Raw genomic sequence first — 129,260 nt, forward strand, 5'->3', positions numbered from 1 at the left:
ACAAATGTATTATCACATTTACGTAAGTATTCAGACCTTTTGCTCAGTACTTTGTTGAAGCACCCTTGGCAGCGATTACAGCCTCGAGTCTTCTTGGGTTTGATGCTACAAGCTTGTCACACCTATGTATATTTGGGGAGTTTTTCCCCATTCTTCTCTGCAGATCCTCTCAAGCTCTGTCAGGTTGAATGGCGAGCGTCGCTGCGCAGCTATTTTCAGGTCTCTCCTGAGATGTTCAATCAGGTTTAAGTCTGGGCTCTAGCTGGGCCACTCGAGGACATTCAGAGACGTGTCCCAAAGCCACTTCTGCGTAGTCTTGGCTGTGTGTTTGTTGGAAGGTGAACCGTCGCCCCAGTCTGAGCTCCAGAGCGCTCTGGAGCAGGTTTTCATCAAGGATCTCCCTGTACTTTGGTCAGTTCATCTTTCCCTCGATCCTGACTAGTCTTCCAGTCTCTGAAGAACATCCCTACAGCATGATGCTGCCACAACTATGCTTCACCGCAGGGATGGTTCCAGGTTTCCTCAAGACGTGACGCTTGACATTCAGGCCAAATTGTTCAATCTGGAAACAATTGAACACTATGAAACATCTGGTAAATCAGGCCTGGTATTCATAGCTGACTTTGAAAAGGCATTTGATAAAGTACGACTGGAGTTTATACAGTTGAAGTCGGAAGTTTACATACACCTTAGCCAAATACATTTAAACTCAGTTTTTCACAATTCCTGACATCCTAGTAAAAAATCCTTGTCTTAGGTCAGTTAGGATCACCACTTTATTTTAATAATGTGAAATGTCAGAATAATAGTAGAGAGAATTATTTATTTCAGGTTCTATTCCTTTCATCACATTCCCAGTGGGTCAGAAGTCTACATACACTCAATTAGTATTTGGTAGCAGTGCCTTTAAATTGTTTAACTTGGGTCAAACGTTTTGGTTAGCCTTCTACAAGCTTCCCACAATAAGTTGGGTGAATTCTGGCCCATTCCTCCTGCCAGAGCTGGTGTAACTGAGTCAGGCTTGTAGGCCTCCTTGCTCGGACACACTTTTTCAGTTCTGCCCACACATTTTCTATAGGATTGAGGTCAGGGCTTTGTGATGGTCACTCCAACACCTTGACTTTGTTGTCCTTAAGCCATTTGCCACAACTTTGGAAGTATGCTTGGGGGCATTGTCCATTTGAAAAACCCATTTGCAACCAAGCTTTAACTTCCTGACTGATGTCTTGAGATGTTGCTTCAATATATCCACATAATTTTCCTCCCTCATGATGCCATCTATTTTGTGAAGTGCACCAGTCCCTCCAGCACAAAGCATCCCCACAACATGATGCTGCCACCCCGTGCTTCACGGTTGGGATGGTGTTCTTCGGCTTGCAAGCATCCCCCTTTTTCCTCCAAACATAACGATGGTCATTATGGCTAAACAGTTCTATTTTTGTTTCATCAGACCAGAGGACATTTCTCCCAAAAGTACGATCTTTGTTGCAAACTGTAGTCTGGCTTTTTTATGGCGGTTTTGGAGCATTGGCTTCCTCCTTGCTTAGCGACCTTTCAGGTTATGTTGATATAGGACTCGTTTTACTGTGGATATAGATACTTTGTACCTGTTTCCTCCAGCATCTTCACAAGGTCATTTACTGTTGTTCTGGGATTGATTTGCACTTTTCGCACCAAAGTACGTTCATCTCTAGGAGACAGAACATGTCTCCTTCCCGAGCGGTATGATGGCTGCGTGGTCCCATGGTGTTTATACTTGCGTACTATTGTTTGTACAGATGAACGTGGTACCTTCTGGCGTTTGGAAATCGCTCCCAAGGATGAACTAGACTTGTGGAGGTCTACAAAAAAATTTCTGAGGTCTTGGCTGATTTCTTTTGATTTTCCCATGATGTCTAGCAAAGAGGCACTGAGTTTGATGGTAGGCCTTGAAATACATCCACAGGTACACCTCCAATTGAGTCAAATGATGTCAATTAGCCTATCAGAAGCTTCTAAAGCCATGACATAATTTTCTGGAATTTTCCAAGCTGTTTAAAGGCACAGTCAACTTAGTGTATGTAAACTTCTGACCCATTGGAATTGTGATACAGTGAATTAAAAGTGAAATAATCTGTCTGTAACCAATTGTTGGAAAAATGACTTGTGTCATGCACAAAGTAGATGTCCTAACCGACTTGCCAAAACTATAGTTTGTTAACCTCTCTCGGGCATCCCACCCACGGGACACACGATTCAACAGCCAGTGAAAAATTAGAGCGCCAAATTCCAAACAACAAAATGTCATAATTCAAAGTTCTCAAACATACGACTATTTTACACCTTTTTAAAAGGTACATTTCTCCTTAATGCAACCACATTGTCCGATTTTAAAAAGGCTTTACGGCGAAAGCATAAAGTTAGATTATGTTAGGACAGGTACAACACAAGAAAAACCACACAACCATTTTCCAAGCAGGAGAGTGGTCACAAATACCAGAAATTCAGCTAAAATTAAGCACTAACCTTTGACGATCTTCATCAGATGACACTCCTAGGACTCAATGTTAGACAATACATGTATGTTTTGTTCGATAAAGTTCATATTTATATCCAAAAACAGCATTTTACATTGGCGCATGATCTTCAGAAAATATTTTGCCTCCAATACTGGCGGTGAATCAGCACAACAATTTACAAAAATACTCATCATAAACGTTGATAAAATATTAAACTGTTACTCAAAAATTTTTAGATAACCATCTCCTTTATGCAACCGCTGTGACAGATTTCAAAAAAGCTTCACGGGGAAAGCACACTTTGCAATGATCTGAGTACGGCGCTCAGAAACATACACTAGGCAATACAGATACCCGCCATTTTGGAGTCATCTAAAATCATAAATAGCATTATAAATATTCACTTACCTTTGATGATCTTCATCAGAAGGCACTTCCAGGTATCCCAGGTCCACAATAAATGTTGTTTTGTTCGATAAAGTCCATAATTTATGTCCAAATACCTCGTTGTTTGCGCGTTCAGTAAGCTACTCCAAATGTAGGAAGCGCGGCCAAAATTTCACGACGAAAAGTTTTTAAAAAGTTATATTTACGCTTGTTGAAACATGTCAAACGTTGTATAGCATCAATCTTTAGGGCCTTTTTAACAGAAAACGTCAATAATATTCCAACCGGATGATTCCAATGTCTTAAAAAACGTTTTGGAACACAGCTACCTCTCACGTAAACGCGTGCCAATGAACTCATGTCCTTTCCTGAGTCACCAACTTCCCGGCCTTCTTGTTCGCTCTCTGTTCACAGCAAAAGCCTGAAACTAGGTTCTAAAGACTGTTGACATCTAGTGGAAGCCTTAGGAAGTGCAAAATGAACCCTAAGTCACTGTGTGTTGGATTGGCAATGACTTGAAAAGACTACAAGCACCAGATTTCCCACTTCCTGGTTAGATTTTTCTCAGGTTTTTGCCTGCCATATGAGTTCTGTTATACTCACAGACATCATTCAAACAGTTTTAGAAACTTCAGAGTGTTTTCTATCCAAATCTACTACTAATATGCATATCCTACCTTCTGAGTCTGAGTAGGAGGCAGGTTAATTTGGGCACGTTTTTTTATCTGAACCTGAAAATACTGCCCCCTATCCCTAAGAGGTTTTAACTCTCTCTCCTCTCCCTCCAGATGAAATTCTGCATCTAGTGACTTCTGATTACCCAATAATCTGCCCACTCATCCCATCCCCTCCATCTCATTGCATCCTCTAAAGCTGCTATTATTGTCATGTTGTCATTATCTGCTAATAAAGTTTGCTAGCCGTATCATACTGGGCATATAATATGTGAGATACACAGATGAACTAAAAACACTAGCACTGCAAACACTCAGAACAAAGAAAGCAGCACTGCCTGGACTTCGCAGTCTCCCTCTTCAAGTCCCCCTTCCAAGACTGCCCGTTGAGAACAAGTGACAGGCAGAACCTCCCAATCACACAGCATCAACCTCTTTATTCCACATACCAGAATTAAGTTTTGCAGTCTGATTGCCATGTGAGTGCACAAAACATAATCTGTGAAAATAAATTAATACTCTACTCAGCAAACTGGATGCAGTCTATCACAGTGCCATCCGTTTTGTCACCAAAGCCCCATATACCATCGACCACTGCGACCTGTATGCTCTAGTCGGCTGGCCTTCGCTACATATTTGTCGCCAGACCCACTGGCTCCAGGTCATCTATAAGTCTATGCTAGGTAAAGCTCCGCCTTATCTCAGCTCACTGGTCACGATAACAACACCCACCCGCAGCATGCGCTCCAGCAGGTATATCTCACTGGTCATCCCCAAAGCCAACACCTCTTTGGCCGCCTTTCCTTCCAGTTCTCTGCTGCCAATGACTGGAATGATTTGCAAAAATCGCTGAAGCTGGAGACTTAACTAACTAACTTTAAACATCAGCTATCTGAGCAGCTAACTGATCACTGCAGCTGTACATAGCCCATCTGTAAATAGCCCACCCAATCTACCTACATTTACATTTAAGTCATTTAGCAGACGCTCTTATCCAGAGCGACTTACAAATTGGTGCATTCACCTTATGATATCCAGTGGAACAACCACTTTACAATAGTGCATCTAAATCTTTTAGGGGGGGGGGGTTAGAAGGATTACTTTATCCTATCCCAGGTATAAATTAAGTGGGGTGGGGTTTCAGGTGTCTCCGGAAGGTGGTGATTGACTCCGCTGTCCTGGCGTCGTGAGGGAGCTTGTTCCACCATTGGGGTGCCAGAGCAGCGAACAGTTTTGACTGGGCTGAGCGGGAACTGTGCTTCCTCAGAGGTAGGGAGGCGAGCAGGCCAGAGGTGGATGAACGCAGTGCCCTTGTTTGGGTGTAGGGCCTGATCAGAGCCTGAAGGTACGGAGGTGCCGTTCCCCTCACAGCTCCGTAGGCAAGCACCATGGACTTGTAGCGGATGCGAGCTTCAACTGGAGATGCGAGCTTCAACTGGAGCCAGTGGAGAGAGCGGAGGAGCGCGGTGACGTGAGAGAACTTTATTTACTTTCTGCTCTTTTGCACACCAGTATTTCTACTTGCACATCATCATCTGCTCCTCTATCACTCCAGTGTTCATTTGCTAAATTGTAATTACTCCGCTACTATGGCCTATTTATTGCCTTACCTCCTCACGCCATTTGCACACACTGTATATAGACTCTTTTTTTCTATTGTGTTATTAACTGTACGCTTGTTTTTTCCATGTGTAACTCTGTGTTGTTGTTTGTGTCGCACTGCTTTGCTTTATCTTGGCCAGGTCACAGTTGTAAATGAGAACTTGTTCTCAACTAGCCTAAATGGTTAAATAAAGGTGAGGGGAAAAAAATGTAAAAAAAAGACAACTGTACCAAAAAACGATCATTGTTTATGTATTAAAATCTTAAATATTGGCAGGGTGGTTTTCACAGCTGTTTCATAAGGTGTTCATTATTGTAAGTTGTAAGGTATCATTTGATGGTATTTATTCGTTCTACATTATTCATTGTTGTATCCTATGACCTACAATAGATACATATATATTCAACCACAAGGGTGTACTAATAGATAGAAAACAATGAATCATAATAGAGGACTACTGAAATTATATTATTTCAGTGTAGACAAGGGAAGGGCAGATTAAAATTAAAACATTATAGCCAGACAAGCCAGTGTATGAATCAAATGGATTTTTATATGAGTGGAGTGGAAATTAGCTGACTTAGTGATCTGTAAGGTAAGTAACTTTAATGTGTCAAGCAGATTACACGTTGTCTTTGCCATTTAGCAACATTTAGACATGGATTTCATGTTGTAATGTTAACAAGGTACCATGAAGTAGTTAGAATTTATGTTTTCATTTTATTAGCTAAACAAAACTTGTTGCATAGCGATGATGAAAAGAACGTCATTTAGGCTGTAATGATATCTACAATTCTAATCATTAGGTCATCACACTGCTGATAAAGCAACAGACGCTAATAGTTTATTGAATCCCATTGTGAAGTAGAGGGGGACACTATTTGGCATGACAGGCCCCCAAAAGGCTAGGGCTGGCACAGACTGCATGTGTGGGTATGTACAGTATTTGGGTATGCAAACCTGCGAGCCCCTCATGATGAGTTCAGATTTTTTGTGGCCCCCATCCTCGTCAAAATTGCCCATCCCTGGTATTCATAGTGTTTGCTGTAATCTACTGTCTGTAGCGAAGTACAGGCCCCTAGTGGATTGTAATGAAATACCGCCATCTGTTGACAAAGATAAGAAAACTCGTGCATAATACCACTCAATTTCTTTACATTAATTAATCTAGCTACAGTATATGACAACTATATCACAGATAGAACAATGAGCCAGATATTAAAAACGGATGTAATGTAGCATCTGGTTGGCGTTTCCACTAACTACCAAATATGGTGATGAGAGGAAGCCCAGTGGCTGGCAGTGTAAGAAGATGGAGTGAGATGGATTTTGGCTGACATTCTGCTAATTGTATCATCAATGAAACATTTGATCCCCATACAGTTTTCTGTTTCCAAAACTAGAATCTATAACAAACAGAGTGGACGGCGTTTTGTAGACTTACCCTTTGCCAAAGTCTCAAAGAATTACGTTGTTTAGAAAGAGTACACGAGAATGGAGTTATTGCACATGCGTACTTCACAGAGCAGGCGTTCCATAACGGAAATATGCAAGTAGATGTTAGAACGCGCCAATAGGATCTCACTAGTAGCTCCTGTTTGGCTTTACCTCCTTACTTGTTCTGCCCACAATGATTAATTTGATCACATTGGAAACGTCTATCATGGGTTAGTTATAAAACATATTTGACGATATCGTGTGCAATATAGAGATAGCCAGCTTGTAGTCCTAAAAAACGTAAATTATTTACCTCTGGTTCGTTCAGAAATTCTTATCGGCAAAATGAATGGGGAAAGAATAGGGGTTTGGAATAAACGCTGAACATAAGGTCTGAGGTTAACACAGGTTTATGAGATTTTATAGGATTTGTTCTATAAGACAATCAGCTAGTTAACATAACCATTGTAAATTATGAAGCCTTTAAGTATTGTGTTTTTTTCATAAATGCTTAAACATTTTAAAAGTTACGATCGGGGCGGCAGTTAGACTAGTGTTTAGAGCGTTGGGCCAGTAACCGAAAGGTTGTTAGAACGAATCCCCGAGCTGACATGCTAATAATCTGTCGTTCTGCCCCTAAACAAGACAGTTAACCCACTGTTCCCAGGTCGTCATTGTAAATAAGAATTTGTTCTTCACTGACTTGCCTAGTTAAATTAAGGTAAAAACATGTATTTATTTAAATCTCAGAACAGAAGCTGGATCACTTCTAGCCGTGACCGAGTTGGTGCCTACAAAAAGACGCCATTACTCTATTGTGTAAATATTTCAGTGAATTGCACTTCAGTTTCATGCAATTGTATATAGAATATCGAATGAAATCGAATATTATAGAATAACAATCCATTGTGACAGCACTGACACATTTAGTTAAAAAAATAAATGTTTTTACGTTAATGAGGGAAAGTGACTTCGGTGACCTCTGGTAAACGCACCCTTGTCACGACCCGGTACCGGGTGGGATGAAGTTAGGACCCAGCAGTTTGATGAACGATGGGAGGAGTCAACTATGGGATTTTCGAGTGGTACAGTCAGTGCATGAAAATGAGTTACTGAGCCAGCTATACATAATCTCACCATTTCATTTCCATCTAATATCACATAAATACAACTCCACGGCAGTGTACAGATGCGAACGGAGCGAGTATGTAATTCTCCGATTACGTTTGAATGAATTGATAATCGCTAACAAATCCTGTCAGAGTTGATCATGCTGAAAATTAAATTGCCCATGCGAACGGCGGAGGAAGAATACCATACCGTCGAAGACGAGCAGGAAAATACCGATTACAACAGTCTCACTATTGATTCGATTTCGTACCGTGGTGTGAGCCACCGGTTCAAGGATTCAACGAGGGAATCGTGTCGCCTGTCGCAAATTGACAAGGAGACGGTGTTTGAGTGGTTCGGCTTGCACCTCAACCCAGCAAAGCGGATAGAGTTTATGTACGGAATACTTCATATGTGTCAACCACTTGAGCTTCGCTTTTTCGGATCCTGCCTTGAGGACCTTGCACGGAAAGATTTCCACGTCTTCCGAGACTTTGAGATAAGGGCGAACAGTCAAACTGACTTGGGCCTCCTTATGGACGTTGCCGACCCTGTCGTGCGTTCCAAACTACTTGTCTGCCTGTCACTTTTGAGATCTGAAAACAGAGAATGCGCGGGCACACTTTATCGTGCTTTGAACCATATGGACCCAGCGCTGTACTTGAATACTTATCATGGCGTTCCAGTATCTCCACGTGGGAGCGCTCAGAATGTACCCGATCAACATTCCCCTCGCGATGGCGGAATGAAGTCCGGGAGATTGGAGCATCCCAGTGGGCCTCCACCGGAGGCAGAGTCGGGTTCCCTGGAGCACTTGGCGCTGCTTTTCACCATGGCCTCGCTGCACCCGGCGTTCTCTTTTCACCAGAGGGATACTGCCAGGCACCAGTTGGACAATGTGGAACGGGCCATAGAGGAGAGAAGGTATTGCCACAACCGCCCGAGCGTCCAGGTAAGCATCACATTGACAGCTTAAGTGCGTCTCAAGAGTGAATCCAAAGGGGCCTCCTCACCTTACCTCCTCTCCTTAGCTCAACTCATTACCTCACTTCTTATTGTCACTGAGCAGGTGAAAGGCTCCCATCGCATTTATTATCCTGTGCCATTAGATCAGTGCAGGTGAGGAAACGAGAAGAAAGCCAGCGAAGGCTTTGTTACTGTAGACTATTGAAATGCACCCACCCCCTTGGGGGGCCCTGGTACTTATGATGTTGACAAGTCCACAGGGGGCGTTCCCCAGTAAAACTTTCACCTGACTTTTACTTTGACAATAATTAATTAGGTAGGTAGTGCTTAAACAAGAATAACCCGTTTTTTACTGGCCACTTAGATCATAGGAATGAACAGATTACTTTTTTATACAAAATCTACATGTAATCAGATTTTAGTTCAGATTACGCATTGTAGCACTTTATTTCTGGTAAAGTGGGACCAAATAATTGCTGTGGGGATAGACCGTAGTAACCGTAGCATGTACTGATGTGAGTAGACTTGTGGAGTTAGCATAAAAAGAGAGGAGAGAGGTTCAACCCTTTCATACCAAGTATTGCTTAAAGCAGTTTCATTTCCAAGAACAGTCTTGAGTGCATGGCCATATGACTACAAGCCGAGTTCATTGTGCTGTCACAAAATGACAGACGCCATAGAATGAAGATCACTTTCTCAATCAGGAGAATAGAGAGAGACCGCTTATCTGGTTTCAGCAGACATGCTGGCCACGGCTACTGTGTCTTCTGTCATCTTCTCCACAGTAGCTAGCTATTATGAATGGGAACACCCAGCATTCTTGTGAATGGTTGCATTGTGATCTTACTTTGCATTGTGTTGGAGAAACCTTTTTCTCTCCCCCTCTTTCTCTCTCTTTCACTTTCTCTCTCCCCCTCTTTCTTTCTCTCTCTCTCCCCCTCTTTCTCTCTGGCATCCAATGAAAAAGCCAGGAGTTTGAATGAGACAAACACCCTCTCTCTCATCTGTCATTCCCTCTTGGCTGGCTCTCAGCATAATTATATGTTTCGTTAAGACAGTTAGTCTACACTTTCCTGCAGATAGGCGGTATTTCTAATAAAAACGGAGCTGACTTATGAATATAAATTCAACTGAAAAAGTTGAAAAAAATGTAGTTTTCAAAGCATGTGGAGAGGAGGAAATTAGTATTGGTTCCAGTTAAGTGTTGTAAGGGGGAAGTTGTTTAGTGGGACTATTATTGGGGGAGAACGCTTTTTTTTTTTTTTACAAAAGCACCAATCTCTTCACTTTCTTTGTTGCAGCAGAAGCAGCATACCCTGAGAAAGGAGGACCTCGGCCTCAGGAGCACTGACATGGGTCAGTCGGCCTGCTGTATTCCCAATCAGCTCCTGAACAGGACCTTATCTCAGAGAGAAGGTAGTCTCAATCCTGTTTGTTATTGCATCCTCTGAGGTCTCTCATTCACATGTTGAGAGGAGTGTTCAAGTAAGATGTATTTTAGCCTAGTGCGTTTGAGGTAAAACCAGGGACCCAAACAAATGGTCAGATATGGCTCAATAGACAGGATATATTACAGTGAGGGGAAAAAAGTATTTGATCCCCTGCTGATTTTGTACGTTTGCCCACTGACAAAGAAATGTCTTTAATTTTAATGGTAGGTTTATTTGAACAGTGAGAGACAGAATAACAACAAAAAAATCCAGAAAACCGCATTTAAAAAATGTTATAAATTGATTTGCATTTTAATGAGGGAAATAAGTATTTGACCCCCTCTCAATCAGAAAGATTTCTGGCTCCCAGGTGTCTTTTATACAGGTAACGAGCTGAGATTAGGAGCACACTCTTAAAGGGAGTGCTCCTAATCTCAGTTTGTTACCTGTATAAAAGACACCTGTCCACAGAAGCAATCAATCAATCAGATTCCAAACTCTCCACCATGGCCAAGACCAAAGAGCTCTCCAAGGATGTCAGGGACAAGATTGTAGACCTACACAAGGCTAGAATGGGCTACAAGACCATCGCCAAGCAGCTTGGTGAGAAGGTGACAACAGTTGGTGCGATTATTCACAAATGGAGCTCTTTGGCATCAACTCAACTCGCCGTGTTTGGAGGAGAAGGAATGCTGCCTATGACCCCAAGAACACCATCCCCACCGTCAAACATGGAGGTGGAAACATTATGCTTTGGGGGTGTTTTTCTGCTAAGGGGACAGGACAACTTCACCGCATCAAAGGGACGATGGACGGGGCCATGTACCGTCAAATCTTGGGTGAGAACCCCCTTCCCTCAGCCAGGGCATTGAAAATGTGTCGTGGATGGGTGTTCCAGCATGACAATGACCCAAAACACACGGCCAAGGCAACAAAGGAGTGGCTGAAGAAGAAGCACATTAAGGTCCTGGAGTGGCCTAGCCAGTCTCCAGACCTTAATCCCATGGAAAATCTGTGGAGGGAGCTGAAGGTTAGAGTTGCCAAACGTCAGCCTCGAAACCTTAGTGACTTGGAGAAGATCTGCAAAGAGGAGTGGGACAAAATCCCTCCTGAGATGTGTGCAAACCTGGTGGCCAACTACAAGAAATGTCTGACCTCTGTGATTGCCAACAAGGGGTTTTGCCACCAAGTACTAAGTTGTGTTTTGCAGAGGGGTCAAATACTTTTTTCCCTCATTAAAATGCAAATCAATTTATACAATTTTTGACAAGCGTTTTTCTGGATTTTTTGTTGTTGTTGTTATTCTTTCTCTCACTGTTCAAATAAACCTACCATTAAAATTATAGACTGATCATTTCTTTGTCAGTGGGCAAACGTACAAAATCAGCAGGGGATCAAATACTTTTTTCCCTCACTGTATGTGTAGTTTTAAACTGATACTGTGAGAGTCTTGCATTGATGCCCATGTTCTAATTACACAGGCAGATGAACTCGTGGATACCATTTTTATGTCTCTTCATGCAGTATGAAGAAGGTTTGCGGTAGTTTCCCAAGCCAATGCTAACTAGTGTTAGCGCAATGACTGGAAGTCTACAGGTACAGTAGCAATGCTTGTGAAACTACCGCTAACTTCCTTCATACTGCATGCAGAGACATTAAAATGGTGTCCCATGAGTTCTTCTGTCTCTGGGTAAGGAGAGCAATGCCATTCCTTTAACAGTGTTCAATGTATTCTGTGGTAATCAAAATTACATTTGGGTGAACAGCAATTAATTTCTCAAAAGAATAACCATGGTCTCCTTTCTTCCTGTAGCAGTTCACATTGACAAGATTGAGCTAAAGAAGATCTTTTGGAACCGAGGAAACAGGGAATACAGTATTGAGGTATGTTCATGTTTGGTCTCTAATTTTTCATGATTTTTGAAGCATACCCAGGTAGTATGTAGGAATACTTATTTTTTTAGGCCTATATATCGTTGGCCGCCAGATTGATTTGCGATTTCCTCACATTCAAATTATGTCACAAAAAAATATGTATTTTATCCTGAGCTTCAGATTGTCCATGCAATGTTTTTTTTTTTTCTGTAAATCATGCAATGTTCTCTTACAACATCTGGACAGGCAGAGATCTAAGACTTTGCCTGGCCCTGACTCAACAGTCCGTCCTCTATGGCCAGGCATCAGCCAGGCATTGTGACAAGCAGCACTGTGCTGAGCAGTTTGTGAGAGGGAGAAGGAGAGCAAGATGGAGAGAGCCAGGTTAAATAGGACAGCAGGAAGGATTGCTCCCTCCTATTCAAATGCTGTCCTCCTTTGCAAGAGAACACAATCTGGTGGAAATATGTCCTTGATCGTTCGCGACCCCATAACATCTGCCGTTACTGTTTTTACAAGCTTGCGGCATATCAGCCTGTAAAAACGGAAAGCCTTCCATTTAGACTAGAGGGTTGAAAGACTTGAGGGTAGCTCCAAGATTTCACAACACTGAGATCATGAGAGCATGTCCCCACCACAATGTTGTTGATGCTTTTGCTCAGATAGCTGGAGTAGTAATAGAATAGACGTATTCATGACTAATGCTGTCCTTATCTGTGATCTACTGAAATTGACCAAAACCATGAAGGCTACTTAGCTAAGTAACTAGAACATACTGCCAACACATGCTAACGATAATGAGTGTTGTGTTGGTCACTTAACAGTTAAAATCGGATCAGAGTTATATGGATAACAAGATGAGCTTCATTGAGGAGACTTCTGAAAGAGTTATAGCCTTACCTGTTTCTGCGTAGTCTGCTCTACAGAGACAGTGGTACTGACAGTGTGTGACTGCGTGGAGGTGTGTGTGACACTCATGAATGGAAGGAATGTCCGTCCTGGCCTTGACCCAATACCCATCCTCATCATCTGTGTGGCAGGGCAGAATGAAGTCTTCGGTTAGCCTAACAGGTTATACCTAGGCAGAGGCTCAGGGTTGCCTCTGGATTTTTAAGGGGATTTCCCTTCGCCTTGTGAAACCAGCCACGTATTAAGTATAATGAAACATGAGTGCAGCGGTCAGTTTGCTTGACCAGGCTAGAATTCCCTTGGTCTAAGGGAGATATCTCAGTGAGAGGATTGTGTTTGGTCCAACAGGTTTCTGAAAGCTGTTCTCTGGGTTTTTTTAGTGCTGGAGAAGGGTGTATCTGTAATTGAACCCTGCAGTCTTATAGCCTACTTGAAAAGGATGCACCAATGTAGCCTAAGTTAATAACCTCTTTGGGCTAGGGGGCAGTATTTTGACATCCGGATGAAAAGCGTGCCCAAAATAAACTGCCTGTTACTCAGGCCCAGAAGCTAGGATATGCATATAATTGGTAGAGTTGGATAGAAAACACTCTAAAGTTTCTAAAACTGTTAAAAGTATGTCTGTGAGTATAACAGAACTGATATGGCAGGCGAAACCCTGAGGACAAACCACCCCCCCAAAAGAAAATTCAGCCTACCACTGTTTTCAATGGCTGTCACTTTTATTATAAGGCAAAATCCTCCCAGATTGCAGTTCCTATGGCTTCCACTAGATGTCAACAGTCTTTAGAAAGAGTTTCATGCTGGGTTTCAAAAAATGAGCCAGAAATTGTAGTTTCTCTAGGTGGCTCCCATTTTGGCTGTAGTGTTTCCAAGGGCGTGGAAGAGAGCGCGTCCTTTGGTATTTTTCTCCGGTAAAGACAATAACGATTCTCCGTCTTAAATTTGATCGTTTATTTACGTGTTAGGGTACCTAAGGTTTGATTATAAACGTTGTTTGACTTTTTTGGAAAAGTTTATTAGTAACGTTTGGGATTCATTTTGTATGCATTTTGATGGAGGGAAACTGGGTGAATTATTGACTGAAGCGCGTCAGCTAAACTGAGTTTTTATGGATATGAAGAAGAACATTATCGAACAAAAGGACCATTTGTGATGTATCTGGGACCTTTTGGAGTGCCAACAGAAGAAGATCATCAAAGGTAAGGCATTTATTATATCGCTATTTCTGACTTTCGTGGCGCACCTGCCTGGTTGAAATGTTTTTCATGCTTTTGTATGTGGGGCGCTGCCCTCAGATAATCGCATGGTGTGCTTTCGCCGTAAAGCCTTTTTGAAATCTGACACAGCGGCTGGATTAACAAGAAGTTAAGCTTTATTTTAAAGTATTACACTTGCGATTTTATGAAAGTTAAATATTTATAATTCTGTAGTTTGAATTTTGCGCTCTGCAATTTCACCGGATGTTGTTGAGGTGTCCCGCTAGCGGCACGTCTAGCCATAACAGTTAAGAGGCACTGCACAGACTGTGTAAGGAATCAACTGGCAGTTGAAACCCTCTTGGCTGAAATGTGGAGGGGGACAGTGATAAAATGTTGCTGCTAGCCAGGGCTGGAAACTGACACACACACACACATTTTGTTCTTCTTTCCTCGTGGGGACCTAAACTTAATTCCATTAAAAATCCTATTTTCCCTAACCTTAACCCGTAACCCTAAACCTAACCACTAACCCCTTACCCTAGTTCTAACCTTAATTGTAACCCTAAACCTAACCCCTAAGCTTAAAATAGCCTTTGTCCGTATGGGGATGTGGAAAATGTTCCCATGAGGGAGAATTTATTGTTTTACTATCCTTGTGGGGACTTAGGGATTTTAGGTCCCCACAAGGATAGAAGAACCAACCCACACACACACACACACACACACACGAAAGAGAAAGTGGCTTGCTGGGCTGTGCCATCTGCTCCGCTGGGCATGGTGTATGAAAGAGGGTGTTAGTGAGTTAAATAGGGGAGAACATCCATCATCTTCAGCACAGGAGGAATTTCACTCTGTCTACTCTAGGCTATACACAACACAACTAAGAGTAGCCTGTAATACTAGGGTAGGCCTGTGCTGAGTTCAGTGTAAAACAATGCTTTGAGAAGTAGGCCTAGCATATTACTTGCATATTACAGAGCTGGGCCCTGGTCAAAAGTAGTGCACTACAAAGGGAATAGGGTGCCATTTGGGACTCATTGTCGTTCAGTAGGGGAGCACCAACTACCAGACTCCACAGGTTAACTTCTATGGGCTAGGTGGGACGCTAGCGTACACTATCAACCCGCGGTACACACTATCAACAGCCAGTGAAATAGCATGGCGTGAAATACAAAACAGCGAAAATTTCATTTTCTCAAACAATCAACTATTTTACACCATTTTAAAGATCAACTTCTCGTTAATCTAACCACATTGTCCGATTTCAAAAAGGCTTTACGGCGAAGCATAAAATTAGATTATGTTAGGGCATAAACTTCACAAGAAAAACCACACCGCCATTTTCCAAGCAAGGACATGCATCACAAAAAACAAAAATACAGCTAAAATATTCACTAACCTTTGATTTTCATCAGATGGCACTCATAGGACTTCATGTTACACAATACATGTATGTTTTACTCGATAAAGTTCATATTTATATCCAAAAACCCCATTTTACATTGGCACGTGATGTTCAGAAAATGTATTCCCACCAAAACTTTCAGTGAATGAGCACATCAATTTCCAAAAATACTCATCATAAATGTTGATAAAATTTACAACAGTTATTGAAAAAATTATAGATATACTTCTCCTTAATGCAACCGCTGTGTCAGATTTTAAAATGGCTTTACGGAGAAAGCACATTTTTCAATATTCTGAGTACATAGCTCAACCATCAAAGCAAGCTACACAGTTACCCGCCAAGTTTTGGGGTCAACTAAACTCAGAATTAGTATTATAAATATTCTCTTACCTTTGCTGATCTTCGTTAGAATGCACTCCCAGGACTCCTACTTCCACAAGAAATGTTATTTTTGTTCAAAATACTCTATATTTATGTCCAAATACCTCCGTTTTGTTTGTGCATTCAGATCACTATCCAAAGGCATAACGTGCGAGTGTAAATCCAGACACAAAAAGTCAAAATGTTCCATTACCGTTCGTAGAAACATGTCAAACGTTGTTTACAATCAATCCTTAGGGTCTTTTTAACATAAAACGTTGATAATATTCCAACCGGACAATAGCGTATTCATTACAGAGGAAAAAGAAGGAGCGGCACGCCAAACGTGCTTGCGCAGTAAACAACTCACTGGTCCCAGGCAGTCCACTCATTGACTGAGCTCCTATTTTCTGCCCAGTAACAGGAGAAGGATGAAACACGTTTCTAAAGGCTGTTGACAGCCAATGGAAGCTTTAGGAAGTTCAACGTGACCCCACAGACACAGTAGTTTCGATAGGGATTCAAAAGAAGAACTACAATTCTCAGATTTCCCACTTCCTGGTTGGATTTTTCTCAGGTTTTTGCCTGCCATATGAGTTCTGTTATACTCACAGACATCATTCAAACAGTTTTAGAAACTTCAGAGTGTTTTATATCCAAATCTACTAATAATATGCAAATATTTGACTCTGGGCCCGAGTATTAGGCAGTTTACTCTGGGCACGCTTTTCATCCGAAAATGAAAATACTGCCCCCTATACCTTAAAAAGTTAACTCTGTGATGGACAGAGTAGAGTAGACTGCCAGGCTGTGAAAGAGCTTGTTGTGTTCAGATCCCCCTGCGGAGCAGATTATTGGGCCCAGTGATGATGGAATGTCACATTCAAAAAATGTATTACTTACAGAGTAGAATATTTTCATATAGCCTTCCACACACGGTATAAGCCTCAGATAAAAAAAAATTTTTTATTATGTGCTTGTCTGTGTTTGAGCGCTATAGCCTTAAAGTCTCAGTCAACATTTGTTTCTGAAATGTTAGGCTACATACACATACAACTATCAGAGCAACCCAAAAAATGAAAAACAAATTGAGGCTAGTAACCTAACTGAAGCAGATCAGAGCCCAATAAAATTTTTCCTATTCTCTTGGCCTCCAAAGCATGAGAGAGCATCGGTTCACTCTAACCGTCTGAGTGAGGTGAGCGGCTGAGACTAAAACCTATTACTATTTAGTATGTTTTGAGAGGCAACAGAAAGCACCTCTTGGTATGTTTTTCTAAAGATTCAGATGATTTGTGAATATTTAGGGCCAGCGGGGTAATGTTTTGAAAGGACAGTATGGCAACACTCCAGTATGGGACCACTCCCTTCAGAGCAGGTCTAGATAAGTGTTGATGCTGTTGATACAAGATGGTTGAAATGTTTAACATCAGTTTTTTTTTCTTAGTACACTAACTCAATCTTAGTGTAAATTATCAAAGGCCCTCTATTGGTATGCAAACTTGTCAAGAGTAGTCCAGGGTGAGTTTTTGTTCTTCTTCCCAATGGGAAAACATCCTTTCAAGGCAATGCCTATCAGGGTGCGTAAGGGAGCTTGTTATGCTTTTCTGCTCAAAACATTTAAGGAGAAATTCCAACCTAGCTCTTTCTAAGATCATTATTTACTTCCATAACTAAGGTATGCAATGACCCGCTTTGGCTACAAAATCAAATACCTCAAACATTCTGAGCAGGATTTTAGAGTGGAGCTGACGTCACCTTGTCTGTGTGTGTTTAATTAAAACTGACTTATGAGGACACATCAGACGACCTAAATACTAAACTACATCACCAAATGGAATGTGGTGTCGTCCAGATTCCAGAATGTAGTTAAGTGGTTGACTGCCAAGTATCAAATAATACCATACTTTGTTTCATCTGCATATTAACGGGGAATTACATGCTGTCAAAAGCCGTGTATATGATGTGTGTTTGATAAAGCATACTGATGAATGATGTTGTCTTCCTCCCCTCTTCCAGGTCCAGTGGTCTGACTCAACGTGGAGCACAGTGACCAAGACTCACCATGAGCTGTACGACTTCCTGTCCAAGGTATGAGAGAAAAGCATATCCCCTTCGATAGATTATAGGCCTAGAAGATACTGGATTTAATGTCTGGTGAAATAAAGTCACACTATCTGCCGTCTGTATAAGAGGTCTGATGATATGTGGATGTTGTCTTACGGATAAATAGATGAGTCTGCGCACTTCGCACACAGTATATTGTTGCTCCACAGACCAGGAGGTATTTTGGATTCCTGTATAGATCTTGTCGTATGCCATCAGATCCTATTCATTTTAGTGCTGTTAGGGCTTCGATTTTTGGGGATAAACTTCTGTTTAATTAGCTAGCTCCACAGCCATTTGCCAACCCAGATGCAGTGTTTACTTTCCAAATGTATGCATGTGCTTTCTAGTCACTCAATGCTCTATGTCCATGCTAATACTAATATTGTGACATACAGTACCAGTCAAAAGTTTGGACACACCTACTAATTCCAGGGTTTTTCTTTATTTTTTTACTATTTTCTACATTGTAGAATAATAGTGAAGACATCAACACTATGAAATAACACATGGAATCATGTAGTAACCAAAAAAGTAAATATGTTTTACATTTGAGATTCTTCAAAGTAGCCACCCTTTTTTTTTCAACATCAACTGTTCAGTGGAGACTGCGTGAATCAAACCTTCATGGCCGAATCGCTGCAAAGAAACCAATACTAAAAGACCCCAATAAGATGAAGAGACTTGCTTGGGCCAAGAAACACGAGCAATGGACATTAGACTGGTGGAAATCTGTCCTTTGGTCTGATGAGTCCAAATTTGACATTTTTGGTTCCAACCACTGTATCTTTGTGAGTAGGTGAACGGATGATCTCCGCATGTGTGGTTCCCACCGTGAATTATGGAGTTGTGATGTTGTGGGGGTGCTTTGCTGGTGACACTTGTCAGTGATTTATTTAGAATTCAAGGCACACTTAACCAGCATGGCTACCACAGCATTCTGCAGCAATATGCCATGCCATCTGGTTTGCGAATAGTGGGACTATCATTTGTTTTTCAACAGGACAATAACTTCTATCAGCATGTTAAATGTGCAACCAGAGGGCAAAAAATGTGTACAAAGCTCTCCCTTGCCCTCCATTTGGCAAATCTGACCATAATTATATCCTCCTGATTCCTGCATACAAGCAAAAACTAAAGCAGGAAGCACCAGTGACTCGGTCAATAAAAGTGGTCAGATGAAGCAGATGCTAAGCTACAGGACTGTTTTGCTAGCACAGACTGGAATATGTGCCGGATTCTTCCGATGGCATTGAGTACACCACATCAGTTACTGGCTTCATCAATAAGTGCATTGATGACGTCATCCACAGAGTGACTGTACGTACATTCCCCAACCAGAAGCCATGGATTACAGGCAACATCCGCACTGAGCTAATTGGTAGAGCTGCTGGTAAAGCAGGTAAAGCATCAATACAGGACTAAGATCGAGTCGTACTACACCGGCTCCGACGCTCGTCGGATGTGGCAGGGCTTGCAAACTATTAGACTACAAAGGGAAGCACAGCCGCGAGCTGCCCAGTGACACGAGCCTACCAGATGAGCTAAAAAACTTTTTGCTCGCTTCGAAGCAAGTAACACTGAAACATGCATGAGAGAATCAGCTGTTCCGGATGACTGTGTCATCACGCTCTTCGTAGCCGACCTTTAACCTCTCTAGGACCGGCGGGACGAATTCGTCCCACCTACGTAACAGCCAGTTGAATCCTGTGGCGCAATTTTCAAATACCTTAGAAATGCTATTACTTCAATTTCTCAAACATATGACTATTTTACAGCTATTTAAAGACAAGACTCTCGTTAATCTAACCACACTGTCCGATTTCAAAAAGGCTTTACAACGAAAGCAAAACATTAGATTATGTCAGCAGAGTACCCAGCCAGAAATAATCAGACACCCATTTTTCAAGCTAGCATATAATGTCACAAAAACCCAGAAGACAGCTAAATGCAGCACTAACCTTTGATGATCTTCATCAGATGACACACCTAGGACATTATGTTATACAATACATGCATGTTTTGTTCAATCAAGTTCATATTTATATCAAAAACCAGCTTTTTACATTAGCATGTGACGTTCAGAACTAGCATACCCCCCGCAAACTTCCGGCGAATTTACTAAAAATTTACTAAATTACTCACGATAAACGTTCACAAAAAGCATAACAATTATTTTAAGAATTATAGATACATTACTCCTCTATGCACTCGATATGTCTGATTTTAAAATAGCTTTTCGGTGAAAGCACATTTTGCAATATTCTAAGTAGATAGCCCGGCATCACAGGGCTAGCTATTTAGACACCCACCAAGTTTAGCCTTCACCAAAATCAGATTTACTATTAGAAAAGTTTGATTACCTTTCCTGTTCTTCGTCAGAATGCACTCCCAGGACTTCTACTTCAATAACAAATGTAGGTTTGGTCCAAAATAATCCATAGTTATGTTCCAACAGCGACGTTTTGTTCGTGCGTTCTAGACACTATCCCAATGGTAAATAACGGTCATGCGCACGGCACATTTCGTGACAAAAGATTTCTAAATATTTCATTACCGTACTTCGAAGCATGTCAACCGCTGTTTAAAATCAATTTTTATGCCATTTTTCTCGTAAAAAAGCGATAATATTCCGACCGGGAATCTGCAATTAGGTAAACAGCCGAAAGAAAATACTTCACGGGGTCGAATCGGGCACGCGCCTAATTCCATTGTCCTCTGATAGACCACTTGGCAAAGGCGATTATGTGTTTCAGCCTGAGGCTGCCTCGTCATCGTTCAGATTTTTCCCGGGCTCTGAGAGCCTATTGGAGCCGTAGGAAGTGTCACTTTACAGCTAAGATCCTGACTCTTCAATAAACAGAAGCAAGAACAACAACACCTTGTCAGACAGGCCACTTCCTGCATGAAATCTTCTCAGGTTTTTGCCTGCCATAGGAGTTATGTTATACTCACAGACACCATTCAAACAGTTTTAGAAACTTTAGGGTGTTTTCTATCCAAAGCCAATAATTATATGCATATTCTAGTTACTGGGCAGGAGTAGTAACCAGATTAAATCGGGTACGTTTTTTATCCGGATGTGAAAATACTGCCCCCTATCCCAAAGAAGTTAAACAGGTCAACATTCACAAGGCCGCAAGGCCAGACGGATTACCAGGACGTGTACTCCTAGCATGTGCTGACCAACTGGCAAGTGTCTTCACTGACATTTTCAACCTCTCCCTGTCGGAGTCTGTAATACCAAGATGTTTCAAGCAGACCACCATAGTCCCTGTCCCCAAGAACACTAAGGTAACCTGCCTAAATGACTACCGACCCGTAGCACTCACGTCTGTAGCCATGAAGTGCTTTGAAAGGCTGGTCATGGCTCACAACAACATTATCCTAGATAACCTAGAGCCACTCCAATCTCCATTGCACTCCATCCTGCCTTTTCACACCTGGACAAAAGGAACACCTATGTGAGAATGCTATTCCTTGACTACATCTCTGCGTTCAACACTATAGTGCCCTCAAAGCTCATTACTAAGCTCAGGACCCTGGGACTAAACACTTCCCTCTGCAACTGGATCCTGGACTTCCTGACGGCCGCACACAGGTAGTAAGGGTAGGTAACAACACATCCACCACGCTGATCCTCAACACGGGGGGCCCTGAGGTGTGCGTGCTCAGTCCCCTCCTGTTCACTCATGACTGCATGGTCAGGCACGACTCCAACACCATCATTAAGTTTGCCGATGACACAACAGTGGTAGGCCTGATCAATGATGAGACAGCCTATCGGGTTGTGGTGCCAGGACAACAACCTCTCCCTCAACGTGATCAAGACCTAGGAGATGATTGAGGAGTATAGGAAAAGGACGACCGAGCACGCCCCCATTCTCATCGACGGGGCTCTAGTGGAGCAGGTTGAGAGTGTCAAGTTCCTTGGTGTCCACATCGCCAACAAACTAACATTGTCCAAGCACACCAAGACAGTCGTGAAGAGGGCACGGCAAAACCTTTTCCCCCTCAGGAGACTGAAAAGATTTGTCATGGGTCCTCAGATCCTCAAAAGGTTCGACAGCTGCATTATCGAGAGCATCCTGACTGGTTGCATCACTGCCTGGTATGGCAACTGCTCGTCCTCCGACCGCAAGGCACTACAGAGGGTAGTGCATACGGCCCAGTACATCACTTGGGCCAAGCTTCCTGCCATCCAGGACCTCTATACCAGGCGGTATCAGAGGGAGGCTGTAAAAATTGTCAAATACTCCAGCCACCCTAGTCATAGACTGTTCTCTCTGCTACGGCACGGCAAGTGGTACCGGAGTGCCAAGTATAGGTCCAAGAGGCTTCTAAACAGCTTCTACCCCCAAGCCATAAGACTCCTGAACATCTAATAAATGGCTACCCAGACTATTTGCACCCCCCCTCTTTTACACTACTGCTACTGTTTATTATCTATGCATAGTCACTTTAATTACTCTACCTAAACTCAGCAAAAAAAGAAACGTCCTCACTGTCAACTGCGTTTATTTTCAGCAAACTTAATGTGTAAATATTTGTATGAACATAAGATTCAACAACAGACATAAACTGAACAAGTTCCACAGACATGTGACAAACAGAAATGTTGTAATGTGTCCCTGAACAAAGGGAGAGGTCAAAATCAAAGGTAACAGTCAGTATCTGGTGTGGCCACCAGCTGCATTAAGTACTGCAGTGCAAGCTTAGTCCGATGATGCTATGACACAGCGCCTCAGACAATGACGGACCCTCCACCTCCAAATCGATCCCATTCCAGAGTACAGGCCTTGTTGTAACGCTCATTCCTTCGACGATAAACGTGAATCCAACCATCACTCCTGGTGAGTCAAAACTGCGACTCGTCAGTGAAGAGCACTTTTTGCCAGTCCTGTCTGGTCCAGCGACGGTGGATTTGTGTCCACAGGCGATGTTGTTGCTGGTGACGTCTGGTGAGGACCTGCCTTACAACAGGCCTTCAAGCCCTCAGTCCAGCCTCTCTCAGCCTATTGCGGACAGTCTGAGGACCGATGGAGGGATTGTGCCTTCCTGGTGTGACTCGGGCAGTTGTTGTTGCCATCCTGTACCTGTCCCGCAGGTGTGATGTTCGGATGTACCGATCCTGTGCAGGTGTTGTTACACGTGGTCTGCCACTGCGAGGACGATCAGCTGTCCGTCCTGTCTCCCTGTAGCACTGTCTTGGGCGTCTCCCAGTACAGACATTGCAATTTATTGCCCTGGCCACATCTGCAGTCCTCATGCCTCCTTACAGCATGCCTAAGGCACGTTCACGCAGATGAGCAGGGACCCTGGGCATCTTTCTTTTGGTGTTTTTCAGAGTCAGTAGAAAGGCCTCTTTTGTGTCCTAAGTTTCCATAACTGTGACCTTAATTGCCTACCGTCTGTAAGCTGTTAGTGTCTTAACGACCGTTCCACAGGTGCATGTTCATTAATTGTTTATGGTTCATTGAACAAGCATGGGAAACAGTGTTTAAACCCTTTTCAATGAAGATCTGTGAAGTTAATTCGTAAAAATCCAATTATCTTTGAGAGTGTCCTGTAAAAGGGACATTTCTTTTTTTTTAATCTTTTTTTTTTTTACATGTACATATTACCTCAATTACCTTCGACTAACCGGTGCCCCCGCACATTGACTCTGTACCGGTACCCCTTGTATATAGCCTCACTATTATTTTACTGCTGCTCTTTAATTATTTGTAACTTTTATTTCTTATTTAGGTATTTTCCTTAACTGCATTGTTGGTTAAGGGCTTGTAAGAATTTCACTGTAAGGTTGTATTCAGAATACAACATGTGCCGAATACCTGTTGTATTCGGCGCATGTGACAAATAACATTTGATTTGATTTGAACCGAAAGCACACCTCCAGGCTGTGTAAGGGATATTTGACCAAGAAGGAGAGTGATGGAGTGCTGCATCAGATGACCTGGCCTCCACAATCACCTGACCTCAACCCAATTGAGATGGTTTGGGATGAGTTGGACCGCAGAGTGAAGGAAAAGCAGCCAACAAGGGCTCAGCATATGTGGGAACTCCTTTAAGACTGTTGGGAAAGCATTCCAGCTGACTACCTCATGAAGATGGTTGAGAGAATGCCCAGAGTGTGCAAAGCTGTCATCAAGGGGTGGCTACTTTGAAGAATCTCAAATATAAAATATATAATGATTTAACATGTTTTTGGTTGCTACATTATTCCATGTGTGTTATTTCATATTTGTTATGTCTTCACTATTATTCTACAATGTAGAAAATAGTAAAAATAATGAAAAACCCTTGAATGAGTAGGTGTGTCCAAACTTACTAGTACTACTAGTACTGTATATTAGTAGTACTAGTACTTTATATTGAAATGCATTTCTACATCTTGCAAAAAAAATTATACCCCTAAATGTTATATATAAACTTTATGAATATACTGTACGTACATTGCCTTCGGAAAGTATTCAGACCCCTTGACTTTTTCAACATTTTGTTACGTTACAGCCTTATTCTAAAATTGATTAAATAAAAAAAATACTCCGCAATCTACACAGAATACTCCATAATGACAAAGCGAAAACAGGTTGTTAAACATTTTTTGCAAATGTATTAAAAATAAAAACTGCTTATTTACGTAAGTATTTAGACCCTTTGCTATGAGACTCGAAGTTGAGCTCCGGTGCATCCTGTTTCCATTGATCATCGTGATTGGAGACCACCTGTGGTAAATTCAATTGATTGGACATGATTTGGAAAGGCACACACCTGTCTATATAAGGTGCCACTGTTGACAGTGTATGTCAGAGCAAAAACCAAGAAATGAGGTCCAAGGAATTGTGAGTAGAGCTCCGAGACAGGATTGTGTCGAGGCACAGATCTGGGGAAGGGTACCATAACATTTCTGCAGTATTGAAGGTCCCCAAGAACACAGTGGCCTCCATCATTCTTAAATGGAAGAAGTTTGGAACCACCAAGACTCTTCCTAGAGCTGGCCGCCCGGCCAAACTGAGCAATTGGGTAAGAAGGGCTTTGGTCAGGGAGGTGACCAAGAATCCAGAAGGACAACCATCTCTGCAGCACTCCACCAATCAGGCCTTTATGGTAGAGTGGCCAGAACGAATCCACTCTTCAGTAAAAGGCACATGACAACCCGCTTTCAGTTTGCCAAAAGGCATCTAAAGACTCTCAGACCATGAGAAACAAGATTCTCTGGTCTGATGAAACCAAGATTGAACTCTTTGGCCTGAATGCCAAGTGTCACGTCTGGAGGAAACCTGGCACCATCCCTACGGTGAAGCATGGTGGTGACAGCATCATGCTGTGGGGATGTTTTTCAGCGGCAGGGACTACAGGATCGAGGGAAAGATGAACGGAGCAAAGTACAGAGATCCTTGATGAAAACCTGCTCCAGAGCGCTCAGGCCCTCAGACTGGGGTGCTTCAACAAAGTACTGAGTAAAGGGTCTGAATACTTATGTAAATGTAATATTTTCATTGTGTTTTATTTTTATAAATTTGGTAATGTTTTTTCTTTCATTGTGGGGTATTTTGTGTTGATTGATTAGGGGGGGAAATGAATCCATTTTAGAATAAGGCTGAGACGTAACAAGATGTGGAAAAAGTCAAGGGGTCTGAATACTTTCAGACGGCACTGTATGTCTATGATAACCCCTCATACGATTCCCTGCATTCCAGCTACCATGTGAGAGGTCTGCTGAGCCCTTTGAGAAGGGACTGGTGAGGTTACTGGCCCAGAGAGACCAGTATGAACCCAGGGACCTGGAGAGGACGCTACAGTGAGTCTCCCTCTTTTACTCCGTTTGTTGCAGCACACAGAATGATGCGACATCTCAAGGGTTTTCATATTGTCAGTCAAATAAATCGATTTCTTGAAGTTCACACTTTCTTGTTGTTATACACTCCAGCTGTTCTTTTTTCCCCTCGATATTCAAGATCTATTTATCTTCTATGACTTGCTTCTGTGGCATAAAATAACATTGCTGTATGAGATGGCTAAAACGGTCTACTAGTCCAAACCTCTACTTTAGCTGTGTTTTATTCACAAACCTCAACGTATCATATTGTGGAGAGTAGAGTAGACTACCCTCTAGTTACTGTCACCAACACTGCCATAAGCTCCAGTGTTGTCAGTTATGGTGAATAACCTCCAGGCTTTACATGTGTCAGAGCCCAGGCTTTGATATCTAGGTCAACTGTGATGTCATTACCATTACTAGCCATTCCTTAAGGCAGTGTTTCCCAACTCCAATTCCCCAGTACTCCCAACAGAACAAATGTTTGTTGTAGCCCGGGACAAACAGCTCATTCAACTCAATTAGGGCTTGATGATTAGTTGACAAGTTGAATCCGGTGTGCTTGCCCAGAGCTACAGTAAAAATGAGTACTGTTGGGGGTCTTGAGGACTGGAGTTGGGAAACACTGTCTGAAGGCATTGACACGCCCGAGAGTACTTATTAACACCTTTGAACAGAGTTCCGGACATAATTTGTAGAAACAGGCAAAAATGTCGTCAGTCAGACGCCCACCTGCGGGCGGGTGGTCAGTCCCTAAAACCATGAATGGCAGACCGTAACTCTGTGAGACGTGGTTTCTCCATTGCAGATATGGATGGGATCACTTTTTCCCTTCTCTTTTTCACTACCATCCAAGGTCACACCCTCACTTTGTGATCTCTTACAGAGTGCACCTACTGTATCTTGCTATTAGATATTCTAGTATAGAACAGGTGATGGAGGACACATTAAATTATAATTTCCAAGTCACTTTCTCTCTCCCTCTGTGTAATTTCTATCTTTAACTCCCTTTCTTCTCTCTCTCCACTGTGACAGGGACATGCTTCTGTCAGCCCCAGCAGCCTTCAGGCAGAGAGGAGAGGTCTGCAGGTTCCTTGTCCCCTGCCTCAGCCTCCAGGAAGGTGAGATATCACCCGCTCCGCTGACGTGTACAGGAATGCATGTCTCCACAAACCATCCACCTGATTGGTTAGGGATGCCTTGGAACACAGACCACAATTGCCCCTCTATCTTGTAGAATCATTTTGTATTTGGATTGATGTGGTCGGTCCATGTGACTAATCGTACCAATAAACAACTTCTCAGTCAACTTTAACTTTTTATTTTTTTTATTTTATGGCCTTTGAAAGTAACGCCCTGAACCCAGTTTCAATATTTCTCCCAGAGGACCGGTAAATCCTCCAGAAATAATACGCACACTGCTTGGTGGACCAGCTTAGAGAAATAAACCCAGCTTCACAGTGAACAGCTCTCAGCATAGCTGCAGGACCAGGAGGCTGTTTCACCACATTAAACCCTGAGCCATTATCAATTGACTAAATTAAATTATTATTTGGGAAAGTTTCCTCAAACCTCTGACCATTCAAGGGAATCCATTGCTCATTGGTTTCACACAGCTGCATTAAATTGACCACAGAAATTCATGAACCAAGAATGTATTTTTGATGTCTAGGCTGCAAATGTAAAGCGTTTAATATTAACACACTTCCGCTGCCTAAAGACCTGCAAAGCTGTAATGTTAGGTAGGCTGGAAGGATCTTGTCGGCCATAATATCTCACCATCTGGTCTCTCCTACCCAGATAATACAGGAACTCTGGGAAAGACCTGCAAGGCAGCCGAGCACTTTAAAGAAGACTGCACAGAGCCATCCAGTCAGGACGAAGGTGTGTGTGTGTGCGCTGTATGGTGTAGTTTCTATTATCGCTGTCTCATATAAACCATTTACTCTGCCTGTCTGTCATTCTTTGTGGGGTTGATCTGACAGTGTGTGGAAATGGCTATTTCATACAGACAGATATTGTTGCCTGTCACCCTATGTGATTTAAATCCAGTTGAATTTAATTGATCAATAGTTGATGTTCACTCGTACTTCTCTCTCTTTCTCGATCATCATTCTGCTCTCCCTCACCCAGACTTCGAGTCGCACCACCTTGGGCATCAGACGGAGTGCAGCAGGTTAGGCCAGAGGTAAGAGCTCTATCTGTTCAGTCCCAGACATGTGACCTTGTGGCTGATGGGTTGTACTAAGAGGATCCTTTCCTTCTCTTTACAGCATACTGATGACAAAGAGCAGCCGGAGTGAGAGCCAGAGGCCTGCTGTCCACTTAGAGCACAACGGAGTGGTGGAGGGGAGGAGAAAAGCAGATGTTATGTCCTGTTGTCCAGACCCACATCAGGTCAGTCACACATCTCTCCCTGACCTGGCCACTAGAGAAACTGGTAGAAACAGCAGGACTGTCAATATGCTGCTGTGTAACGCTGACTGGCATCTGTTCTAACAGTAAAAGCATGTCTCTTGTATTTTTGACTTTTTTGTTTGATTAGATCATGATAATTTACATCTGTTTAGCGTGTTAAATGTTCTGCTCTCTCTTCAGAAGGTAGATGAGAAATGGGCTTTCACTCCAGAACTAAAGAGTAGAAGAAGACCTGATGAAGTTAGGAGAAGTGAGGGGGCCAAAGCCTACATCCCCAACGGCATCATCAGACCGCTGTCAACAAACGTGACTAGACAGGGTGTCAGTGAGAGTAAGTAGCCATGTCTGGCAATAGCCTATCCCCACCCCCAATTCAACGGTTTACATTTTAACAACATGCATGTTTGTGATTGGTGGTTTTCTAAGTGCATTCCTCCACCCCTGTAGAGCCAGTCCAGGACAGGTATGGAGACACGTGGTCTGAGAGCTCCAGTAACCCCTCCAGCCCCCAGCATGAGGCCCGTGAGAGTCTGGAGAGTGAGGACCTTGAAGACTTGGAGGAAGAGAGAGGTGAGTGGCCCCTCTACCCCTGTGGGGCCAGATTAATCCTGGACTAAAGAGCACTTTCAGTGGAGAGTCTCCATTTAGTCCAGGACAAAGCTTTATTTGGGTCTGGAAACCGGCCCATGATGTCTCAGTCTTTAGCCTTAATGTGAAATAGTGCTGTTGAACCTCAAGATGTGTCTAATGATCGCTTCTCTCTCTCCCAGACACTACTGAGAGTTACTCGGATCACTCTGTCCAGCAGAAGAGGGCGAGTGGTCACAGCAGGGGGAAAATTGTGGCTACTGTACACCCTATGGTCCCTGTCCCCCACAAGGAAGAGCCATCCTACACTGACAGTACCCGAAGTGTACATCCTATACCACTGACGGTCCAGAATGGGCCCACCATGCCAGACGTTATGGTCTTTGTCACTTCACAGCCGGGGGACGTTTCACCAGAAGAGGGGGCACTGACTGGGACCACCCCCATGGTTCCTCAGGTGTCCATCCCAAGCCAAGCTCCCCTGGGAGACCCTGAGAGACAGAGGCATGTGTCTGTGTCTGCACCCCTGAACTCACAGCCAGCCACCCCAGGCTCCAGCAGTCACCCCATACTCCAGTGTTATAGAACCCCCACTAGCCCAGACAGTAGAAGCACTAACCCCCAGCACCAGCCCCCCATGGGTGCAATCAGTGTCATCCCCCCGACCTCCCACATGTCCCCCCTGCAGCAAACGTACATCACCACTGACTCAGCCTCCACTGCCACCCTACCCCGAGCAGCCTCTCTCCCTGACCCTAACACCAGGCCTCAAGCCCTGGCTGTACCCACCAGCTTACCCACTCCTAACTACGTGACACCCTCCTCAGGGGCATCTGTGACCCCAGCTGCCATCAGTCAGGTTCAGGCCACTCTGCTCCCAGCCGTCCCCACTCACACCCCCGGCCCCGTGTCCAGCCAAGCCCTGACCCTCACCCACAGCACGGCCCAGGGAGACGGCACCGCTTCTTGCAGCAGCTCGGGGGTGGCAGCAGGGCAGGCCCAGCAAAAGCTGCAACCCCAGCAGCAGGCCCAACCTCTCCAGCAACAGCAGATGAGCTGCAACACCTGCGGTTGCCGTGGCAGCTGTGGTAGTAGCCACTCCCCCAACCCCAACTTCTACTTCCCTCCCCAGCTGGGGCGCCAGGTCTTCAGCGCCGCCCACCTCCCTCTCTTCCACCTCCCGTCCATGTGCAGCGCTGGATACCCCAGCCACCGCAGTCAGGTCCAACACCAGAGCAACGGCACCACACAGCTACCCTTCTATCCCCCTCCTCCTCACACAGCCACGCCAACGCAATACGTCAGTGGACCCCTGCTCCACACCTCCCACTCAGACCACATGCTGGCCACCCAGGCTGGATACAACCTGCAGCAGATGGCAGCTGCTTCCTTCAACCCTTTCTACACACCCATGTTCTCCTCGGTGGGACTGGGCACGGGCATGAAGAAGAGCAGTGCCAACGTCTCCTGCTATAACTGTGGGCTCAGCGGGCACTATGCCCAGGACTGCAAGCAGCCCTCAATGGACGCCGGGCAGCAAGGTAATACTGGCCAGGCTAGTGGCAGAGAGAGGAGGTGAAGTCTCTCATAGTGATAGAGCAGAGAAAAGAAGGATTCCTCTTTTGTTTCAGCAAAATAAAATGTTGTATAGGAAGGCAGAGCTTTTTTTTGTAACTTTTTTTCCCACCGTGTTTTGCACTATCCACCATTTTTATGTCTGACGCTCTCTGTAGCAAATCCTGGATTGTCTGAACGCGCTAAAGAGCTCTATTAAACACCCAACCAAGTGTTAAATCATCTTTTGATGGGACACTGAATCTGGAAGGCTAGCATAGACTATGGACATCACATTTCTTTAGGTTACTTGTTGGCTAGTTTGGCACGCGACACTGACGCACTCCTGTGTGTGTGTGTGTGTGTGTGTGTGTGTGTGTGTTTCAGGTGGCTTTCGGCTGAAGTACGCAGCCCCCCACTCCTCTGAAGCAGACAAAACTGACTGACATGACAGAGAGAGGACCAAGAGAATGCTTTGTTTATCTCACTACAGTAAAGATTCCAGAAATCCAAAGGGTTGAGTTTTTCAACAATTTGTAATACCTTCCAAATGTCCTTTAGGGGTTTGAGAACCCGTGCAAATATCCTGACTAGTTTCTCAGTAAAGAATGGAATCCGATATAATTCTCAGACTTTTCAGAGGGTGGTATTTTGCACTGAAGACCGGCACGAGACAAGCTCACATTTACAGACTAGTCTCTTACTTTAAAGAAAGAAAACCACATATTTAAATGGTGTGGTGGTAACTTGCATTCGATAAGGATTGATAGATTTGGAGAGAAAAAAAATTACATTCTAATTTTAATGTAGGTCTTTTTAGAACATTTCAATTCTTCCAGAATCTGCCTTTGGTTCAAGTCGTTATATGTTAGGCTAAGTAGCCTATATCAACTAAAGCATGTCATGACTTCAAGTCTCTGTTCTCCCTGTCAGTTCTTTCATATGCTAGCACTTGTAATGGGAGGGAAGGTAGTGAGTAGGACAATGCCTTAGTGCCTCACAGAGAAAAGATGGAGAGGGTTATATTATCGCATAGGTGTTCAAAAAAAAATACAGTTAAAAAGCAGCTAGTAGTTTAACCTACCAGCTCATTAAATTTCTTTTTTATCTATTTGAAATAACAAAATATGTGATTTATAAAAATGGGTGGGGGGGTGAATATTCAAAAACTTCACATGCTCTTTTATTTTTTTGGATTGTCATAAAGTGGAGGAAAGATGTATGGTTTATGAGATAAAAATATTTATGTAATTTGTTTTTTGACAGAATATTCTGAATGTACCATAAATACCCTGTATTTCATTTGTTTTACATGCCAACGGTATTCCATTTAAGGAAAATCTTTGTGCGAAAAGGAATGTTTTATTGTCATTTGTTGCCACTTGATTTAATGTGAAGCATGTATTAAGTTAATCATGTCTGTCATTCATGATGTTAAAGGGATACTACAGGATTTTGGCAATCTACTTCCTCAGAGTCAGATTCATTTGTGGATACCATTTTTTATGTCTCTGCGTGCAGTTTGAAGGAAGCTGCTAACTAGCGCTAGTGCAATTGCTAACTAGCATTAGAGCAATGACTAGAAGTCTACGGTATCTGCTAGCATGCTAGACTTCCAATCATTGCGCTAATGCTAGTTAGCATTGGCTCATGAAACCACCTCTTAACATAACAGTGGTATCCAGGAGTTCATCTGACTGGGGAAGTAGATAAAGAGCCTCATTGCCAAAATCCTGAAGTAACGTTATAACCCTTTAATGCTGCTGTTTTGTTTGTAACTGTCTCCTGGGGGCAAAATTGCACTAATCCTTGCAGGTCTGTGCGTGTGTATATCTATGTTTGGTTCTTTGTGGGTCATGTCCCAAATGCTCTCAGGCAATGAGAGGACTCTTGTGGTTAATGTATCCCCTAAGCCTCTCCTCTAGGAGGTGGTTTTCTGAGACCCAAATCAACCCCCCCATCCCTACCCCCTAGGCACTTGGGTCGATCCAAAGTCAACCCCTAGTCACTTGAGTAGATCTGAAAGAATTGGATAGATGTAATCAATGGTAAAATCTTCACTTGAGCTTGCCTTCTGATAAGATTGCTGGAATTCTTGCCAAATTGCTTTCATCTATACAATCCTTTCTGATCTGCACAAGTGCAAAGGTTAGGGGCTAGTGGTCGATCTTTGGATTGGGCTACAGAATCACTGTCCCTTATCCTACCGCCATGCATGTACTGTACCTGTTGAAGATGTTGAACGTTTGGCTCCTGCCCGTTTGTGTAGGCTTGTGTCAAGCTCTTTGTTGCCAGAACTTTATGTGCCCTATTCCTCCTTTCTCATGCAGCAATGAGATTGTATTATGCATGTAGGTGTAAATTTGTGCACATCTGTAAGAGGCTAACTACACACACTTACTGTACTCAAATGAGAACTTCTGTATTAGAAAAAAGGTAAAACACTCACTGTTGTTAAAGACAATCGCCTGTTTGTGGGATTGAAACCCACCTTTCTCTTTCACTGTCTGCTGTTGAGGTGGATTGTTTAGTGTTTTCCAGCATACCAACACACAGGCACGCAATGTGTAAGCTATCTGAAATTGACACGCAGGTAAAGTGGAACGTTTTATAAAGTGGAACGTATCTGTAAGCAGCTTTTCAGAATCCGTTTTTTAAAGTTTTAAACGTTTTGTATTGGATTTAAGAGGCCTAGTTGACTTTATTTTGATTAATATCTTTATTTTGATGTTTCAAATTAAAATTGAAAGAGAAAAAAACATGAACTATCAAGCCTGTTTGATGTATTTGTTGAACTTTTATGAGTGCTGTAGGTTGAGGTTGTGTTACCTCTGGTGCAATTCATCTATGGATTAAATGTTAATGTAGCAACTGAAATGTGTAATTATACAATAGTTCTTCCTTCCTGTGCAAAATTAAGCAAACATACTCTTTTTTTCAGGGAAGTTGGTAGCAATCAATGAAAAAAAACAACCAACACAGGTTTATATTTTAATATGGAGATCCCCATGCTATATCAGAATGCGAACTGCATTCTAAATGGTTTATTCTTCCATAATTTAAAAAAATATAAAATAGACATTGAATATCTAAGGTCTTCTCCGTTATTTCCATTGAACAATGTTTTCACCATTATTAAAGTTGGAATACGTAGCAGGGAAACTGCCACGTCCGTTTGCGATATAATTACAACAACAACGTTTTTTCAAACAACGAACACAGTTTTTTCTCCCCCTCTGGCGTCATTGCCTGTGCGACAGAACAGCAGAGTATGTATTAGGAAAAACAATAACAAATGCACCTGGGGCGACGAGTGTCACTGTTTCACCTTTAAATGACTATTTACTATTGTACAATATTGTACTATTATTGTTTTTCACTGTTCAGGGTCAGATCAATTCCTAACTGTACATTCACCGGCCAGAAGGTGGCAGTGTATGTCAAGTGTAGTTCTCAATGTTGTACGTGAAAAAAACCTGTGGTTGAGAAGACTTTCATACAGGAAGTGTTTGGGGTATTGAGTCCAGGTTGAAAAAAGTAGAATACTACTGTTCTCTGTGGATGATCAGACAGAGTTGTCTTAGAATAAGTAAAAAAATATACTTTTACATTTTTTTTTTTTACAAAGGTTGACTGTATTTCAACACTGCATAGAATTACAGTATATAAAATAGTCAATGTCTAGAGGAAGAAATCTGGTTTAATCTCGGGAACACAGTCCGGTAACACTTTACTTCACACCCAGCGTCAACACATTATGACACATACATAACCATGTCATAACAGCTGACACAACTTGTCATAACACTGTCATGACTGATGTTTACACCTGTTGTGACATATTGCGTTATTTTATGGCTGGTTATGACACCATAGTTGTCAAAACTCACATTTATTTAAATGTGTTTTTTCCCTGCCAAGAAGTTTCCTTTCATTTTAAAGTTTGTTAAGTCCTATGTTGTTCTAATGAATTCTTTAGTCATGTTTTTTTTCTTCATATTTTAAATAACTTGCAGAAAGTACACTCTGACACTGTCATGAAGCATTATGACCATCCTGTACTACTTTACTTGGACTAAGAAAATGCACTTTGACACTCAAGAAGCATTATGACGTTCATAATAATATAAGCCAGATTAGCATTTCACGTACATGCCCTTATGTCAGACATCAGTCAAAAAGAGGGTGTCTTGTCCTGCTCCTTAAATCTGCTCCTGCATTCATCCCAGTCATCAGCAACAGAGCATTGGGGTAGCTGAATGTCTGATGTAAAAGTGGGTGCAATTACAATTATAATTTAATGAGCTATTTCAGAACATGTTATATAACATAGCCAACTTGTCAACAGTTTGTTTATGGTGTAATGGAATGTTTTGCCTTGTGTGGTAGGTTTTGTGGATTTTGACATTATTATGTAGGTGTCATAACAGCCATAAAATAGTGTAATATATGTTACGTCTAAATATACGTGTCCTTACAGTGTTATGACCATATTATGACAGGTTGTCAGCTGTTATGTGTCCATAATGTTATGACGCTGGGTGTCAAGTAAAGTGTTATCCACGATCTTATGTATTCTGTGCAGGTTTATGAAGCATAGTAAAATGTGTACTTCAGAGACCTCTAAATGTAGGCCTATTACCTCCTTCACTTCATTTGCAACAATAAGATATCAGAAAAGGGAATCAACCTGCCACCCATTGAAAATGTACATACCAAATGCATTGAGGATGCTTTATCTGGGATTTGAGTTAATCTACACTGAATAAAAATATAAACGCAACATTCAACATTTTTTTTTACTGAGTAAATTTTTTAAATTGACGTTGCGTTTACATTTTTATTCAGTGTAGATTAACTCAAGTCACAGAAGAAGCATGCTATAGCTTAAAAGAAAATCAGTCAATTGAAATGGGACTACTATTTGCCTCAAAGCTCGACACATGTCCTTCACATAGAGTTGATCAGGCTCTTCATTGTGGCCTGTGGAATGTTGTCCCACTCTCCAATGGCTGTGCAAAGTTGCTAGATGTTGGCGGGAACTGGAACACACTGTCGTAAACGTCAATCCAGAGCATTCCAAGCATTCCATCTGCCCAGTACAGCTGAAACCAGGATTCATCTGTGAAGAGCACACTTCTCCAGTGTGCCAGTGGCCATTGAAAGTGAGCATTTGCCGACTGAAGTTGGTTACAACGCCAAACTGCAGTCAGATAAAGACCCTGGTGAGGACAACGAGCACACAGATGAGCTTCACTGAGAAGGTTTTTGACGTTTGTGCAGATATTCTTCGGTTGTGCAAACACAGTTTCATCAGCTGTCCAGGTGGCTGGTCTCAGACAATCCCGCAGGTGAAGAAGCCGAATGTGGAGGTCCTGGGGTCGCGTGGTTACACGTGGTCTGCGGTTGTGAGGCCGTTTCGACGTACTGCCAAATTAACTAAAAAGAAGTTGGAGGCGGCTAATGGTAGAGAAATGAACATTTAATCCTCTGGCAACAGCTCTGGTGGACATACCTGCAGTCAGCATGCCAATTGCACACTCCCTCAAAACCTGAGACATCTGTGGCATTCTGTTGTGTGACAAAACTGTACATTTTAGTGGCCACTGAAGCCAGTGAAATCATGTTGAACACAGACAGTATGTTACTGTTAGCACTAGGTTTTCTTGAAATACTCCAAAGTCAAAGCTTTTAGTAGCCAGCCATTAGAGCTGTGTGTAAGACCAGGAGGAATGGAGGATCGGTTGTTGAGTGACTGATAATTCTGTGATGGAGCTGCCAGAAGTCTCATTTGAGTCCAATGCCTAGGCCCCGCCCCGCCCCGTGCCGTGTGTGTGTAATCCAGGGATTTGAGCTGATGACGTGTGTGTGCCATGCAAGAGCACAGGCTTGCGTGCTGTAGTCCACTACAGCCCTGCATGGCCTTGTTTTCAGTCACAGCATGGCAAATGTAGCCCTCTCATTGGACAACACTGAAGCATATGGAAAACTTGGAAAGACATGTTTAGTACCCCCATCATACCTAATTTCATAGCTTTCATGAAAGTATACAAATTGCAATTAAATATCAATATCACAGGACTACCCCGTTTCAAAACGGACACCAATCACAGCTTGGAGTGGGTGTTTCTAAGGTCGCAGAGAGCCAATGGTAAAATGCCCCATAACAATTATGAATGGTCACGCAACATCCTGGAAAAGGAATTCCTTTCACCATGGGAATGCTGGCCCCACACCTCCCCTGCAGCTGTCACTGTGCATCAGTGGTTCCCCCTCTGCCTCTCCTTCCACTAGGCTGTGCTACACTACCCAGGGTGATAACTGTCCCCTCTGGCTGTTTGTGCCTTCCTTCCGCTGCTCGGCTAGTCACATAACAAATAGCGTGCAGCCAGATTAAACATTTAAAGGTATTATACAGAGCAGTAGGAGAGAATAGTACCCATTGATATAAGTCAAAAGGCAGCATGCTGCAGTGGAGTCACACAGACAGAGGGAGATAATGGAGAGAGATCTTGATGGTATTGTGGAGGAAGGATGCAGTAAGCAGACAGCTTCTGCAAATGAATGGTCAACTTTCGCAGCAACCATCAAATGAGCCAACCAATGAAATGATTCCATGTGAGTGTGGGTACACTTTGTAGGTAGTTTGGCAAGTTTCAGCGTGTCAACACCTCTCCCTGACAGCAGAGTAAATTAGGAAAACAGATGTACAGACTGACAGGGGAAAGGATTTCTTTAATAGATTTTCTGACAGACATTCAGCATCACACACTGAAACAATTTCAAACTGTTCATTGTATAAGGCAAGCATGGAGGTGTGGGTGGTGTGAGCAAGGTCTCATTTCAGTAACCAAACCACTTGGTAGTGTTCGACGGTTCATTCATCAAGTATCATACGCTTACAGATCCTCAAGGACTACAGCCTTTCATCGGAGGTCTGTGGAATATGTTTCAAAAGTGCAAAAGAAAAGAAAAATCACAATTCGTGATGATTTTTTGCAGTGTTTTTTTTTTTTGCGCCAGGGTCACGAGGCACTAAAACAGGGAGGGACTATCCAAACTTGTCCAATAAGGCAGGGTTTCCCAGGACCGAGTTTGGGAAATCCTGCCTTATTGGACAAGTTTGGATAGTGTTTGGGAAACCCTGCAATAATGAACGCTTGTTTTTTATTTTCCGTTAAATTGATTTTCTACCTTGTGCATTAATGAATACAACCCAGGTGTCTCCATCTCTCTCCAGAATCTAGTTATTTATTTCAGCAGTTTGTTGGCAGTGGCGGCCATAGAGGAGGACATGGAGGTCATGGTCGCGGTGGGAACGGTGATGTCCTTGAAGATGGGCTGGGTGTTGCCGGCGTAGGAAGGCTTGTTCTGGTTCAGCGTCTCAATGATCATCTGCTTCATTTCTCGGCTAGCGTCCCCTCTCACTGCTAGTAAGGCCACGATGTGCTCTTCCCTATGGGGACAGAGGACAGACACCTTTTTACTGAAGGACAATCAATTAAGCCTACAATGGTAAAATCAATGGCCATCACATAATTTGAGTAGATCGCACACGTATGTGGACAGCCCTTCAAATTAGTGGATTTGGCTATTTCAGCCACACCTGTTGCTGACAGGTGTATAAAATAGAGCACACAGCCATGCAATCTCTATAGACAAACATTGGCAGTAGAATGGCCCGTACTGAAGAGCTCAGTGACTTTCAACATGGAACTGTCATAGGATGCCACCTTTCCAACAAGTCAGTTCGTCAAATTTCTGCCCTGCTTGAGCTGCCCTGGTCAACTGTAAGTGCTGTTATTGTGAAGTGGAAATGTGTAGGAGCAACAACGGCTCAGCCGTGAAGTGGTAGGCCACACAAGCACACAGAACGGGACCCCCGAGTGCTGTATGCGCATAAAAATCATCAGTCCTCGGTTGCAACACTCACTACCAAGTTCCAAACTGCCTCTGGAAGCAATGTCAGCACAAGAACTATTCGTCGGGAGCTTCATGAAATGGGTTTCCATGGTCAAGCAGCCGCACACAAGCCTAAGATCACCATGTGTAATGCCAAACGTTAGCTGGAGTGGTGTAAAGCTCGCTGCCATTGGACTCTGGAGCCATGGAAACGCGTTCTCTGGAGTGTTGAATCATGCTTCTAAATCTGGTAGTCCTACGGACGAATCTGGGTTTGGCGAATGCCTGGAGAAAGCTACCTGCCCCAATGCATAGTGCCAACTGTCAAGTTTGGTGGAGGAGGAATAATGGTCTGGGGCAATTTTTCATGGTTCGGGCTAGGCCCCTTAGTTCCAGTAAAAGGAAATCCTAAACGCTACAGCATACGATAACATTCTGGATGATTCTGTGCTTCCATCTTTGTGGCAACAGTTTGGGGAAGGCCCTTTCCTGTTTCAGCATGACAATGCCCCTGTGTACAAAGCAAGGTCCACACACAAATGGCTTGTCGAGATCGGTGTGGAAGAACTTGACTGTACTGCACAGAGCCCTGACCTCCACCCCATTGAACACCTTTGGGATGAATTGGAACACCGACTGCGAGCTAGGCCTAATCACCCAACATTGGCACCCGACCTCACTACTGCTCTTGTGGCTGAATGGAAGCAAGTCCCCGCAGCAATGTTCCAACATCTAGTGGAAAGCCTTCCCAGAAGAGTGGAGAGGCTGTTTAACAGCAAAGGGGGGACCAACTCCATATTAATGCCCATGATTTTGGAATGAGATGTTCAACGAGCAGGTGTCCACATATACTTTTGGTTATGTAGTGTCTTATACGGTACATCTGAAGTAACTTCTCCTACAGCCAAGGTTATTCTATTGAAAACCATGATACCCCACTAACATTCATTCTCTGTGTAGCCTATGTGTTAAGTGGTGTATGATCTGACCTGATGTCAGGGTATTTAGACACCAGCGTGGAGACCTCCAGGTACAGCAGGGTGGGGTCTGTGAGTTTAAACACCTCAGCTATAGCAGCGATGGCATCACACAGCCGGTCAGTCTCCTCACCCTGGATCAGAACAGAGACAGAACAAACAAACAAACAAACTGTAAAAGTCAGTAACAGTATCAGCGTATGGACTTATCAGAGAAGAGCAGTCTTCCTTACATCAAAAATGAATAATGAATCGTGACTAACTATTTGCTGAAAGACTAGACCAAGATGCATGTAGTTTCTACTGAGCATCTCCTTGGAAAAGAGAACACTCCTGTAACAATAAATAAAACACTCACAGCAGTGAGTTTCCTGAAGAGGAACTTGAACTGCTCAGCCTCCTTAATCATCCTGTCCGCTCCCTCCCTCCTCTCATCTGCGTTCTTGAAGGTGATCCGTTTCTGCATCACAGCCTTGATATACTCCACCACCACCCTGCGATGGGCTTCGCTGGTCATCTCCTAAAACACATCGCATACAACATACTCAGTCACACACACAGGATGACCACTATCAATTTGTACATGCAAAATGTGTGGATTTCTCCAGAGCAATCAATTGTCCAAGCCTTTCATTTGGTATGATTATATAAATTGATTGATTTCTCCATGTACCGTATTGAAAGGCCTCTTGATCTTGGCGAAGTCGTTGAAGTAATCCTCGACGGTCACACAGATGGTGTCCACTGCATGGGTCCCCGTCAACCACTTCCGGGTCAGCAACTCACTGAGATGATGCTGCGGAGAGAAAAATCACCACTCAAATACAACAGAACCGTGCTCATGGCAACATTCTGTCAAATATTATACTAGAACAGTAACGAATGAGCTTAAAATATGTCCACAAACACTTTGTTCTAACCTCCAAATCCAGGAAAACTTCATCCAGTAGAAACTGGCATCCATCTTTGGCCACGTCGTTCAGGGTCCTCTCTATGGCAGCATCATTCTGGGTGGCCTCCGTAGATTTTAAGAATTTCTTCTTTAGACTGTTAATAGACTCCCTAGGAGCAGAGGTACGGTTAGATATACATTAGCCGCATTAGGTTAGAGAAGACATTCTTATTTACAGGGAATTGTCAAATGGGAATCACTTGAATGTATGACAGTTGTTTATAATGGCGATCATGTATTGGACGTAGCACTGAGGGAGCTGCCGGTCTCTCAAGTGGTCCTCCTTGTAGGCGATCGCCTCTTCCCTGTACCTGAACAGCAATAGAAAACAATAGATATACATTGCAATCCGTCATATACATAGCAATCCATCCCTGATATTCTGTAACACACCTTTACTGCCATCAATGTAAACAACTAATCACTACACAATTATTAACACAACATTATGAAATCCATGTTACCTGATGAGGAATGAATTCATCTGTTTTAAACAGAGCTTCAGGACCTCCTCTTTGAAGGTCTCGTCGATCTGAGCTGCCACTTGGAGATTCTGCTCAAACATCTGATGAGGAGAGAAAAACAAACATGTCAGATGATGGCCCCCCATCCAATAGACTTACAGTACACACTAGTGACTCACTGTAATTCTCAGATCCTAATTTTATCACATACACATTGTCTAGTGTAGTAACGCTACTGTAGTAGCCACTAGTCCACTTAGTCCAATGGGTTAAAGAGATTCTGATGCCAGAGGTGACTGGTTATACCTGGAAGACGATGGCGGGAAGGGTGGTCTGGTAGTATCCGTCTTGATCCGCCTCTGGTTCAGTCTCTTTAAACCAGTCCTTCTTGTCTGTCTCCAGAGCCTTGCGAAGCCAGCCAGTGATATTAGACTGTGGAAGGGTGAGAGCGAGTCAGCCAGAGCCATGTTACCTTTGTCTAATAATTCATGAAACATTTAATTAGTGGCGGCTTCATCTTTGTTTACTGATGCAGAGAGAGAGAGAGAGAGAGAGAGAGAGAGTTGTATATCTGACAAGAGCCGCCATAGAGTATGTCGCTGATATCACAGAGTGTGTGTTGGCTGGACTCACAGTGAAGGTCTGGACGTATTTACTGAGAAGCTCGTCTACCACCTTCTGAGGCAGCAGAGGATCCATCAGGTGGATGTCATACTCTGTCACCAGCTCTGGGTGACCCATCATCTCCACACTGGAACACAAACACAGCAGGGTGTGAGGACATGGCAACACAGCCCAGCCTGTACTATACTGTCTGTGGGAATTCATATTTCATGTATTGAATGTAAAAGACAGACAGCTACAGAGAGACACACACACACACCATGGCATGCTCGCGCACCTGCACACACGGCAATGCCCGAATCCATATTATACACACAGATACCTATAAACATAGGCTGGTCACAAGCAGTCGCACGTAAACACACACATACTCAGAAAATCATTGTGAATATAAGTGATCTATAATTCTATAATTACACAGCCTCATCCAATCAGTGGTTGTGGTTTCCATGGTAGCTGTTGGCTGATGCTTGTGTCAGAAATGGATATAAGGCTAGTTCTTTGTGTTTTGAATGCATTAGTACATTCATCTTTCTCCGTTCAATATGCAGTAGTATGTGCATTCATTGGATTAGCCACACCAATTTTGCTTAGATCGCATGCTATGCCCTCCTTCTCGTGCCTAGGGACTGTTTAGCTTTAAATATTGAGTTAATTGCTCTTTGCAGAGCTTAGAAGTCCTTCCCATATATGGAGAGTACAAAAGTATTTCCGTGCCTATGTTCTTCCTACATCAATTTAATGATTTTGAGAAACACTCCACACACAAATGATGAAAGGTTAAAGGGATAGTTCACCCAAATTGCATTGGTCTCCAAACCCTGTAAGCAGTCTAAGGACAAGGCATGACAGCAATCCATGCTTTGGTTTTATTTCCCTCGAAATGTTTCCAAATGCTAATGTTTTAGCATTTGCGGCACAAATCCCATTCAAGTCATGGTACCGATATTAGCGTTTTTCATCTGAAAGTATCTAATATTAAATGCGAAGCTCAACAAAGTCACTAAAAGATTATTATATTGGTATCATGACTTTAATGGGATTTGTGCCACAAATGCTAAAACGTTAGTATTTGGAAATAGTGTCAGGGAAACTACACACCAAAGCATGGATTTCTGTCATACCTTGTCAATAACTGGGTAAGGGTAAGGAAACTCCTGCATATTCCACTGAGCTATGATTGGACTGGTGCCCAGTTATCACTGATGCTACATGAGCCACAGAGAGAGCAGATCATAGCCTGACCTGTAGTCAAAAAGTGTCTCAAAGTAGGAGAGACGATATAGGCTCAGGTCCTCCATGTCCATAGCCTAATTGTATTCAATATTATCTAAAAGACAAAACTGATCCTATATCAGCCCTCCTACTTTGAGCCTCTTTTGTGAATACGGGCTGAGAAAGGATACCTTTTGTATGTGTTGAGGACCCAGGTGAGGAGGGACACGATCTCGTTGGCCTCCAGGTCTTCTGCAGCCAGCTCCTGCACCCGCATGGACACGGCTTTGTGGTACAGCTTAAAAAACCTGTCAAAGGTGTTGTAGTGTGGCGGGAAACACTGCACCATCAGGTTCTTCACCACAATCAGGTCATCCAGCACGTACTTCCTGGTGATCTCCAGGAGCCTCACCATCCACATCTTGTCTGCCTCGCGCGTCACCGACTGGCTGCCCTCGATGCGTGTGGTGACCGTGCCCTCCAGCACCTCAAACATCTTCTCTGTCCAGCGCTTGGGCCGACTTGGGGGGATAAAGCCCATCTGCTTCTTGCGGTCCAGCATGCGCCGGTCAATCTTCTCCTCACGCTCAATGATGCGCACCACTGAAACCAGCATGGTGGGGTCGCGGCGCACCGTGCCCATGGCGCGCTGCAGCACCATCCACAGCTGCTTGGCCAGGTCGTCAGACAGGCCCTGCACCGCGCCAAAGTAGTTGCGGATCAGGTTCATGTCGTGAGTGTTTTTGCTGTCCTTTCGGTACTGCTCGTACATGAGGTCGTCCCGCGAGCATTCCAGATCCATGAGTTTACGGTGGGCCTCCAGCAGCTCAGCCTGCTCAATCAGCACCTGGGTGTCTGCCACTATCTCAGGCACTGCACAGAAGGGGAATGGTATACAGCAAGATAGATAATTATTGGCACCCTTGATAAAGATGAGCAAAAAAGACTGTATAAAATAAATAATACAAATACTGAGCTATATTGCATGCTCTAAAGAATGTGCTAATTATATTATACAAATAAAATTGCTCAGAGAAGGAGATTTAGTTGAACAAATAATTAAAAACATCTAAAAAGATAGGGGTCAAAATGATTGGCTCCCGTTTTCAGTACTCCAGCACCCTCCCTTCGTGAAGATGACAACACAGCCTTTTCCTAAAATATTTTATGAGATTGGAGTGGTTCAAGTCCGGAGACAGATGGTCATTGCAAAATGTTGATTTTGTGGCCAATTAACCATTTCTTTGTGGATTTTGATGCGTGCTTGGGGTTGTGTTGCTGAAAGATCCACTTGCGGCCAAGTGTCAGCCTTCTGGCAGAGGAAACCAGGTTTTTAAAATGTCATGGTACTTGGTATAGTTAATGATGCACCACCAAATGTTAACTGTATGAGGTACTTTTCTATGCCAAACCCACCACTGGTGTGCAGGGCAAAAGAGCTCTATTTTCATGTCATCTGACCATAGCACTGCCTAAAGTTTGTAAAACAGCATTGGCACTTGGATTGACTCTGGTGCTATGGTCAGATGGTCAGGGTTTGGCCTTGAAAAACAGAAGCATATGCAGTAACGTACCTCATACCTACGGTAACTTATGGTGGCGCATGTTTTATGTTATTGGGCTATTTTGCTTCCACTGGTCCTGTGGTCAACACCATCATGAACTTTACCAAGTACCAAACCTGGTTGCCTCTGCTAGGAGGCTGACACTTGGCCGCAACTGGATCTTCCAGCAAGACAATAACCCCGAACAAAGAAATGGCCATCTCAGTCTCCAGACTTAAACCCCATTGAACACCTGTGGTTTGAATTGAAGACGGCAGTCCATAAGAGCAGACGAAGGATATCAAGGATCTGGAAAGATTCTCTATGGAAGAATGGTCCTCCCAATATGCTATTTATTTTGGGGCATGCCGTAGATATTGCAACCGTTTTCTGAAAACAGGGGTGCCAATAAGTTTGTCCTCCATCTTTGAGATAGAACATCTGTTTAACAAGTAATAAAAAAACTTTCTTTAAGCAATTGTATTAGTATAAAATATTATAATTTCCCTTTTGTTTTAGCATACAATATAGCTCTGAATTTATATTCTTTATTTTATACAGTATGATTTGCTCATCTTTATCACGGTGCCAATAATTATGTACCTGACTGTATATTAATGCATTAATACTTTGTAACAGTACATTCTATGTACACAAATGCAAAGAGAAACAGCAATAACAGTTCCCAATTGATCTCTGAGGCACATGTAGTAGTTGTGCGGGGTACCTGAGAAGATATTCTTTAAATTCTCGACAGCTGAAGCAAGCTGACTGTGTTGGACAACGGCGTCTTTCACATCTTTGAGGTTCTCAATAGTGTTAATACTCTGCCTCCAGTCCTTACTGACGTCTGCCAGGGAGTTCTGTATGTCCTTGACATCCCGCAGGGCATTATGGAGCTGACTGAGCCCTGTGCGGACACCGTCCAACTGGGACTGGATGGCAGCCTGGGGAGAGGGAAAGAGACCAGGTAAGGTGTTTCAGGCCTGAGCCATGTATTTACAATATATATAACGTTACAGCTCTCATTCAGACTAAAGCTCTATGAACAATAGGGAAGTACAGAATGTATCTCATGTCTTCTTAGCATCATCATTTTCTACCTTCAGTCGGGCTTCTACTGAAGCTTTCTTGCGAGCCTCTCGCCGGCAGTACTGCTCTACTTTGTCCAACTGGTCCGAGCGCTGCAGCATCCCTGCCACCCTCTGCACGGCGGTAGCAACAGCCTCCCTGTTCGTCTCCTCCATGACAACAACGCCAAGCTGGGTCTGTCAAAGATCAAGACGCTCACTTAACTGAACGTTACACTCTGTGATTACGACGAAAATGTTGCAAGGAACTATATCAGGTGGATTGCGTTATTAAACCATTAATACTGACAGTGCCTGTGTGAGGTGAGTGCCCATTGCATTGGGTAACGTTTAGCTGCCTTGGCTAATGCTACTTGCTGGCATAACGTTAGCTAGCTTGCTACTACTACTACTACTACTACTACTACTACTATCTGGCAAGCAAACTCAAATGTCTCTCAAATGTATTTTACTGGAGTACAGTAGCTAACTATATTGACTGGAAAATACTAACTTTATAATGACAAGCCTGACGCCCAAACCGATCTTTAATTTATTTCAGAATGGATAAACATTTGGTTAGAGTCAGTTTTAGGTTTTTGCTAGTCGGGTTTAAGCGTCATCGGTGTGTTTAAAGTCTCTCCCATATTGACTAACTAGCAAGCAGCCCATGTTAATGGTAAGCTAGACAGCTAGCAGCCTAGGTTGGCGAGAGGAAGGACACATACACAGCCCAATCAGTAAACACAACGCTAGCCCGTGTACAAAACTCATTTAAATGTAAAATGATCAAATCCAATATCTTACCAACTCTAATAATACGTTTGAATAGGTCGTTCAAATGATCTCATTTCAATTCCAACACTGGTTCTCCTGGTTCAGTTCCTGGTTGACCTTTCTCGTGCGCCGCCCCAGTAGCAGCTGACAGAACAGCGCGCTTGGGAGCATCATGTGCGCGCGACTTTTGAAAGAGTATGCAATTTTATGTTACCGTTGATTTCTATAAATACAAGTCATTAGCTACAACACAGTTTCTAAACCCAGAGGCATAACATCGCAAGACTTCCTGAAACTAACCAGGTCGGGGATTGGGGTATAAAAAGTAAATGAGATAAGTGAACAATTCGTCCTTAGTTGTTCATTTTCTCAAAATCTGAATGCCCAATCTAGATTCGAAACAATGTCTTAAGTAGTTGAAGTTGTTATAACTACAAGCTAATGAGAGTGAGAAAGTGATACATTTTCATTTTTCGTCCAAAACAACTTTATATCGAAGGAGTGGCTTTGATTTTTACGGTCTGCATATGTGCAGTTTGGGCGAGACGACCGTTATGACGTGGCCATGACATCGCCTACAAGCGTGATCAGGGATTTCTATTGGAGAAGCAGTTTTAGCCTCTCTTCATACTGTAACGTCTTTGGCTAAAATGTGGAGGAACGTAACAATTTGGTTTTAATTCCCTAACTGTACTGAGCACTACATTTAGTGTTTATTTGAAAATAAATCCTCATATCATAGCTTTCTTTTTGTATGGAGATCTGTATCCAGCATTTTATTAATATTTTCAGTGTTTCAAATAAATAAGATAATAATCAGCACTTTTTTAATGATTTTATTGTGCTAAATAACAAAACAGGTTAGATGCCTATTGAATTCAATTGATATCTGAAACTTGTATGCATGTAATCCTTCTGTAAAATGTGCCTACAGTGCAACACGCAGGTTGTTCTATTTATTTATTGGTTCAATATATTACGATAAACCTTTTGTTTCTCTCCTGTTCAGTGTAAAGTACTTACAATAAATACACAATAAAAAGCATTACCAACAGTTGTTTAAAAAAGTCTGGAATTCCATTATTTTAACATTTGCATAATAGTTTAAAATAAAGACAAATGCACGCGAAAGAGCTTGGAAAGCTTTCTTTAAAACAAAACTAACGGCATGAAAGAATGCCGTAGAGACTGCTGCATGCAGCTATGGAATGCATAAGGGGACATGTCATAGTTTAAAATATGTTTTCCTTTTCAAAATATAATAACAAATTGGCTTCATAAAACAGAGTTACAGTTTCTAACATTTCTTTTGAATGTACTACAATTTTACAAACATTGACAAATAATATTACATTCGACCACAAACTTAAATTAACGGCATTTCTGTGTAATACATTTTTACATTATTATGCTCAGAGAGCATCTTAGACATTAATGTTTGTAAATGGCTGTTAGGTGAAGCTTTGTTTAATTTACATTTGTAACACTGTTTTATAAGACAAAACGGACAAACTCACTGTTAAAATAATACATTAATTCAACCGTCATGAATAAAAACAATGAAGATACAGTATCTCATTCATAAAGGTTCATGACTCAATGGACATTGAAGCATTAATCACATTATAAACCAAAGCAAAGAAATTAGTAGGATTTTTATGTTCATCTAAATAATCAATCAAAAATAAATTACTTTTAATTTGTGTTTTTTTATCCTTTATTTAACTAGGCAAGTCAGTTAAGAACAAATTCTTATTTACAATGACGGCCTACCCCGGCCAAACCCTCCCCTAACCCGGACGACGCTTTGCCAATTGTGCGCCGCCCTATGGGACTCTCAATCACAGCCGGTTGTGATACAGCCCGGGATCAAACCAGGGTCTGTAAGTGATGCCTCTAGAACTGCGATGCAGTGCCATAGACCGCTGCGCAACTCAGGAGCCCCCAATTGAATTAATCAATGCATGTATTTTCTGTTCCCTTTACGGTAAAATGCATTGAATAGAAATACAGTTAATTTGACATGACGGGTGATATGGCTTGGTTTAAAAACGAGAAGTTATGAAATGTGTTTAAAAACAAATGTGGAACTCATGTGAATTGCAGTAGGTTCTGCATGTCATACTCATATTCATGTCATATAAAAACATATCTCCATTGCTTCCATATCTTTATGCTTTGTAACACTGTTGATTACCTGAGTTGAGTATAAATAACTACCCACCCTGCTATTTTAAGAATCAATACAATAAAGAAGCAAGGTGGAGTCCAGATGGTTTTTAAGATTGTCCCTTGAGCTCATTGCATGTAGATATATGGGTTTGGTTTGTATACAATAGCATTCATTGCCGAGTTAGGAATCATACTTCTCTGCATGGGTATTTGACTAATGTCATGGCCACTGTCAGACCAAGGAGGTGAGTCCATGGGTTCCCTCTTTATAGCGTGGACCAGGTGATTCCTGAACTCGTAGTTCAGTTTGTTGTCTTGCTGCATGTAGCCATATACACTGATGTCCATACAGTTTTCTCCCTGACTGCTACACAGAGTGTCTGAGTGTGGTATCCTATGATCCTTCTGAACCCTGTTCCCTGCTGTATATAAGTATTTATGGTGTCCATTGAGCGTTGGGCTCATGTTGGTCTTGTTCTTTTGGCAGGTGGTGTATTGTTCATAGTAGTCAGCCTCTGACTTCACCTGTGGTTCTTCTGAGTAGCCCATGTAGCGCTTTTCGTTCCCCACCCAGGCTCTATTTTGGGGCATGCCGTAGATATTGCAACCGTTTTCTGAGTCAGAGTCCTGCTCTGTTTTTATGGCCGTCTCAGGCAACACCATGCCATTGTAACAGTCAAGATGGCCGCCCATGTACCTGTTGTCTGTCTTCATGCGATCTTCGCAGTAGCTCTCCACCTCAGGGCTGTGGAGGCCTCCATACAGCTTGTTCTGAGATGCATCCTGTCTGTTAGCGTGATATCCTGGAGACATCCTGTAGGATCTAGTCTTCCCCAGGTGATTGTACTTGCTTTGTCTGCCTGGTGTGTTGGTGCCGCTGGGACCCTTTCGCAAGGCGGACCCTGTGCGGATGTCCCATGGATGATCCATGCTCTGAGCTTTGGGCCCACCACTCATGGAGGATAGGCAGAAGTTTAGGGGCTCCTCCTGGGTGTAGTAGCTGTCGTTCTTGTATCTGGTGCCGTCTTTGGAGAGGGGTGTCCATGGGGTGTAGTGGCAGGGTTCTCTGGTAGTGCTGCTGGACCAATTCAGAAACAGTAAGTCACTGCTGTCATATGAGCCTCTGGAGGAGCAATGCCTCTTGTCACTGTGGGAACTGTGACAAAATGTATAAATGGTCACGTATGAATTATATAATCTGCTAGTTGTGTACAGTATGAAGTACTAATTTGACCAAATTCAGCATACCCAGTGATTTGATTCTGAAATTAATGGTGTAATAAACATGTCTTGAATTGTAAATTGATAGTAAACTAAATGGTGTCCATACCTGGCTCCTTTATAAAGTTTAGTTAAAATATAGACCAGCATTTCCCAAACTCGGTCCTCGGGACCCCAACGGGTGCACGTTTTGGGTTTCACCCTAACACTACACAGCTGATTCAAATTATCAATGCTTGATGATTAGTTGATTATTTGAATTGGCTGTGTAGTGTTAGGGCAAAAACCAAAACGTGCACCAGTTGGGGTCCCGAGGACCGAGTTTGGGAAACCCTGATATAGACACACATTATTTGAGGAAGAGTGCTCACTGCTCAGCTCTCCCCATGCACACAACTCCCACAGTGCTTACCTGTGCTTATCCGGTGTGGTGATGACGGGGCCCTTGTTCTTGCTCCTGGACGTCATGTTCTTCATCTTCAGCTCTGTGATGGAGGGCATTACGAGGGGCACGGCCACACAGAACAGGGCCAGCTGGGGAGGCAGCAGTGCCCCAGACTCTGTCTTCTTCATCTGGCCCTGCAGGAACTTCAGGCTGCCCTGGAACTGCATGCTCTGCCAAAACATCCATCAATCAATCAATCAATCAATCAATCAATCAATCAATCAATCAAAGTTATCTATAAAACACTTTTTACATGAACAGATATCTTGAATGTGTCGGTGCTTTACAGTAACAGTAACCTTGCCTGGACACCCAAAGAGCAGGTGAACATACATAACTGAATATAACTCCCACAAAACAGAACTGACTTTATACTGTGTTGAGCACAATGGTAAATGACGATAGTAAGAGTTGATATTGCCAGATACTTGTGTGAGCCGTGGTACTCACTCACCAGAAAGCCTGAGGTGCCGTCCAATAGGCAGCGGACCCGGGCGATGAAACAGCGAGTCAGGAAAGAGGTGAGCTCTAGAGGAACACCGTCAGGCTCCAGGGCATTAAAGAGACTGCTCATCACAAAGTCGTCATCTACAGGACAGCCACAGCATTTCTGTTAGTACAACCTATGTAACAAATACAATCCATTATATTTGTTTTGGTCTTCTAACCACCAATATTACTGTGAGAGGTTTTAGGATAGTATTACAAAGTACAAATTAAATACAGTATCCTTTCTTTCTGTCTGTGTCTTGTATACAATAACTAATGTACTAACCCTTGTGTCGCTCTTCAAAATGGTCATAAATGGAAACTAATCTAAATGACAAGTTGCATGTGAAGATGAGGGGCTTTCCTGCAGTGTTTATCGGCTCCACAGAGTGACAGAGGTAATTATCTACACACCAGTTACTGTGGCCGAGTGCTGGTCCAGGGAGGCCCCCTGGGGCCCGGGGTTCATGGCCCAGTGGAGCTGTCTTCTGAACTCCTGCCGCTCCTCCACATGTATATAATCAAATACATTCTGGTGCATCACATCCGTCTATGGGAGGGGATGAGAAGGGGGAACAAATCACCAAACAACCAATTAACCCCCACATTAGGACTGTTGATTGTGTTTGGCCAACACAGTGACCTCCCCACTTAACCTGTGTCACGGTCGAGTGAAGCGAGTCTATGGTTACACACCATGGTGGTATCTGGACAGACACCGTAAGTGTCAGCCTGCCGTGAGCCCACTGAGAACTTAATGCTTCTGTTTTTCTGTTTCCCCCACTGACCAGGAGGGAGCCTCCGGAGGGCCTTCTGTGACTGACGGAGTTCCCTCGGCATCCCTCCTCACCAGTTAGATCTACATGGGAGATCTTTTCTTTCTAACAGAAAAGCTTACAATTGAGGGAAAAAAAAGTGGTAATGTATAAAGAGTTTAACTGTTGGATCATCACGGAACGCATCCAGTAATATCAAACTGCTTTGTTTGACTGTTTGCCAGTCAAAGATCTATAAATGGTAACTTAAATCAGTAAAGCTGAGAAGTAGATAGTGAAAACAAGTAATTACTAATGACTTGTCTACAATTTGTATCACAGCAGGGTAATTGGTGACAACAGTTGAATCAGTGAGTAATGAGTTATGACGCCCTACAGTTTGCATTTCTAACATGCAGTCTCCTCAGTCGGTGGGATAGTGGGAAGCCCCCCTCGCTGCCTTGTTTTTGCTTTGCGTGACACCAGAGCTGCTTGCATGAGGACAAATGCAACGCTACCCTGATGAAATCCCAGCCCACACTCGTAACTCCTCTTGTTTTCTTTCATCTCCAGCTATACCCACTGTTCATACAACGACAGACTCCCAACTAAAGTATTCAACCGTCCCGAATATATCTGCTTCTGTTGCATGCAACGCTTTGAACACTTGCCTTGTGAAACGCCACTATTGTTGAACACACAGCAACACCATCTCAATTCCCATCAGAGAAGCGATCAACAGTCTCCTTTGTCTCCTTCCCATGTTAAAACCCAAGGTTTAATGAGGACCAATAGAAAGCTATTCACTCAAAAAGAACAGTTACAAATGTGTGAAGTAAACCAAGTAAGCTCTGTTTACTTACAACTCATATTATCATTAAAATCCTGTGAATTACACAACTGGCTATTTTCAACTAATGACATGGTTGGTCATCTGTTTTATACAACCATATTTAGATTTCTGTTTTGTTTCGTTTAATGACTAAAAGGGCATGGCTTTGCATTAAAAACAATGTGTACATTTTGTTGCGTTTTCTATCGTTGGTGGTTTTACTTTAAACCCATTTTACTTTAAACCCGTTTTACAATGCTGTAACAATTTTTCCTCAGAATGTAATTTTTTATTAAAGGCTTGTACAATGGTACTGTATTTCAACTAATTTACTTTCATTATTTATCTTTTACCCTCAATAATTAGGACCATTTTGATGAGTCATAGTACACCATTTGAGAATACAAAGTGTTGTGATTATAACATACCTGATGAAAGCCCAGGTAGTCAACAATGGAGGTGGAGACGTAGAATATCAAGCCATCTGTGCTCACCACCAAGGCAAAACCAGTCAAGGACTAGGAGACAAGAGACATGGATACATCTTTGTACATGGAAACAGCATAGTGTCGTTCCATTTGATTTCAATAACTTTTTGACCGCACCCCTTTTAATTTGAACGAAAATGTCTATACATATCTGCCCATGGTAGAAGTGATCAGAAAGTAACTTTTTTGACCTGAATTTCAAAACATTTATTAGATAGAAGTAATCAAAGTTGATCCATTTTGCATACCCCACCCTACTATGAGACATCCCCTTCTTAATCACTGGAAAAAATAAACGGTTAAGTTTGATATCATTTAAAAGCTTACAAACAGGGTTGCCAAACCATTTTATAATTTCTTATAAAAAAATCATAAATTATGCCATTATCTAAAAACACGTAAAAAAAAAGAGGGCAGTCGATAAGCGCAGATGAAGGATATCAAGGTTTCTGGAAAGATTCTGTATGGAGGAATGATCTAAGATCCCTCCCAATGTGTTCTCCAATCTGAAAAAAAACTATTTAGAAAAGGCTCAGTGCCGTTATCCTCGCAAGGTGAGGTATTGAAAGGTTTGAAAACAGGGGTGCCAATAATATTTTACACCTATTGTTTAAGAATTCATTTTATTACTTGGAAAATAAAACTTTCTCTGAGCAATTGTATTGTAATTTTCAAATACTTTTTCCATGTATACAGTCTTTTTTTCATTTCTTTATCAAGGGTTACAATAATTTTGGACCTGAATGTGCTAAGAGCACAGGGGATGAGTAATTCATGATGAGTAATTCATAGGTAAATGCTTTTCATACAACATCTCTATTTCTGATAATGAATGGACGTTAGAACAAAACATTACAAAAAATAGTGTTTTCGTGCCTCCTGATATGAAGAGTAAAACCGGGAGAAAAGTGGAGGAAACACCATGCAGGGTTCCTCATTAACTTCCCTGTGTTGGCTGGAGCTGTTGTGTTTGACATTTGCGTGACTCTGGCATGCTCCTTGCTAGGCCTTGTCACCTCTGGTCTAATTCGAGTCAGCCCAGGTCAGCTGGGCCCCCTTGTCCCACTCTCTGGTGTAATACTGACTTAACAGTGTCACGATCTTCATTGAGCAGCATCATGATCGGTTGTTTGGTCTCACGCTACTGAGGGAGGGAGATTTTCTAGCCTGTTTGTGGCGAGGGGAGGGTGTGGTTCTGGGATGGAGAAGGTGGGGTTTAGGGGACGCAATGTTCTGTTCCTACACCCATCCTCCCAGCAGCTCCGCTGTGCCACAATACCATCAATACATATTCTAAACCTCAAAAAATAAATGCGGCTTTTTAAACTTTTAGAATTTTTTTTAATTCAAGCTTTTATTTGCCATTTTTCCACTCCTGAATTTTAAAGAAATAACACAATCACGGCATGGCAGACTGCTTTCGCCAAGACTGATGACCCAGTCATTGCCGTTTCCCTGCCCCATCAGTGCTCTCTCATCTCATCGCTCATCAGTGCTCTCTTGGCAGGACAAACCATAGCCTGACCCTTCTGCTCAACTCTGTCTCACCTCCAGTAAGAGATCCCTCTCTACCAAGCTGATGCTGGTCCCCGGGGTTCCAATGGGCAGGCTCTCTTTCCTGGTATCCTGGTGGTTCAAAGGCGGCTTCATGATGTGCTTTCTGCATGGCTTCTCCTGGATGGCTGGATAAGAGAAAAAAGGACAAAACCTCAGTGAGGGGCTAACAGGTTTATTAGATGTATGATGAGTAATCAGTCGATTAGGGTCGACAATAATAATACAAATTCTCACAGTTGTCTCATACTATGCACACTAATATGAACTCATTACTGCAAGATGCCACAACATGTCCTAGAGTGCTCTCTCTTTCTCTCACACACAGAGAGCGAAAGGGATAGAGAGAGAGACAAACAGTGTTGTACACCAACCTGGACTCACAGGTAGACGTTACATAGTAAATCTGGGACACTCAAATTAGTATGATATGTTACATATGGTATGTATTAATTTGTACATGTCATCTATTTCATATGGTATGTTACGAACTGCAATTCATACAATATGACACAAATTAACAATAGGTATGATATGTTAAGAATTCCTTTTTGTTGTGGGTAACGTTAGCTAGGTGGCTAACGTTAGCTAGACTAGTGGTTATGGTTAGAGCTAAGGTTAGGGTTAAGAGTTAGGTTAAAGGGTTCATTAAAGTTAGGGTTAGGGGAAGGGTTAGCTAAAATGGAAAGTAGTTGCAAAGTATCTAAAAAGTAGTTGCAAAGTTTCTAATGAACTAAAATGCTACATTTTCCGTGATGAGATTTGAACAGGACACCTTTGGGTTGTTAGACGTTCGCGTTATACGCCCACCCATCCACCCTCCTTTTGCTTTTGCCTTAAATAACCTTCTGTCTAATGTAACTATACCAAACGTAACATATCATACTCATTGGAGTTTCCCGTATTTTTAATTTACTATGTTACGTCTAGTCTATGAGACCAGCCTGTGTACACACACATGCTGTGGTGATATGTTCCTAAAGGGCTCATATTTTCAGTTTATGAAGCATTTCCATTTTTTTACAGTATTTCCAATCTACCTTTTTCTTCAAGCTATTATTAAATGTTATAGACCCTACATTCTGTGTCTGGAGAGAGGCAGTGTTTAGACTCGTCTCCCTGGGAACCACAGACGAAAGAGAGACAGTACAGTACTAGGCTGCCCCTACCCCACTGCTTCCCTGTTCTGTGGTATCACATGGTTGGCCAGGGAGGGAGAGCACAGAGCAGAAGGGACTGTGCCCGGTCCCTGATGTCTGACAGCCTTCGCGTGTTCACAGCACAAATATATTTTCACCAGCGGCTTCCTGGCCACCCCCTACATGACTAAACAAGGAAATCCATGTCAGGATCACCAGAGGGAAGCAGGGATGGAGAAAGAGAGAGAGGGAGTAGGAGTTGGCTGGCTGAGGCGACACTGTCACGCAACTAAACCATCTGTCAATCTCGTCCATATCCCTAACAGTGGCCTGGCGTCTGTTCAATCCATTGCGTGCAGGATGGCAAGCTACATTAGCCTGTAAAGAATTTCCTAATAACAGCTGTTACATATTGATGACTTCTGGCCAACACAGAATTCTCTCCCTCAACATTAGGCCCACAATGCAATTGAAACAAAATACATAGTAGATGGCATAAATAATGCATACAGTACATCTGCATAGTATTATATACAAACATAGATTGTCAAGGTAATAACTATGACTGTGTGATATCCATGGCACTATTCCCAATACAATTGTACAAAAATGATGTCCTTACGTTGATATACTTTATTGCATCAACCGTCTTTACTGAATGCCATGACAACTGCATTGGTAACAGCATGGATAACATGGAAATGCACTCCATCAATTTTATTATTTCCACTTTTAGGAGCGAGTTCATGGAGAGACCCACAAACACACACGCAAGCACACACAGACATGAGCACACACACACGCACGGTGGCAGGCACACACAATGAATGCATAGCTGTAGTAAAAGACCTCCGGGGGTGGTATGAAAAAAAACTACAACAGTAGTAAAAGCAATCAAGCTTTTGAAAATCGTGCCAACAACTCCTCTTGTGGTCACGCACTTCCAGCCATTCCCTACTGGTCAGAAACAGCCAGCAAATCCTTTTCTGGGGATTACTACTGACAACTTGGTATATTTAATAGAAAGCACATCCAATATCACTCCCACTCACAATGTACTGTATGTTGAGGCTCACACATACAACGAAGACGTCACAACTGCTGTAAGGGCTATTATGAAGGGAACGTACATCTTTGCCCTACCTAAGATAATTATAACACGTACAGTACAAAGCATCTGAGCCTCAACTGGGAGAACCAGTGAAAACAAGATAAAAAAATGTAAGAGTATGTCCAGTTCGATTCCAAGTGGTTGGACATTTCCACATTCAGACAAACTGGTTGACAGTTTGACCATAAGAACACAATAGGGAGAAGTGCCTTTGTTACAGTCAATTATACTGGTATGCCTCAGTCACAGCGGATCCAGTGAAATGTAAAAAAGCTTACTTTAATTGACTTGCCCTCAAATAAACTGAATGAGTCCCGCTTGTGACTGTTGCCACCTCCCTTACTACACCGAACAAAAATATAAATGCAATATGCAAAAACAATTAAGATTTTACTGAGTTACAGTTTATATATGGCAATCAGTCAATTGAAATAAATGATGCCATAGTCTATGGATTTCACATGACTGGGAATACAGATATGCACATGTTGGTCACAGATACCTTGAAAAAAGGTAGGGGTGTGGATCAGGAAACCAGTCAGTATCTGGTGTGACAACCATCTGCCTCATGTAGCGTGACACATCTCCTTCACATAGAGTTGATCAGGCTGCTGATTGTGGCCTGTAGAATGTTGTCCCACTCAATGGCTGTGCGAAGTTGCTGAATATTGGCAGAACTGGAACACGCTGTCGTACATGTCGATCCAGAGCATCCCTAACATGCTCAATCGGTGACATGTCTGGTGTGTATGCAGGCCATGGAAGAACCGGGACAATGGTCCGTGGGGGGTGTGGTTGCTGCTGGATGGATCCACCACCACTATATCTCACCTCTGATGTCACAAAACAGGGGAAATCCCATCCAGCCAGCAATCACGCAAGGGCATACATCTTCTAGCGGGGGAGGGGGAGAGAGAGGGAAGGAGGGATGTGGCGCTGTGGAGGGAAAGGAATGACCGACTGGAGATGGAGCCATTAGCTGTCTACCACCAGTCACATCACCAGTCCTTCCTTCTGTTCTGTCATTCACTCCCAGGCTGTGGGGAGTACGCACTGACAAACATCTACTACTTAGGACTTTAGAATAGCGTGGCATTTAAGTCAAACCACTGTAGCTGGCAATAGCATTCATGTTAATGTAGCTAGTGGCATCTAGTGACTGGTACGAGACGAGGTGATCAATTTAAATAAATACCTGAAACTGAACTTTCAGATAGCAGCATTGCTTCCGCCCTGGAGAACAGGGAACAGTACATATTTCCTCTTCATGCCGTTGGCTGTGTTTGTGAAAGTCTGTCAACCTTTTATGATGTGTTCAACACTGTTTTGGGAGAGGCGGCTTTGACGCTGTATTTTGGTTGTGTGCACTTAGGAAGGGTATGGCCTACTAACGGGTATGGCCTACCAACTTTAAAAGGTATGCGCTTTTAACATTGTAATGTGAACCGAGTCTATTTGAAAATGTTGAGTATTTAATAAAGTATGCAAGTTTTGATATTGATCTTTTGTAAATGAGCCAGGGTTATAATTGTTTGTATGTGATCCGGAGAATCCTTTGGCTGCCCTTACTGTGTCATTTACTGTGTCTATTTTGTCTATTCCGCCCAAGCAAAGGATCTGGTATTTCAGGCACAAAAATTGGGTTGCTTTATCGGTCTAGTAAAAAAAAAATCTTAAATGTTAAATGTTTGTTTGTCTACATGTTTATTTTGTTACCACTTCCCTATAGACCTCCCCGGCTAGCTGTTCTTAGGAGGGAACTGTTTAGTTAGACAGCAGAGGCGCCGGAGGGGGATGGTTGCCGTATAACAGGCTCCTAACCAACTGCGCTATTTTGTTAGTTTTTTAGAATTTTTGTTAACTCATTTTGTACATAATGTTGATGCAACCGTTGCTGCTACCGTCTCTTATGACCGAAAAGAGCTTCTGGACATCAGAACAGCGATTACTCACCTTGAACTGGACTAAGATTTTTTATTTAATGAGTCCGATGCGAAGGATATACTGCTTTGTCAAGACAAGGCCCAAATCCCCGTCATTTGCGTGAAGAAAAGACGGAAATACAGGGTGCGAAGGTCTGGGTGCCTTGTGAGAATTCGTCGGCAAGTGAGTAATCCACCACTACCCTCCGTATTATTGGCCAACGTGCAATCATTGGAAAAAAAATGGACAATCTACGATTAAGACTATCCTACCAACAGGACATTAAAAACTGTAATATCTTATGTTTCACCGAGACTTGGCTGAACGACGACACGGATAATATAGAGCTGGCTGATTTCTGTTTTTCGGCAGGACAGAGCAGCTACGTCTGGTAAGATGAGGGGTGGGGGTGTATGTCTATTTGTCAATAACTGGTGGTGCACGATGTCTAATATTAAAGAAGTCTCGAGGTATTGCTCGACTGAGGTAGAATACCTCATGATAAGCTGTAGACCACACTATCTACCAAGAGAGTTCACATCTATATCAGTCGTAGCCGTCTATTTATCACCACAAACCGATGCTGGCACTAATACCGCACTCAACGAGCTGTATAAGGCCTTATGCAAACAAGAAGCGGCGCTCCTAGTGCCCGGGGACTATAATGCAGGCAAACTTAAATGCGTTTTAACTCATTTCTACCAGCATGTCACATGTGTAACCAGAGGAGAAAAAAAACTCTAGTCCACCTTTACTCCACACACAGAAACGCATACAAAGCTCGCCCTCCATTTGGCAAATCTGACCATAATTCTATCCTCCTGATTCCTGCTTACAAGCAAAAACTACAGCAGGAAGTACCAATGACTTGCTCAATACAGAAGTAGTCAGATGACGCGGATGCTATGCTACAGGACTGTTTTGCTAGCACAGACTGTAATATGTTCTGGGATTCATCCAATGGCATTGAGGGGTATACCGCCTCAGTCACCGGCTTCATCAATAAGTACATTGACGACGTCGTCCCCACAGTGACTGTACGTACATTTCCCAACCAGAATCCATGGATTACAGGCAACATCCGCACCGAGCTAAAGGCTAGAGCTTATGCTTTCAAGAAGCGGGCCACTAATCTGGACGCTTATAAGAAATCCCGCTATGCCCTCAGACAAACCATCAAACAGGCAAATCGTAAATACAGAACTAAGATTGAATCCTACTACCCCTGGCTCTGACACTCATCAGATGTGTCAGGGCTTGAAAATTATTATGGACTACAAAGGGAAACCCAGCCGCGAGCTGCCCAGTGACACGAGCCTACCAGACGAGCTAAATGTCTTTTATGCTCGCTTTGAGGCAAGCAACACTGAAGCATCCATGAGAGCACCAGCTGTTCTGGATGACTGTGTGATCAGGCTCTCCATAGCCGATGTGAGCAAGACCTTTAAACAGGTCAACATTCACAAAGCCGTGGGCCAGATGGATTACCAGGACGTGCACTCAAAGCATGCATGGACCAACTGGCAAATGTCTTCACTGACATTTTCAACCTCTCCCTGGCCGAGTCTTTAATACCTACATGTTTCAAACACCACCATAGTCCCTGTGCCCAAGATAGCGAAGGTAACCTGCCTAAATAATTACCACCCCGTAGCACTCACATCAGTAGCCATGAAGTACTTTGAAAGGCTGGTCATGGCTCATATCAACACCATCATGCCAGAAACCCTAGACCCACTCCAATCTCTACTGCACTCCACACTGCCCTTTCACACCTGGACTAAAGGAACACCTATGTGAGAATGCTATTCCTTGACTACAGCTCTGCCTTCAACACTATAGTGCCCTCAAAGCTCATCACTAAGCTAAGGACCCTGGGACTAAACACCTCCCTCTGCAACTGGATCCTGTACTTCCTGACGGCCGCACACAGGTGGTAAGGGTAGGTAACAACACATCCACCATCCACCACACCTCAACACTGGGGCCCCTCAGGGGTGCGTGCTTAGTCCCCTCCTGTGCTCCCTGTTCACCCACGACTGCATGGCCAAGCACAACTCGAACACCATCATTACGTTTGCTGACAACACAACAGTGGTAGGCCAGATCACCGTCAACGATGAGACAGCCTATGGGGAGGAGGTCAGAGACCTGGCAGTGTGGTGCCAGGAAAACAACCTCTCAATGTGAGCATGTCAAAGGAGCTGATCATGGACTATAGGAAAAGGAGGGCCGTACAGCCCCCATTAACATTGACAGAACTGAAGAGGAGCGAGAGTTTCAAGTTCCTTGGTGTCCACATCACCAACAAACTATCATGGTCCAAACACACCAAGACAGTTGTGAAGAGGGCACGACAACACCATTTCCTGCTCAGGAGACTGAAAAGATTTGGCATGGGCCCCTGATCCTCAAAAAGTTCTACAGCTGCACCATCGAGAGGATCCTGACTGGTTGCATTACCGCCTCGTATGGCAACTGCTCGGCATCTGACCAAAAGGCGCTACAGAGGGTAGTGCATATGGCCCAGTACATCCCTGGGGCCAAGCATCCTGCCATCCAGGACCCATATACTCGGCGGTGTCAGAGGAAGGCCCCAAAAAAATTCAATGACACCAGTCACCCAAGTCGTAGACTGTTCTCTCTGCTACCGAACGGCAAGTGGTACCGGAGCACCAAGTCTAGGACCAAAAGGCTGAACAACTAAACTAATCAAATTGCCACCTGGACTATTTACATTGAACTCCGTCCCACATTTGTTTTTGCACTGCTGCTACTCGCTGTTTATTATCTATGCATAGTCACTTTACAAATTACCTCAATTAACCTGTACCCCCACACATTGGCTCGGTACCGGTACCCCCTATATATATCTTCGTTATTGTTATGAACATTTCCTGTGTTACCTATTGATTGATTAGATTTTTTTTACTTTAGTTTATTTAGTATATATTTTATTAACTCTATTTCTTGACCTGCATTGTTGGTTAAGGGCTTGCAAGTAAGCATTTCACGGTATTCGGCGCATGTGACAAATACAATTTGATTTGATTTGTTCAACTGTGGTCCCCTGTATGAATTATATTTATTGCCTCTTATCTTTAATAAACCTTGGTTTATATGGTTAACTCTGTCATTTATTTGACAAAGCTGTGTTTAACTTGTCCCGAGGACCTTCCCTTGTGTATAAACAAGATGTGTAGTACAGCTTACATTAATGTTGATGTGATGCTGCCTAGGAGGACATAGGAGGAAAACTTATGAGGCACTTGTGTTAGGAATCGCCAGTCTGAACACAGTCTTAAGAGGTACAGTATCTATGACCAGATGTTCTGCTCTTAGTTGCCAAAATGATGCCCCTATGGTGACTCTTGACTTGGGGCGGTCACTGCTACACTGCCAGACTCTCACCAAAAACAAAAGAGGACAAAGGAAATTGTACACAGACCATAAAAATTGAGGAATTGTTATTAGTGGACCAGATTTAATTCAATTGAACGTTAACATGGTGAGACTGTTAAGGTCAAACTAAAAACGTGAGAATACAAACAACCCATTTAAAAGATGTCCAAAACCAGCTTGGATCCCACAGTTTCTGTGCCAGGCCTTGGTGACACGTTGACTACAGTATGTCTGAAAAACAATAGCGTTCTTTATATGTTAACATTGAAGCTGTTGTAAGATTCTCTGTTCTGTGTGGTTTGCTGTAGCAGAGGCAGCCTAGATGAGACCCCTCCCCACTAGCTTCGACTTAGTCATTGCTGACCAGAGTGAACACCCCAGGATACTTCAAAGCTACCTAGTGATATAAGAGTAAATCCTTCTCCGTTGCGTGCGGGGTGTGCAGGTGGCTCTGGCTCCCACTCACCTCCCGCCTGGCTCTGAGCGTGCTCGCTCTCATTAGCATCCCAACACTGCACTGTGGTGTGCAGCACCACTCCACATCAGGCCCTGACAGGGTCAATGAGGCCTGAACACTTCAGGTTAAAAGCCTACTGTGTGACAATAGTGTTCAGACATTTTAATCTGTCACCCTCACACACTCACACAGCTTCCATACTTAATGCATGTGCTGTGTTTCAAGCCCAAATGGACAGAATTTCACATCTGACAATGGCTCATATACACACACACATATACACTGTACATACCATAATTTACAAACAAAATCCACCGACTGGATCCAGTTCAGCCTTCAGCGCTTGACTAGAAAAACATGGAGGGGAGAATCCTTAAAGCTGTGGTCTATAAGGAAAGCAGATGTCTGCTTCTTCGTGTGTTGGCATGTAACAAATGAAAACATATAAAAGCCCCATAAACTAAGCTTCATTCCTATAGGGGAATGCTGCATTTCCAACTACCTCATCTCTTTAGATAAAGAGTCAAAGACAACATGTTTACAGTTATACAGCCATTGTTGTAAAATTGTTGTAAAAGTGAGTTCAGTTTAGGGACTGTCAATGAAATTCCTACAGGTTATTATAAAAATACATAGAGGGCCACTTCAAGTAATATTCCTGAACTGAAGAGCCACATTTGCATAGTTAATTGTTTATTTCAACAATATATGTGATTTTAGAGAGTATTTTTTCCCACAGAATAAGGTCTGTGTAACGTCCGTCGTTAGAGTGAGACCAAGGCGCAGCGTGGGTTGGGTTCATCATATTTTAATATAAACGGTGAACCAGCAAAAACAATAAACAACACAACGAATGAACAGCTTCGCAGGCTACTAACAGCAATGCAAAATCAACTTCCCACAAAAGACAGGTGGAAAAAGGGCTACCTAAGTATGGCTCCCAATCAGTGACAACGATGTACAGCTGTCCCTGATTGAGAGCCATACCAGGCCAAAACAAAGAAATACAACACATAGATAGGGAACATTGAATGAACATAAAAATAGAAAATATAGAACATACATCAAAACCCCAAAACACACAAAACAAACACCCCCTGCCAAGCCCTGACCAAACTACAATAACAAATAACCCCTTTTACTGGTCAGGACGTGACAGTTTGTCCAAATACACATTCCTGTCTGGGCCGATGCAATACCTAACAGTCTGACATGATAGATAGACCTGCAGTATGAAATCTACACTAACTCTATCATTTGGTAGCCTAGGGGTGCCAGGTAACCTAGCGGTTAGAGCGTTGGGCCAGTAATCAAAAAGGTTGCTGGTTTGAGAAATATGCCTATGTGCTCTTGAGCAAGGCACATAACCCTAATTGCTCCTGTAAATCGCTCTGGATAAGAGCATCTGCTAAATAATGCAGTTTTGCTGTTGTTGATGGGTGAATGGATGCTAATCAAACCCAGACAGACACCATTACATTTACAACCAGATGTGTACTTATGCCATGGAAATAGTGCCTTAGGGAATGGAATGACAACACTGCCAAATATTCTGGTTCATGTTCTTTCTTCATAATATCAAAAACATGAGAATTACAAACCCAATCTCAAATGTACACTGTCTGTATCTGCCTGTCTACAGTGATTTGGTCCATATCATCATTATCATTGGCAATTTGAAAATGTTTATAAGAAGGTCACTGACTGGCTCTAGAGGACCATCTCTCTTCCTGGTCTATTGAAAAGGCTCAGCAGGTCATGCCTCAGTACTGTATGCAGAGACCCAGGGACAGGGAGGGTCAAGGCCAGAGTCCTGCAGGATATCTCTCCTTGTAACACCGTCCCCCTGGGCATGAGGGATGGGACCTCTCTGACATGGAAAATATCTCTCGCCATCGCAGGGATCTGCTGGCCATGATGGAATGCCCTCTTCTCTCCATGGCAACTGTCAATCACTCCCGTCAGGAACTATGGTGATTGGACTGACACTGACCATCATAATGGCTCATTACCTCTAAATATTGCAGAAACCCTGTGACCTACATGATGAGATTACTATGGACAAAAGAGCGAGATTTGGCGATCATCTCACCAGAATAGGACACTCAATATTTATTGGAAAAGAGCATCAAACTCATCACCTTGCACATTCACCACCCTGTGAAGTTCATCATCATTTATTTAATCTGTAGCCTAATAAACTGTAGGCTATGGTTTCTCAAGTCATAGAGGGAGGACATCAAAACATATCATCGTGTGACTCCAAGTGTACTTCAATATGATTGTTTTCTATCAATATTGCGCATAAAAGCATTTCCACTGACATTTATTGCATAATAAATGTTACTGACACAAAAAGACGCAACCTTGCCTAGCGTATTTTGTTTTGTCTACATTTGGAAAGATTACCGACAAATTTTATGTTTCCGTCAGTCCTGTCATTATCCGACATGTACTTTAATTCCATAAAAAGGTTGGATGGAAACTTGGTTAATGTGGTTCCAAGGCAATCATTTTATTCCATTGACATTGAATCAAGGAGAGCAACTGAAACCTGTCCCAAAATACTGCTGCTAACAAAAATATTCCTTTGTGGGTTTTGGAAGGATTAGTGATCTAATTTGCTTATGCAATCAGATTTTGAGCAATAGCCAAAATATCAACTATCCAAATGCAGAATTACCCAAATGATCTACCCTTAATTCCATTCCACTTTCAGAATCAGTCCTTTAGAATTCCGGATCAGCTGCACTTTAATTTCCCTCTGTGTTGTTCCATTAAACCCACAGACACTCGGAAGGCCGGGTGGAATGGGTTTGACACCCCTGCATTAAAGTGACGCTCAAGGCCTCCCGAATGGCACAGCGGTCTAAGGCATCGTATCGCAGTGCTAGAGGCGTTACTACAGACCCGGGTCATTCCCGGCTGTGCCACTACCGACCGTGGGCGGGAGTCCCATAGGACGGCTCACAATTGGCCCAGCGTCGTCTGGGTTAGGGGAGGGTTTGGCCGGGGGGGCTTTACTTGGCTCATCGCGCCCTAGCGACTCCTTGTGGCGGGCTGGGTGCCTGAAGGCTAACCCCGGTCACCAGTTGAACAGTGTTTCCTTCCTCCGATTGGTGCAGCTGGCTTCCGGGTTAAGCTCCCGAGCCCGTTGGGGAGTTGCAGCGATTAGACAAGATCGTAAAATATCAAAAAATGATACAAAAAACTAATAAAAGTGACGTTCCAGAACTTTTGTATCATTTTTGCGAGTCATTTTGAAAGTGATGCTCTCGAGCCAAAAGGGGTCCCCGTTTTTTGTGTGCTACGTCATCCAATTGTGCACTACATCATCCATTTCGTATGACATGTTATGTCCTTTTTTTGAGCAATCTATATGTTATGTTACAAATCCAATTTGTACAATATGTTACGAATTTGTTGTATTTAAGATCCCAAACTGCATCTTTAACTATTTATAAAGGCATTGTTATAGGTTTCATGTTTGAGAGAGACCAATTGCATAAAAGCTAAGTGATATCATGGCAGTCCTAAAGAAGAGCTGAAAATAACCTTATGACCAATCTTGGTTTATGTAATGTTCAAACATATGGCTACCTAGTCTGGCTAACACCTATCTCCTGAAGTCCTTCTGACTTCAGAGTCTGGAATTGCTCTTCGATGTTGTCGGAACAATGCATCGATAATGAAGGGGGCTGTGCTTTTACTGGTTGGCTCTTTTCTGTGTCTCACTCAAATCAAATCAAATTGGATTTGTCACATACACTTGTTTAGCAGATGTTATTGCGGGTGCAGCGAAATGCTTGTGTTTCTAGCTCTAACAGTGCAGTAATATCTAACAGTAATATCTAACAATTTCACAACAATACACACAAATCTAAAGTAAAGGAATGGAATGAAGAATATATAAATATTGGGTGAGCAATGTCAGAGTGACATAGACTAAGATACAGTAGAATAGGATAGAATACAGTATATGCACATGAGATGAGTAATGCAAAATATGTCAACTTTCTTAAAGTGACTAATGTTCCATTATTAAAGTGGCCAGTGATTCCAAGTCTATCTACATAGGGCAGCAGCCTCTAATGTGCTAGTGATGGCTATTTAACAGAATTTAACAGTTTGATGGCCTGGAGAAGCTGTTTTTCAGTCTCTTAGTCCCAGCTTTGATGCACCTGTACTGACCTCGCATTCTGGATGATAGCGGGGTGAACAGGCAGTGGCTCGGGTTGTTGTTGTCCTTGATGAGCTTTTTGGCCTTCCTGTGACATTGTGTACTGTAGGTGTCCTGGAGGGCAGGTAGTGTGCCCCTGGTGATGCATTGGGCAGACCGCACCACCTTCTGGAGAGCCCTGTGGTTGTGGGCGGTGCAGTTGCCATACCAGGCGGTGATACAGCCCGAAAGGATGCTCTCAATTGTGCATCTGTAAAAGTTTATAAGGGTTTAAGGTGCCAAGCCAAATTTCTTCAGCCTCCTGAGGTTTAAGAGGCGCTGTTGTGCCTCCTTCACCACACTGTCTGTGTGGGTGGATAATTTCAGTTTGTCAGTGATATGTACGCAGAGAAACTTGAAGCTTTCCACCTTCTCCACTGGGGTCCCATCGATGTGGATAGGGGGGTGCTCCCTCTGCTGTTTCCTGAAGTCCACGATCAACTTTGTTCTGTTGATGTTGAGTGAGAGGTTATTTTCCTGGCACCACACTTCCAGGGCCCTCATCTCCTCCCTGTAGGCTGTCTCGTCATTGTTGGTAATCAGGCCTACTACTGTTGTGTCATCTGCAAACTTGATGATTGAGTTGGAGGCGTGCATGGCCACGCAGTCATTACATTTACATTTAAGTCATTTAGCAGACGCTCTTATCCAGAGCGACTTACAAATTGGTGCATTCACCTTATGATATCCATGGGTGAACAAGGCGTACAGGAGGGGGCTGAGCACGCATCCTTGTGTGGCCCCAGTGTTGAGTATCAGCGAAGTGGAGGTGTTTTTTACTACTTTCACCACCTAGGGGGCAGCCCGTCAAGAAGTCCAGGAACCAGTTGCAAGTGGCGGGATTCAGACCCAGGGCCTCAAGTTTAATAATGATGAGCTTGGAGGGTACTGAGCACAGCCACACCCACAAGCACAGCCACACAACACTTGAGCGCCGCCCCCTTCCATAATGGTTGTATTTTCAAATTCGAGCAACGAGAGGTCTCAATCCCAGAGGGGTAAAAAACATTTGAGAGAACCAATCAAATATTGTATTAACAAACGGCCTACTTTCCAGACCAGTATGGTCACAGCTCTCCCTGCACTGAGTCACATGGGTCGCTTCAGTCAGGCTAATGGCTGTCTCCATGCAAAATAAAACTGAGCATGCAAACCGGGGTCAAGGAGAATGTGTTGGCTTTTCAATAAGTATTTGTCTCTCCTTGCATTAATCAAATCCAACCTAAACCCACTGACCTTTACAATCTCTGGTAGTAGAAATCAACTGATCGCATGACTTAATCATGCATACTTCCCCATTAGCTATTGTCAAATCCAATTTTAAGTATAAAACTAGGTTAAAACTGAAAACAGCAACGCAGCCAGGATCTGAAAATATAACTATCTCTAAAACACTTCTGCAAGTAGAGTAATAAGGTAGATAAAGAAGTGAATGAGACAAGAGGAATACGAGGCCAGCTGCCAAGGATAAGCAGTGTCATGTTTAATGTAATCAGCCCGGAGCCTTTAATGCATGGGGCTAATTGGCTTGGAGCATGTATACAGTAGTACTACACAAAGTGGCTGTGACAAGGCTTGGGTGGCTATGGAGGGGGAATATGTAAATAATGACATCAAGGACAAGACAACAGAGATGGCCCTCAAGCAATGAACGCCAAATAAATCTATCAACCTTCTAAACTATGCTATAAATGGCACAGAAATCCTATCTAAGCTCTAAGGGAAGGAACAGCCTAATAACTCTCAGGGAAGTCAATGGAGCTTCCTGCGCCATACCACCTCTAGACTGGGTATATGTAAATCAATCTTAACATCTGTATATACAGTGCATTCGGAAAGTATTCAGACCCCTTGACTTTTTCCACAAAAAAAAGCTTTGACCTGCACTGAAATCTGTGGGACCTTACATAGACAGGTGTGTGCCTTTCCAAATCATGTTCAATCAATTGAATTTACCACAAGTGGACTCCAATCAAGTTGTAGAAACATCTCAAGGATGATCAATGGAAACAGGATGCACCTTAGCTCAATTTCTATTCTCATAGCAAAGGGTCTGAATACTTATGTAAATAAGGTATTTCTGTTTTCACTTTGTCATTTTGGGTTATTGTGTGTAGATTGATGAGGACAATGTTTTATTTAATCAATTTTAGAATTAGGCTGTAACGTAACAACATTTGGAAAAAGTCAACGGGTCTGAATACTTTCCGAATACACTGTATGTCTTGGTGCGTGTCTAGTGCTGTAAAAGCAATAAGGCCCAACTCTGAAGCGCAAGAGGTGGCTCCCCACTCATTTCTGCAGGGCTGGTCTCCTACACGCTGCACTGATCAACAGATCGTTTTCATAACCATTTCTGAGGTCAGAACCCAGTCTGCTGCAGTCACGCAACTGCTCGCCTGGTGAGCTTTACTACATGCCTACAACACGAAGAGCCTCTTAAAGAGACATTGTGCTGATTTCCTAAGAGGCTAAAACACATTACTCAATCACAAGTAGTTAGTGTACAGTACCTACAGAAAGTCTACACCCCCCCCTTGGATTTCTTCACATTTCATTATGTTACAAAGTGGGATTCAAATGGATTTAATTGTCATTTTTTTCAACAACCTACACAAAATACTCTAATGTCAAAGATGAAGATTTCGGTCAAAATATAATAGCTTTTTTTATTCAAGGAAAATAAAACACTAATATACCTTGATTAGAGAAGTGTTCAATACATGTTAGAAACACCTTTGGAAGTCATTACAGCTGCGAGTCTTCTTGGGTAAATCTCATAAGGGCTTTAAACACCTGTACTGCCCATTATTATTTTCAAAATGATTCAAGCTCTGTCTAGGTGTGTTGGGGTTCATGGCTAGACAGCAATTTTCAAGTCTCGCCATAGGTGTTCAAGCAGATTGAAGTCAAAACTGTAACTTGGCCACTCAGGAACATTCTCTGTCTTCTTGGTAAGCAACTCCAGTGTAGATTTGTATATACTCCATTAAGGAGTATTTTGTGTAGATCAATGACAAAATTACGATTAAATCTATTACAATCCCAATTTGTAACGCAACAAAATGTGAAAAAAGTTCAAGAGGGTGTAGACTTTCTATAGTCACTGTACCCGTATCAAGAGGAGGACATCATACTGTTACTGTGACTGTGATTTTCCTGTTTTCACCTTCTCATCCTTCAATTTTTTTTTGTGATACTTCGGTATCAATTACTGGTGAGGGGGCGGGGGGGGTCAGGGGCCAACTGAATGAGAAACAGGGAGGAGGTTTTAATTTCTGTGACTGATTTCATCCTTGCTTAATGAAATGACGGTGAGTAGCTACTTCAGGAATGTGAGTGTTCAGCACACAGAGTGACAAATGAAAGGGGGGTCAGTGAGTGTAAGGTGCAGAGGATAGTATACAGTGGCTTGCGAAAGTATTCACCCCACTTGGCATTTTTCCTATTTTGTTGCCTTACAACCTGGAATTAAAATTGATTTTTTGGGGGGTTTGTATCATTTCATTTACACAACATGCCTACCACTTTGAAGATGCAAAATATTTTTTATTGTGAAACAAACAGGAAATAAGACAAAAAAAATGGAAAACTTGAGCGTGCATAACTATTCATCCCCCCAAAGTCAATACTTTGTAGAGCCACTTTTTGCAGCAATTACAGCTGCAAGTCTCTTGGGGTATGTATCTAGTAGCTTGGCACATCTAGCCACTGGGAATTTTGCCCATGGAAAAACTGCTCCAGCTCCTTCAAGTTGGATGGGTTCCGCTGGTGTACAGCAATCTTTAAGTCATACCACAGATTCTCAATTGGATTGACATCTGGGATTTGACTAGGCCATTCCAAGACATTTAAATGTTTCCCCTTACACCACTTGAGTGTTGCTTTAGCAGTATGCTTAGGGTCATTGTCCTGCTGGAAGGTGAACCTCCACCCCAGGCTCAAATCTCTGGAAGACTGAAACAGGTTTCCCTCAAGAATTTCCCTGTATTTAACGCCATTCATCATTCCTTCAATTCTGATGAGAGGTGTTGAGTTTGCGCCAGACATAGCGTTTCCTTGATGGCCAAAAAGCTACATTTTTGTCTCATCTGACCAGAGTACCTTAATCCATATGTTTGGGGAGTCTCCCACATGCCTTTTGGTGAACACCAAACGTGTTTGCTTATTTCTTTCTTTAAGCAATGTCTTTCTTCTGGCCACTCTTCCGTAAAGCGCAGCTCTGTGGAGGGTACGGCTTAAAGTAGTCCTATGGACAGATATTCCAATCTCCGCTGTGGAGCTTTGCAGCTCCTTCAGGGCTATCTTTGGTCTCTTTGTTGCCTCTATGATTAATACCTTCCTCGCCTGGTCTGTGAGTTTTGGTGGGTGGCCCTCTCTTGGCAGGTTTATTGTGGTGCCATATTCTTTCCATTTTTTAATAATGGATTTAATGCTGCTCCGTGGGATGTTCAGTTTCTGATATTTTTTTTATAACCCATGTACTTATGTACTTCTCCACAACTTTGTCCCTGACCTGTTTGGAGAGCTCCTTGGTCTACATGGTGCCACTTGGTTGGTGGTACCCCTTGCTTAGTGGTGTTGCAGACTCTGGGGCCTTTCAGAACAGGTGTATATATACTGAGATCATGTGACAGATCATTTGACACTTAGATTGCACACAGGTGGACTTTATTTAACTAATTATGTGACTTCTGAAGGTAATTGGTTGCACCAGATCTTATTTAGGGGCTTCATAGCGAAGGGGGTGAATACATATGCACGCACCACTTTTCCGTTTTTATTTTATTTATTTTTATTTTGAAACAAGCTACTCTTTTCATTACACTTCACCAATTTGGACTATTTTGTGTATGTCCATTACATGAAATACAAATGAAAATCCATTTAAATTACAGGTTGTAATGCAACAAAATAGGAAAAATGCCAAGGGGGATGAATACTTTTGCAAGGCACTGTATATCACTGGGAATCTCAAGGAGAGAAGCCTAAATACACATCATGAAGTTAATTGAGGAGCCAAATATGAAATCTAAATAAGACTACTTACTTTTACAGTCATGTTGAAACTATATAATATAAAATTATGTCATTGTTGTTATTTACACATTAATGTAGCATAATATACCTAAAATAAAAGCTTAATTAACGAATTAAACAAATTTGTTACTGTCTAAACGCCCCCATCCCCAGGGTTTCTTTTTGACTTGCGTGATCTATGTTGTCTAGTGCATTGATGATCAACGACTGTGGTGTTGTAGACAAAACTTGGAGTGCGAGTTGACACAAAAAAATTGTTTGGTGACAATAGTCTTTGTCGGGGTTCTTGAGTCGATATAGTTTTGTATATTGACTAGTCCGAAGAGCAGGTGGATTTGTCGTTAGAGAAGTGTTCAATACATGTTAGAAACACCTTTGGAAGTGATTACAGCTGTGAGTCTTCTTGGGTAAGTGTAACGCCCTGGCCATAGAGAAGGTTTTTTTGTTCTTTATTTTGGTTAGGCCAGGGTGTTACATTGGGTGGGCGTTCTATGTTCTTTTTCTAGGGTTTTTGTATTTCTTTGTTTTGGGCAGTGTGTGGCTCCCAATCAGGCACAGCTGAAGTTCGTTGTTGTTGATTGGGAGTCACACATAAGGAGCATGTTTTTCCTTTGGGTTTTGTGGGTAATTGTTTCTGTTCAGTGTGTTTCCTGTCAGTACTGTTTGGCTGTCAGTTTTCCTGTTTTTTTGTATAGTGTTCTCTTTGTTTGAATTTAATGTCAAGATGAACACTAACTCCGCTGCACCTTGGTCTTCTTCATAAGTGCTTTAAACACCTGTATTATCCATTGTCCAGTACAATGCATGTCTGTCGTAGTATTAGCAGTCATGAAAATAATAAAGATGTAAACATTACTATGCATATACACATGATAATTCATCATAATTTCTCCCGTCATATTCACTTTTGAACACTTATCTTTGGGCGTTTGATTAATCGAACACCATTAATCCATCAATAAATCAATATATTTCCATTAATTAACATACATTTGTTGTTTTGTGGCTGTCTTTGTTATCGTGCCAAAATGGATAAAATAACATGTTGTGAAAATGCTTGTTAAGTAGATGTTTTTTATGATCTATTGCGAGCAGACAAATAGTTTTCCATCATCTATACTGTAAATAAGTATTTGTTCTTAACTGACTTGCCTAGTTAAATAAAGGTCAAATATTTTTTTTTTTCCAGGAATGTTGCCTTTGGCTGATTGAACACAACCAATATCGGATAACTGAATATCACTGAAAAGTAGAAAACATAAGTAAAATACATGTTGGATCACAACATGCATACGTATGATATCAGAATAACATCTGCTAAGATTTGAATTGTTGCTGATAATAACAACTATTTGGTAGAAACAGAACAAGCCAAACATTTTTGCTATTTCTAAAAACACTCTTCATGATCAATCGAGGCATTGTTTCTGGAAATAACAATGAAGTGAACAATAGATTTTTGGATGAAGTGTAACGACGACAGATCAGGATGAGAAAAGAACAAAGACAATTTCTATGAGAAAAAAAATCTAAAATTATATCATCAAAACCTAAATTATCCTGGGCCATATTCAATTCTGGAGCTAATTGCTTGGATTCATTGTAACAAAAATGTCTTATCCTTATTGAAAACAGTCTATTCAAACATGATGACAACAAACACGGGGGAAATGGAATTTCCCCGTTCTGCACGCAAGCTGAAGGAAATCTGCCAGAGAAGGTTGTGCAGCTGCCAAACACTCTGCCCTCTGATAGCCAATTTCTACATGATACTCAGACCACCTAGTTAAACATGCAGGAGAAGGGAGAACCCAAGACCTCTTCTGTGTACTGATTCCATTCTAGCCTCTTAATCCCCCTGGTCAACATGATAAGCACTACAACTGGAATTGGAAATATGGAACTGTGACCAGACTGCAGAGTGTGCAACATCACAATTCAACACAGTACTTACAAAGGTTTTACATTAAAGTAATGCTTTCTTAGTGGTACTTCATAATTTGGTGGGGCCTTTGGCTCCCTTTGTACCAATTCTATAACATTTCAGAACCCTTTTCACTCACCTCTCAATATCATTATGCTAAACCTATAACCTCTTCTGCATTTCCGTTTGAAGACTATCCCGCTACTGTACTGATACAGTGAGTTTCAGAAGAGCATTTTAAGGTTATGGACAATAATCCAGTCTACCTCGCTTGCTTTAACATGGTACAATTCACTCAACTGGCAGCGCCTCAAACACATTAGCTCAGATTAGCTTAATTTGAATTACTTAATTTGGCTACATCTGGGATATAATTCCCTAAAATTCAGATCTAAAATGACATGGGGACCTATACAGTAGTTCTAAGGAAAATTTCTATTCTGATTCAACATTTTAGGCACAGTATATAATGGCTGTTTCGTTTGATTATAACAAATTCTATAACAAATTCAATTTGGGTTTACAATAAGTGATAGATTACAAACTCACTTTAGAAATTAATTGTTCACATTCACACCCAGCATCCTCATTGTGTCATGCGAGGTCATTAGATCCCCACCAATAAGTACTGATGTATAAAACCCAATATCGTGGCACTTGATACAGTGAAGGGAAAAAGTCATTGATCCCCTGCTGATTTTGTACGTTTGCCCACTGACAAAGAAATTATCAGTCTATAACTTTAATGGTAGGTTTATTTGAACAGTGAGAGACAGAATAACAACAAAAAATCCTGAAAAACGCATGTCAAAAATGTTATAAATTGATTTGCATTTGTATTTGACCCCCTCTCAATCAGAAAGATTTCTGGCTCCCAGGTGTCTTTTATACAGGTAACGAGCTGAGATTATCTGTATAAAAGACACCTGTCCACAGAAGCAATCAATCAATCAGATTCCAAACTCTCCACCATGGCCAAGACCAAAGAGCTCTCCAAGGATGTCAGGGACAAGATTGTAGACCTACACAAGGCTGGAATGGGCTACAAGACCATCGCCAAGCAGTTGGTGCGATTATTCGCAAATGGAAGAAACACAAAAGAACTGTCAATCTCCCTCAGCCTGGGGCTCCATGCAAGATCTCACCTCGTGGAGTTGCAATGATCATGAGAACGGTGAGGAATCAGCCCAGAACTACACGGGAGGATCTTGTCAATGATCTCAAGGCAGCTGGGACCATAGTCACCAAGAAAACAATTGGTAACACACTACGCTGTGAAGGACTGAAATCCTGCAGTGCCCGCAAGGTCCCCCTGCTCAAGAAAGCACATATACATGCCCATCTGAAGTTTGCCAATGAACATCTGAATGATTCAGAGGATAACTGGGTGAAAGTGTTGTGGTCAGATGAGACCAAAATGGAGCTCTTTGGCATCAACTCAACTCGCCGTGTTTGGAGGAGGAGGAATGCTGCCTATGACCCCAAGAACACCATCCCCACCGTCAAACATGGAGGTGGAAACATTATGCTTTGGGGGTGTTTTTCTGCTAAGGGGACAGGACAACTTCACCGCATCAAAGGGACAATGGACGGGACCATGTCCCGTCAAATCTTGGGTGAGAACCTCCTTCCCTCAGCCAGGGCATTTAAAATGGGTCATGGATGGGTATTCCAGCATGACAATGACCCAAAACACACGGCCAAGGCAACAAAGGAGTGGCTCAAGAAGAAGCACATTAAGGTCCTGGAGTGGCCTAGCCAGTCTCCAGACCTTAATCCAATAGAAAATCTGTGGAGGGAGCTGAATGTTCAAGTTGCCAAACGTCAGCCTCAAAACCTTAATGACTTGGAGAAGATCTGCAAAGAGGAGTGGGACAAAATCCCTCCTGAGATGTGTGCAAACCTGGTAGCCAACTACAAGAAACGTCTGACCTCTGTGATTGCCAACAAGGGGTTTTGCCACCAAGTACTAAGTCATGTTTTGCAGAGGGGTCAAATACTTCTTTCCCTCATTAAAATGCAAATCATTTTATAACATTTTTGACATGCGTTTTTCTGGATTTATTTGTTATTATTCTGTCTCTCACTGTTCAAATAAACCTACCATTAAAATTATAGACTGATCATTTCTTTGTCAGTGGGCAAACTTACAAAATCAGCAGGGGATCAAATACTTTTTTCCCTCACTGTACATACTTTCCTTTCTTGTGCATTACACTGAGCCCTGAGGGCGGTCCGGGCCTTGCCAGGGAGCAGTCACGCAATGTACTCAGGGAATAAGTGGAGCATTCATTACCTCTCTGATCTGACTATTCCTTCACTGCCACTTTCACTTGTGCACAATTACTCCCTCATGTGCTGGGGCACATTACAGCTTCCTAATATCTACCATTTTCCTTTCCCCATTACTCTGTATTCCACAGAAATACACTGTCATGTAGGCTCATACAAGTCAATCAGGCGAGTTAGTCAACACTGACAAGACGCTCATACATTCATGTCCAGGTAACACGCTGGTAACAGGCAGCATGACACCTTACTGGAGATGTATCCTGTAAGAAAAATGACATTTCTATGGACTTTTATGGTTGGTGTGAATGTACTGCGGAGAAATCACCACATCTTCAAGACTGTTACCCTTTTATTGTCTTTTCCTTGTCTGATCATTTCAAAGAGCAGCTTTTCGTGTTGAATGTATAACAGGCAATATCAGAACTCTGCTTAGAATCAAACAGTATTCAGGACCATGAAATGGAAGACCATTGACACTGATCCTCCCCGTAAGGACACTCACCTGAAACCACAGTGAGCTGTGCAGTGTGTACTAGGTCTCTTAAGCTCTATCACTTCACCTGCCCTTTTTTAAATTCAGGTCAATGCAATTTTACATTTTTGTCATTTAGCAGATGCCATTACCCAGAGCGACTTACAGTAGAGTATATACATTTTCATACTGGTCCCCCTTGGTGATCAAACACACAACCCTGGCGTTGCAAGCACCATGCTCTACCAACTGAGGCACGCAGAAGTGAAGTGCATGCTCCAATCCTATTAACCTCTCTGTGATCTCATTGTGAGCTGCTGGGAGGACCATACGAGGGTGCGTGATATCTAAGTGGGTCTGATGACTGGAACCTGGCAAGGGGAACCACAACTGCCGGCAAAGCGGAAGAGCAGCACATGGCACAACTTGCACTGCAAACCCATTCCTCAGGCTATAGGGTGTTACAGCACTTGTATTATGCAGTATCCTGGATGAGATATGATCTCATCAATATGATTCACAAAAGTACTGTGCAGATAGCACACAAAATAAGAGATGACAGAAAAACAAGAAATACCTGGCACACCTCCGGTATAAGTGTGGTAAACTATGGGAGTACTCAGTCTGTTGCTGTAAATAACATCTGCTCTAAACTTCAAGGTTTGTAGGGTGCTGCTGAAAACCCATCAAAAATAAACCATCTGTTAAAACTGGAATACATAGAGTTTCATACGAGGGTCAACCAAGGGTCATAAAACCAAGGGTCATAAAATCAGACAGGGTGATCAACGCAGGGAGTTGAGTTCTGGGTGATCAAATTTGAGTGTAATTGTAAACGACAACCGTCCAACAATAGTGTTGGGGAAACAAAGGATTTCTTTCCGCTGCATGCTGTGTTCTCAGCTTGCTCTTGTTGAACCAACATATTTGGCATCTAGACCAGAAGTGGTTTGGGGTCAGTCACTTGCGCCTTTTGTTGTGCAGGGCCAATCTATGCAATTATTGACGTGAGGCTATTCAAGCAAAGACACCCACCAGCTCCAGCATTGCCACAGAAAGAGACGAGGTCATTACATCACTAATGAGGGAAAATGCTTTAATATTTTCTTCTTCTGTAACTGTAGATGGGAGGTTTCAATTGGACAATACACTTGCTTTAAGTTTGTAGATATTGATATTAGTCAATCAATCAATCAAATGTATTTATAAAGCCCTTTTTACATCAGCCGATGTCACAAAGTGCTAAACAGAAACCCAGCCTAAAACCCCAAACAGCAAGTAACGCAGATGTAGAAATAGAGAATAGCTACACATTTCTTTCATTGGATTGCATATCTATCCTTTTCACTATTCATAACAGGTTGGGTACTTCCAGTATGAACTTAGTATTTGATGTATTTCAAAGCTATGAAGATTTACAGTATATTGCAAAGGCATAAATAAGTGATGACTGACACCTTATTTCACATGTGGACAATTCAGTCAAAACCTGATCTGAATCCAGAATCAGATAATCAAATGTTAACACATGCAGCAACACTACCTTGACCTTACATGTTTCATTATAGACTTTGAAGGGATTGGAAATTACACAGAAAAAAAACAAGGCCACAGCTAGACACATTTGACCAATGTATAAAACAGTATATTTCAAAAGTTCATATAGGCTACCAAGCATGTATATCCATCACATATTGGCTGAATGAGCAAGGCTACCACAGCGACATCACACAGGCGTAGGGTCATGCATGAATGGGTAAACTATCAAGGCTGTTTGGTAATGTTTTCCATTTTCATTTTCTCAAAGTGATAAACCTTGTCAAATACATAGAAAAGTAGGAGTGTGCATGGTGAGAATATTAATAGGTAGGCTACACTCTTACAAAAAAAGGTACTATCTAGAACCTAAATGGGTTCTTTGGCTGTCCCCATAGGAAAGCTTTTGAAGAAGCCTTTTTGGTCCCAGGTGGAGGGTTCTACGTGGAACCCCAAAGAGTTCTACCTGGAACCAAAAAGGGTTCTCCTATGGGGTCAGCTGAAGAACCCTTTAGAGCCGTTTTTCTGAGTGTAATGATGTCTTATATGGGCCATTCCACCCCAGGAAGGCCTGAAAATATTTTTGATATCTTGGATTGTTCTGGCAATTCTCACATAGAGACTTGATTGGGAGGAAGGATGTTTTATATGCTTTTTATATTTATATCACAAACCATTTTTGAGAAAATCATGCTGAAATTTTAGGCCCTTTTTAGACCTATACATGCCTCCTGTAAGACGTTATGATCCGTTAACCTTACATGATACAGACAATGTGTTGGTGTCATTATACTCCTTACAGTGTGCTCTAAAATATGGAGTATGTCTAGTTTCTGAAATATTTATTTTCACAAGAATTTATTCAACATTAGAAATATTAATATTAATATCTCAAAAGTACCCTAATAGATTTTGTTCATTTTTAGACATATTGTTTTAAACAATATACTCTACAAGTACATCACATTTCCTGACTGGGCTCTCTGCTAATTTTAAAGTTATGATACATTTTATGAGCACCACCAACACAATGAATAGGAAAATGGATTCAAAGGGAACTCCCTCTGCTGGAGATTTCCTGAATGTACAATCCTAAAGGAGGGCTGTGATTGGTTAATGGCCTGTAACATCAATTTCTATGTATACAATGGGTTATATTTTGAAAAGTACCAGAGAGCCCACTCTGGAAATTTGATGTGCTTAAAGAGTAAAAATAAGTCAAATCAAAAAGGGCCCTTCTGAGATATAAATATAAATAACATATTTTAAATGTTTAATAAATTAATGTGAATTTTTATTTCAGAATCTAGACATACTCCATATTTTAGAGCACACTATAAGGTGTATAAGACACCAATATGTTGTCTGTATCATGAACGGTTCACAGATCATAGGGTCTTACAGGAGGAATGTATAGGTCTAAAAGAGGTCTAATCATGTCTGTGATACAAATGTGAAAGCATGTCAAACATCCTTCCAATGAAGTGTATATGTGAGAATTGCCAGAACAATCTGAAACACCCAAAATATATGTGGGCCGTCCTGGCGTGGAATCCCCCACATGCCTGCTGCAGAAGGCCACAAGATAAACAACTGAACACATGTTGAATCTACTCTGGTACTACTTCAGAAACGTAAGCACTTATCTTGTGACCATAGTAGTCTGAATGTGTTACACCCAGCTTGACGGTGCATGTCACACTTCTGCTTTGGTCCATGTATGATAAATAACATTCTTTCAGCTGAGGTGTTTTCCTTTTTATTTATCTAAACACTCTCATTAGTAATGTAAACAGAATTATAGTTTCATGACATGGAAGTGGCACTAGGGTTAAAGAAATTTGAGTACGTGTGGCAGCACAGCGCAAGTGGTGCAATTCAAGTGTACAAACCAATCCTTGCATTACACAAATAAATAACTTGGAATAGTTTTCATACTGCAATAGGGTGTAATCTTGGCATCCAGACATGTCACCAGGGGTCTTTTCACAGTCCCCAAATCCAGAACAAATTCAAGAAAGCGCACTGTATTACATAGGGCCGTTATTACATGGAACTCTGTTCCACCTCATATTGTTCAAATGAACAGCAAACCTGGCTTCAAAAAACAGATTCAGCAACACCTCACGGCACAACGCCTCTCCCCTATTTGACCTAGATAGTTTGTGTGTATGTATTGTTATGTAGGCTACGTGTGCCTTTTAAAAAAAATATATGTAGTTCTGTCCTTGAGCTGTTCTTGTCTATTAATGTTCTGTATTATGTAATTCTGTATTATGCTTCATGTTTTGTGTGGACCCCAAGAAGAGTAGCTGCTGCTTTTGCAATAGCTAATTGGGATCCTAGTAAAATACCAAAATCCATGGCCAAATCTCGCATGTGCGCCGTCACGATAGGTTGTAACTGTTGTCACGAGAGACTATATAGGGTGTAACTGCACCACATGGGGACGCTGTGCTGTCTGTACCTTGGAAGAAGCTCTTGACCCGGAGGTAGCTGACACTGAGGCGCAGCACGGAGAGCTTGTCCAGTTTGGAGATGATGTCCGGGGTGAAGGGTAGGAGACTGGCCAGCCGGTCCAGCTCTGTATTCAAACGGTCACGGTGCCTCTTAGACGGGTTGGTCTTCTGGGTGGCCGCTGTCTGTTTTCTGTCAGATATAGAGAGTCAAGTAATTGATTGATGTTATGATAAAAGTTACAATCTAGGCTTTTTTACATCAATTTACTGATACCAAAGTAGAGTACTATTTATTGTCCCAATGATGACTGGTTAATTAAAAAAGCAATCATGCGTTACTGAAATTTAAATCCCATTTTGTCTCATAAGTCATTGGAACCTTTATTATGTCTAAGCGTGTATTTTGAGAAAGTCAGGTGTTGTCTGTGGGGTCAGAAAACAATAACTTAGTAAATAGCCCAATAATGACTAAATTCGGTTGAATGCATTCAGTTGTGCAACTGAATGCACAACTACATAATATTAAAACGAAGTATTTACAGTACATCATACTACTACTTACATAGGTGGGCACAATGTAATTAGTGTGGGTACAGATTGTTACAAAGTACTTTCAACTGTGTAATACATGTTTGTGGTTTGTGTAATTGCACATCTATAACGACATTCAATTTGCAAATAAACGGAAAATAATTATTTTAACTTTCTGCATTAGAATTAGATGGTGAGGGATTTTTTTTTAGCAAATTGTTTGCAAAGTGTAACCAAATACCCTTAAAAAGTTAGACAATGTAACAATGAATGTCCACATAGTGCTGTTTTTAATTGTAGGGTACTTTAAAACACCACAATGCTTTTGTTTGTCCATTAATTTATAAGTGTTGAATATCCATGAAAGCCAGACTGGAAACAATTATATTATATTTGTACATGCAAAAGGCATTTCATGTGAGACTAATTCATTTATATCCGGTACTCAACTGTTTTTGGATGGGCTTCCTTCTCTTCCTTCCCGCATATAAGCAGTCCCCAGGTGGAATCATCATCTGTGAGTCTATTATCATTAATTGCACGTCTCAAGAAGACAACACTTAGAAAGGGCATATCATGAATAAAGAAGTCTATATGAAAAATAGAATTCTACAAGTAACAATATTAATTTGATTTCACATTTATTTAGCACAATAAACATTACAATTTGCTAACTAATTTGGCGTCCCAGTTATTTCACTATATCCGCTTCATATTCGTGTCTTTGTTTACGTTCAGGGACCAATGGCATATAGCTTGTGTCATGCGTAGTAAGCGCTCAGGTATAGTAAACCATCGATTTAAGGGAAATTAGTACGACTGATCCACAAAAAAATATTAACACATCTATTAACTTGCACACTGTATTCAAATGTAATACAACTCACCTAAAGACTGTTCCAATCAATTTGCAAATCAAAAGGAAATCGGTAGTAGTCGTCAACAACCTAGAGAATTGAATTATACTATTCTGTAAATAAAGTTGCATAAAAACCTAAACTGTAGCATACGGTACAACACAGCTCTCTACAAATGTGGTTTATCAGTCCGCGGTCCTCTTGGCAGGGATGTGGTTGATGTTATATAGACCCGATTGGGTGGCGTTAACTTCCTCGTATTTCAGGTGGCGAATTTATCCCAATGACCTGGCATGCCCTTCGCACGCAACTCTCTGCGATGCGATCTGGGACGAGACGCAAAAACAGTTGTGCGCAGGTGGTCGTACGGCACACTTCTCCGCGGCGAAGGCAAGGAGCGAGGGTCTCTTTAATATTATAGATATTATTTAATATTTACATATAATGTAAATGGTCACCTGCAAATTGAATAGTAGTAATGTAGGTTATAGTTATATGCACTATTCCCATTCATTGACGTTTGGAAAGGAAGCGGAATAGAATGTCCTTTTTCTGAAGGATATTCGACTACATTTTTATTAATGTTCTCACATATTTTTCTAAATCTTTACTTGCCTGCGGAGAGAAATGGACAAGACACTGAATTCAAATTAAAACAGGGTGAGTATCCATTTTTGTTCTAAAATAAATGTTTGAGTATAAAAAAAATTATTGGATGTGCTACTGTAGCTTAAATGAACTTTTCTGTAAAACATAGCCTATATTATTGTAATAAATTGAATCTTTGTGCATTTAGGCTATGCTATAAGTCGATGATATGCCATTTCATTGCATCGTCAAGATCAGATGAGGGATAGTGCATGATTCAACACATCACGAAGGGTCAATGGGTTTGAAATAAGACAAATCCATTCTAAAATAGTAAATATTTATTATTTAACTAGGCAAGTCAGTTAAGAACAAATTCGTATTTACAATGACGGCCTACCCAGGCCAAACCCTCCCCTAACCCGAACAATTGTGCGCCGCTCTATGGGACTCCGATCACGACTGGTTATGATACAGCCTGGGATCGAACCAGGGTCTGTAGTGACGCCTCTAGCACTGAGATGCAGTGCCTTAGACCGCTGCTCCACTCGGGAGCCCACAGACTAAATGTATCATATTCTGTCGATAAAAAATATATATACAGAATTTTGTAGTAATACCTCTTTAGAACCAATGTTCCATGCATATCAGAGATAAACAAAAAACATATATTCTTCCCTATAAAAAAACCCTGTCCCCTCAATGTCCCCATAGTCCAACTGACATGCCCTGAACCATTGGCCTGAACTCTGAGGCACCAGTGCGATGATAGGTAAAAGTGCGCCACCTGGTGAGCGCAACTCATTGCAAAAAATATATTTACTGAAATGCAGAGATGAGCAGCATGACAAAAGTGTATTAATTTCATATTCTACATAACTTTTTTTAGATACAGTACATTGACAGTCAATAGCAACATGTCAGCACACCAAGTGAACAGTAGGCTATTGTAGCTCCAATCACAAATTACTTTCAAATAAGCCTGAATTAAATGACCCTTTCCACAATATCTACGGCTGAGGTGGACGTGGACCCTACCTAGTCTTCCAGGATGTAATTGGCGATGACCACTAAGAAGGGGTCCTCTTCCTCCACAGGTTCCTCTCCCTCAACACCAACTTTCTTCAGCCCAGTCTTCGTTAACTCTATGATGAAGTGGTCCTTAAATGAACACATGAACAGAGCATGTCACTCACTCACAAATTGTACAAATCCTGCTGCATTATGTAAAGGTCAATACCATAAATGTAACAGTCAAATATTTAAGATGGTCTTAGTGTGTCTTGTTTTCCAATGCTTTACTTACATAATGGATTAGTCTCTGAAGCACTTTCTTAATCAGATACTTCTTGGCAACCATCTCGGCTTCTGACTCGATCTCACTCTTCATCTCTTTCAGGTACCAGTTAAATCAGCTTGCACTTCGTCAGTGAGGACTCTTCGTCAACTGTAAGAATTAAACATTTTGTTAAACGTTGACAAAACTAGTATCCTTTTAATTCAACTAAATTGAAAATAAAGGATGCTTTCAGTTTGTTTAAACTCTTACTATCATCCATCTTCTGCATGTGCAGAATGATGAGGTTGGAGACCCTCCTATACTCAGCGAAGGTCATTTTGAGAGCAGGCTTGGCAGTGCTGGTCTTCTCAGGTCTGCCTGCCCCATGGTCTATGTCCATAGGCTCCTCTGCATGATGGCTATTAGTGCCGTTTGTCCCCTTCACAGCCTCATCTATCAAGTCATTCTGATATGGAGAACACAGGGAGACAATTTTATATGTGTAAATGTATCATTGTCAATAAATATATTGTTGCAAAAAGGTGAAAGTGACTGTTTCCTTCCATTCATTTCCCCATTGTCGTCTTGTTCCTGGTCAAAGTTGATGTCTGGGGAGTCGACACTGATGACAGACTTATTCAGCAGTCAGAAGGCCTACTTTACGCGTTTGGGATGCACCTTTAAAAAGTCAAAATAAAAGGGTGAAGATGTGTGTTGTACTGTCAGTGCAACTCTTCAGATATCATGTAAGCTTACTCATTATGTGAGAAAATTCACTGCACCACCTCTGTTACACCAACAACCATAATTATTATATTTTAACAAGCAATGAAGACATAAAAATACAGGAGTTTACTCTACAATGTATAGGGGCCTATATATATGGGAATGTAAAATTCAGTAGTAGGTGTCTGACCAGCCTCATCTGAGCAGTAGAGCCTGGCCATGCCCTCAGACAGTCGGAGCATGCTATCTAGCTGCCTGACAATGATACACCAGGCTGGCTTGGTGCTGTCACTCTGACACAGATGTTGTGTGTCAACTCCTTGGCCTCCGAGGTGATCAGGGGTCAACGTGCACCACACCTACAACGGGACAGAAAGCATGTTATGGTATGTAGATCTCACTGAACGCTGCATCTAAACAGCCCAACACATAAGGAACACCAATAGAACAAGGGCAATTATTACCTTTGGTTGAAACTGTAGAGTAAACAATATGTATCTCTGGATCTCATCAGTGGCGTAGACTCGCTCTACAGATTCCATGTTTCTACAGCGCAGATCTACAATACGTCTGGCTATGACATCATTTGTCACCAATACCACAAGTCACACAAAGGTGAAAATGCATATGCAAAGGTCTCAAAGGGTTCTGAAACACACATTTCCATTCAATATGGGCTTACTGCAGGTGCTGAAAAAGTTAGGGAAAAAGGGAAGGTTTTGCTTTTACCTCACTGCACTCATCAATCAACTTGACGAAGAGGTCAAATCTGAAAATGATGTGTTCTGACATGTTGACGTTCTGTTTCAGAGATTTAAGTGGTTGTATCTCCCATCGATGGGGTTGGCAGCTGCCATCCACAGCATGCAATGCTAGTCTCTCACTAGATACTACTCCAAACATGTAACATGCTACATTGCTATGAGGAATAATGAGACCTCCAGGGACCAGCAAGACTGCCTACGCAACACTAGTAAAAAACTCCAAATGCTTCTGTTAAAGCTTTGATCACAGGTTTGATCTTCAATTTCAAGTAACTTATATGTTGGTTACAAATAGGATAGTGCTTGGTGGATTACTTAAGAAACTGTCTCTCGGCGGTACTGGGGTCGCAAACGATGCAAACATTGATGTCCCCTTGAGAGATGTGCCCTCCATGGTCGTCTTGTCAACACCACCATAGAGAATCAGTAGGATTCCACGCTTGATCTCGTCATTTCCTGCAACAAGGAATATTAAACATATTTTTTTCAGGTTAGGCAGTGCATTTTATAACAGTTTTAACTGTCCTTTTACTTTCTTTTACTTTTAGATTTGTGTGTATTGTTGTGAATTGCTATACTACTGCACTGTTGGAGCTAGGAACACAAGCATTTTGCTGTAATAACATCTGCTAAATATGTGTATGTGACTAATACAAGCTGCCTCCACTATTGCAGCACTATTTCAACTTCAACCTCATCAAATCACCTATGATTGGACTAAACAATTTAGTCCAATCAATGTATGCTACATATGATGTGGCTGTCCATGGTTCTGATTTCTGCATGTGAGTGCGTAAGTACAACAAATCATGTTCACGCCGTCATACAGTACATGCTTTTATTTTTTGTTGTCCTAGGCAACCTGGCTAAAATGCTTGCTCGCTAGCCTAACTTCCTTTCATGGGCAACGTTAACTAGTTAACATTAGCCTTCAGCATCTCGCTACATATTGAACTTCCATCCTCTCAGGAGAGGGGCACAATGCATGAATTTATGGTTGGATCAGAGTAGCCATTATATTAATTGGCAAGTATGGAAAATTAAGTGAAAATGCAAGTCCAAATCCCTATCTCCATCCATGGCTAATTTAGGAAAGGCTCAACACACTGTCTCCTCTTGGCGTTAATGATGAGTTCGACTTGAAACCGTTTTTATAGTTAAAAAATGTCAATTATTATTTTATTTTTTTATCCTAGTTGAATATTTTGTATGTATATAAACTAAATATTTGTATGAACATAACAAGATTCAACAACTGAGACATAAACTGAACAAGTTCCACAGACATGTGACTAACAGGAATTGAATAATGTGTCCCTGAACAAAGGGGGGTCAAAATCAAAAGTAACATTCAGTATCTGGTGTGGCCACCAGCTGCATTAAGTACTGCAGTGCATCTCCTCCTCATAGACTGCACCAGATTTGCCAGTTCTTGCTGTGAGATGTTACCCCACTCTTCCACCAAGGCACCTGCAAGTTCTCGGGCATTTCTGGGTGGAATGGCCCTAGCCCTCACCCGCCGATCTAACCGGTCCCAGACGTGCTCAATGGGATTGAGATCCGGGCTCTTCGCTGGCCATGGCAGAACACTGAAATTCCTGTCTTGCAGGAAATCACGCACAGAACGAGCAGTATGGCTGGTGGCATTGTCATGCTGGAGGGTCATGTCAGGATGAGCCTGCAGGAAGGGTACCACATGAGGGAGAAGGATGTCTTCCCAGTAAAGCACAGCGTTGAGATTGCCTGCAATGACAACAAGCTCAGTCTGATGATGCTGTGACACACCGCCCCAGACCATGACGGACCCGCCACCTCCAAATCAATCCCGCTCCAGAGTACAGGCCTCGGTGTAACGCTCATTCCTTCAACAATAAACGCGAATCCGACCATCACCCCTGGTGAGACAAAACCACGACTCGTCAGTGAAGAGCACTTTTTGCCAGTCCTGTCTGGTCCAGCGATGGTGGGTTTGTGCCCATAGGTAAAGTTGTTGCCGGTGATGTCTGGTGAGGATCTGCCTTACAACAGGCCTACAAGCCCTCAGTCCAGCCTCTCTCAGCCTATTGCGGACAGTCTGAGCACTGATGGAGTGATTGAGCATTCCTGGTGTAACTCGGGCAGTTGTTGTTGCCATCCTGTACCTGTCCCGTGGGTGTGATGTTCGGATGTGCCGATCCTGTGCAGGTGTTGTTACACGTGTTCTGCCACTGCGAGGACGATCAGCTGTCCGTCCTGTCTCCCTGTAGCATGCTCTTTGGCGTCTCACAGTACGGACATTGCAATGTATTGCCCTGGACACATCTGCAGTCCTCATGCCTCCTTGCAGCATGCCTAAGGCACATTCACACAGATGAGCAGGGACCCTGTGCATTTATCTTTTGGTGTTTTTCAGAGTCAGTAGAAAGGCCTCTTTAGTGTCCTAAATTTTCATAACTGTGACCTTAATTGCCTAGCGTCTGTAAGCTGTTAGTGTCTTAATGACCGTTCCACAGGTGCATGTTCATTAATTGTTTATGGTTTGTTGAACATGCATGGGAAACAGTGTTTAAACCCTTTACAATGAAGATCTGTGAAATTATTTGGATTTTTACAAATTATCTTTGAAAGACAGGGTCCTGAGAAAGGGATGTTTCATTTTACATTATTGTAAATATTGATCACATTCCTTGTGTATGATCATATATTTTGATACATTGAATGTTAACATTGTGAACCTATGTTATATATTTTTTACCTCCTGTTTCAGGAAGTGATGTCACTGAGTGTTGCCCCTATATATAGGACCTTCCACTCCCAAGACAGCATTGAATGAGCTGTATTCCACCATAAGCAAACAAGAAAATGCTCACCCAGAGGCGGCGCTCCTAGCAGCTGGGGACTTTAATGCAGGGAAACTTAAATCCATTTTACTAAATTTCTATCAGCATGTTAAATGTGCAACCAGAGGAAAAAGAACTCTGGACCACTTATACTCCACACACAGAGACGCATACAAAGCTCTCCCTCGCCCTCCATTTGGCAAATCTGACCATACTTGTACCCTCCTGATTCCTGCTTATAAGCAAAAATTAAAGCAGGAAGCACCAGTGACTAGATCAATAAAAAAGTGGTCAGAGGAAGCAGATGCTAAGACTGTTTTGCTAGCAGACTGGAATATGTTCCGGGATTCCTCCGATGGCATTGAGGAGTACACTACATCAGTCATTGGCTTCATCAATAAGTGCATTGATGACGTCGTCCCCACAGTGACTGTATGTATATACCCCAACCAGAAGCCATGGATTACAGGCAACATCCGCACTGAGCTAAAGGCTAGAGCTGCCACTTTCAAGGAGCAGGACTCTAACCCGGAAGCTTATAAGGAATCCTGATATGGCCTCCGACGAACCATCAAACAGGCAAAGCATCAATACAGGACTAAGATTGAATCATACTACACCGACTCTGACACTCGTCGGATGTGGCAGGGCTTACAAACCATTACAGACTACAAAGGGAAGCACAGCCGAGAGCTGCCCAGTGACACGAGCCTACCAGACGAGCTAAATAACTTATATGCTCGCTTCGAGGCAAATAACACTGTAACATGCAGGAGAGCACCAGCTGTTCCGGAAGACTGTGTGATCACGCTCTACACAGCCGATGTGAGTAAGACCATTAAACAGGTCAACATTCACAAGGCCGCAGGACCAGACGGATTACCAGGATGTGTACTGCAAGCATGCGCTGACCAACTGGCAAATATCTTCACTGACATTTTCAACCTCTCCCTGTCTGAGTCTGTAATACCAACATGTTTTACCATAGTAGTCCCTATGTAGTCCCTTTTACCATAGTAGTTTTACCACCATAGACCCTATGCCCAAGAATACTAAGGTAACCTGCCAAAACAACTACTGACCCATAGCACTCACATCTGTAGCCATGAAGTGCTTTGAAAGGCTGGTCATGGCTCACATCAACACCATCATCCCAGAAACCCTAGACCCACTCCAATTTGCATACCACCCCAACAGATCCACAGATGATACAATCTCCATTGCACTCCACCCTGCCTTTTCCCACCTGGACAAAAGGAACACCTATGTGAGAATGCTATTCATTGACTACAGCTCAGTGTTCAACACCATAGTGCCCTCAAAGTTCATCAATAAGCTAAGGTCCCTGGGTCTAAACACCTCCCTCTACAACTGGATCCTGGACTTCCTGACGGGCCGACCCCAGGTCGTAAGGGTAGGTAACAACACATCCGCCACGCTGATCCTCAACACAGGGGCTCCTCAGGGGTGCGTGCTCACTCCCCTCCTGTACTCCCTTTTCACTCATGACTGCACGGCCAGGCACGACTCCAACACCATCATTAAATTTGCCGATGACACAACAGTGGTTGGCTTGATCACTGACAACGATGAGAAAGCCTATAGGGAGGGGGTCAGAGACCTGGCTGTGTGGTGCCAGGACAAAAAACACTCCCCCAGCGTGATCAAGACAAAGGAGATGATTGTGGACTACAGGAAAAAGAGGACCGACACACCCCCATTCTCATCGACGGGGCTGCAGTGGAGCAGGTTGAGATCTTCAAGTTCCTTGGTGTCCACATCACCAACAAACTAACATGGTCCAAGCACACCAAGACAGTCGTGAAGAGGGCACGCCAAAACCTATTCCCCTCAGGAGACTGAAAAGATGTTGGCATGGGTCCTCAGATCCTCAAAAGGTTCTACAGCTGCAACATCGAGAGCATCCTGAATGGTTGCATCACTGCCTGGTATGACAACCGCTCGGCCTCCGACCGCAAGGCAGTGCAGAGGGTAGTGCGAACGTCCAGTACATCACTGGGGCCAAGCTTCCTGCCATCCAGGACCTCTATACCAGGCGGTGTTAGAGGAAGGCCCTAAAAATTGCCAAAGACTCCAGCCACCCTAGTCATAGACTGTTCTCTCTGCTACCGCACGGCAGCGGAGCGCCAAGTCTAGGTCCAAGAGGCTTCTAAACAGCTTGTACCCCCAAGCCATAAGACTCCTGAACTGAATCTAGTCAAATGTCAACCCAGACTATTGCAGTGCCCCCCCTCTCACTCCCTTTTTACACCACTGCTACTCTCTGTTGTCATCTATGCATAGTCACTTTAATAACTCTACCTACATGTGCATAGTTCCTCAAATAACCGGTGCCCCCGAACATTGACTCTGTATCGGTACCCCCCTGTATATAGTCTCGCTATTGGTATTTCACTGCTGCGCTATAATTACTTGTTACTTTTATCTCTTATCTGTATTTTTTTGAAACTGTATTGTTGGTTAGGGGCTTGTAAGTAAGCATTTCACTGTAAAGGCACCTGTTGTATTTGGCGCATGTGACTAGTAAAATTTGATTTGATATGAATGCCTGACGAAGACCTAAAGGTCAAAAAGTTGTTAGAAATAAAATCACCTGGAAGCATGGAGCAGAGTGAGGTTTGTATTAACCTTGCTGTCTGTCTCTCCGACGTTGCAAAATTGTTAAAATATTAAAATTCGATCTCCATCTGTCTCATAGTAATGAATGTGTCGGGACGAGACAGACAGGAAGGCAGCGTTTCTCAACCAGTCAAAATCATGAATCAGCTGGTATCATTTCTATGGATATATACAAATGACAATTGAAAAAAAGGTAAAATAAAACGAAGTGCAGCTGGTTGTGGAAAAAGTACCCAATTGTCATTATAAAAATACTGTAAAGGAAAATGACTCAAGTAAATGTGAGTCACCCAGTAAAATCCTACTTGAGTCAGTCTAAAAGTATTGCTAAAATATACTTAAGTATCAAAAGTAAAAGTATAAATCATTTCAAATTCCTTATATTAAGCTAACCAGATAGCACCATTTTCTTTTCTTTTTTTATTTACGGAAAGCCAGGGGCACACTCCAACCAGACATCATTTACAAACCAAGCATGTGTTTAGTGAGTCCGCCAGGTCAGAGGCAGTAGGGATGACCAGGGATGTTCTCTTAATAAGTGTGTGAATTATACAATTTTCCTGTCCTGCTAAGCATTCAAAACATAACGAGTACTTTTGGGTGTCAAAGAAAATGTACGGAGTAAAAAGTACATAATTTTCTTTAAGAATGTAGTGAAGTAAAAGTATAAAGTTGTCAAAAATATAAATAGTAAAGTACAGATACCCCCCCAAAAACTACTTAAGTAGTACTTTCAAGTAGTTTTACTTAAGTACTTTACATCAATGCTAGTTTGCAGTGATATTGATGTACATTCTGATGAAAGCTGATCATGTAGCAACCTTCAGTTCTAATACCCACAAAATCCCAATTTATCCTGTTGACAACAAGCTTTATTTGAGCTTAACAGTTAACAAATGACTGGTGAAGAACAGCTATGTCATTTCTGGATTGTAATGTCAAGTAACCAGCACTGACTTAAAATATCCAGGTGACATGATTTTTCATCCCTGCAGGCCTACACCTCCAATTATATGATGGCCCTGGCCCCCAAAGTGACAGCCTGAGCACAGAGCATAAATTCAGTGCACAGCATATATCCATTAATGTCTAACATATCATCCAAACTTATACATCAGTTTTGAAGGAAGAAAGACCATCAGAGGGCATACAGAAACCTTTAACTTTTATTTACCACATAAAAAAAAGTGAACCACACTATACAAATGGTTTTCTGGTAGCAGGTAACAATGCAGATTACACTTCTAAGGGCCTTTTTCAAACACACAGATCGCGCTCTGGAAGTGCAGCTAAAATTGCTCATCTTTTTTTTTTAAAAACACGTTCTTCATTTGCTCCTGCCACGTAACGCAGCAGTGTCTTAATAGCTTCTCCCCTATTACGTCTTTTTGCTCCTTAAATGCAGATAGGCAGTAGCATGCAACCCTCGGTGTGAAGGGTTTTGATTGTTTTTTTTGTAATGTTAACTTTGCAAGATAAAGGGGTAAAGGTCTCTGTCCATATTTACATATCAAAATGTATCTGTCGAACCTGAGCAGTTCAGATGGGATCTTCAAACAAACACTGGGCGAGCAGCTATCCCATAATCTCAGAGTTTAAAGGGAAGTCCAGCTTTAGCAACCACCTTGATGATTCAGAAGACTTTTCATTCTTCTTTATGTTTTTTATTTTTCTCCTTCGGTGCTCGCATTCCTGACAACATTGGCCAAATGTCAAAAAGAATGATGTTTATTACTCAAGAAACAACTTAAAAAAAAGAAAGGAGGAAGGGTGGAGAACAATGAAAAGGTTTTAAGCCAAGTAGCTGTAAGTGTCTTTCTCTCCGTCGACACGCTCCAGGTACTCCTTCTCTATCAGGATGTCGATGCATTTCTGATAGACAAACACACATGACCATTATTACCATTACTAACACGGCAGATGTTGCATAGAGAAAGTGGTTTCCATAAACCTACAGGAAACAACCATAATGTAAAAACACAGTATAGATTTGTTACATTTCTGAAAGACAAACAAGACCGTTCCTACCATGGCAGGTGTTGCATTTACAGTATGTGGTTCCATGAAATCCTCTGGAGTCGCAAAGTAAATTGCCATCTAATGTTCCCTAATCGAATGCATAATTTACCTTGATGACGGGGACTCTTGGTTTAAACCTGGATGACAGCTGGTTCAGAACCTCTGCCAGGAGCTGCTGATGTTTCAGCACTTTACGCATCTTCATGATTCTCACGATGGCTGCCTGCAGTAGGGTGGAGGAATACAACAGAACAGCCTTAAACAACAATATTCTAGACTAGAGCCAGTCATTTGTGCACGATGGATGATAAACATCGATTTTTGTGAGTGTTAACGAGTGCTTGAGTGTGTGTAAATGTCAGTGAAACAGAAGAGCATGATGATGGACAGTGTACCTGTATTAGCAGTTTCCTGTCCTCCTCTATGTTCTTGTGAGTGGTTTCCTGCTCCTGCTTCTGCTCTGTCTTCATTGGCACGTTAATGTTCACCCGAAGTTTCTTGCTGTCAAGATTAAAATCAAAACCTGCTATCAGCAACAGTTCATGGAATCGATACAGTACAGTAACATCATAAGAATGATGAACATATTTTTTTTACACCATTTGTACAGTTCTGATCTACACTGATAACATGGGCTACATCCCAAATGGCACTCCATTCCCTACGTAGTGCACAATATAGGGAATAGGGTGACATTTGGAAACAGCCATGGTGAGTGTCATCACTCACTTTTTGTATCCCAGGAAGAGTTTTATTAAGGTGTCTGGTTTGAACTCCACTTCATCCACATTTGCATTCTCATCCTCCAGGACCTGGACAAAAGAACATGGCTTAGGTCCAAACTTTCAAAGAGACTCTACAGTGCTGAATGGTGATTCCCTATAAACTGGAGCTGTTTCTGTCTAACTGCTAATAAGAGGCACAAAACTTACCAGCAATTTGGACTTCAACAAGATTTGCAACACTTGTACCAAAATGTCCTGTTGGGGGGAAAAAACAAACCTTCATCAAAATGTATGACGCAAATTAGTGGGCTGTTGCTTTCAGCTTATATCTACACATCACAGCATAACATCTTCATTTGAAAAACCATCCATCAAAGAGAATGGTCTGTCTGACAGTAACATTTGAATTACATTTATTTTGAGTAACAGACAAATACAACAAATGTACAATGTGGACCCAGAGGATATCACTTGAAAGTATTCATTAAAACGTTTGTTTCCAAAGTGGTCCTCGATGGTATACTGGATCCCTTAGAGTTGTCAGTACTCACTATCTTGATCTGCGTGCTGTCAGTGAGCTGCTGCACTGTGTAGACGTCCTCAGTGTTGTATTGTAGTAAGATGGCCATCTGGAAGGTAGAAGCCTGGGAGGACAGGAGGAGCAACAGGGAATACGTCAAAACCATCTTACAGTACAGGATACAACGGCAACTCAGCTCCATGCATATGGTTGATTTGTGGAATTGTTTGCTTGTTGACAGCGAGCACACAGCAGTACGCTCCAGTATGTTTGTTCAACAATGTTGGTTGATTAATGAATATTCACAACTTGTGAGAGTCTGAAAGGACATTATTGCATTTTATTTGACCAGAGAGACAACAGCTGTACTCGCCTGTAGAGTGTATCTGTTCTTAAAGCAGTTGGTGACCAGCTCTCCTTTGGACAGGTGGTAGAGCCAGGTCAGCTTGCGCCCGCTGTGTCTGCTGGCGTAGAAGGCCGTGAACCTTTGGTAACTCCTCTCCAGCTGAATGAGGGCAGGAGTGAAGAAAAGAGAGAACGGTGAGTAAACAGGGATCAATGTCAGTTAATTGGGTCACTGTGGAGGAGATCCGTTAGTGTGTCTTACCTCAGAGGGCAAAGCAAATGTACAGGACTGCTGGAAGGGCCAGGAACCAGAACTGAGGACCTGAATGCTGAAGTCCACTGGGATATAGACACACAAACAGATCAGCAATCTTCTTACCATAGTTCTTTGTTTCAAAGAGATTCTTTGTTTTACAGTTTGGTTAGGATAACACAGGGCTGTAGATTAATCTCAGTAACCGAGTTTCCAATAAACTCCTTTCTGTCATAATGAATCCCAGAATCTGGAAACTCTCCTTTTACTCACAGTCCAAAGGCTCAGAGTTGGTGAGGTGCTTTTTGAATTGTTCATTTAGGTCTTTGCTGACGCCGATGTCCTGGAACATGCGCTGGAGTTTAGAGGTGTACTCGAAGCCGCAAGCTTGCTGTTGGGAAAGAGGGCAGGACATACCATTAAAACAGGGGTGATCCCAGGTAAAACACAGTCCAAACACTGAGCAACCAGCGAATATCTTACGGATTGTAATTCAACAAACCAATCAAAATGCAATGGCAATATCACAATAAAATCTGCAAACTGATCAAATGTGTTTCAAGGCAATTAAAGGCATTGTCATGAGGTGAACAATATTTCAGTTGTGTACTACCTTCAGTTTGGAGATCATACTGGCTTCAGCATCGTCACTGGCGCTGTTCTGATGGACTAAACGCTTAGCCAGCATCTTGGCGTAGAACTTCTGGAACACATCTTTGTCCTCTATGTACTTAAAGACCACCATCTAGGGAAGATAACACATAACAGTTAGATATAGAGTTGTGAATAGAGATCACGTCACATACTGTAAACCAACTAAAATACAACATCAGGCTGAAGGAGGGGGGGAGATTGGGTCTGTAATGGAGGGCAGGCAGTTGTGGAAGTCCCAGTTTTCATCCTGTCGGCTCCAGATAACCAGATGAAGTACCAGTGGCCGTGTTTTCTCATTAAAGTGTTTATTGGTCTCTTGGCTGTCGTCAGAGCTTTTAAACGAAATACTAAACCATCCTTTGATTTCTGAGTGTGATGGCACCGGGGACTCAGGATGTGGCTGCGTTGTTGATGTCATGTTAATCAGGCCTTTTGATTTGAACATATGGATTGTTTTCGTTTTGTAGGCTAGGCTACCGAATTAATTATTTATGGATCAAGCCTTAGCAGTCATTCTGATCTTGTTCCCAATGATCAGTGCTTTAGTTTATTATGTTGCTGTCCATGTTTTTTGTGCAATAGCATTTTGATTTGAACATCCGAAAAGTTTGTGCGTGTAATAGGCTATTTAATTTATATATGTTACAGCACTTTGGTTTCACTAATAAACATGCTGAAATGGAACCAAATTATAATTTTTTGTCTTCAGTCCTTTTTACACTGAACAAAAATGTAAACGCAACATGTAAAGTGCTGGTCCCATGTTTTCATTAGCTGAAATAAAAGATCCCAGAAATGTTTCATACGAACAAAAAGCTTACTTCTCTCAAATGTTGTGCACAAATTTGATAACTTCCCTGTTAGTGATCATTTCTCCTTTGCCAAGATAATCCATCCACCTGACAGGTGTGGCATATCAACAAGATGATTATTGATCACTACACAGGGGCACCTTATGTTGGGGACAATAAAAAGGCACTCAAATGTGCATTTTTGTCACAACACAATGCCACAGATGTCTCAAGTTTTGAGAGAGCATACAATTGGCATGCTGACTGCAGGAATGTCCACCAAAGCTGTTGCCAGAGAATTTAATGTTAATTTCTCTACCATAAGCCGCCTCTAACATCGTTTTAGAGAATTTGGCAGTAATTCCAACCAGCCTCACAACCACAGACCATGTGTATGGCGTCGTGTGGGTGAGCAGTTTGCTAATGTCAACGTTTTGAACAGAGTGCCCCGTGGTGGTGGGTTTATGGTATGGGCAGGCATAAGCTACAGACAATGACACAATTGCATTTTATCGATTGGTAATTTGAAAGCACAAAAATACCGTGACGAGATCCTAAGACTCCTTGTGAGGCCCAGTTTTTTTTAGGTATCTGTGAACAACAGATGCATAACTGTATTCCCAGTCATGCAAAATCCATAGATTAGGTCCTAATTTATTTAAGTTGACTGATATGTACTGTAACAGTAAAATCTTTGAAATTGTTGCATGTTGCGTTTATATTTTTGTTCAGTATAAATATGATAGATGGACTATATGGGCTACGGTAAAGATTGAATGTAATAGTCTGTCTTTAACCAGCCTGAGTAGGCCTATAACTCCATTCCTACTCTACTCAGCGTTTAGAGAAATTAATCAAATTGGAAATTAGCTATTGTCAGGCTCGTTAATGCGATGCAGGGCCACGGTCAGTACATCTTTACGTTCTGGAACATTCAATTGAAAGGAAACGAGATTCCGTACTGAACGACCAGTTGAAAAACCGTGAGGAGTTGGGTTGTGGGTTGGGGAACGCTGTCAGCCTGGCCACTGCCCATTAAATACGTCACTCATTGCTTCAAGCCACACCTCGACACACCCACCAAACGTACCTCAAAGTCCGTTCAAGAACGTTTTGGGAAACGTGTCTTTCAGTACCAACCATTCCGCAATGTGGCAAACGTTTAAACTAACCGAACGCACCTCATGTCTGTTGACCCACCTCACCTACTCAGCCAGTCAGGAGTCGCTACTGCATGGCGGCCGTGGCATACTGCATACATTTTTACTAAACAGTATGTGCTGAATAGTATGCGACGATGAGTGCATAATATGCAGTTTAAGTATGTAGTACGCTAGTATGGGTATTCAGACATGGCCAGTGTGACAGCTGAACACTTGAGAAAAAGCAGTCCCCCAACTTACCACTTGGTTTAGTGTGTCTTCCAGCTCTGCCTCCTCTGGGTTCTTTGAGCTGTGCGAAATAAAGAATTTCATTTAAAATCAATGTCAATGTGAACCATTTCAGAACAAACGTCAATAGCAATACTGGAGTGCAGGCTACTGCCCTCAGGCGTGCGTAGACTTGAATATCAAACTGTGGGTCTGGAGTTATGTATTGGGTGAATGCATCAGAGGAGAGACTGAGTGACACACCTCTTCTTCAGCAGAGAGTCACAGTATCTAGCCAGCAGCTCTGGGGATTTGCTGGACGACTGTACCATCTTGGTCACAGCATTGTTGTTTATGAAGCGTCCACAGGCCTGGAAAAAAACTATTCAAACTTAACAGCAACAGTGTGCGTGACACCACATGAAAACCTCTTACACCACAAAATATAGTCAAATTTGACCATACCTTGTCCAGAGCAGCAACAAAACCAGCGTCGTTGTTGAACGCTGACATTACTAAAGCATTATACTTTTTGTGGACGTCTAAGATGGTCTGGACATACATTTTGGGATCCTGTGGTGAAGTAAATGAAAACAAGAAAGTCAAGGATAACCCAAGTGAACTGGAGAGAGTGTCTCAGAAGAATCCAATAAAGATGTGAACCTTTGGGTAAAAAGTATGCGTAAATGTCACTATTTTATCCACCCTAGTTCTTACATTGAGAGCCGCTTCTCCACACTTCTCTATAGCAGCAAGGCCCTGGTTGTATATGTGCGTCTCCAGGAGTTTTTTCAGCTCTCCCAACCCATCAGTGATCCGGGACACCAAATTGTACATCCGCCCAAGGTCTACACAGAGATATATATATATATATATATGAGAATAAATGGTGATAACCACAAACATACATTTACACAGCCAAAGCTCACATGGAAAGTACATATACAGTAAATGTACATATAGAAGTACATACACTGAGTGTACAAAGCATTAGAAACACCTTCCTAATATTGAGTTTTGCCCTCAGGAAAGCCTCAATTCGTCAGGGCATGGACTCTACAAGGTGTCAAAAGCGTTCCACAGGAATGCTGGCCCATGTTGACTGCAATGCTTCCCACAGTTTCAGTGTTAAGTTGTTGAATGGATGTCCTTTGGTTGGTGGACCATTCTTGATACACACCGGAAACCTTTGAGTGTGAAAAACCCAGCAATGTTGCAGTTCTTGACACACTCAAACCGGTGGGCCTGGCACCTACTACCATGCCCTGTTCAAAGACACTTAAATATTTTGTCTTGCCCATTCACCCACTGAATGTTGAACATTCACAATCCATGTCTCAATTGTCTCAAGGCTTAAAAATCTTTCTTTAAATGCATTTGTTTCCCCTTCATCTACACTGATTGAAGTGGATTTAACAAGAGACATCAGTAAGGGACCATAGCTTTCATCTGGTCAGTCTGTCATGGAATGAGCAGGTGTTCCTAATGTTTTGTACACTGTGTACAAATTTATGGAAAGTACACAAAGCAAAAAGGCAAGTCTGGCAATTGCCATCTGGACTCTCCTCTGTACCTTCATTTTTGTCAGCGTCAAGAAGATTCTGGAACTCTGTGTGGAAAATCTCCAAGTGCTTCTCGATGAGCACCTGCTCACACTTGCGGGCCAGCTCGTCCTGCGTGCTCTCATGGAGGTACACTTGCACCCTCCGCTGCTCCTCCAAAAGACGTGCCTCCGCCTGAGAGACAGAGAAGGAGAAAAAGAGAGCAGAGGGAGACGGATAGAGATGGAGAGAGAAAGAAGGATTCGGTTAACATTTTTACACTAAACAAAAGCCACAGATACAGCTACTATTTAGCTTGATGCACAGGTTTGATGACCTACCTTCTTCATGTACTCAGTAACAGGGTTTTGTTGCAGGAACTCTGTGCTCTCTCGTGTGTAGAAGCGCTCGGTGTCCGCCAAGAACTGAGTCTCAAAGTATTCTTTGTAGACCGACAATGTGGGGCCTTTGGCAAAGGCATCATCCTCATTGAGGCCCAACTCAACTAAAAGACACACAACTCCACTGTCAGCGCCATGAAATTAGATTTTGCACAATAGTTTCATATTGGTTGACCAACACACAACTAAAATATGCCAGGACCTACCATAGGATTGGACGACTCCACTGATAAGCCTGGTGTTGATGGTCTCTCCGTTACGTTCCTTCTCGATGAGCTTCAATACAGCATTTGTGACCTTAGTTGCGGGGGGAAATAAATGTAGGGTAAATGCCTTCAACAAAATGTACATTATCACAATCTACTCACTAATCAACTAAGACTGGGAATAACTTTTCCACAGCTGATCGGAGGGGATACTCACTTGTTTATTCAAAGGTCTGAAAAGGCATTCCCTCCATGTCACCAAAGCGAGCTGAAAGGAGAAGAAAGGATGGGGCGAGGCATACGGTTGAGAAAACCATCTAAGATGAGATCTGGGTTAAGAAATGTATTGTCTTTCGTCTTACGGAGTAGATTTCATAGATCCCTTTGCGCCCCTCATCACACTCGCGGCGGACCCAGTGCCGGTTGAGGTAGGCACAGATACCATTCAGCACTTTGCTGGAAAATCTGTAGTCTTCCCACTGCTGTGTGTAGAACTTTAATACACTCTCATCCATCAGGTCTTCTCCATCCTACAGATGAAGAGAAAAGAGAGGGAGAAGACTGATATTTAGTTAAAGATAAGCATGCAAATGTGGTAGGATATTTCATATGCTTCCTTTAACCTCTTTTGAAAGGGCTTATGAGAATTAACCAGTATTCAATTAATTCAGTCACTTCATTGACCTCAGTCCATTTAAAAGGGTACAGGAAAGAGCATTCATTACCTTGAGCAGGTTGGTCAGGTAGTTCTTGAGGAATTCCTTGAGTCTCTTGTAGAGCTCCAGGCCCACAAACTGGGCCCCTCCTGGGGTGGGGGCCTTTTTGGAGGGCTTGGATGGCGGGGGCCCTGCCCCACGGGCCTGATTGGACTGGTGCACACTGGTACAGTAGTTATAAACATGTCTGGGTGGTGGGTTAAGGCAACAACATAAATGTAGAAACTGAAAATACTGACAAATGGATAATCCCCAATAATGCTTCAAACTGATGCAAACCTGTGCCATAAAAACAGAAAATGCATTTTTTCCAGCTTCGCCATTTTGTTTGACTAACCAGGCATAGAAACCATCCGTTAGCTATGCTCCTTAATAAACACACACCGGGAAGTACATTAGTCAAAGAAGCCTCGCAGTGCATCTATGTGGAAGGATACGTGTAGAGTTCCATGTATCGTGCTTTGGCCATGCTCTGTCTGGTGTACACCTGCTGTATTCCTGCTCGCAGGTCGTCCCAGATCTGGTCTAGGCCAATCTGTTTCAGCCCATGAGGGTTCTGGCTTCTGTTGGATGACATTGTCTCTTTGCTTGTTGTTGATCTCTTCTCAGTTGCTCTGCGTCACTTTTTGTTTTATCGCGTGTAATGAAACTGTCAAGAGCTACTCCTCCATAAGGTGATGAAGAGAGAGGCCACAATCCAACAAAGACAAGGTGGGGTCTTCTCTTCAGAGTGGCAGACGATATTGGAAGACCCCCTTCAAGTAGAAATCAGGAGAGCACCCTGCCAAGAGACCTGCAAACACACACATAACAAAAAACATTGTAAGAAAGGAGCACACATTTGTATAAATCACATAGTGCAGACTCTGAAGTGTAAGATAAAATGTTGGAAAAATAAATTAGCTCAATATATGCACTTTTTCGAAACTGCTTCCATTATAGACTACACTACACACCAAAATGATTGGAATAATTCCCCTGCCACACAAAGCTGCTCTCTAGACATGTGCTAATGTATGACACATTGTAAGAGATTAGCCTAGTCAGTGTTATATTGGACTCTAGCCTCCCATTGATCAGGACCTAGCAGCTGGGCCTGACCTTCACTGGTCCTGAATATTGTAACTTTAATACAGTGTCAGTAAGTGTGCCTGTCCACCGCAGTGCAGCGCTGCCTGGGGGGAATATGGCTGACTGGATTGGGCTTTCCTTCAGCTTGAAACCTAAACCCTGTTGCCCTCGGCTTCTGTTTACCATGTGCATGGCGGGGCTGATTTCCGGCATGGAGAAGGAGATCCTTCAAGTATAATTGAATAATACATTGAAGGTAGAGAAATTACAAAGAAAAAGAACAACCATGATTTAAAAGGAGACAAGAGCGCAGAATTATGATTTCAAAATGATGTAGGCCTAACCTGATCTTGTTACATTACTGTGTTTATGTATGCAAATATGTTAATTTATATTCTACCAAGTCTTAGAATACAACCATATGATAATATCCTTGGTTACTAGAGACAAATGTATCTAATAAGAATATTACTTTTCTTGAATGCAGAAACACTGCATGCACTTTGCATGAATGACAAACATGAGATGGTAACATAACTGGTGGGCTTAATCGTTTAATAACCGACTGTTCAAGATAATTTGTTACTCCTTCAGTCAAGGCTCAATTATTCATAATCTTATCAGAGACAGGGTTGGCTCTCTGTAACCATGGCAACAGATGCAGATAACGCAGAAAACTCACTAGAAAGAGGTAGCCTAACCTCTCAAAGTGGTGTGGGTGCTATGGATGGAGGGAACTAGTATATGTGCAGTAAAGGTAGCTTGCTGCATAACAAAGTTCTCAAACAGTGACACTAATCCAGTTCAACAAATAAACAAATGAAACTTCGGACAGTTGGCAGCAAAGAGGAAGCTACATGATCAAAGGGATAATAACGTTATGTTTGGGCAAAATTATTGTCACTTAGCTGGTAGCTAACAACAATCTCGGAATGCCTGGCTTGCAATACGTTGTCACATATCTATTCTCTGTCTATTGTTAGCTAGCTCCATAGCTCACTGTCAGTTGCACAACTGTTAATATTGATAACTAGTAGGTAGCTAGCCAAAGGCAACATCGTTGTAGCTAACATTAGCTACAGTAACTTTATCTGGCTATAAACACCTGTACAGTCTTCCGGCACGATCTAGCTATCCAGGGAAACTTCTGAGTTTGTAACTAACTAGCTTTATCATGCCATGGCTAAACCTGTACATTAATATTAACCTGGTCAGTGAAGCGTAAGCAACAATAGCAGTTAGTAATGATTTGGACTAGCATGATTTGCTAGGTGTATGTAGCAAGCTAGTAATACCAAATAACTACTCGATAACAAGACAAACTGCACATTGTGATTGACAACTGTTATTTAGCTAACATAGGGCACTGGCTAGTACTAACATGATATATAGATTACTAACGTTAGTTAACTAACTAACGTCACCGCGAGAAATGAGGCCTGTTGTTCGGGCGCAATGCTAGCTAGCGAAGTTAGCTGTTCGCAGAAGGCAGCCGAGATAAGACAGCCAGTCGGTGTTCGCTGTATAAACACAACACAAAATAGTCTAGTGCGCGTTCAGTTTTTGTATAACCAGTTAGCTAACCTAGCTAGCTAAATAGGTACAATAATAGCAAAGTTCACTGGTGATGTGTAACTAGCTATGCTTAGCTACTGTACTAGCTAGCTAACAAGCGAACGTAGCTAGCCGACGTTAGTTTACCATCGTCCAGTAGCAGTAGTGCTTGTTCTTGGCTCCAAATCAAAGAAAACAGTGCAAATTAGACACAAATATTACGTTTATAATCCGAGTAGAGTATTGAAAAATCCCCTTCCCAAAACAAATCCCCCTTTCCCTCTAAATGATTTACTTTCACTGCCACAACAATAGCTGCGGCAGTGTATAGAAATAACACTTTATAAATCTGCGTTCACAGAAAGATGTCCCATGGAATTTGAGTGTGGAATTTAACGTTCCGTATACGGTCGGCGGATAATAAGGCCATTTTGTTCCATGTCAACAGCCTGGTTTGTGAGAATGTCAAACTTCTAAGGAAAACTGATTGATAATGATGTATACCCCTACTACAACAGAAAACAATTCGTGTCGTCATATTCTAAAACATCCTGTGATTTTAATATGGTTTTACCGGTCTGGCTCTGGCATAGTTTGATGAACCAGGCTACAATCAGCTAGATGGTTCCCCTTCCACTCACCACCAAATGTTATTATGAGAGGAAGGCTGGCAGTGGGAGAAAATTGAGTAAGATGGATTTTGGCAGTAGGATCTGTAACACTGAGCTGGGTCTGGATGCTTGATGTTACATCCAGTATAGCATCCAGCTCAGAGATAAAATGTCCTGCATAGCATCCAGCTCAGTTACATCCAGCATCCAACGTCCAGCTCAGAGTAACATTCAGCATCCAGCTCAGTTATATCCAGCATCTGACTCAGAGTTAGTTACATACAGCATCAAGCTGAGAGTTACATCCGGCTCAGACTTCAAATCAAATTTTATTTGTCAATTTTTTTTTATGATTATATTTTTTATTTAGAAAATAAGGGAAAGCCGCACACTCTAAGAGCTCAGATGCAAAAATTTATTTAATTTATTTAAAAGGTTATTAAAATTTTTGCATCTGAGCTCTTAGAGTGTGCGGCTTTCCCTTATTTTCTAGTGTTCTGCTCCGCTAGCCAGCACCTCGCCTTTATAGGTGTGCGTTTCTTTTTTCTAGATTATATTTTTTATTTAACCTTTATTTAACTAGGCAAGTCAGTTTAGAAATATTTCTTATTTACAATGCCGGCCTACCCCGGCCAAACCTTGCCCTAACCCGGGCAACGCTGGGCCAATTGTGCGCTGCCCTATGGGACTCCCAAAGACAGCCGGTTATGATACAGCCCGGGATCAAACCAGGGTCTGTAGTGACGCCTCTAGCACTACGATGCAGTGCCTTAGACAACTGCGCCACTCGGGAGCCCGAATACAACAGTTATAGACCTTACCAGGAAATGCTTACATCCAACATCCAGCACAGAGTTATATCCAGCAGCCGACTCAGAGTTACATCCAGCATACAGCTGAGAGTTACATCCAGCATCCAGCTCAACGTTACATCCAGCATCCGGCTGAGAGTTACATCCAGCATCCGGCTGAGAGTTACATCCAGCATCCAGCTCAGCGTTACATCCAGCATCCGGCTGAGAGTTACATCCAGCATCCAGCTCAGCGTTACATCCAGCATCCGGCACAGAGTTACATCCACCATCCGGCACAGTTACATCCACCATCCGGCTGAGAGTTACATCCAGCATCCAGCTCAACGTTACATCCAGCATCCGGCTGAGAGTTACATCCAGCATCCGGCTCAGCGTTACATCCACCATCCGGCTCAGCGTTACATCCAGCTCAGAGTTACATCTAGCTCAGAGTTACATCCACCATCTGGCACAGTTACATCCACCATCCGGCTGAGAGTTACATCCAGCATCCAGTTTAGCGTTACATCCAGCATCTGGCTCAGATTTACAGTTGAAGTCGGAAGTTTACATACACCTTAGCAAACTACGTTTAAACTCAGTTTTTCACAATTCCTGACATTTAATCCAAGTAAAAATTCCCTGTTTTAGGTCAGTTAGGATCACCACTTTATTTTAAGAATGTGAAACATCAGAAAAATCGTAGAGAGAATGATTTATTTCAGCTTTTATTTATTTCATCACATTCCCAGTGGTTAAGAAGTTTACATACACTCAATTAGTATTTGGAAACATTGCCTTTAAATTGTTTAACTTGGGGCAAACGTTTGGGGTAGCCTTCCACAAGCTTCCCACAATAAATTGTGTGAATTTTGGCCCATTCCTCCTAACAGAGCTGCTGCACACGCTTTTTCAGTTCTGCCCACAAATTTTCTATAGGATTGAAGTCAGGGCTTTGTGATGGCCACTCCAATACCTTGACTTTGTTGTCCTTAAGCCATTTTGACACAACTTTGGAAGTATGCTTGGGGTCATTGTCCATTTGGAAGACCCATTTGCGACCAAGCTTTAACTTCCTGACTGATGTCTTGAGATGTTGCTTCAATATATCCACATAATTTTCCTTCCTCATGATTTTGTTTAGTGCACCAGTCCCTCCTGCAGCAAAGCACCCCCACAACATGATGCTGCCACCCCCGTGCTTCACGGTTGGGATGGTGTTCTTCGGCTTGCAAGCCTCCCCCTTTTTCCTCCAAACATAACGATGGTCATTATGGCCAAACAGTTCTATTTTTGTTTCATCAGACCAGAGGACATTTCTCCAAAAAGTATGATCTTTGTCCCCATGTGCAGTTGCAAACCGTAGTCTGGCTTTTTTATGGCGGTTTTGGAGCAGTGGCTTCTTCCTTGCTGAGCGGCCTTTCAGGTTATGGCAATTTAAGACTCGTTTTACTGTGGATATAGATACTTTTGTACCTGTTTCCTCCAGCATCTTCACAAGGTCCTTTGCTGTTGTTCTGGGATTGATTTGCACTTTTCACACCAAAGTACCTTCATCTCTAGGAGACAGAACGCATCTCCTTCCTGAGCGGTATGACGGCTGCGTGGTCCCATGGTGTTTATACTTGCGCACTATTCTTTGTACAGATGAACGTGGTATCTTCAGACGTTTGGAAATTGCTCCCAAGGATGAACCAGACTTGTGGAGGTCTACAATTATTTTTCTGAGGTCTTGGCTGATTTCTTTTGATTTTCCCATGATGTCAAGCAGAAGGGGCACTGAGTTTGAAGGTAGGCTTTGAAATACATCCACAGGTACACCTCCAATTGACTCATATGATGTCACTTAGCCTATCAGAAGCTTCTAAAGCCATGACATAATTTTCTGGAATTTTCCAAGCTGTTTAAAGGCACAGTCAACTTAGCGTATGTAAACTTCTGACCCACTGGAATTGTGATACAGTGAATGATAAGTGAAATAATCTGTCTGTAAACAATTGTTGGAAAAATGACTTGTGTGCACAAAGTAGATGTCCTAACCGACTTGCCAAGACTATAGTTTGTTAACAAGAAATGTGTGGAGTAGTTGAAAAATTTGTTTTAATGACTTCAACCTAAGTGTATGTAAACTTCCGACTTCAACTGTACATCCAGCATCCAGCATCCAGCGTTACACCCAGCAGGATGTAACTATGAGCTGGATGTACAGTTGAAAATAACAGTTCAAAATAAGAGTCCCCCAATTTATCATGCCAAAATAAAAGTCATACCAGCATTACTGATTTTAAAATATGTCAAGCAAAAATATTAGTCTTGCATTTCCAATTTGAAAATAAGTCCTGCGATTTCAGGTGTCAAAATAAGAGCCTCAATTGGAAATGTGAAAATAAGTAATCGAATTTCCTATTTCAAAATAAGAGTCCCTGGATTTGTCATGCCAAAATAAAAGTCTGGGCAATTTCCAATTTCAAAATAGGAGTCCCTTGCTTTGTCATGAACATAAGTAATGCAATTTCCAATGTCAAAATAATAGTACCTTGATTTATCGTATCAAAAAAAAGTTATATCATTTTTTCTTTTCAAAATAACAGTAAGTTTCATTCCAAAATATGTCCTGCATTTCCAATTTCAAAATAAGAGTCATGATTTGTCATGTATGTTTTTTTATGTATGTTTTATTTCAATGGTAATATAAAGCCCCAGTGGAGAATGTCATAAAATTAATAGTCAAGGCACAGATATACAGTGCTGTGAAAAAGTATTTGCCACATTTCTGATTTTCTGTATTTTTGCATATTTTTGATACTGAATGTTATCAGATCTTCAACCAAACCCGAATATTAGATAAAGGGAACCTGAGTTTACAAAAAATATATACTTATTTGATTTATTTAATTAACAGTTATGCAACACCCTATTCCCCTGTGTGAAAAAGTATTTGCCCCCTTACACTCAATAACTGATTGTGCCACCTTTAACTGCAATGATTGCAACCAAATGCTTCCTGTATTTGTTGATAAGTCTCTCACATCGCTGTAGAGGAATTTTGGCCTATTCTTGCATGCAGATCTACTTTAACTTAGTGACATATGTGGGTTTTCAAGCATGAACTGCTTGTTTCAAGTCTAGTCACAACATCTTTGACTAGACCATTCCAAAACTTCAAATTTGTTGCTTTTTGACATTTTCATGTAGACTTGATTGTGTGTATTGGATCATTGTCTTGATGCATAACCCAGCTGTGCTTCAGCTTCAGCTCAGAGATGGAAGGCCTGACATCCTCTTGTAAAATTCTCTGATACAGAGCAGAATTCAGGGATCCTTCTATTAACGCAAGTCCTGAGGCAGCAAAGCATCCCCAAACCATCACACTACCACCACCATTCTTGATCATTGGTATAAGGTTCTTACTGTGGAATGCAGTGTTAGGTTTTCGCCAGTGACAATGGGACCCATGCACTCATTATTGTAAGTCGCTCTGGATAAGAGGGTCTGCTAAAAAATGTCAAATATACTTTTGACTCATCTGCCCATAGAACATTCTTCCAAGAGTCTTAATAATCATCCAGATTCTTCCAGGTGCTTTTTGGCAAACTTGAGTCAACTTTTTGGATGAGATGGCTCCCATTATGTCTGCCGAAAACCAAACACTGTCCCTATTTTTTGTTAATAGAAGAATTAAGGAATGTGAAGAACCAGCTTCTACTGTAACTGCTCACATACCTGCCATGATGTTGTCCTGTGCGGGGAAGGCCACTATGAGTCCATCGAGGGCCTGGTTGCCAGGCCTGTCAACTTCTTCCCCAACATCTGCTCCTGGCTCACCATCAGCCTCAGCAGGTCAGGAGCTGTCGGGGTAGTCTGCCATACTAAAGTCTGGACTGCTGGGTGGCCAAGACACGAAGCTGGCCTGCAGGGGCTTCCCCGGGTCATCCTTCAGGCCTTTATGTACTCTTTGGTGAACTGCTCATTGAGGATCATCTTATTCTGCATCTGGGCCTTCTCTTTAGCCGAGATCCTCTGGCCCAGTTTATTCAGCTTGGCCTCAGTCACTTTCAAGATGCACTCGAGGGGCTGGTACAGGTGGAAAGGGGGCAGCAGGTCTGTCTGAACCGTCTGCAGCGATGGGGTTATCCTGTAGGGGGCTCAGTCACTGCTTACACAGCCACACAGGACAACAACCGGTTAGCTACAAGGTTTTACCATCCAATATTACAGTAATCATTACCTGTAACGCTTTGATGTCTTGTGCAGTTAACTGATATCTAGTTGTCTTCTTGGATAGGGAATTAGCGAAGTTAGACCTATATTTACTGTTGGACTGACCTTTTGTTGAGGACGGGTGGAGGTGTTGTGATGTTGGTGGGTATTCTGTCTGGCTGTTGGGGAGGCCAGAGCGAGGGAGAGACAGAGAGAGAGAGAGAGCCAGAGAGAGGTACAGAGGGAGCCAGAGAGACAGAGCACTTGCTTGGGGAACACTTGCTTTGGCAATGTTAACATTTGTTTCCCATGCCAATAAAGCACTTGAATTGAATTTAATTTAATTGAGAGCCAGAGAAAGAGAGAGACAGGGAGAGAGCCAGAAAGAGAGAGCCAGAAAGAGAGAGTCAGAGAGGGAGAGCCAGAGAGAGAGAGAGAGGGCCAAAGAGAGAGAGAGACGGAGAGAGAGCCAGAGAGAGAGGAGAGAGAGAGACAAAGAGTGATAGAGAGACAGACATACAGACAGGAGAGAGAAACAGACAGACACAGAGTGGGTTGTGCATGATGTGACTCACCAGGGCCAGTTACCAGGATTTTCCGGTCTGAAAACTAGCCACTTCAGCCAGGAGGTCATCATTTAGCCTTCTCCTGTCCCTATCATCATCTTCACTGGAGGATGACTCCTTTTCATAATCCGCACTGAGGGGTTGAACAAGAGGGGCCCTCAGTCAGAAACTCTACAGGTCAGAAGCTACAGTCTCTGTCAGAACCTTTATTCTCAGTATAGAGCTCTATAGAAGATCAGCACTTCATAAATCTCAAATGCCTACTGTATATTGGAGCCAGTTCCAAATGTTCAACCGTAAATATTCATTACATTTTGTTAATCGTTATTATAACTGGTCATGGGAACATGTCCATCTATTTAACTATATTGTTACATATAATGACTGTGTTCGAATGTATGCAGGCAAAGCATCTAAAGAAGCATGCTTGCTGCAGACGAAATCCATACTGTAAAACCTTAAAATGTTATGTTTGTTCGGTCATAAGACCTAACATCCAAAGCCAAAAGAACACAGTGGTTCCACATTGCCAACTGCAGGTCAGCATTAAATTAACTTAAAACAGGGGGTAGAGGTGGGTTTAAAATAGAAGAAAAGAGGGGAAAGTGAAAAGAGAATGATCTAATAAAGGTAAATGAATCAATAATCCATTATGAATTAGTAGTTATGTAGCATGGATAATGAATAATCAATGTACTGAACGTTAGTCCCATAAAGTCTAGTAGAGGCTGGAGAGGGAGAGAAATGTGTGTGTGTGTATTTAGTGGCCCCAAAGGAGCAGTAGACATGTGTGTGTGAGATACCGGGAGTAGCCTTCAAGGTTCTCCTAATCTATGGGGAAAGGAACAGGCAGTGCTGGAACAGTGGTGGGAGGTCAAGGAAGAGATACTGTTCACCTACTGTTTGTGCGTATGTGTGTGCATAGGTTATCTACTGTTGGTGTGGAGGTGTGTGCGTAAGCGGAGAGAGAGGATAAAAAAAAGATCTTTGTGCATGTTGGGCAGAACGTTCTCTGAATAAAGCCGAATGAACCTTTTGCAGAAAGCTGAGTCCTTGCCTAATTATTAACCCATTGTCTTACAAACCTTGGGAATTGGTCAAGGCTTATTGATTGTTAATTATTATCATTAGGATAGAAAATTCCTTTCACAATTGGTCCTTCGAGCCCGGATCTCAATATCTGCCCCTGTCGGTCCAGGAAGACACCGAAACCGTGCACGGGTGGATGAAATATCCGTAGATCAAAGACCTGGCCCCTTGCAGAGGGTTCTTTACAGGCTGGTGGCAAACTGGTATGCGACAGAGGTGGTGACGAGATTTTACCAACATTAAAACCTCAGCTGCAAATAACAAGGTCAGTGCGCTTTATTCATTGTTTTGTGGAATAGCACCTGTATGATTACATTAAATGATGAATGAGTGATAGCACCTGTATGTCTGCATTGCATGATGAAATGAGCAATACACCTGTATGTCTGCATTACATGATGAAATGAGTAGTACACCTGTATGTTGGCATTAAATGATGAAACGATTGATGTGAGAGTGAAAGGCAAAAGCGATTGATGTGAGAGTGAAAGGCAGGAGCGATTAGAGGATTTTAATGTACTCTGGGTGTTAGACGCTGAAATCGGGGAAGTTTATAGCTGGTGACCTGTCTTTATAAGTTCGCATAGAGAATTTTTTTTTAAAGGCAACCAAGTATTCTGTGTGAATGGAAGACAGGAAATAGTTATAAATTCAAAAACGGCGAAACAGGATCTGTAATGACCCTGGGCAACTGTGGCCACTGCATAAAACTAAACTAGCGCTTATGGTGAGACCTGATAATGTAAAAAAGGGTCAACAGACATAAGGGGATAGTCAGATCTTTAAGGGGGCGTCCATTTAGGTCTGATTATCCATTGTGAAGGGAAACCTAATATAGAGGAGTGAGATACAGGATATTAGAGTCAATAATTGCAAGGAACGACAGAAAAATAGTCTGTTAACTAGGGTTTTACGACCCCTGGAAAATAGCTTATAGTCGTAGACGTATGCGACCTAGTGTCTGATCAACAGACACCTCTGTAGAAAAAGTTTCGAGAGAGATAGAGTGATTATCCTGGGATGATTGTTCACGGGTGAGGTGAATATATTGTTCAGTCAACAGTCGCGAGAAAAGACATGCTCGTCTACGCGTGAGATATAAACAGTGTGTCAGGGTCCATACGAATGATCATTCTAGAGGGAAAATTCTATATTGTGAGAAGGAAATACATAAGATAATTACAGATAGAAGTTTTAAATTGACTTATAATCAGAATTTTAAAAACACACACATGGATTGGGAAGATAATTAGTCGCGTGTGAGGTGAATATATTGTTCAGTCAACAGTCGCGAGAAAAGACAGGTTCGTCTACGCGTGAGATAGAAGCAATGTGTCAGGGTCCATACGAATAATTATTCTACAATTCTAGGTTAATAACGGTAAAAGATAATTAGTCGCGTGTGAGGGGAATATATTGTTCAGTCAACAGTCGCGAGAAAAGACAGGTATGGGTTCGTCTACGCGTGAGATATAAACAATGTGTCAGGGTCTATACGAATAATTATTCTTCAATTCTAGATTAACAACGGTAAATAGCATACACATAAAGATTAATAACAAGTAGAAACAGATTGTAATTGAATCAGTTAAAAAAATTTAATAAAAAATTAAAGGAGACACATAGAATAAAAGATAATTCAGGATTCATACGAATACTCCTTCTAAAATTCTAGATTGTGAGAAGGAGCAGAATAACTACGATAGTAATTTAATGAACATGAGTAGTAAATCCTCTCAGACGGAGAGGACTCCCACGGCTCCCACAGAGACACCACCTAAGCCCAAATTGTACCCCTCCCTGGCAGACCAGGGGTGGCGGGAAAACCCAGATAACGAGGTGGTGGTAGTGAGACGGAGACAACCACATCAAGTGCCACCCGACCGTTACCCCCTCCCCCATATGCTGGTCCTCAGGGAGCCGAGGGAGGTAGAGAGGAAGAGATACAGAGAGGAGAACAGGATTTAGCAAACATATTGAGAAAAGTGGATAGAGACAGTCAAAAGAAAGGGGGAAATAGATGCTTTAACTGTAACAAACCGGGTCATTTCGCTAGAGATTGTGAGACACCGTGTAAACACTGCAATAAAGTAGGTCATAATCACTGAAACTGCAAAAAGAGTGAACCGGTTGAGGTAGAGCATCTAACATTAACTGTCTGGGTAACTGTGTTCAAGGAAATTTTTTTATAAAATATGGATAGGAATAAGGCAAAAACATGTTTCAACTGTCAGAAGTCGTGGCATTATGCAAGGGATTGTGGGGCACCGTTTAACCTGTTAGGGCTAGGGGGCAGTATTTACACAGGCGGATAAAAAACGTACCCGATTTAATCTGGTTATTACTACTGCCCAGAAACTAGAATATGCATATAATTATTGGCTTTGGATAGAAAACACCCTAAAGTTTCTAAAACTGTTTGAATGGTGTCTGTGAGCATAACAGAACTCATATGGCAGGCAAAAACCTGAGAAGATTCCAAACAGGAAGTACCCTCTCTGACCATTCCTTGGGCTTCTTGGCTCTGTTTATTGAAAATGTAGGATCTTTGCTGTAACGTGACACTTCCTACGGCTCCCATAGGCTCTCAGAACCCGGGAAAAAGCTGAATGATGTAATTCCAGCCGCTGGCTGAAAAACTTTAGCACCTTGGTTACATCTAGATGTTCCGCTAGCGGAACACCTGCTCCAATATTTTATAATTCCACTGGCTTCCAGTTGAAGCTCGCATCCGCTACAAGACCATGGTGCTTGCCTACGGAGCTGTGAGGGGAACGGCACCTCCATACCTTCAGGCTCTGATCAGGCCCTACACCCAAACAAGGGCACTGCGTTCATCCACCTCTGGCCTGCTGGCCCCCCTACCTCTGAGGAAGCACGGTTCCCGCTCAGCCCAGTCCAAACTGTTCGCTGCTCTGGCACCCCAATGGTGGAACAAGCTCCCTCACGACGCCAGGACAGCGGAGTCAATCACCACCTTCTGGAGACACCTGAAACCCCACCTCTTTAAGGAATACCTGGGATAGGATAAAGTAATCCTTCTAACCCCCCCCTTAAAAGATTTAGATGCACTATTGTAAAGTGGTTGTTCCACTGGATATCATAAGGTGAATGCACCAATTTGTGGGTCGCTCTGGATAAGAGCGTCTGCTAAATGACTTAAATGTAAATGTAAATGTAAATGCAATATTCAATGATGGGCGTTGCGCGAAATACAAATTCCTCTAAAATCCGAAAACTTCCATTTTTCAAACATATGACTATTTTACAGCATTTTAAAGACAAGACTCTCGTTAATCTAACCACACTGTCCGATTTCAAAAAGGCTTTACAGCGAAAGCAAAACATTAGATTATGTCAGCAGAGTACGCAGCCAGAAATAATCAGACACCCATTTTTCAAGCTAGCATATAATGTCACAAAAAACAAAACCACAGCTAAATGCAGCACTAACCTTTGATGATCTTCATCAGATGACAACCCTAGGACATTATGTTATACAATGCATGCATGTTTTGTTCAATCAAGTTCATATTTATATAAAAAAATAGCTTTTTTACATTAGCATGTGATGTTCAGAACTAGCATACCCCCCGCAAACCTCCGGTGAATTTACTAAATTACTCACGATAAACGTTCACAAAAAACATAACAATTATTTTAAGAATTATAGATACAGAACTCCTCTATGCACTCGATATGTCCGATTTTAAAATAGCTTTTCGGTGAAAGCACATTTTACAATATTCTCAGTAGATAGCCCGGCATCACAGGGCTAGCTATTTAGACACCCAGCAAGTTTAGCCTTCACCAAAATCAGATTTACTATTAGAAAAGTTTGATTACCTTTCCTGTTCTTCGTCAGAATGCACTCCCAGGACTTCTACTTCAATAACAAATGTTGTTTTGGTCCAAAATAATCCATAGTTATGTTCCAACAGTGACGTTTTGTTTGTGCGTTCTAGACACTATCCGAATGGTAAATAAGGGTCATGCGCATGGCGCATTTCGTGACAAAAGATTTCTAAATATATCATTACCGTACTTCGAAGCATGTCAACCGCTGTTTAAAATAAAAAAGCGATAATATTCCGACCGGGAGTCGTTGAATCCGTTCAGAGACGATAGAATAAAATCATGGTGTCGTATCGTGCACGAGCATGAAGCCCTTTGTCCGCTGATAGACCACTTAGCAAAAGCGCTCGTGTGTTTCAGCCAGGGCTTTGAATTACGTCATTCAGCTTTTTCCCGGGCTCTGAGACCCCATGGAAGCCGTAGGAAGTGTCACGTAACAGCAGAGATCCTTTGTAATGGATAGAGAGAATCAAGAAGGGGAAGAAATGGTCAGACAGGGTACTTCCTGAACAGAATCTTCTCATGTTTTGGCCTGCCAAATGAGTTCTGTTATACTCACAGACACCATTCAAACAGCTAATAATTATATGCATATTCTAGTTGATTTTAAACAGCGGTTGACATGCTTCGAAGTACGGTAATGAAATATTTAGAATTTTTTTGTCACGAAACACGTCGGGTGCGTAACCCTTATTTACCCTTTTGGATAGTGTCTTGAACGCACGAACAAAACGCCGCTATTTGGATATAACTATGGATTATTTGGGACCAAACCAACATTTGTTATTGAAGTAGAAGTCCTGGGAGTGCATTCTGACGAAGAACAGCAAAGGTAATAACATTTTTCTTATAGTAAATCTGACTTTGGTGAGGGCTAAACTTGGTGGGTGTGTAAATAGCTAGCCGTGATGGCTGGGCTATCTACTTAGAATATTGCAAAATGTGCTTTCACCGAAAAGCTATTTTAAAATCGGACATAGCGAGTGCATAGAGAAGTTCTGTATCTATAATTCTTAAAATAATTGTTATGTTTTTTGTGAACGTTTATCGTGAGTAATTTAGTAAATTCACCGGAAGTTTGCGGGGGGTATGCTAGTTCTGAACGTCACATGCTAATGTAAAAAGCTGGTTTTTGATATAAATATGAACTTGATTGAACAAAACATGCATGTATTGTATAACATAATGTCCTAGAAGTGTCATCTGATGAAGATCATCAAAGGTTAGTGCTGCATTTAGCTGTGGTTTGGGTTTATGTGACATTATATGCTAGCTTGAAAAATGAGTGTCTGATTATTTCTGGCTGGGTACTCTGCTGACATAATCTAATGTTTTGTTTTCGTTGTAAAGCCTTTTTGAAATCGGACAGTGTGGTTAGATTAACGAGAGTCTTGTCTTTAAAATGGTGTAAAATAGTCATATGTTTGAGAAATTGATCTAATAGCATTTCTAAGGTATTTGAATAACGCGCCACAGGATTCCACTGGCTGTTACGTAGTTGGGACGATTTCGTCCCACCTACCCTAGAGAGGTTAAACATTGTAACAAAACGGGACATAATAACCGAGATTGTCAAAAGGAGAAAGAGAAAGTGGGAAACAGGTAGAGTAGAAAGTGGATAGAACCCCAGGACAGAAAGTGCTACAACTGCAAAAAAACAGGCCACATGGCAGAGGATTGCAAGGCCCCACCAAGGAACAGTAGACAGAGACAGTTTAGGGGTGACAAAAGAGAACGGAATAGCAGACTCTAGTGAGGGGAAGGAGGATTTTCAGGATTTAGTTATGAACAGTGATTGTGAAGTTTTTGAATTGGCTACGATTGATTTGGCATTACAACAGGAACAGAAACCCTATTTGACACTAACAGTAATGGGAGAGAGAATCAAATTTCTGTGTGATACTGGGGCGTGTCGCACAGCAATCTGTGCAGACGAGGCTCCCAAAGGGATAAAAAGTAATGGGGAACAGATAATAGTACGGTCAGCATCAGGACATCAATTCATGGAATGGTTATCTGCTTCTATAACCCTGAAACATTAGTCATCTGGGGGAGAAGCCACTGTCCCTGTTCTAATATCTAAACTATGCCCAGTTAACTTGTTGGGCAGAGATGTGATGACGAAACTAAATGTGGCAGTCACTCCCACTGAGAGGGGAATGAAGGCATACATTGTTCGAGACAATATGGTCGTCTGTGGGGACGGGGAACCATGTTATTGGTACAGTCAGGATTTGCTGAGGGGGGGATAACAGATATTCCTAAAACCTTGATGGAACTCTCAGAACAACTAGTACCAGGACTCATTAAAATGTCTCCCGATGACTTACACTGTACTCTCTGGTATAACAAACACCCAGGTCCAGATCCTGTCTATGAGGAAGCCTTACTTAAAACCCCAGAGAGAACTATAGGGTTAAAGTGGTTACACTTTGACAGCACTCATGTTGCTGCGGAAGTGGAGCTAAATCCACAGAACCAGACATTATTTAGAGAAAGGTGGTGCCCCCATGTATCTCTTGCTAAGGAAGCTCTCAGAAAGGTGGGAGGACATGGGCCAGTGGGTGTCACAGGGCAGGAAAATCACAGACTGGGTAGACATGATTAGTGGAGATCAACACAGTCCCTCAACCGATAGGTATCGCAAGAAGCTAAATTGGAGAGCTGAAAGTGTTCCTTCTGTACACCTAGAAGCCACGATATCTTAAAGGGGTATACACACATATGGAGTCTTAGAAGTTATACACACATATGGAGTCTTAGAAGTTATACACACAGGGAATCGTTGAAGTTTTGTTTTCTGAGTTTTAATTAAACACGTGAAATTCTTTTGATAGGGGATGTTCTGGGAACCTGGGATACAAAATGCAGATAAAGTTCTTAGCTTTCATTTGTCTAATGTAGTAAGAAACACGGTTCTGAAAGGGTGGTATGACTTTTGACTTCTATAGTGGCTCCCCTTTGTGGTCTGATCAGCCACATTGAGAAGCCATTTGGATAGGGAATGTAAGGTCATTTGTAATACTAATTTTAAGGGAATTTGTATAACTGATCATGATGATGGAGTTTAAAGTTCTTAGACATATTTGTAATTTGAACCAATGAGAAGACTGAAAGGGCAAAGCCTTAGACTAAGGGTAGGCTTCCTTAAGTCTATTTTCCTAGAACGATAAGGGTACAATAATTTTCCTTTGTGGAGTAGTTCAGATTAGTCATTTTGATCTGATTATGCTATTTGAATATCTTTTGACCAGTAGTAGTATTTGTATACATTATTTAGATAAGTATTTTCCTTTAGGTAGTCAGCTGTTGTTGTATTCAATAGAAGAGATTTAACACAACAAGGCTGTGGAATTGAAATAATAAGTATTATTATATTTTCTTATTGAACAAGGTTATTGAGTTAGCAAGAAAAGTTTAATAATGGTAGACAGGTTAAGTATTTAGAACATGTTCTAAGCCAACAAGACAGAGAGATATGACATCTGTGATCCAGGATCATTGAGAGTAACAGATAAACTTACTAAACGATGCAATAATCTTGATATTAAGACAGGTTGATTTTTCTAAAATCCAGGAGTGCAACCAGGGAGACAGTGAGACATTTAGTTGATATTTGGAAAAAAACAGTATTTATCACTGACTGTTATGAGAAAGAGCGACATATAGAAGGAAGGACAGACAGAGAAGTCCTCCTGAAACCTTGAGGGTTGGGGAGTAGCAGGAAGAAAGGAGGGGGGCCAGCAGGAGAAGATAGTAAGAGAATTTGGTTCACTTAGCTTTAGGATATTAATTCATGGAGAGACTATCAGCTCCAATGGCATGTATTTTTGTTTTATTTGAAGTTTGTGTTTGGTAAATTCGCTAGGAGGAGATATGATAATTTTGTTGAAAGTAGTTGTTACCCTAACTAAAAGAGGAATGAAAGCAGTTTCAGGAACTAAGGTGTTAGACACTGAACCATTGCCCAGACACTATTTTGTATAGCAGGCCGAAATAGTAGCCTTGACTAGAGATAAGAAAGGAGAGAAAAGTTACTATTTACACAGACAAGCACATAGGCATTTAAAACCATACAAAGCAGCACAGATAAATCTTAAAGAAAGATAAGACACTTGACAGAGAATTGTTACAGGATAGCCAAGAACGAAGGCCCCAGGGAGAATTGGACATGTGGAAAATGAAAGGGGGCATCCTACAAGAGAATGTCTGACATAAGGATAATTTACTAATCTTACCAAAGACATTGTTTAGATATGCAGCAATATTGATACATGGGCTGAGCCATGTATCAATAGGGGGGAAGAATGGTAGAGCAGGTGATAGAACAGGTTAGGATAATTCCCAAAACAACATTTTTTGTAGAATATCCATTCCAACATTTGGAAATGGACTTATTGAACTATTCCAAAGTGAGGGGAAGAAGGGGTGTTTAACAATAATAGATAAGTATAGCAAATGGGTAGAAGCGTTCCCAACTTACTTGGTGGACATGATTATGGTAGCTAAAATATGAGGTCAAGATATTATCCCTAGAGTTGGTTTATTAGGATCTATCTCTTTAAATGACGGATGACATTTTAGCTAATCGGGTTGAACAAATGGAATGCCAGAGTTAGAGATACCAGAACAGGTAGACATAGAAGTTGAAGAAATACTAGCAGAGCACATGAGAAGACTGTTTGTTAACCAAACCCGTATGTCCAAGATTTTGAGTCCAACAGGTGAATTACAGAAGGTGATTCACCCAATCCAACCAGGAGACTGGGTGTGGATCCAGTCCCTGAGGAGAAAAGACGGGAAGTAGCCCCATTGGAAGGCCCATACCAGGTTCTGTTAACCTGTCTGGGCTAGGGGGCAGTATTTTCACGGCCGGATAAAAAACGTACCCAATTTAAACTGGTTACTACTCTTGCCCAGAAACGAGAATATGCATATTATTAGTAGATTTGGATAGAAAACACGCTAAAGTTTCTAAAACTGTTTGAATGGTGTCTGTGAGTATAACAGAACTCATATGGCAGGCAAAACCCTGAGAAGATTCCAAGTAGGAAGTGGCCTGTCTGCGATTTTGTAGTTCTCCTTTTGCTTGTCTATCGAAACTACAGTATCCGTGGGGTTATGTTGCACTTTCTAAGGCTTCCATTGGCTCTCTAAAGCACCCAGAAAGCGGATTGGGGCATCTCCTGTCTCTGGGCAAAGTATAGTAACTCAGTTTGTCAGTGATCTGCCTGAGGACAAAGGGAATGGAAATGCGCGTTCATGAGACCTCGCCATTTTTAATTTCCTCTTTGAATGAATACAGTATTGTCCAATTGGAATATTATCGCTATTTTACGAGAAAAATACCATAAAAAAATATTTTAAACAGCGTTTCACATGCTTCTAAGTACGGTAATGGAACATTTTGAATTTTTTTGTCTCGAAATGCACTCGTGCGTTACCCTTTGCATAGTGACCTGAACGCATGAACAAAACGGGGGTATTTGCACATAACTATGGATTATTTGGAACATAAACAACATTTGTTGTGGAAGTAGCAGTCCTGGGAGTGCATTCTGACGAAGAACAGCAAAGGTAATCCAATTTTTCTAATAGTAATTCTGAGTTTAGGTTGCCTCGAACTTGGCGGGTGTCAAATTAGCTAGCCGTGATGGCTGAGCTATCTACTCAGAATATTGCAAAATGTGCTTTCGCCGAAAAGCTATTTTAAAATCTGACATAGCGATTGCTTAAAGGAGTTCTGTATCTATAATTCTTAAAATAATTGTTATGTATTTTGTCAACGTTTATCATGAATAATTTAGTAAATTCACCGGAGGTTTTGGGTGGGAATGCTAGTTCTGAACATCACATGCTAATGTAAAAAGCTGTGTTTTGATATAAATATGAACTTGATTGAACAAAACATGCATGTATTGTGTAACATAATGTCCTAGGAGTGTCATCTGATGAAGATCATCAAAGGTTAGTGCTGCATTTAGCTCTGTTTTTGTTTTTTTTGTGACATATATGCTTGCTTGAAAAATGGCTGTGTGATTATTTGTGGCTATGTACTCTCCTAACATAATCTAATGTTTTGCTTTCACTGTAAAGCCTTTTTGAAATCGGACAATGTGGTTAGATTAACGAGAGTCTTATCTTTCAAATGGTGTAAAATGGTCGTATGTTTGAAATATTGAAATTATTGCATTTTTGAGGTATTTGTATTTCGCGCCATGTGATTCCACTGGCTGTTGAATAGAGTGGGACGCTAACGTCCCACCTAGCCCATAGAAGTTAAACCACTGCCTTTGTCATTAGAAAAACTGAGAGCGTCACTTGGGTCCACGTTATCCACTGCAAGAAGGTATGTTCACATATGAGCACTGCTGATCACACACAGAGTTAGGAGAAGAACCGAGTCCCAACAGGGTCCGGGGGTTACCTCCTTAACGAAGATTCCCTATCCCGACTGTTCATCAGTCGGGATAGGGACTGATGAACAGCCCGGAGCCAGGGCTTAGTCCCCATTCTAACCTGCCCACCCCCACTGAAGGCTCAGGGCTGTAGACCACCGCTGAAGGCTCTGGGCTGAGGTGCGTTGCTGGAGACCTCGGGCTGAGGTGTGTCGCTGGAGACCTCGGGCTGGGCCATCTCTGCAGGCTCTGGACTGTAGGCCGTCTCTGATGGTTCCGGACTGTAGGCTGTCTCTGTCGGTTCCGGACAGTAGGCCGTCTCTGTCGGTTCCGGACTGTAGGCCGTCTCTGCCGGTTCCGGACTGTAGGCCGTCTCTGCCGGTTCTGGACTGTAGGCCGTCTCTGCCGGTTCCGGACTGTAGGATATCGCCGGAAGCACTGGACGGGGAACTGTCGCCGGAAGCTCTGGACGGGGAACTGTTGCCGGAAGCTCTGGACTGGGACTGCGCACTGAAGGCCTGATGCGTGGAGCTGGCTTTGGAGGCGCCAGACTATTGACACGCACCTCAGGGCTAGTGCGAGGAGCAGGAACAGGACATACTGGACTGGGCAGGCGCACTAGAGGCCTGATACGTGGGGCTGGCTTTGGAGGCGCCAGAACAGTAACACGCACCACAAGGCTAGTGCGAGGAGCAGGAACAGGATACACTGGGTCTTGAAGACGCACTGGAGGTCTGGAGCGCACAGCCTGCACAACCCGTCCTGGCTGAGTTGTCACTGTAGCCCTGCACGGGCGGAGTGCTGGCACAGGGCGAACTGGGCTGTGCTGAGGAATGATGGCTGCTGTGCGTAGAGCAGGCGCAGGGTAGCCTGGGCCTAGGAGACGCACTGGTGGCCAGATATGCTGAGCAGGCATACCCCTTCCTGGCTGGATGCCCACTCTAGCACGGGACTTGCAGGGGGCTGGTATCGACCGCACCGGACTGTGCGTGCAGATGGGCGAGACCGTGCGCACTTCCGCATAGCACGGTGCTCTCCACGCCAATCGCTCCTCATAATAAGCATGAGGAGTTGGCTCAGGTCTATTTCCTGACTTACTCCAACTCCCCGTGTGCCCCCCCAAAAAAATGTTGGGGGCTGCCTCTCAGGCTTCTTTGCCAGCCGTGTTCCCTCATAACTTCGCCGTTGGTCCTTTTTTTCTGCTGCCTCCGCTCTTCTGATTGCCTCCACCTGTTCCCATGCGAGGCGATCCCTTCCGGCCAGGATCTCTTCCCACGTGTAGTATCCCTTGCCGTCCAGGATGTCCTCCCATGTCCAGTCCAAATAGCTCTCCTTCTGCTCCTTCCTCCACTGCTTGGTCCTTCTTTGGTGGGTGGTTCTGTAATGGTCGTTGTAAGGAGTGGACCAAAATGCAGCGGGTATATTGATCATCTTCTTTACTTTATTAAAGAGAAGACACTTAAACAAAACAAATGGCGAAAACAGTCCAGTAAGGTGCACAGACTATACTAGGAACAACCACCCACCAACACAAGTGAAAAACTAACACACTTAAATATGGCCTCCAATTAGAGACAACGACAACCAGCTGTCTCTAATCGGAGGTCATTGAAAAAACACAACATAGAAATAGAAAACTAGAATAAACATAGAAATAGAAAATATAGAACACAAATCAAAAACCCCAAAACACACAAAACAAACATCCCTTGCCACGCCCTGACCAAACTACAATAACAAATAACCCCTTTTACTGGTCAGGACGTGACAGATATGCTACTTATTTTACTTTTTAACATGCACAGAAATAAGCCACATCCATGTTCTCCTTTTGGTAGGTATTTTCCTCATTAAACATGCAATGAAGTGCACTGTGCATTCAGCACCACGGACCACATTCAGCACCACAAAAACACAAGAAAGAGAGAGCGCTCAACATTACATTTAAACTACTCAGTCAGTGTGAGTTTCTGATGGGCATCGACTAGAGCAGTGAAGTCAGGTATAGTTTCTGATGTCGCTATGCGCAGGATTGCTGAGAGGTGAGTGTCAGTAAAAGATGATCTGTGCCTTGACCTGTTATATTTAATCACTGAAAATGTCTGTTCACATACAGTATTTTCCTTTCATTTGCAAAAACTCAGCAATCTATAACTTCAGGTACCACACCCTTTTAAGCACTTTCCCCAAACTCAGCCATCTCATGTTTGTGTGGTAGGGGAGATCTGCATGACCCGACTCTGTCTCTTCCAACAGTGAGACAAACTGCCTGTGGTTTAAAGATTTTGCTCTTGTGAAGTTTACCACTTTAGTGACTGTATCCACAACATGGCTCATTTTCAGAACACATTTACAGAGCACCTCCTGATGAATAATGCAAAGCAGGAAAATAATTGTCTCATCTGGGTTCAGCTCAGCTACTTGATATTGTATCCTTTTCAAAAAGCCAATGCTTTTCCTGTGAAGTTTGGGCACCCATCAGTGGTCACACTGGATAACCTTTCAAAACTCAGTCCCAGCTTTGCCACACACTTATTAACCTCCTCCAATAAATCTTTCCCTGTGGTTGTGCTCTTCATTGACTGCACTGACGCGAGCTCCTCTGTAATTTCAAAGTCTGGGGTTATGCCTCATAAGAATATCAACAACTGTGCCGTATCACGTGTATCACTGCTCTCATCCAGGGCCAAGGAGAAATAGGTGAAATCCTTTACCTTGTCTTTCAACTGTTGTTCCATATTCTCCGCGATGTCTACAACACGCCGTTGTCACTGTTCGTCTTGACAGGGAAACATTTACAAACAGCTCTTTCTTGTCGGGGCAGAGTATTGCTGCAGAGTCAGTTTAGCAATTTTGTGGGACAGTACATAGCTAGCTCTCGCAATTGAGTCATTTGCTGAATGCAGTTTTGTGAAAAGTCCTTGCTGCTTTTGCAACTGAGAAAGCAACTCTTTCGATACACTTGCCCTCTGCTCAGAAGACATATTCCTATATTTCTGTGCATGCTTCATCTGGATGTGTCGGGACAAGGTGTAGTCTTTCAAGACAGCGATGCTCTCTTTGCACACTAAGCACACAACTTTCCCTGATACCCCAATAAAGTAATATTTAGATGTCCACTCTTGCTGGAAAACCCTACTGTAATGAACACGAGGGGACAAAGAGCTGGTTTCAAGCGCAGGGCGCAGCAGGTGTTTATTGCAAAGGATCACAGGAGGAATCAGGTAGCTGGGTCCAGGGGGCAGGCAGAAGGTCATACACAGAGGGTCCAAAAGGGCAATAGTACAGGCAGGGATAAAGCTAGTAACGTAGTCCGGGAGATCAGGTAATAGGTAGATAACAGGAAATCCAAGGCTAAAGTACAAGCAGGGAATAGGCAAAAGACGTTGTTAGTGAGGCAGGCAAAAACTATCATACACGGGAGGAGTAAATCACGGGAACAACAGAGCATTGAAAGACGTGTGTCACAAAACAAACAATACCTCACAGTGATGGGGTGCAAAGAACTGAACTAAATTAGTGTATTATAAAGACATACAGGTGTGTGAACAGGTGATTAGAATTCAGGTGATTGGGATCTGGAGAGTGAGCTGGGTTCAGGGGATCTACATGTTTGAGGGTGTGAGTCGGAAGCAGACGTTACAGTACCCTTCCCTCCACGGGCGGCTCTTGATGGCCTAGGAAGCTGAGCAGGGGACCTCCCCCGGGGGTGTGGAGCTGGGCGGTCAGGACGGTTATGGTGGAAAGCCAGGATCATGGCTGGGTCGAGGATGTCCTGGGCGGGGACCCAGGACTGTTCTTTGGGTCCGTACCCTTCTCAATCCACCAGGTAGTGGATGCAACCACCCAGGCGCTTGGAGTCAAGGAGGGCTCGGATAGAATAAGCCAGTGCACCGCCAACGCCACTCGGAGGGGGTGCGCCAAGGTGTGCCACAGGAGGATGGAGAGGCTCTAGTCTTGAGAAGGGACACATGGAAGGATGAGGAGATCCGGTAATGGCGGGGCAACTGGACACGGTAGGGGCCAGATTGATGCGGTGTGTTATTTTGAAGGGACCAATGAACCGGGACTGAACTTTTTGCAGGGGTCACGAAGCCGGATGTCCCGGCTAGAGAGCCACACACATTGCCCAGGGTGGAAGAGTGGAGTAGGTCGGCGATGCCGGTCAGCAAACCGTTTCTGGGAGAGGGAAGCTTGATGCAGGTGCCGATATGCGGTCTCCCAAACCTGCGCACTCCGTCAAAACCACTCATCGACGGCAGGCACAGTTCCAGGCTCTGTCTCCCATGGGAACACGGGGGTTGGTATCTGAGGACACACTGAAAAGGAATGAGATGGATTGAGGAATGCACCAGGGAGTTCTGGGCGTATTCGGCCCAGGCTAGATAGCAACTCCACTCGTGTGGTTGGTGGGTGCAGTGTTGGCGAAGGTACTTCCCTATTTCCTGATTCAGGCATTCCGTCTGCCCGTTGGTTTAGGGATGGTATCCGGAGGATAGGCTGATGGAGACCCCCAGTCGGTCACAGAAGGCTTGCCACACCCTGGAGACGAACTGGGGTCCCCGATCTGAAACAATGTCTTCCGGGATCCCATACAGACGAAACACCTGTTGGAACATGCACTCGGCCATTTCCATGGCATTCGGTAGATGCGGAAGGAGGATGAGTCAGCACATCTTGGAGAACTGGTTCACCACAACTAAAATAGTCATGAAGCCTGAAGAGTCCGGGCAGATCCTTGAGGAAATCCATGGCGTTGTGGGACCATGGTCTGTGTGGTGTAGGTAAAGGCTCGATCTTACCGGTAGGTAGTTGGCAAGGGCTCTTTGCCCAAGCACAGACGGGACAGGAAAGAACGTAATCTTGGACGTCAGCTGTTAGGGATGACCACCAGAACTTGCGTGTCAGTAGCTCCGTGGTCCGGAGGATTCCGGGATGGCCAGAACTCAGCGAGGTATGGCACCACTGCATTAGTTAGGGTCTGACGGACGCAGGAACGTAGGTCTTGCCTGCAGGGGTGTTGGAGGTGCTGGGTTGTGGCGTAGGGCCTCTTGGACGGCTTCTTGGATTTCCCGCTGTATGGGTCCCACGACACAAGATGGAGGCAGGGTGGGCTCGGGAGCTGGGTTAGAGTGTAATTTGGAAGGTGTCCCGACACACTGAGAGAGAACTGCTCCCACACCGACCTTGGATGCATCCACCTCCAGAACAAAAGGAAGGGTAGGGTCCGGCTGCCTAAGGATGGGTGCGGAGGTGAAGAGACGATTCAAGGTCTCACATGCAGTAAGGGCGGTGTTCGTCCATTGGAGGGTATGGGTTTTTTGACTGGTGAGAGCTGAGAGAGGAGCAGTTGTGCTGCTGCAGTTTCGGATGAACGGGCGGTAGTAGTTGGAGGCAATAGGCAATAGGTAGATAACAGGAAATCCGATAGGCTAAAGTACAAGCAGGGAATAGACAAAAGGCATCGTTAGTGAGAGCACACCTCCCCAGTGTGTCAGTAGCCATCGAAGGTGAGCATTTGCCCACTGAAGTTGGTTACGGTTTCTGACAGTTTGCGCAGAAATTCTTCATTTGAGCAAACCCATAATTTCATCAGCTGTCTGGGGGGCTGGTCTCAGACAATCCGCAGGTGAAGAAGCCGGATGTGGAGGTCCTGGGCTGCCGTGGTTACACGTGGTCTGTGGGTGTGAGGCTGGTTGGATGTACTGACAAATTCTCTAAAATGTTGTTGGAGGCGGCTTATGGTAGAGAAATTAACATAAAATTCTCTGGCAACAGCTCTCGTGGACATTCCTGCAGTCAGCACGCCAATTGCAAACTCCCTCAAACCTTGAGACATCTGTGGCATTGTGTTGTGTAACAAAACTGCACATTTTAGAGAAATAAGCATATGGAACAATTCTGGGATCTTTTATTTCAGCTCATGAAACATGTGACCAACACTTTACATGTTGCGTTTATATATTTTTTCAGTGTATTTGCCTTCCTTGCTATAACCCAACCCTTGCAACAGCATCAAAGTCGGCGCGCTGTTGACCTGACGATGTTGGCTGACGCAGATCGTACCTTCACTCAACCGAGTTCGGCCCTATCCGGGGTGCCAGCTGGGAAGCCTACCAAATACAATGCCACCACAGAGTTTATATTTTACAAGCACAACTAACTGCTTTCTGAGGTCAAGTGTTAAATATATGAAAAATACAATTCCACGGCTTTAGAATATAACCAGTTACACTACGAATCCCAGACTGCACTGCGACTCCCAGCATGCAATGCTCCACTGGCTAAAGTTTGCAATTAGCAAGCCCAGCCGAAGTCTAAATATACATGCCATTACACATTTATTTGGGGTTGTATTCATGTTATAATGCTCATATAATGCTCTATATATGATCATGCCATTGTCACCAATCAATGCATTACACTCAAAATAATTCAAATTCAGATGCTGATCTGGTTGACAACACTAGCTAGTTAAATTGGCTAGCTAACCAAACCCATTATTATGGTTAGCTAGCATGCTAGCTAGCACAAAATAATTGTTTCCAACAATAATAGCCGAGTTTAATCTTAACGAATGTCATAAACAACCATCCAAAACAACATATAAGCCTTCTAGAAAAAACATTTATATTATGAAATGTAAAGGCAAAATGCTAATTACTACGGAATGCGTCTAGCTAGTTACACTTCTGCTCCTTGTTCTATCTCTGCAGTGACTTTCCCAGACGGAGACATCCTTGCATCCACAAAAGTACACACCGCTCTCTCCCATAGATGTCTCGCTCAACATCCACTCGAGGGCTCCCTTACCGTCACTCAAAGCTGAGCGGTTCCATTCCTCTTTCAACGGGTCGTCCAGGTGCTCGGTGCGGTATATCTTCGTCTTTCTCAGAGTTATAGTTGCCTCTCAATTTTGGCCAACACTGCACATTTTCTCATCCATGAAACATTTGATCTCAATACACTTTTCTGTTCACAAAACTAGAATATGTTACTAACAGAGTGGACTAAGTTTTGTAGACTATCCTTTGCCAAAGTTTCCAAAAATTGCGTAGTTTAGGAGTGCAAGTGCGAATTGAGTTATTGCACACTCGCACTCCAGAGTAGGCGTTCCCTAATAGAAATATGCCAAGACAAGCTAGCTCATGTTTGGCTCTGACCACCTACTTGCTTGTTCTGCCCAATGTGATTTGTTTATCCCATTGGAAACAACATGCTGTGGTCTATCTTGTCTTAGTTATACAAATCTTTGCTATATAGTGCATTCGGAAAGTATTCAGACCCCTTCACCTTTTCCAAATGTTGTTACGTTACAGCCTTATTCTAAAATGGATTAAATTGTTTTTCCTCATAAATCTACACACAATACCTCATAACGACAAAGCCAAACAGGTTTTTAGATATTTTTGCAAATGTATAAAACATTTCAAACTTCAATATCACATTTACAAATGTACTCAGACCCTTTCCTCAGCACTTTGCTGAAGCACCTTTGGCAGTGATTACAGTCTCGAGTCTTCCTGGGTATGATGCTACAAGCCTGGCACCCCTGTATTTGGGGAGTTTCTCCCATTCTTCTCTGCATATCCTATCAAGCTCTATCAGGTTTGATGGGGAGCGACACTGCACAGCTATTTTCAGGTCTCTCCATTGGGTTCAAGTCCGGGCTCTGGCTGGACCACTCAAGGACATTCAGAGACTTGTCCCGAAGCCACTCGTGTGTTGTCCTGTTGAAAGGTGAACTTTCGCCCCAGTCTGAGGTCTTGGTCACTCTGAAACAGGTTTTCATGAAGGATCTCTCTGTACTTTGCTCCGTTCATCTTTCTCTCGATCCTGACTAGTCTCCCAGTCCCTGCCGCTGAAAAACATCCCCACAGCATGATGCTACCACCACCATGCTTCCCCGTAGGGATGGTATTGGCCAGGTGATGAGTGGTCCCTGGATTTCTCCAGATGTGACGCTTGGCATTCAGGACAAGAGTTCAGTCTTGGTTTCATCAGACCAGAGAATCTTGTTTCTCATGGTCTGAGAGTCCTTTAGGTGCCTTTTGGCAAACTCCAAGCAGGCTTTCGAGTGCCTTTTACTGAGGAGTGGCTTCCGTCTGACCCCTCTACCATAAAGGCCTGATTGGTGGAGTGCTGCAGAGATGGTTGTCCTTCTGGACGCTTCTTCCATCTCCACAGAGGAACTCTGGAGCTCTGTCAGTGACCATCGGGCTGTTGGTCACCTCCCTGACCAAGGCGCTTCTCATCCGATTGCTCAGTTTGGCCAGACGGCCAGCTCTAGGAAGAGTCTTGGTGTTCCCAAACTTCTTCCATTTAAGAATGATGGAGGCCACTGTGTTCTTGGGGACCTTGTCACGGCCCCTCCTCTGCAGTGCAGGGGCGGTTCCTCCTGCAGGCAGAGGAGGGTCGTTAGTGATTGGAGCTGGCGTGATTGGAGCCACCTGGGCTCAGGGTATGTAAACTGCTTCACTAACCACTCTTCTCTCTCTCTCCCTGCTCCTCTAGGTATGATCCTGTTTTGTTTGTTCCTTTGTAGGTTTACTTAGTTTCCACTCAGTCATGTTCACACACACAGATTCATGCATCCATGCACTTTACATACACCCTACCTTATGACATTTCCACACCTCACTCCTTTTTCTTTGTTTAAAGTGAATAGTTTTTGGTTTACAATAAAGAACCTTTTGATTGGCCTATACCTGTTGTTCATGTCCCCTATTTTTTGCCACAGGCTATGAGCCGGCCTGTGACAACCTTCAATGCTGCAGAAATGTTTTGGTACCCTTCCCCAGATCTTTGCCTCGACACAATCCTGTCTCGGAGCTCTACAGACAATTCCTTCGACCTCCTGGCTTTGCTCTTACATGTACTGTCAACAGTGGGACCTTATATAGACAGGTGTGTGCATTTCCAAATCATGTCCAATCAATTGAATTTACCACAGGTGGACTCCAATCAAGTTGTAGAAACACCTCAAGGATGATCAATGGAAACAGGATGCACCTGAGCTCAATTTCAAGTCTCATAGCAAAGGGTCTGAATACTTATGTAAATAAGGTATTTCTGTTTTTTATTTTTAAAACATTTGCAAACATTTCTAAAAACCTGTTTTCGCTTTGTCATTATGGTGTATTGTGTGTAGATTGATGAGGAAAACATTTATTTAATCCATTTTAGAATAAGGCTGTAACACAACAAAATGTGGAAAAAGTGAAGGGGTCTGAATAATTTCCGAATGCACTGTAGGTGTCGGGAGAGGGCGCACGTTCTGATAGAGAGGCATCTGATGAAAAACCAACTACACTCTGTATGGCAAGGCTTGTTTAATGTTTTATATTATGACAAAATCACATTACATATGCAATCTCAGGCCTGACATACAATACTGAACTAAAATAACACAAAATGAAGTTGTAAAATCTTTCATTTTGGGGAACATGATCTCAAGCCACTCTAAAAGACAATTTCAACAATGTATGTTTTTCACACAGAATATCAAAAAGAAAACTGCCATTTAATTATAATTGCAATGAAATAAATGTAAATATATTATAAAAAGACTTTTG

General features: G+C 42.5%; 4 protein-coding genes and 1 pseudogene across 6 annotated transcripts; 1 reads left to right on the top strand and 4 right to left on the bottom strand.

Moving 5' to 3' along the window:
* Nucleotides 1-7,327: 7,327 nt before the first annotated feature.
* Nucleotides 7,328-33,119, top strand: LOC115169703 (zinc finger CCHC domain-containing protein 2). 3 transcript variants are annotated; one of them, XM_029725601.1, is made up of 13 exons: nucleotides 7,328-8,661; nucleotides 9,977-10,091; nucleotides 11,919-11,989; nucleotides 17,879-17,950; nucleotides 25,669-25,769; nucleotides 26,823-26,908; nucleotides 27,588-27,671; nucleotides 27,921-27,975; nucleotides 28,061-28,184; nucleotides 28,386-28,536; nucleotides 28,653-28,775; nucleotides 28,976-30,334; nucleotides 30,735-33,119. In XM_029725601.1, exons 1-13 carry the CDS (start codon nucleotides 7,870-7,872, stop codon nucleotides 30,791-30,793), a joined length of 3,192 nt encoding a protein of 1,063 aa, XP_029581461.1. In that variant the 5' UTR covers nucleotides 7,328-7,869; the 3' UTR covers nucleotides 30,794-33,119. The 3 variants fall into 3 exon arrangements, with proteins under 3 accessions (XP_029581461.1, XP_029581463.1, XP_029581462.1); XM_029725603.1 differs by having other exon boundaries at nucleotides 11,922-11,989; XM_029725602.1 differs by having other exon boundaries at nucleotides 9,980-10,091.
* A 3,943-nt stretch (nucleotides 33,120-37,062) lies between these two features.
* On the bottom strand, nucleotides 37,063-46,134 carry LOC115169706 (exocyst complex component 3). The gene is made up of 13 exons (XM_029725604.1): nucleotides 45,903-46,134; nucleotides 45,129-45,293; nucleotides 44,753-44,972; nucleotides 42,673-43,354; nucleotides 41,276-41,393; nucleotides 40,949-41,074; nucleotides 40,643-40,743; nucleotides 40,379-40,489; nucleotides 40,147-40,288; nucleotides 39,900-40,022; nucleotides 39,585-39,746; nucleotides 39,239-39,360; nucleotides 37,063-37,803 (listed from the first exon to the last, which is right to left on the bottom strand). Exons 2-13 carry the CDS (start codon nucleotides 45,270-45,272, stop codon nucleotides 37,599-37,601), a joined length of 2,256 nt encoding a protein of 751 aa, XP_029581464.1. The 5' UTR covers nucleotides 45,273-45,293; nucleotides 45,903-46,134; the 3' UTR covers nucleotides 37,063-37,598.
* A 1,686-nt stretch (nucleotides 46,135-47,820) lies between these two features.
* Nucleotides 47,821-81,397, bottom strand: LOC115169708 (aryl hydrocarbon receptor repressor-like). The gene is made up of 9 exons (XM_029725605.1): nucleotides 81,221-81,397; nucleotides 80,784-80,848; nucleotides 79,811-79,992; nucleotides 53,823-53,956; nucleotides 52,215-52,304; nucleotides 50,614-50,749; nucleotides 50,165-50,298; nucleotides 49,678-49,880; nucleotides 47,821-49,200 (listed from the first exon to the last, which is right to left on the bottom strand). Exons 2-9 carry the CDS (start codon nucleotides 80,846-80,848, stop codon nucleotides 48,171-48,173), a joined length of 1,974 nt encoding a protein of 657 aa, XP_029581465.1. The 5' UTR covers nucleotides 81,221-81,397; the 3' UTR covers nucleotides 47,821-48,170.
* Nucleotides 81,398-82,430: 1,033 nt separating this feature from the next.
* On the bottom strand, nucleotides 82,431-84,761 carry LOC115169707 (DNA replication licensing factor MCM6-like; annotated as a pseudogene).
* Nucleotides 84,762-91,154: 6,393 nt separating this feature from the next.
* On the bottom strand, nucleotides 91,155-102,534 carry LOC115169709 (cullin-1). Its single transcript, XM_029725607.1, has 22 exons — nucleotides 102,320-102,534; nucleotides 99,985-100,340; nucleotides 99,557-99,734; nucleotides 99,194-99,361; nucleotides 99,049-99,099; nucleotides 98,832-98,922; nucleotides 98,566-98,729; nucleotides 98,257-98,419; nucleotides 97,401-97,531; nucleotides 97,149-97,256; nucleotides 96,948-97,054; nucleotides 96,717-96,765; nucleotides 94,482-94,613; nucleotides 94,142-94,259; nucleotides 93,878-93,954; nucleotides 93,644-93,775; nucleotides 93,302-93,394; nucleotides 92,958-93,005; nucleotides 92,755-92,837; nucleotides 92,421-92,526; nucleotides 92,135-92,248; nucleotides 91,155-91,878 (listed from the first exon to the last, which is right to left on the bottom strand). Exons 2-22 carry the CDS (start codon nucleotides 100,122-100,124, stop codon nucleotides 91,798-91,800), a joined length of 2,334 nt encoding a protein of 777 aa, XP_029581467.1. The 5' UTR covers nucleotides 100,125-100,340; nucleotides 102,320-102,534; the 3' UTR covers nucleotides 91,155-91,797.
* Nucleotides 102,535-129,260: the final 26,726 nt, after the last annotated feature.

The sequence above is a fragment of the Salmo trutta genome, chromosome 31 (assembly GCF_901001165.1).
Source record: "Salmo trutta chromosome 31, fSalTru1.1, whole genome shotgun sequence".
In the NCBI taxonomy this organism is placed as follows: domain Eukaryota; kingdom Metazoa; phylum Chordata; class Actinopteri; order Salmoniformes; family Salmonidae; genus Salmo; species Salmo trutta.

Excerpts from the sequence above, each read along its gene's own strand:
- LOC115169709 (XM_029725607.1), bottom strand. The coding sequence starts at position 100,124 with ATGTCATCCAACAGAAGCCAGAACCCTCATGGGCTGAAACAGATTGGC. Across the intron at positions 99,100-99,193 it reads GGATCTATGAAATCTACTCC|CTCGCTTTGGTGACATGGAG; the intron begins GTAAGACGAAAG and ends TTCTCCTTTCAG. Across the intron at positions 97,055-97,148 it reads TTGTTGCTGCTCTGGACAAG|GCCTGTGGACGCTTCATAAA; the intron begins GTATGGTCAAAT and ends GTTTTTTTCCAG.
- LOC115169706 (XM_029725604.1), bottom strand. The coding sequence starts at position 45,272 with ATGGAGGAGACGAACAGGGAGGCTGTTGCTACCGCCGTGCAGAGGGTG. Across the intron at positions 41,394-42,672 it reads GTCCTCAACACATACAAAAG|TGTGGAGATGATGGGTCACC; the intron begins GTATCCTTTCTC and ends TTTGTGTTCCAG. Across the intron at positions 41,075-41,275 it reads AATACGTCCAGACCTTCACT|TCTAATATCACTGGCTGGCT; the intron begins GTGAGTCCAGCC and ends ACCCTTCCACAG.
- LOC115169708 (XM_029725605.1), bottom strand. The coding sequence starts at position 80,848 with ATGATGATTCCACCTGGGGACTGCTTATATGCGGGAAGGAAGAGAAGG. Across the intron at positions 79,993-80,783 it reads AGGAAGCCCATCCAAAAACA|AAAACAGACAGCGGCCACCC; the intron begins GTTGAGTACCGG and ends TATATCTGACAG. Across the intron at positions 53,957-79,810 it reads GGTCAAGAGCTTCTTCCAAG|CCATCCAGGAGAAGCCATGC; the intron begins GTACAGACAGCA and ends TCTCTTATCCAG.
- LOC115169703 (XM_029725601.1), top strand. The coding sequence starts at position 7,870 with ATGCTGAAAATTAAATTGCCCATGCGAACGGCGGAGGAAGAATACCAT. Across the intron at positions 11,990-17,878 it reads ACAGGGAATACAGTATTGAG|GTCCAGTGGTCTGACTCAAC; the intron begins GTATGTTCATGT and ends CCCCTCTTCCAG. Across the intron at positions 17,951-25,668 it reads TGTACGACTTCCTGTCCAAG|CTACCATGTGAGAGGTCTGC; the intron begins GTATGAGAGAAA and ends CCTGCATTCCAG.